The 138,641-nt window shown below is 51.6% G+C and overlaps 4 protein-coding genes across 8 annotated transcripts in view; 3 read left to right on the forward strand and 1 right to left on the reverse strand.

The window, feature by feature from the left end:
* The first annotated feature begins 14,185 nt into the window (after window positions 1-14,185).
* Window positions 14,186-22,162, forward strand: MFSD13A (major facilitator superfamily domain containing 13A). Of its 4 annotated transcripts, none has more exons than XM_032191785.1 (10): window positions 14,186-14,222; window positions 16,203-16,471; window positions 16,850-16,929; window positions 17,714-18,163; window positions 18,296-18,431; window positions 19,032-19,149; window positions 19,976-20,024; window positions 20,711-20,882; window positions 21,172-21,365; window positions 21,447-22,162. In XM_032191785.1, the coding sequence occupies exons 2-10, from the start codon at window positions 16,307-16,309 to the stop codon at window positions 21,775-21,777; spliced, it is 1,695 nt and encodes a 564-aa protein (XP_032047676.1). In that variant the 5' UTR covers window positions 14,186-14,222; window positions 16,203-16,306; the 3' UTR covers window positions 21,778-22,162. The 4 variants fall into 4 exon arrangements, with proteins under 4 accessions (XP_032047676.1, XP_032047679.1, XP_032047680.1 ...); XM_032191786.1 differs by lacking the exon at window positions 14,186-14,222 and adding an exon at window positions 15,927-15,975; XM_032191788.1 differs by lacking the exon at window positions 18,296-18,431 and having other exon boundaries at window positions 19,928-20,024; window positions 21,447-21,758.
* A 2,974-nt stretch (window positions 22,163-25,136) lies between these two features.
* ACTR1A (actin related protein 1A) lies at window positions 25,137-37,007 on the reverse strand. Its single transcript, XM_032191108.1, has 11 exons — window positions 36,893-37,007; window positions 32,832-32,896; window positions 31,877-31,952; window positions 30,959-31,084; window positions 30,082-30,206; window positions 29,557-29,773; window positions 28,201-28,293; window positions 27,129-27,303; window positions 26,441-26,502; window positions 26,055-26,095; window positions 25,137-25,426 (listed from the first exon to the last, which is right to left on the reverse strand). The coding sequence occupies exons 1-11, from the start codon at window positions 36,938-36,940 to the stop codon at window positions 25,324-25,326; spliced, it is 1,131 nt and encodes a 376-aa protein (XP_032046999.1). The 5' UTR covers window positions 36,941-37,007; the 3' UTR covers window positions 25,137-25,323.
* Window positions 37,008-38,337: 1,330 nt separating this feature from the next.
* On the forward strand, window positions 38,338-117,432 carry SUFU (SUFU negative regulator of hedgehog signaling). 2 transcript variants are annotated; one of them, XM_032191339.1, is made up of 12 exons: window positions 38,338-38,590; window positions 40,995-41,129; window positions 58,545-58,681; window positions 78,191-78,333; window positions 80,846-80,931; window positions 82,862-82,934; window positions 87,430-87,586; window positions 89,108-89,219; window positions 100,141-100,275; window positions 101,758-101,896; window positions 114,180-114,248; window positions 116,936-117,432. In XM_032191339.1, the coding sequence occupies exons 1-12, from the start codon at window positions 38,403-38,405 to the stop codon at window positions 117,023-117,025; spliced, it is 1,464 nt and encodes a 487-aa protein (XP_032047230.1). In that variant the 5' UTR covers window positions 38,338-38,402; the 3' UTR covers window positions 117,026-117,432. The 2 variants fall into 2 exon arrangements, with proteins under 2 accessions (XP_032047230.1, XP_032047231.1); XM_032191340.1 differs by having other exon boundaries at window positions 87,433-87,586.
* Window positions 117,433-130,316: 12,884 nt separating this feature from the next.
* The window catches only part of TRIM8 (tripartite motif containing 8), a 22,236-nt gene continuing 13,911 nt past the window's right edge, over window positions 130,317-138,641 (forward strand). Inside the window, exons 1-3 of the mRNA XM_032191581.1 lie at window positions 130,317-130,382; window positions 131,233-131,477; window positions 131,826-132,476. Of these exons, the coding sequence (XP_032047472.1) occupies window positions 131,907-132,476 (570 nt within the window). The 5' untranslated portion in view covers window positions 130,317-130,382; window positions 131,233-131,477; window positions 131,826-131,906. The remainder of the gene's footprint in view (window positions 130,383-131,232; window positions 131,478-131,825; window positions 132,477-138,641) is intronic.

Consider the following 138,641-nt stretch of genomic DNA (forward strand, 5'->3'; position numbering starts at 1 on the left):
GAAGGTTTCTGAAGGGCCCAGGGCACGGCACGGGGAGGGAAGCAGCAGGGTGGTGCAGGGGGGCTGCCTGCAGTGTCCTTTATCTGCTGGCAGTGGGTGCCTGCAACGTGCCCTTCCCATCACTGCCAGATCCTAAAGAGCCCAGACCCCATCCCTAATGCCCTTGGGCTGCTAATGCCTGTCCCTACTGCAGCCCCCGGGCACAGAACACAGGGTTGGCTGTAAGGAGACCTCTGAAATGAGAGTCTGATGTGGCTGAAAAGTTACACAGCTCTTTTTAACACATAAATCTCTCCTCACTCGCTGCTTGTTGCCCCATGGGTTTCCAGAGACATCCCACGGGGCTGAGGGACATCAGAAGACCCCAGCAGACCACAGCCCATCCCAAGGGTTGCCACCCCATGGGCTGCTCCCCCCGTGCCCCCTCCTGCAGCAGACCTGCCCGGGGAGCTCTGGAGGCCCACGCTCGCAGCGTTTTCCTTCCCCACGCGGGTGATTCAGCTCGCTTTCCTCTCCAAACAGTGGGTGGACCCCGGCTGGATTTCCGGGAGCGACGCCGCGCCGATTCCCGGCCTGGGGATTTGCAGCCCTGCACCTCGCAGCACCTGCACGATGCAGTCCCCACACCCCTGTGCGATGCTGACAGGGGTACAGAGGGCGACGAGCCCCCTGCCAGCCCCGATTCGGGTGGCAGGGTGTGGGTGCGATGCTGTGCTCCCCAGTGTAGGAACGCCCGCTGCCCACCCTACACTTGGCAGAAGCCTCCTGGCACGTGTAACGTGGTCCCAAACCCAGCTGGGGGCAGGGAGCCCAACGTGGGGGTGATTGGGGTGAGGGATCGATCCCCTTGTGCCCCATGTCCCAGAGGCAAAACCCTCTAGGATTTGCCGCTAGAGGGGGGTGCAGGAGCTTGGAGCTGCTGCATGGGGCGAGTCCCACATCTGGACCTGTCCCAGGCCCCATCCTGCTCCGGCCACGCACTCGAGGAGCATGGCTTTGACCATCGGGGGGTTTACATTTCGGGGAAACACCAGCCCTGGGCGCAGAGCGTGGGGAAGCAGCAGCACGATGGCGCAATCCCTCCCAGCACCAGCTGGGCTTTTTTGGGGCCGCAGCAAGGGGGCTGGAGGTGGGGGTTCACCAGGCTCACCCTGCTCCCCAAGACATTTCTGGGGGCGAGCCCACCTCGCAGGCTGTCACCCCGAGTCCTGTCATTAACCCAAAGCCACCCCTGGGCCGGGAGGCTCCTTTTGGGACGCATCCCCCTGGGGTTCCCAGGGTCCCCTGTCGGTGCCGTTTTCTCTCCAAGCAGCACCTTCCCCCCGCTCTCCGCACGCCTTCGCTCTCGCTTCTGCTTCTTTGGCCACCAGGAAACCTTCCTGCCGTGCGATGGACACCCGCCAGGGATGCTGGCAGATGATGCTGAGCATGACCGTCCCCGGGGAGGGCTCGGGGGGACCCTGCCCGGACACGGAGCTCTCCGAGGAGTGACTCAGCCCTGCGGTTTTCCCCCAGTTCATCCCCGATTGTTCCTTTTTTTTTCCTTTTCCTCCCCGCTGCAAGGGGCACGGGGAGGGCTGCCGGTATGTGTGGAGCGGGGCTGGAGGGGAAACAGGAACCTTGAGGGGAAAAACAACCCGAGAAACTCCCTTCCCCCCGCCCTGCCCTGCTTCCTCCGGTGCTGCAGGCATGCGGGGATGGCTCCGTGGCTCCAAAGTCCCCTCTGTGTCCCCTGTTTGTCTCCGTTTCTCCCCACTCCTGGGCATTCAGGAAACATCACTCAGCTTTTATCCATGTGGCCATGGGGAAAAAGGTCACAAAGGATGGGGAAAATCTGTCACAGGGCAAAAACGGCTCGCCAGGCAGCGGGCTGTGAGCAGCAGGCTGCAAATCAGGCACCTGCTGAGTCCAAACTGCATCCCTCACCCCAAAGGGCAGGATGAAAAATGCATTTTCCCCTCCGGGGGATTCTCTGGTGTCTGCTTTGGGGCTGAGCTGCCATCCCACCAGGGGTTTTGGCTGGCCTCAGGAGGAGGGAGCAGATCTTGGGTCTTGTCCTCCTGCACAATGCCCGCCTCGACCTGCTGCAGGCTGCCTTCACTCAGGAAATGGGAGAAATCGAGGTTCACAAAGTTCCCGTCCAGCCTTATCCCCGCTGTGAAGGAGGCGTGGGGCTGAGACCACGCAGAGCCGGGGCTCTGAGACCACATCGGGTCCCCAGATCATTGCTGCTGGCCGCTTCGGGCACCGCATGATAAACCCGTGGGCTGCAGTGCGAGTGCTCATCACGCGCTCGGGGCGCAGATAAGCCAGCTCGGTAATCTCAGCCCCACAGCCTTCCGGGCACTTCCTACCCCCAAAAACACCTGACAGCCCCCAGAAGATGAAAACATCAGGGAAATATTGCCTAAACACCCGTGTGGCTCCGCGGGCAGCAGCAGGGCATGCCCCTCATGCCCCCAGCCTCTCCTTCCCAACCCGCGGGCGGAGGGGAGCCCCGGGGGACCTGACGTCAGTTCTGAGCAGAACAATGCTCGGGCACGGGGCGGCCAGAGGGGGACAGGACAGGAACAGGACGCCGGGCAACGTGACCGGGTGGAAAAGCCACCCCGCCAGGCCCGTGCGCTCTCCCTGCCTGGGCACCTGCCCGGCTGTGGTGCTTTACACATCCCGGAGAGGTGCTGAGGGGATGCTGCGGAGTTAAAAGCACAGGGATCTGCAGGCTGAGGACGGACACCGCTCGTCACAGGTGTGGGTGACGTGGATATCAGCCCCAGCACCGCCACTGCTCTCAGAGGAGCTGCGTTAGCAGGAGCAGGAGGTGGCTGGGCATTGCCAGGAGGCACCCGAGTCCCAGGGGGATTTCTCATCCCCAAAGGCAGTTTGAGCCTCCCCCGAGCCGTGCTGGGCAGGAGAAGCCCCCCAAAACTCAGCACCACGCAGCGAGCTCCCGGAGGCTCCTGGGGGCCCCCATCCATGGGACCCCCCTTCCCGGGGGGGGCCGCGAGCTCCCGGAGGCTGCGTCCCTGGCACGGGGATGCCGGTCGCTCCCTCCCACGGCTTCCCCTTTTCTCAGAAAGCCTGGAAACCAAAGGTGAAAGAAGTGGGTGGAAACCCTGCACGCCGCCGTCCAGGAAGAGAAGTGAGTAAGTCGGCGGCGATATTTAGAGTGCCTCCGCTCGCAGTCGGCACAGACGGAGCCAGGGCAGGAGCTGAGGGTGAGTGCAGGGTCCCTGCTGGGGCCGGGGGGTGTCGGTGTGGCCGGGTGAGGGGGGTTCCCCTGCTACTGCTGTCCCCAGGGAGCCAAAGCATGGATGTGCTGAGGTTTCACCGCCGGGCACAGCCCCACGGGTGCGAGCATCTCCAGCCCAGCCTCGGTTTTATGGGTATTTTTTTGGGTGAGCTGCGAAAGCGGACCCGTCCCGCTGATATTTTCACTCGGGATGGGGGCTGCCTGTAACTATTTCTGCAGGCTTCCTGGGAAGACAAAGCCAGGCAGGCTGGATGAACGCCCACGCGACACCGCTGCCCGGCCCTGGGCTAATCAGTAGCTCCCGTGCTAATTAGCTGGCGGTGCCAAAACCGGGGCGTTGCTTCTTCCTCAGCCCCGCAGAGCAATAAACCTTGCAAGCCAGGGGAAACAGCCGGAGCCTGGAGTTTGCATCTCAGCCCCTGCAGGCTTCCCATTTCGCCCAGGTCAGACTGCCCCGGGACCTTCAGGAGATGGGCACCCAGGGGCAGGACCCCAAAAAGAGCTTTCCAGGAGCTGGCCCTGCTCCATCCGGGCGTGCAGGGGGACAGGGCACAGCAGGGCACGTGCCAGGCTGCCCCTGCACCCGTCACCTCCCCGGGGCCACGCAGCAAGGGAAGGGGACACCGCTCCGGGCACCACGGGGGCATTGGGGTTAACCCCTCTACTTGAGGCTCTTCCCCTTTCTGAGAAGAGCAGGATGTGGAGGAAGGCCGGGGAAGGCTTTTCCTTTTGGTTCCTGGAAGCTGAGCTGCTTGGGGTGGCCAAGGGCTGAGGGTGGGTGGCCGGCACTTTGGGTAGCAGCATCCTGCAGCCCTTTGGGGGAAACACATCGGAGAGGAGTTTTACTGCATGGGAATGAAAGCAGAAAGGGTTTCAACATATTTAAACAGCCAGAAGGTGGCCAAGGAGCCCCTGGACACACCCCAAAGCCCCCAGTCTCTCCCTGGGGCTGAATACCAGCACCCCCCAGCCGGACCCCAACAGCCTGCTGCAGCCGTAGCATCCCTGGGGGAGAGGAGGGGGAAATCACCCCACTTTTCTCAGCTTGGGGGGGTCTCAGGGCTATCAAAACCTCTCCACCAAGCCGCAGCAGCCTGAAAAATAGCACAGCAGGGTCCCTGAGCCCACCTCTCCCTCCGCAGCGTGGTGAGCTCAGTGGGAGCAGGGGAGGCACAGCGGGTTCGCGCTGCCCCGGCTGAACCCGGCTCCCCGTGGACAGACAAAAATAGAGCCCCAGGCTGGCTGTTGAGCAACCGTGGAGCTGGCTCCCGGCGCAGACATTTGCTGGGTATTTCCCCCACCAAAATCTTTGTCGGGGCTCCAAAGCACGCCTGTCATTTCCCGGCTCTCTGCTGATCCTCCAGAGCCGGGGGCTCGTCTCCGGCGCGCAGCCCCCTGCCAGCTGCGCTCCCTCCCCGGCCACCCCACGCTGCTGCTGCCGTCACAGCCCTGGCAAAGCACTGCTGAGCCAAAAAACGCCTCCCTGTGCGTGTCAGCTGCCAGCCCAGCCTCCTGGTTTAGTTGAAAATGAGCAGCTCACGGGGGTCCCCACCTGCCCCATGCTTTTCCCCTTTGCTCCCAAAGCAGGCGTGGGGCTGGCAGGGAGCAAAGGGCGCACGCTGGGTGCACCAGGATGTCCCAGCCCAGCCCCAACCCTTCCCATCTGCTGCATCTGAGCTGGCTGGAAGGCACCTGGCTGCCTGGAAAATGCCTTTCACTGCTTCATTTCCAGCTGCGGAGTTGCCCTGGGGGCTCTCGCAGCTCCAGGCGGGCACAACATGTCTCCATCCAGCAGCCCGTGCATCCCAGCTCAAGGGGGTCCAGCAAGCACTGGTTTGGGGACGAGAGCACCGAGCAGTCCCCCCAGTGCTGCCCCTGCCCTGCTGTGCCTTTTGAGAGAGGGGCAAGCAGAGGAAGAGCAGCTTACACCGAGGATGCGCTGCAGTACCACCCGCACACAAGGCAAAAATGCAGGCGGGACTCCTCAGGCACCTGCATATAACCACTGTATCTGGAAGGAGCAGCATTTCTCTCCCAGCTCCAGCAGGTTACAGAGCTCAGGGCCGGCACGAAACTCCGCAGCAGCTCCAAGTGACAGGGTGACACGTGGAAGCGTTGGGGAAAAAAATAAATAAATAATCCAGCAGGCAGCTTGAGCAGCGCTTCCAAATAAAGCCACAGCTGCGTGCGCTGCATCTGGGGCAGAGCAGGAGGTGCCAGAGCCCTCTCCTCGCTCTCCCAGCTGCAAAATGTGTGTCAGCTCGCTGCCTGCTCTGTGTCATCATCACCACCACCGCCGCCGTGAGCTCTTTTCTATTTTTTCCTCCCCGCAGATGGAGACGCAGCCGGGCGGGCCGACGGGAAGGCAGCGCGCGCTGGCTGCTTGGCTCTGAGAACTGAATTCCATAGGCGTTAGAGCACCCCCAAATGCCCTATGGATTCAGTTCTGCAGCTGGGCAGCACATAAGCCTCGAACCTCCAAGAAGAGAGCAGCCCAGGGCTGTGCCTGCAGGGAACCTGCGAGTCTTTGCTCCTACATGGGGATCCGAGTAGGGGTGGAGGTGAGTTACGGCCACCTGGGCGTGATTTACACGGTGGGTGCTTCCCCCGAAGGCAAAAAGAGCCCAACTGCAAAGCATTTCTTCCATCTGAGAGCAGAATGGCCCTTTGGAAAATACATCGCTGCCTCCTGATGATCGTAAACCCATGCTAAAAATACCCGTTGGTTGTCAGAACAAGGGCCTGGGTGTGCCCAGCAATCTCCTGTACAGTCTGGGCAGCAAAACCAAACAAGACTTGGGAGAAGATAAACAGAAGGGGCTGGGTAAAGCCTCGGGCTGTGCCTGCTCCCTCCCGGCCAGCCCCAGAGGTGTCCCCAGCAGGACAGGACAGGCTGGGGGAGCTGGGGCAGGCAGGGCTGCTGGCAGGCACCTGGGGAACCCGGCAGAGTTATTTCAGGGAAAGCTTTGTGGGGGTAACTGGCTCTTCCCACCCATCCCTCATATGCCCCTGAGAGATTTTGGCTGCCCACACCAACTTCCAGGGATGCTTTCCATTACAACAGGGTGCAAAAGGTGCAAAACTGGTACCAGGCATGCCTGGAATAGTGACGTTTAGGATGAATTACACAGGTCCTGGCAATTTATGCAGCATCCGATCACCACCAGAAAGCAAACCCCACCTTCCCCTTTATCAGCCCTACCTGCACCAGCTACGGGGATGTGAAAAAAAATCCACATATGGGAGAAAATCCACCCGAGTGCTGCATCACCCACAAGGATCTAACACAAACTTTGCCCCTAGGAGCTGCTGGTGGAGGGACAGCAGACATCCCACCACCATCTCTCCACCTACATGTAAAGGATGCTCAAGGGAGAGCAAAGAGCTAAGAACTGCTCTTTTCTTACTCTGGTAATCAGGGCAGGCCCGACGGGCTGCCAGTCACTGAGCAGAGCCCAGCCAGGCAGCAGCAGCTCAGTCTGAGGTTTCTGCAGCACTTTTTTTTCTGGTTCAGGCCTCTCACTGCTTTATCTAGCAGCAGAGCTCACCCGTTTCGAAGAAACCGATTGGGGAAGGGGAAATTCAGATAGCTGCTGAGCTGGTCTGGCAGTTGCTTCAGCAAGCAGAGCTGGTGCATTACACAAAGGCACCCACTCGCTTTTCCCTTGCAGCAGCTCAGAGCCACCGAGGGTCCCCCAGGCTCCCTCCTTTGCCATGCTGATGGTGAGCAAAAGCTGAATCTGAAAGCAGCCTGGACAGCACATCAAACACAGAAATTAAGTTGTGAGGATGTAAGAGCTGGGGGCTACATTTCTATGGCACCCCACTGGGGATGGGGGCTCAGTTACGAGCCAGCTGAAGGGATGAGCTGCAGGGGTCTGTGAAGTCAGGAGCTTGAAAGGTGCCAGGACAGGCTGGAGGTTGTTTGCAGCTGACTGCTGTCAGGTAGCTAAAAAGCAGAAATTTAACTATTTGCATTATTTTTAGTTGTTTATTTACAATCATCTAAAAGGTACAGAAGTTCACAAGGAAGTCAGACTCAGCCCCAGCCCCTCACACCCCTCGGGGTTTCCAGCACAGCTCAGGCCCCCTCCCAGGGGACCCATCCGTGGAGGCGCTGCAGCTCCGGGAGCCTCACCAGCAATTTCAGCAAGGACACAGGGCCAGGAGACACGAGCAGCAGGTCATCAAGTGTCAGGGGATGGGGACACCCGGATCTTCTGCCAGTGTGTAGGGAAGTGCTGCAGGGAGGTGTCACACCGTAGGCACAGTGGTGTGGCCATAAACCAGTGATGAGATGTGCAGATTGCTTTTCACAGCGCCTAAGAGCTGCTCTCTCCCCTCCAAACCCACACTGCCTCCATCTGGGAGGAAATCCAGACTCCATCTCCTCAGACCAGTGCCAGGAAGGGACCCAGCTTCCAGGAACCTCCCCGGGACAGGGTGGGAAGAGGCCCAGCTTCTAGGCGAGGGCTGTTGCCTGGGAATCCCCTCAGCAGACCGTGACCACTCAGCCAAACCAGTGGGAAGCAAATTCATATCAAAAATGGGACCGAAGAGCCGGCCCGACAGGGAGTCAAGTGCTGGGTGTTTTTTTCACAGGACAGGCATCGTGTGCCAGACAGGGTGAAGCTGCCACAAGCTCGTGGAGGAGGAGAAGTCGGAAGCCAGTGGGGACACCCATTGCTCGTGGTGCTTCCCAGCTGCTGCCAGCTGGCTCCTGGGGGGCTCCGGAGCATCTGTCCCTGTGCTGAGAGGTCACATCAGCGTCTCAGTTTCTTTTTCTTCTTCCGACCCCGGTCCTCGCCGCTGTCATCTGCCTCGCTGGTGGTCACAGCCCTCTGGACGACCCTTTTTTCCACCGTATATTCCTGCTCTCCTACCTTAGGGTCTCCCTTGACCAGGAACTCCCCTTTGCGGTAGGTTATGGAGATGCTGGTCCGCGGGTAGGTGCCGTAAACCCTCCGGAGATCATCCTTCACAAAGTCTGGCAGCTCTTTCCTCGGCCCAAACACCTTCGCCAGCTTCCCCCACTGGAGCTCCCCTCTCATGGTGAAGCCCTCCGGCCACATCTCTCGATACGGATCCCCCCTCTGGTAGGGATTGTAGCCGGGGTAGGGGCTGTACAGAGGGACGGGGAGCACAGCAGGGAACTGCCAGGTGTAGTAGGGGGGGAAACAGGGCTGGGAGGCACCGTAGAGGTGATGAAACTCCACCTGGCCTCCTGCATAGTCAGGGTAGCCGCTCCTATCCACCACGAAGGTGACGGGGCGGCTGTAGAAGTTGTGCATGTGGATGGCAGGGATCATTACGGAGCTGGCAGCCTCTTCTCTCCCCGTCCGTAGGGGCAGGTAGGTGTAGGGGGGCGGTGGGATGACGGGCGGGCAGAGCTCCCGTGGCACAAAAGGAGACTGGTACATGGTGCAGGAGCTGGGCCTCACAGCGGGGACATCCGTCTGGAGCAGCTGCTGAGTGTCAATAGCTGTGAGGACAGGAGGAAGAGAAATTATTTACACCATTACATGCTCCAGAAGCAGGCTGAATAAGCCTGGATAACCTAGCGCTGTAAGCAAACTCAGCAGGAGCCATCACCTAACCCAGCCAGGTCCCGAAGGAAGGCACACGGGTGGGTGGGAAGGAGCTGGCATAAAACCCACAGCGGGCAGGAGAGACGGCCCCAATATCCTTGTAACAGCCCTGCACAATGCCAGGCACCCTTCAGCATGCTGCCAGCTGCCTCCAAGCACGCTGTCTGCCTTACTCAGCACTGCAAAACCCAGAGGGTATCGTGCATTGGTGGCACCACAAGGCAGATAAACAGAATAAACTGTCCTTCCTTAAAGAGTTTCAGTGCATCTTTTGCTCCAGTTCAGCAAAACCACCAGGATCCCTCATTTCCATGGATCCTTTGTGTTTCAGGGTGAGTGATCCGTCCCTGGGATGGTGTCCACGGTTCCTGGGACCCTCAGCCTGCTCCCATCTCCAGAGGCTGGTTTTGGGAGACCGCAGCCAGAGCAGAGCCCTGCTAGACTGCACAGGGCTGAGCTAGGCTGCCAAAAAAACCTGTGTGGGCACCAAGTCTTTTTGTCCACCCCACACAGCAAAATTAGCCGAGTTCTTGGGCCTGGCTGGCACATCAAGCAGGTTATTTGGTGCTGAGCCTGTTCCTGAGGGAATATCCTGAAAGCCAAAACAACTGTAGAGATCCTTGGCTGTCTATGGAAGGACTGGCCTACATATTCCTCACTGACACCATCACCCTACAACCAGATCCCAAATAAGATCAGGGAGTCTGCACTTGCTGCTTTTCTCCTCCATTGTTCCAGCACCCAGCCTTGCAGACTCCTACCTGGCCTTCTTCATGCCTTGTTCTCCCCACCCCACAAAAAAAAAATAAAAAACAAAAAACCCAAACCCACAGATCTGTTGCGACTTCTCCGTAGCAATCCCCAAGGGTACAGGGATGAGTACGGCGCAAGCAGCGTTTTCCCTGAACCAGGAGGGATGAAGTCACGGGCTATTTCCAGTTAATCCCCACATTTTTGAGCAGACTCTGCAAAACTGCTGCCATCTGGCAAAGCTTTGGCAAAGGCCTCCCTTGGGAAACAGCACAGAGCGAGAAAAGCTTCAAGGGTTTCTCTGGAAGTGAGGTGTTATGACCAAAGCTACTCCTTCACGTCACGGTGCCAGCACATCGGGCTAAGGTCTGCCCTCCACAGCCAGTCCCACAAGCTTATCCAGCAACCCCATAGCTGGAAATTGTGCGTGGGAGAGGATTGCAGCAAAAACTTTGTCGTTTCCTTCCCCCCTACTGCCAACATCAGATCTTGCTCTGGTCAAGGTCTCTAGAAAAGAAAAAAATAAACCCTCACCCAGGAGAGGCCTCCCAAGGGCTTCTTTTGGGAAGGAGCAGGGGGAGAGGACGGGAAGGGGCACAGAAAGCACCCAGCACAGCACCAGGCTCTGCTCCCCTGCCACCAGGACTGATTTCAGGCACGGGCTCCTGGCTGCCTGCCTGGAGGGGATGCTGTCGCTCGGCCAGAGGTGCCTGGCAGCATGGCAGGGATGTGAGGAAAGCACAGCAGCTCCTTACACAGCCGCAAGCTGGGCTCTTCCAGATCTTCATTTTTATCCAGGGGTACGGATTCCCACACTTGCCTCATCCTGCAAGTGCTCTTTTCTGCATGCAATCAGTTTCCTACAAAGCCACGGTGCATGCGGCAGCAATCAGCTTCCTGCAGGCAGCCAGTACACGCCAGCGCCTCCCGATGCTGATTGTCGTTTGATATTTCTGGACAGAAAGCCCGGCGAGGCAGGAGAACCCAGCCTGCACTCCTCAGAGGAGGGGTGAGGCTGTCTGACCCGCTCCCGTGCAGCGTCTGGCAGTGACATGAAAAGGAAAAGGGTTGGTACCGAGAGCAGCCCGCCAGGAATGAAAGGGCTTTCCAGAGACACACGGGTACTTGGAATGAAAACCTAATGATTCCCCCAAAGAGCAGTCAAGCTCATAGCTCTGCTCAGGGGCTTGGAGCAGACAGCCCCTCCTCCTGCTGCTGGATAACACAGCAGGGCCAGGACAGCTGCACTGCCACAAATAAACACCCCACTTTTCTCCTTCCCCCAGGGCACATTTTTCTTGGCACGCCATAACACTCACAGGCCCAAGGATCCCCTCCGTGTTCCAGCACAGCCTGCACCCCATCCACCCTCAAAAGTTCATCTGATATCCACCTCCTCCATCCACACACCCCTCTTCTTCAAACAGGGGATCTCACTATCAGCTGCTCAGGCTTCCAAGCTGGGAGACCCTGGATGAGCCCCTCTCTGTAGTCCAGATTGCAGCCTGAGGACACCTGACAGAAGAGACCGACCACTACAGATTAATCACACCAATAACTCACCTGGAGAATCGATAACCTCATTAACACACCACTCATAACTCACATTATTTACATCAGTCTGCACACAACCATAAAGCTCCTAATCGAGCTTTCTGACCCACACGGCACTGCCAGTGCATTATAAATGCCTCCCTTCCCTCCCACAGCACCCAGTGCAAGGTTGCTGATCTGATCCCCCCCCCCCCCCCCCAAATATTTCCAGCCTAGACCTGACGGAGTCCAGCACAGGTCCACAGGTTCAAGTCCTCAGGCTCAGCTACCACCTGTAGGTGTCTGCACTCCTGCAGTCCCACCTTCCTTTGTTCTTCCATCCCATTTAATACCTCCCTTTTTTTACTTCTTTCATTTCTGTACCCACTTTTTTTTGCCATGCAGATGCCTCCCTTCCTCCAGCCGGTCTCCTCCCAAGTACTCATTCCACCCCTAACTACTTCTTCCTCATTGGTCTCAGTTTTGCTACATCCACAACCAAGTCCGGCACTTCTGATACCGTTCCCTAGGCAATCTCAGCCTTCCATGGCATTACTGATAGGGGCTGAGTAGCCTTGCACAGTTCTGCCCTGCGAGAGCTGCTTCAGCCTCCCCTGCCATTATCTGGTTAAACGCTGTTGACTTTACACCCTCCAAAACAAACCTTTCTGCTGCAGCCTTGGTTCCCCCGCCTAGCTCCGGTTACCTACCAGCACCTCCTTATCAAACAGACAGTTTGCACAGCAGAACAGCATGTTTTACACGCTGTTTTTGTGCTTTTGCACCATCCTGCTCCCTCAACTGCAGGATTACAAGCCTTGTGCCCTTGAAGATTTCTTGGGAGAACCTCCTGCCTTCCTGCAAAGGCCTGAGCTGGTGACACAGCCTGCTCCTCCAGAGGGATTTCATGCTCACAGACGGTCGCCTCCAACTGTTGTCATACACTGGTGACTAACATCACAACAAGACATTTGCACTTGAGTTACGTGTCTTAAGAATACCAGAGAATATGCACCCTACACTGAGGACACGTTGTTAAAAAGCAAGGAAAGCATAGCTCATTTGCACTGGATCCTCCATGGGACCAACAGCCAGATAGAGCAGCAAACAGATTACCCAGAGTTTGGGCTTGTATTACATATCATGCCTTTAGTGTATAAAACTAGCTTCTGTTACACCACCACCACATTTTTGAACACCCACACTGTGTTTCTAGTTTAAGCTCAAGCTCCTGAGCTAAAAATAGCCATGGGAATACTGCTTTTATTGCACCCCTAAGGAAAACAGCCACAGCTTCTGCTGATCTAGGGCTCTATATCACGGGCTCCCCCCCCCCTCCAGCTACCTTCTGTTATGGCCTTTCAGCAGCACGGAGAATAGCTTACAAGCAACTTTATTGATTTTTTTTTTTTTTAAACATGGGATTGAAAATGCAACCCTGTGTTTCCACGAACGCAATCGTTCAGAGAAATGTCATTTTTCTAAAACTGAAGTGTTCAAAGCCTAGCACCACACAACAATAACAATTTACATTATCTTTCACAATCAGGAGATGTTACGAAAGTCACCGGCTGGAGCACTCGCATGAATCTCTGCTCCAACCCAGCTGGGCTACTGCACATGGCTCTACCAGAGGAGCAGAGGATGTGGAGGGGTGAGCGAGGCATTGCCTCCAGGGGGATTCAAACCAAACAAAAGTTAGAAACCCTCACTTACATGCTCATACTGAAAGTATTTAAGCTAGCAGCAGTATCATTTTGCCATCACAGCTTTTAAAGTATTGCAACACAAGTCTTTAGTCACGATCAGACAGTCGTCTGGTGTGCTTGTACTCACTTCCTGAGGAAAAACAGCCAAGGCGGTGCCTGTGCTTGGATCGGGAGCAGCAGGATAACCCAACCTCGCAAAGGCAGCTTTCTTCCTGCAGCCGCCTCTCACCAGCACACCCTGACAGGTCAACAGGAGCAAACACACATGGGCGCAGTACCACACCTTGCAGAAGCACGCTGCTGGTAGCCAGGGCTACAGTGCCTGCCCTCCTACAGAGCTGTACACTCAGGGGGGGAGCCTGAGAAAACTTACCTGGCTGCTAAACCTAACACAAGGTGCATGTTTTAGTGAGGGAAAAGCCTCAAAGAGGAAAAAAGAGAACACAAGCACTTAGCATAGGCAGGGATTGAGCTTGTATTTGTACACCCGCTCCTTCAGCGGGCTCACTGCCAGCACCTGTGCTGCCACAGGCCTTTAGGGCTGCAGCAGGGTCATTGTGGGGTGGGCCAACACCTTCCCTTCGCTAATTGCACAGCCTGTAATTGCACGGCTGTCGTTAACTGCCTGGCTCCCTGAGTTTATAAATACGCCTTGTTTAGGTCACTGCTGTCAGTTCTGTAATAGGGTGCAATTGAAAGAAGGAGTATGAAGCACAAAATATGTAGCATTGTAAGCTGAAGGGGTTGCTGAAATGGCTAAATTGTACTTTTTAAGAAATATAACAACTAGGACTTTGTTTCCACAGGTGAGATGTGCAGGATCAGAGCAACTGCTGCAGTGAGAGGTGGGAGGCGATGTGCAGATCCTCCTTCAGGGGAAAGCATCGAACCAACGCACAACCAACCGCAGTCTCTATTTTTTTATTATTTTGGACAACATAACGTCAAACGGATCTTGGGAGATGATTGTGAGTGACGGGACCAGAGGCAAGCCGTGTGTTTTACAGGCTGTTGGCAACACTGAGCACACTCTGAGAGCCACACTCGGGGTCTCGGCACCCTTCTGGACTTGCTGCTGGGCAGCCCGGCCCTTCCGGGGCCCCCTGACGGGGCTCGGCCGTTCAGCCCCGGGGCCCCGGGAGCCGGGCCCGGTGTAGGCCCAGGCCTAGGCCTAGGCCAGGCCTCGCGGCCGCCTCCGTTTCCATGGCAACCGGAGGGGGCGCGTGCGGGCGAGCTGCCCTCAAACAAGATGGCGGCGTGAGGGGCGGCTTCACCCGCCAGGACGCAAAATGGCCGCGGGGTGGGGTCGGGGAGGGACGCCTCTAGACGCGCATGCGCAGACGCCGGTTGGGCAGCGGAGCGGCGGGGCAGCGCCGGCACCGGACGCAGGTAGGAGGTGGCGCCCCCCCCCCCCCCCCCGAGCACAGTGGTAGCGCCCGGCCGCCCACCTGCCCCCGCTCCCCCGGGCGCTCCCACGCGGGGCCGGCGGGGGGGTTCCCCCCCCCATGGGATACCCCCTGGTAGCGCCCTCCTGAAGGGGGCTGAAGGGGCCGTGAGGGAGCGGGCTGTGGGGGGGTGATGGGCGCCATGGGCACTGGTGCTGCTGGGGGGGCTTTAACCAGGAAAGGGGGCTGCGAGCGGCACTGGCAGATGTGGAAATTGAGTGAAATAAAGGCTAATCTACGAGATCCTTGCTTTAGGAGCGTGTGTTCTAAGTTCAGTGTGAATAAATGCCAGCCATTCCCTCCTACAGCTCCTTTTCCCCCCATTTTTTAAAGCCTCGTTTTTGACAAACCCGTGACTAACGCTCTGTCTGTCCCAAGGAGAAGGTTATGAAAATACCACCGTGGCCAGCATCAATAACACAGCACGCTGGATGTAGGAGCGAAATCCGCTTTTTATGGGCCACTATAACTTGCTTCTTTTCATCTGCATGCTCGCAGATGAGGGAGATTATAAAAAAAAAAAAAAAAAAAAAAAGAGACAGCTGTGGCAGCAAAGGGTGAGATCAGTCTGAAATGCCAGCTGGGGATGTGTCTGGTGTCCAACTAGCTGCTACCTTGAGGCTTTTTAATGTGTTTGTCAGCCACCTCTTAGCCCTGTCCCTCTGCAGGAATAACCCAGGAGCTAAATAATCCTCACAGAGCCCAAGTGGAAGGGGTGCCTGTGTGCGTCCCGTTTGTGAGGGTGCCCCAAAAAGTGCCCCAAAAGCCCGATGTGCCCTCCAGCTGCTCCCCTGTAGGAAGCTCTGGTGAGAGGCACAGAGCTGTGCCAACTCAGCTCGCTGCTCCTCAACCTTCATCTCCACACACCACAAATTCCTGCCTCCTTTTCAGGGCATAACCCTACAAAATGCCATTTCTCTTCGAGGCCTGTCAGCGTGTCTGCCTTTAATTACACCTACAAACGCTCGTTGTCTGGCTGAGCTCCTCGTGGAGCGGTGCCACCCTTTTATCTGCCCATGGGTTTTGGCTCAGCAGCTGGATCCGAAGCGAGGTCTGGCGCTTTGGCCAGGAGCAGGGCTGATGTGCAGCTTCAGCCCGGCGACATAAGTGCTGGGAACAAACACTGTGTGCTCCTGCTGAGCTCATTGTGAGGAATTCCTCGGGCTGGGCAGAGCAGACAGTTATTTTTTGCTTCTCTGATATTGCCCAGAAGCGGTCAGACTGACGGCTTCCTCCTGGGTTGCTCCAGGTGGAGGCTGCTCTTTCCACTGGTTTAGTTTCCCTGTATACTGCTGCCCAGCTAAAGCATCTTTATTGCAATCCAGCTGTGAGGTGGCTTTTGGGAGCCTTTGTGGCGTGATGGCACCGTGTCTGCTGCACGCCGTCGCGCTCTGGTCGTGTCTCTTCATGCCACAAAGCAGCAGCAGCACTGCTCGCTGTAAATAACTGCTGTCTGAGCGAGCCCAGGTGCAGCCAGCTGCGACTGCCTGGGGAAAGCAGCCTGTGAGAGATGACATCAGGGCTGTTGTCGCTTTTATTTGGCCGAAAATTAACATCAGCACCTAAAAATGTCAGTGACTGGGGCTGTTTCCTGAGGGCTGCTTTGCTGTTTGCAGCTACCTCGCTGGATTCCTCCTCTGACCTTGCTGTTAAAGAGGTGGAAGGAGCTAATCAGCTGGCTGACAAAGACCATCAAGGTACAAAGGATGGGGCAGCTGCACCCCTGAGCCCACCCCTGGCCTCCCCTTAATGAAGTGGCTTCAGTGCTGCAGGCAGCTCCTGGCCTAATCCCCATCCAACCCACTTCTGAACAGCTCCTCAAAGCAGTACTAATTTTGATCTTCGCTGGCAAAGATTTATCAGTTAATTAGATTCAATTTTTGTTCATTTAAGAAACTGACTTTTTTTTTTTCCCCTCCTGCAGGAGCAGCCATGGATTGGCCCCAAGAGAGACCCAGCAGGTGCTGGGGGAAGACATCCCACCTGAAATGGAGGTGATGCGGGGAGCTGAGCGCCGCCCGCACCGACATGGGGTTGCGACTGTTGGCTTGTCTCTTCCGATTGCCCACCGCAGTGATCTACGGGTCCTTGTCGCTGTTCGTTTCCATTTTGCACAATGTGTTTCTCCTCTACTACGTGGACACCTTCGTCTCTGTTTACAAGATCGATAAGCTATCCTTTTGGATAGGGGAGGTTAGTCTTTGCCGTGGATTTTTTTGCCCTTGGAAAAATGAAATTTTGAGACTGGCCCTTGCTAAAGGTGTACAGGGCGTTAGTTATATTCTCCTTTGGGAAAGGAGCCTTCTGAGTGCTAGTCTGTTTGTTTTTTTTTAGCTTTTTTTTCCTCACGCAAACAGAAAAGGAGATGAAATAGAAAACCCAGAGGCTTTGTTCTTAAGACATGCTTTTCTCTGGGGATGTGGGGGTGTTTCAGAAGCCTGGAAACCAGTGGCCTCACTGCGTTTGTGCCAGTTGCCCCAGACAGGGGAACTGCCCCGTGGTGGTGGTGCAGAGAGGGAGCACTGGGGGTTCCTGCTGTGGTTTGTTTCACCGTCCTGTTTTCTTTCCCAGACAGTGTTCCTGATCTGGAACAGCCTCAATGACCCTCTGTTTGGCTGGCTGAGCGACCGGGTGTTCCTGAGCACACAGCAGTAAGTAAAGTTCCACTTCCAGCAGAGGCTGGGAAGTTGCTGAGTCTCTGGGGGTAAATGTGAAAGTGGGAGCTTTAAAACTGTGTCACAGGAATGGTTACTGGAGAATGAAACTTTAAACACCTCCTTTTCCTGCTGTCTTAGAAGTTCAGAGCTCTTTGCACCTTGTTTCAGTACCTGGCTGTACAGAGGAGGTCATATATGTACCAAGTAGATGTGACCCTAACTCTTAACATTCACAAGTGGTACAGAACCTAAAATATCTAAAAATAATCTAAAATCCCAAGCCCTTTACTGGGGTGTTGGAAAGTGTCTGGATGTAGTCTGGGGGACTTGGGGGAAAGGACGATCTTTCCTCCTGCAATACGTCAAACCAGTTGTTCCTAAAATTGTTGAATCACGGACCACAGATGGTCATTAGCATTTCTTGTGTTACTTGCTTCAAGTTTCTAATGAAAAGCACGGTGTGGCTTCCTGCACCTCGTGGAAACTTCTTAAGTGTTGTTTGAAGTAACTTACATTATGCAAAGCAGACGGTGCAGCGCTATCAGGGAGACCCTTGCTCAGGAGAAAAAGGATCCCTTTCCTCTGTGCTTTTCAGCCTTAAACTTGTGTTTTCTGTGGATTCATACATTAGATGAGAATTTATTGTATGTGGGTGTTTGTTACATGAGCAAAAGCTGAGTTGTCGTCTGGGCCACTTACACAACTTCCTTGGAAAGCAGGAATACGTGGTCATGCAGGATTTTGTCCAAGTCTCTAAAACTTTTATCTTCTGTTGCAGGCCGGGAGCAGAGATTTCCTCCCCAGAAGTAGTTCTGAAGAGGCTCAGAGCACTGAGCCACAATGGCCCTCTCTTTGCCATCTCTTTCCTGGCTTTCTGGGTCGCCTGGGCTCATCCCGGCGTGCAGTTCCTTCTCTGCCTTTGCATGTACGACAGCTTTCTCACCATGGTCGACCTCCATCACAACGCCTTGCTCGCAGACCTGGCTGTTTCGGCAAGAGACAGGACGAGCCTCAACTTCTACTGCTCTCTCTTCAGTGCCATAGGCTCGCTCTCTGTCTTCATGTCCTACACAGTGTGGAACAAGGAAGACTTCTTTTCCTTTCGCATATTTTGCGTCGCGCTGGCCCTCTGCTCCATCGTCGGTTTTACCCTGTCCACACAGCTGCTCCGCCAGCGATTTGAGGCTGATGGGAAAGCGAAATGGGATCAGGAATCAACCCTAAAACAGTAAGTGTCACCCATTCCGCAGCAGGGACAGCTTGGCATAGATCTGTAGGGTCCTGATACGCACCACCATGAGAAGATCCAGGACAAGGAAGACTTTTGTTAATCATCTGTGGTTCTTGTCTGTTGATACAGTTTTCAGAATCACCTCTGCCTGAGGTCACACTGGCTGCTAAGGCCCTCTGAAAATAGGACAAAACTATCTCGTGAAAGCCCAGGCCCAAACTGGAGGCAGAGCCCTGACCTTCCCAGTGTTTGGAACGAGACACGAGTTAGTATCTAGAGCACCCACTGAGGCCTGTGAGTGGCGAAATGCCAGAAGCTGCTTGAGCATGAGACCACCTTGCTGCCCCTTCCCCGTGGAGCAGGACAAGCGAACCCCTCACCTTTTTGCTCGCTTTAGCTGCCTGATGGTGACTGGGCTGCGTGGGCCACGATGCAGCTGGCTACCCCACTCAGCTCCCTTGCTTTTCCTTGGGCTGCCTCACTTTTGTTACACTCACTTGTCTCTTGTTCCAAGCTGCCAGCTTTATGCTGTACTAACACAGCAGGTCCTGAGGAGATCTGCCAGGTGAGCTAATCTGGACTGGGGGCGTGTATGGAGTGTAATGGCTGATAGGAGAATGCTTTTCTGGACAGAAATCCGAACTGTGGGCTCAGGAAATAAATGTTCTTTGGGAGCCCTGTACCCTTTTGGCCTTGTAAATGTTGTTGAAGACCCTGCTCTTTTTGGTTTGGTCTCTAGAGGGAAAGAAGGTTGGAATGGGAGCTGAGGAGAGAGCTCTGCATCTGCACGGGATGCACCCTGCCCTGCTTGTGAAGGAATCACAGTTGTTTTGTTTTTTGTTTGTCCTTCCTCCTCTCCCTTTAGGCTGTACATCGAGAAACATTCCGTCCCCCAGGAGAAGAGGATCACCCTGGCAGAATATCTCCAGCAGCTCAAGCGGCATCGCAACTTCCTCTGGTTTGTCTGCATGAACCTGGTCCAGGTAGGTCCAGCAGCGACTTCCCGAGCGTCTGCGGGGTGCAGGCTGGATTACAGGGGCTGGCTGCCAACATCCATCTGGGGTGCAGAAGCACGAGGCCTGGTTTGTGGTGGGAAGGATTCAGGAGTGCAGTTTGCTGGCTCAGCTGTCAGCGCCGTCTCCTCCTGCTTTCCTGAGCCTCATGTCACTGCTCTCACTGCCCAGCTGGATCCACCTCCCAGCTGGTTTTTGCCATTTCTGTTTTTCATCCCCTTCAATTATTATGAAATGGCAGCAGCGTGCCCAGCTTCCCTGAGCTTGGTGTGCTGCCGTCACAGCTCTGCCTCCCCTGGGGTCCCTCGGGCACCCTCAGGCAGGCTTTTAATGCCTGAATCCTCGTGTTTGAGCCTTGCTGCCTTCTTTTTGTTGCTGTCATCCTGACAGCTGCTTCCTCCCACCTGCTGTGCCACTGTTTCCTCCTTCAAATCCTTGTGGCCACGGCTGTGGACTCCTTGCCCTGCCCTGCCCTGCTGTGTGAGCTCACCAGTGAGGAATGCTTTGGCAGCTGGCACACGGTGCCTGCCCCAGGCAGGCAGGTGGCATTGCAGCTTTGCAGTCTCAAAGCCTCCAGGGTTGCAAGCTCCGCAGCCAAGCTCTTGCTGTGCTAAGGTGCTGGAGGCCCATCCTGCACGATCCCTTGGCACGGGACTCCTCAGACAGGAGTCCAGGGGGCTGTTAGCTTTTTCTCTTCCCTCTTCCTGCTGTTCCTGCTGACCGGCTTGTCTGCATGCTGCTTTCACAGGTTTTTCACTGCCACTTTAACAGCAACTTCTTCCCCCTGTTCCTGGAGCACCTGCTGTCAGACCAGATCTCTGTCTCTACCGGATCCTTCCTCCTCGGTGAGTGGCAGATGGGACCAAAGGGAGCAGCTGGGGCAGGGCCTGAGGCTGTGTTCTGCCTTCACAAACCCCAGCTGGGAAGAGGTGCTCACACACAGGGCTCTGGGCTGTAAGATTCACACATCCTTCCCTGGAACCTCCTTTCTGGGCACAGGAGGAGTAACTTGGAGCCTTTTCTAGAAGTGAAAAGCACCGAGTGCTGCACTCTGACTCCATGGCTCCACCCAGGTGTTGCTGAGGATAACATCTGTGCCTGTGGATATGGCTCTAGGATGCAGCAGGGAGCACAGCTCTGAATTTATTCCCTCTGTGGGCATTAGTCCCGTAGGGCTAGAGTCACTCTGAGAGAATTCTGCCTGGGCCAGGTCTGCTCGTGCTGCCCAGTCTCTCTCCCTCCTGCTCCAGGGCTGAGTCCCAGCCCCTGTGGAACAAGGGGCAAGTCTTTTCTTCCTTCCTGCCCACCAGGCTGATGAAGCAGAGCACACGCTCTGCCCTCTGGAGGAAGAGTGTGCGCTGTCACAAACCCACTGAGTACATTTGCTGCAGCCACCCTCCCCTGTATGCGTTTGGGGGCTGTTTTATATCTCCTACCCTACCCTCCTCATCCTCCCTCTTGGTATTGGTACTGGGGTGGATGGTGGATACTAAAACTCGAGAGAATTATTTGTGATTCTTTCTCTGCTCAGGTGTTTCCTACATCGCCCCCCACCTCAACAACCTCTACTTCCTCTCCCTCTGCCGCCGCTGTGGGGTTTACGCTGTGGTCCGAGGACTCTTCTTCCTGAAGCTGGCTCTCAGCGTCGTCATGCTGCTGGCAGGACCCAACCAGGTCTATCTGCTCTGCATCTTCATAGCCAGGTACGCAAACGCTCACATCCCCTGCTCTCTGCCAGGTGGGAAGGAAAACAACTTGTCCCTGTTTCCACCAGAGAAGAGAAGCCAGGTGGCTCCCAGCTCTGACAGCACCCAGCTTGGGGCAGGTCACTGGCATCGATGACTGGTTCCCCCCCAGTAGCCAGGGCTTCCAAAATTCTTACTTGAAGCATCAGGGAACCCCTCTCATCTCTCTCTGCATTTCCTCTGATCTCTCACCCATTCCCATCGCTTCTCGGTGCCCCTACCCAGTGCTTTGCCTGTTGTCCCGCAGCAACCGCGTGTTCACGGAAGGGACCTGCAAGCTGCTCAACCTGGTGGTCACCGACCTGGTGGACGAGGACCTGGTCCTGAACCGCAGGAAGCAGGCGGCCTCGGCGCTGCTTTTTGGGATGGTCGCGCTGGTCACCAAGCCAGGGCAAACGTTTGCCCCCCTCATTGGCACCTGGCTGCTCTGCGCCTACACAGGTAAGTAGGAACAGCAGCGGGGTGGCAAAAGCTGTCACTGCTGTGTCCCTGCTGTGTCTCACCACCTCTTCTCGCCCCCAGGCTACGACATTTTCCAGCGCAGCCCCTTGGGCAACGTGGTGAGCGCCCCGCCGAAGCTGGAGTCTGCCGCCGCCTTGGAGCCGACCCTCCGCCAGGGCTGCTTTTACCTCCTGGTCTTCGTGCCCATCGCCTGCGCGCTGCTGCAGCTCCTCACCTGGTCGCAGTTCAGCCTGCACGGGAAGCGCCTGCAGATGGTGAAGGCTCAGCGCCAAGGCCTGACGCAGGGGGAAGCGCCCGAAGTGAAAATGATTTAGGGGTGCCTGGGGCCCTCCTGGTTCCAGGCTGGGGCAAAACGAGGGGACTGCTGAGCGAGGAAACCCTGCATTTGTGATTCGACTGTGAAATGCTGTAAGGCCGGTGCTTGCTTATTCCAGGAGGGGCTGCTGGGGAAGGCAGAGAAGCCTTGACACAGGAGCAAGAGCATTTTAACCCAGCTGGTCCCAGGGCTGCTGATTCCAGGGCAGGAGGAGCTGGGGTGCAACACGTGCTGCAGGCGTACATGTCCCTGGTGGGCAGAGCAGGGCAGGGAGCACACACAGAGCCTTTCCTTGCTCCTTTTCCAAACCCAGGGGATTGATGTGCCCCTCTCACGGGGCTGACCCTGGCACCTTCCCTTCTTGCAGGGGGGAAGAGCACACAGCTCTTGCTTTTGTGCCTTCAATTCCACTTGGGAGCCCATTTAACACAATACTGGGTAGTCACAGGGGTAGGATTTTACCTCTCAGCTCCTCTCTGCTTGAAACAGCGCCCCAGGGGTTGATTGTCCAGCCACGGATCCAAGGGGGAAGGGCAGGGCAGGCGGTCACCAGAAGTCCCCAGGGTGAGGGAGTCTCCTCCAACTCCCTAGGGCGAGTGTGGTGCCAAAGCAGGCTGGGTGGGGGCCAGCAGTGCTCTGCCCTGTGCCCTCCTGCAGGAGGAGGTGTGCTCACTCACATCCCTGCTGTTCTTCACTTGGCTGCCTCCCCAGCCTCAGCACCAGGCTCCTCCTGGGGTTGCAGCCCACAGCTCTGCCATTTTGCCTCAGGACACAGCTGCCTCCTGTCTCGGACCAAGATGTTTCTGCCACGGGGCTTCTGTCGTTCTCAATAGTTCAATCATAACTTATTTGTGCAGATTTTAACCAAGTTTGATTCTTCATTTCATAAATTAAAGATCTTTTCTGTATGGCTGCGGTCCTGTTTGAATCATTTGCCACCCATCTGGCCCCGCGTGGGCTCACCTAACCCTGTGAGGCGCCGGGTGCTGCTTCCCTTGATGAGGTGGGCAAGAAGCAGGAGCTTGAGCTGCAGTGAGGGCATTTTGGAATGCTGCCTGCCCCACTTACAGCTGGTAGAGGCTGAGAAAGGGACCGTTAATGAAAAGTGAAGTCCCAGGGGTGAACCACGTTCCCCCACACTTCCCTGGGAGGGAAGCTGGCCTGCTGCTTCTCAGCAAGCCCCTGGGCTGGCACCAGCTCCCCCCATGCCAGCAGCATCATCCCTCTCACCTGTGTGTCCTCCTCCTCACTCCCTCTTACAGCTTCTCAGCCCCTCAGCTGCTCTGGGGGCAACAATTATCAAGGACAGCAATCCTCAACATCCTACCTCAGCACAAAGGCCTGCTCTGAAGGCAGTCTTGGACCACCGGTGCTGTCTCCAGGCGGCGATTAGCCCACAAGTTCTGTACAGGCAAGAGAAGAACACAAGTTACCTCCTGAGAAATGCAAAAGCGTGGGAAGAGGAGGCCAGGAGGCTCGAGGTTTGTATATGAATGACTTTATTTAAGTATGCTGGGCACCACCAGGCAACATGGTTTGGACAGTGTGCGAGGGAACAGTCAGGCAGATCAAACAAATGCTAGATTGGAGACGGCACCTTTCTGTCCGGTCACTGCAGTTTACAAAATGGAGCACTGCTGCTTCTGCGAGGCCAGCAGAGGGGCTGGGAAGGGGAGGAAGAGATCACTGGCACTGCCTGGGGCACGTGGGAGGCGAGCAGAGGGGTTTGCTTCTTCCCCTCCGCACGTTAACAACAAACCAGCAAGAACGCAACTTATTTTCTGGCAGGAGGAGGCTGAGCAGTGAGAGCTCGTCCCTACCCGATGGGTTCTTGCTTAAAAACCACGATCTGTTCTGGTAGGGGTAGGAGAACAAGCAACACGGCCTCAGCTGGGAGCAGAGCACCCGACCTGCCTACCTGCAGCCTCTCGGATCCCGGAGAACCCCCTTTGTGCTAGGGCAGCGTGCTGCTTGCTTACATTCACGCCAGCTCCCGCCGAGCCTCCGCAGCGGGGCTGTTGCAACCCTCCGGCTCCTGCCCCTTCTCAGCTCTGGCGAGGGAGTGACCCCAAGGTGATGGGTGGAAACGAACAGAAAGGAAGGGAACAGGGAGGAACTGCCACCAAACAACTCCAGGCCCACTGCGAATGCCGGGTAATACAGAAAAATCAGTGGTGAAGGAAACGAAGAGCACCAACAGAAGCAAGGGGAACAGTGCCACACCTCCACGCGAGCTGCAGGAGGGATGAGGATGTTCTAGAGAACAGCCAGCAGCTGAGCAGAAAGGCCTAAGCAGCACAAGAGGACAGCAGAACGCAGCCCCTGCGACAGCTGGCTGCTCCCACCACCGCGTTGAGGTGATTTCTTGTCCTCTCCTTTAGTGTATTCCCAGAGAACAGCGAGGCTCCCTACACAACGGTTACCGAGCGGTGATGCAGGGCTGGCCGGTTATTTTGCGAAGCGTGTGTGTGCTGTAAACAGTGTTAACATCAAACAACAGACAACTGGGGAGCAGGCGTTCAAGGAAGACCCGAAGCAAAATTCCCAGGTGCTGCGGTCAGTATTGGAGATAATACGCAGACATTTCAATAAATAAAACAATTCTTACATTACGACGCACCTTTCCAACTATTACGTAGCCCCCGAGTGGATATAGTACACGAGTTACGCCTGGCTGAAAACGCGTGCTCCCTTCGCCCTGACGTGGCGAGGAGGAGGCAAACAGCCTCAGCTCCTACAGAGCAAGAACATGAGAGCTCAGTACTGTGACTCTTGGCAGGTCGAGGGGGAACACACAAGTGCCTTCACCCCCACTCCGGGGCACTTGCTTCCGGAGGAGAAAAGTTATTTAAAACGAGGAATGAGAGAGTAACCGTCTAGCATAATGAAAGCTGATTAGAGATTGCTTTGTTCTACTCCATGCAATATGAACTAAGTCCTATCACCGACTTCTCCGGCTGCGGCACCGACCCACACGTCAGTCTGAGAAGTTCCACCCCGCCACACTCACACAACACCCACACACACACACCAAAAACAGTGGGGGCAAACGGGCTGAACTGTTGAGAATGTGCTTCCTCTTAATTAAAAAAAAATATATTAAAAACAACTTCCAAAACCTACTGATGTCGAAGACGCTGCAGACTAAGAAAGTAGCTACGGGGCCTCCGCTGTGTATTTCCAGACAACCCAGGCATTGCAGCCAGGCCGACTAAAGCCTGCGTGAGGGGTTTGCAGTGGTTGGCTCCCTTCTGGCTTGCTAGGCAGATTCTAAGCTGTTCCCTTTTGTTTTCGCTCGCTCGTTTTACAGTGGCAAATGTGATCGTAACACAGAAACTAAAGGGACTGAAATGAAAAAGGAATGGGCCATTCTGGAGAAATTCAGACTGGGGTTTTCTCCTTTCCATTAAAAAAAAAAAAAAAAAACAACATCAAAAAATAAAAAAAAATATGAAGTTAGTATGAATACAACCCTCCTGCTGCTGTCGTCTTTGCTCAGTGACATCGGGGCATGCTGGCGCACACACACACATACAGGCAGCTCTCAGACACTCGGACTCAGAAAAGCGAGTTTAGAACTGAAGTGAGTCTTCGGAGGAGACTTGAGGACAGGTCCCAGGGCTAGAAGGTTTTTCGGTGGATGGCACGAGCTCCGTCTTCTTCATATTCCTTTTTCGAAACCCACATTTTCTTAAAGGTGTCCAGTGAGGCCAGAATAGAGCCACTGGGGAGAGACAGACATGTTACGTATTACAGGCAAACGGGGGCACTCCCACTGCCTCTCTGCAGAGAGGAGCTGGTTCTACTGCACAACGCTTCCATGCTTGAGAAAGGTGCTAAGGCTCCTTGTTTCCTACAACAGAAATGCTCTCTGAACTGTCACCTCCTCTCCCGTTAGCCTCAAATATGCTGGCACTACAGAGCCTGGCACCAGGCACCTCCCAAACAATGTGCTGACACTGATGCAAACACCAGCCCTCTTCACGTGGGGTCTGGTCTCACTGCTTAGGATTGTGGAGCTGAGTTTAGTTCCCCCGATCAGCAACACAAAAGGGAAAATGCCTTAGGGCAGAGGCCCTAGGTGCATTTCCTACCAACAAGCTTGTTCTACTTTGAACTGGACTGGTTCAGACAACCAGGAGAATTAACAGGACTTGCAGGAGCCTTGAAGATGCAAAGGGTAAGGGGCTGGCAGCATGGAGACGGGCTCAGGAACCAGGCTGAGTATCACGTGGCTGAGCAGTGACACCCCTACAGACACAGCATCAGGAGGGACAGGGCTCTGAGAGCCAGCAGACGGCGATTCCCCTGCCCTCATCCCACAGAGCGACCCAGCATCATGCAGTACGTACCCGATCCACGTGGAATACAATCTCTCCTGAGGAGCTGATATCTAGGAGAAGCAGAGAGTCAGTCAGTATTTTTCCAAGCTCCAGCCTGCTCCTCCTGGCACACTGCCCCTCCTACAGCTGACAAACACAGGGACGACCTCTCCCACCATAAAGGCACCCGGCGGATCCCCCACAGAACCACCCCCAGGATCCTAGACAGGTATGCTGCCAGAGGAGCTGCCTTCTCTGATGAAACCACACAGGTTTTCATCACGACAGCAGATATTGTTGGGCTGTCTCCAGAAAAGCTGCTGCTGGCTTGAACCACGTGGCAGCAGCATTTTTAGCACAGTTCTCTCAAGAAGACACACAGAGCATGTGACAAACACCCAAGAGAATGCTCCTACCCTTATTTTGACGTCCTTCGGAGCTAGTTTCTTCACTTCGCTCAAGAGCCTATCACCAAAGCCTGCACAAGACAAAAACAAAGTAGTCTGAATCCTTCAGCAAAATTCCAAGTTCCATCTACTAACAGTGTGGCCAGATCCTACACAGCCCTATTCAAATATCCCACTCCTGATCTCACAAAGAAACCACGTTGAAGGAGCACAGAACACAGCCAGAGAAGTACCAGGATTTTGATTCACTCAGACCTCAAACACTACCACAACAGACTGTGTCCCGCAGCAGCAACTTGAGACAAGCAACCAAGATTCCTAGCTAGGACCACAAATGGGCCAGTTCCCTCCCTCTTCCCTTGGCCTTCCTCCTGTATCCAGCCCCTTTTGTAGGGCAGAACAGGGTTTGAATGGGAAAAACGGGATCTATCTGGAGACATCCACCTGTGGATAAAGGGTGGACAAGTTCTGGCAGAGGATATCTATAAATTAATAGGGGCCAGATGCACGCTGGTTCTGACTAGGACTCAGAAAATTAGTGAGAATCAGTGTTCTGCTTCTCACTGTAACTCCCCAAAGAGAACAGAGTTCCCACAGACCTCATCCCTCAGGACAAGCTGGGTGATCTAGGTTATCTTCCCTGTTTCACATGAGAAGGAAAAGAAAAAGCACAGCCCACTGAAAGAGAAGCAGGAACCTTTGAAAAGCGTGGAGCCTCCAGACAGCACAATGTTGGAGAACAGCGTTCGCCTCAGGTCCATGTCTGATTTTTGAATGGCAAAAACGAGCACCTCATGGAGTCCTTCACATTCCTCCCCTATCAGGTCTGGCCGGAACAAGAGCTCCGGGGCTCGAAAACGGGCAGGGCCGATCTGCAAGAGGAGAAGGTAGCACAGAGTGAGAGAGCAGCGCGGCCCAGTTCACTGTCTCAAGTTTGGGCCTTTCTCTCTTAGGCAAAGCTTCAGAGAAAGTTTCTTGGACACTTGTGCTGCATCATCAGCTCCCAAGCAACCGCCAGATTGACCTACTACTCCTGGCAAAGGTGCCATTTCCATTTTGCAGATGAAAAATAAAGAAACCCGCTGGTGCAAATCTTTAAGTTGCTGTTTCAGTTGTAGTAAATTCTGCTGAATTGGCTGATGAGTAAGTGCTGTTAGGCAGCACACAATCCAATCTAGTGATTTGCCATAAAAGTATCAATAAGTCCTATATTGCTGCTGAATCAAAGCTCTGTACAAATTAATTCACAACACTCCTCAGCTTCATTCAGCAGGTCAATGGTGGACAAGGGAGCAGATCCACCCCCGGTGCTGGAGGTAAGACCTGTATTTCTTCTCATTCAAGGCTCAATCTTTTGAGGAGTATTCCCAAAACACTCTTCAAACCAATTGTTTCTGCACCTCCAGGCAGAACAAAAACCATGTACAAAACCCCAGTGGGATTTACAGCAAGCTGGTACCAACCCACACTTCATACCTGATCCACATAAAGATTTGCTAGATCAGAGCCTGCATTCAAAGAGCTCTCAGTCCCCCTGGCCATGCTTTGTCCTTACCCAGGACTCCCAGTAGAATCAGTGAGGTTTCTAATAACGTTTTCTTCCCCTAAGAACTCCAGTGCCCCAGCCAGCAGCCTGGGATGAGTTCTGCTCTTTTTAAATTACCCTCTCCCACCCAACATTGCATTAAGTTTCCCATCAGGAGGCAGAAGGCTATTCTGGAAACCCAGTGCATCACAGGAGGAATCTTTTGACAGCAGTCCTCACAAACCTCAATCGTGCTCCCATCTGGCAGGTAGTACTGAGCCTTCTCGGTCTCCAGAGTCTCATCCTTCTGGGGGTTTATTGACAGGTAGCAGGCACGCTGGGAGGAAGCAGAGTCAGGGAGAAGAAGATAAGGGTAAATGCAAACACCTCTCATAAACACGTTTCTGACTACAAGAAGTAAGTTCCTTAACTATGAAAATCCAAGCATCCCTCTGGGGAGACCAATTTCAACATTATTTTGTATTGGGGAAAAGACCTTGTGGGTTCTCATCAGGAAAAATACCTTATCTGCTCTTCATGCTTCGGCTCCGTGTAATAAGAAACATTCAGGCTGCTCACAATTGCTCTAGCTGCTGCTCACCTTTTTTTTCACCCCTCTCTTACTGCTTAAGAAATTATCTCCATCTGCTGCAGATGGGATAATTATCGTGAGAGCACTTCCAAACTACTGTACTGGAAAGCAAAACAGGCACCTGGAACACCTTCAGTGACATTAACCGTATACAAAGGTGGCTTTGGGTAACTTGGCAGCAGATTAGGAGCATGAACAAAATGTATTATTACATTTCAGAGGAAATAACTAATAGCCAATAGCAAAATTTCTTACTCAACATGGTTTATGTGGCTTGCTGCCCGCTGACCACCTACAACTTAGAAAGTTATAGGAAACAAAGTATTTTGACTCTTCAAACTGCTCCAGCAGCCTTATTTTTTCTTCCATAGTTAAGCTTTGCTTTTCTATGTTGTTATCATTTGGAGATTAAAAACAAACAAACATCTAAACAGAATCACAGAACAGTTGAGGTTGGAAGAGACCTCTTGAGATCATCCAGTCCTCAATGCGTACAGCCCCTCGGTAGGGATTGGACACAATCTGGACTATAAATCTCAGACCACGCGATGGCTGAGGTTGGAAGGGACCTCAGGAGGTCATCTTGTTTTTAATGTGTCACTCTCACATTAAAAAAAATAATAATACTAAAAATCCCTTTACATTCAGATGAAGCCTCCTTTGTTTCAGTTTGTGCTTTCTGTTCTGTCACTGAACATCACTGAAATGAGTCTGGAGTCTGGCTCTGTCTTCTCTGCTCCCTCCCTTCAGATATTTATACACATTGAGGAAACCCTCCCAGCTGTCCCTTGCCCAGGCTCGATGACCCCATCCCTCTCAGTACTTCCTCACAGGAGGGTAGCTCCAGTCCCTTAATCATCTTGGAGGCTCTGCTCTCCCTCAGGCAGAAAAAGAAATGAGGTTCAGAGCTAGGTAGGCTGGCACTTCCCAATATATTTCAGAGAGTCAACAACTTCCCTGGGGCAGAAAGCCCTCCCTGGATAACCACAGGAGCAGACAGTACATCACCTCCTTGATGGTCTTGACGATCTCAAACTCTGAGGTTGTGTGGAAGTCGTAGCCTTCCTTCCGCAGATAGAGGCGCAGGAAGCGGGACACGTCGCGGCCAGCGATGTCAATCCGCATGATGGAGTGAGGCATGGCAAAGCCTTCGTAAATGGGAACCGCGTGGGTAACGCCATCCCCCGAGTCCAGCACCACCCCCGTGGTCCTCCCAGTAGCATACCTGGTGAAGGGACAAACCATCAAGCCAAAAAGAGCCATTAAAGGTGAGCCCCAAGCATGCAGCACAACCAGACCCAATCTAGGAGCAGAGATTTCACAAAAACAGGCTATAAAAAAAATCCCTACAGCCATCTCTCATCAAATTCCTATAAGCTCTATTACAGAAACTGAAATTTAAGTTCAGTTTGTGCTTGAAACAGGAGGTAAGTCAGACATTTGTGTGGTCTTCCCTGTTCTGTTTGGTTTTGGGAACAAAAAAATAGATTTCAAGAAACATTTCACAACAAATCAAAGATGAGAGGTACTTACAGGCTGAGCACAGCTTGCATGGAAATGAACAGTGCTGGCACGTTGAAGGTCTCGAAAAACACCTCAGCAGCACGTTCTCTGTTCTTGCGTGGGTTTAGGGGTGCTTCTGTCAGCAGCACAGGATGCTGGTAAAGAAAAGGAGCTGTGTTGTAATAACCAGGATGCAGCTAGATGTGTGCTCCCCCCAAAATTCTGGTTATTGTTCCACCTCTGGAACCAACAGAACAAGACATGTGGAAGGGAGTAACCCCTCAGTAACTTGCTAGACAGTGAATAATCACTACTAGGTTGGGGGACCAGCAGGGCTCTGGTCTAGTTATGAAGAAATCTTAGGAAATCTGCCCTGTGAGTGACCCTTTTTCATCAAGGATGAACAAGGTGACCCTTTGTACCAAAAGTCAGCCAGACTGCCCAAAAAACACAGCCCCTAAGAAAGGGTAAAGGCACACGGTCCTGGCGCGTGTAAGCAGAAATATTCCTCCTCCACTTACACAGCCTCTCACTCTCGGTCATGTAATAATTTTTGGTCAGCTCCTTCCAAACCACATGACTGTGGTTTTCTCCTTCCTCACTTCAAATTATGTCACTGCTGAGTGGGTATGCCTGATGCACAGGCAAAACAGGAAAAGTAAGGAGCACTTGGCACAGAGCAGAATATATTAGAGAGTGTGTGAGTAACAAACATTGAAAGTCAGATTTTCAGTCAGGCCAGAACATGAGATATGGGGAGGAATTCATCTTGGACATTTCTTGTATCTTCTGAGAGGGGAAAGAGCTTAATTTAACAACAGGTAAGTTTAGAAAGAACAAAGGAGGAGTCCCAAGTTCTTCCCAAAGTTCTAAGACTCTGGTGCAATCACGAAATGAGGCATCTCACCTCCTCTGAGAACGTCTGAAGCTGGTCTTTTGAATACACGTACTGCCAGATGCGCTCCATGTCATTCCAGTCCTTTACTATGCCGTGTTCCATCGGGTATCGGATTGAGAGAAGGCCTCTGTGCTCCTGAGCAAACAGAAAGGACAATGCAGCATACTTGTCAGCAACTGGAACAATTCAATTCTGAGCATTATGACTACAAATTCATCCGAGAGACTTGCTTATTATCAACTCCACTGAAAAACATCATATCTCTAGTGTACAAGGCGAAGACTAAACACTAATCACAAACATCTCTTCCAGAGAAGCATTTACAAAGATTAAACAAGGCTGTTTTACACAGATTTGGAACAAAGGGTGTCTGCAGAGCACATTCCATCCTAACTGTTTTCAAGCCAACATACAGACACCTCTCAAATGGTATCTTTGTTCTACCAGCTCGGCCATGATATAAAATGTAACAGGGTGATACTGGGGAATGCAGTTCAGAGGGCTCACAGGAAACATGAGACCAGAACGACTGCCTGCTGACAAAGGCACAACTGTGGAAAGCGAGCCTCTTGCCTACACCCCAGAGATAAAAGGCAACCAACCAGGGTCCATTTCTAAAGTTCTCAGTCACAGAGACAGGGATGTAACCATACAGACTGCAAAGCAGCCTAGAAAAAAGGAGAGATACAGAAGGACATGTATGAAAATAAATTGGGACCGAGGAAAATGGTCTGTGGACAGCAGGTTGGCACAAAAATGTCATGAAGCTTCCCACTTCAGCTTGGACATGCTTAAAAGTGACAATTTATTCTGCTCTTCAGGCCTACCCTGCTCTCGAGGAACCCCAGCTCTTTCAAGGGTGACTGCTGCAGCTCTTAGAGCAGCATAGCAAGGCGCATGGAGAACTGCAGTAAGAGGTTTTCTTACCTCTGCCTTCGGGCCAATGAAGATGTCCCCTTCTAAAGCACCAGCCATAACACGAACGTGCTTTGGTCTCCCCACACTGCAGAGGCAAAAGTATAAATGCTTCAGGAGACAGCTCAGGTGTGCCCAACAATTTACGACCTTTTGCTCCTCTCAGCCCCAAGTAGAGCTCTCTAACAGCCATGACAGAGTCTGAGCGCACTCCCAGGTGCAGACAGCCCCAGGTTTGCTCTGTGTGAGCTAATCCCAGAATCAGAAGCGAAGGGAGCAGACTGCGGGCACTGCTGAAGTAACAGGACGTGAGCCAGTTGAGTCTGGCCACGCTTTCCCTGATGATTCAGGATTCCAGCAGTGCCTGGGGTAAACGTGGCTAGACTGAGCAGCAGCCTGAGCTGACAGACCCCCACCATACTGCTTGACCTAAGGCAGGCTCCTCAGATTAGACATTTAGAGTCCCTTGCCCCATTTCACCATACAGATGAGTCTGCATCGCTCAGAAGAAATACATTCCTTAAAAAACCACCCTATCCAAAATAACAGCCAGGGCCTGCTCCTGATCCAGCAGTCCTTCTTCCAGTAAAGCTGTCAGAAAAGTCGCAAGGAAGCTTGGCAGGAATGAAGGCTTCAGCCCACACACCAAAGGCATACGCAGGGATTCACACCTCCAGCCCCAGCCTTGTCTTTTTGGTGGTGACCTAATGTCTCCAGACTAAAGAATCCTACAAAGCTGTAGTGGTTTGGGGGCGGAGCCTGAGGAAGTGACAGATCATCCTTCATGTCCCGTGTGTCCCCCAAATCTACAAGTGCTTAACAGCAGAGATCTTCTCTCTCAGACACTTCTGTACAGCAGGAAAAGAAATACCCAATTCATTTATCCAGTAACACAATGAGGCCACTCTTCGTCTCCACATATCAAAGGATTGGTTCATGGTACTGGGAAGTGATCGGGAGTACTTACTAGTTTGGGAAGCAGTATTTCGGTATTTGATCGCCTGCAAAGCCTGCTTTAATCACACCCGAGCCCTGTGGGAGGAACAGACAGATGCTCAGTCACCTTCCCAACTTTTAAAAGAGCAGCAAAGTACAGCAGCACTGCCAGAACCCCTGCTTTTCCCTCAGAATAGAGCTCCCCGGGGATCCTGCAGGCAGGGCAGGGACGGGAAGGTGCCAGCAGATTGGCTCGGCCGCTAGAGGGGAGTAACCAGCACCCTCCTGGCAGAGAGGGATCACAGGGCACAAGCTCCAGGAGCATCCCGCTGTGGCTCCGGGTACACACCCAAACACCGCCCCATGCAGTAATTTTTCTACCCTATGCCATTGCTTTTACAGTGTGGTAGAGGTGTGTGAGGCTGAACTCAGGCTCTGCAGTTTTCTGGCAATCTTAAATGCTCCCTTGGTGGAGGAGAGCTCTTCGGAAAGCTGTGCAACAGCAACCAAGCCCTGCCAGCTGTGGGGAGCACTGCTGAAATGTGTAGGATTAAGGTTGTAAGCCTCACGGAGGTAGAAGACCTGGAGAAGATGAAGGGAGAGTGGATGAAGTCAGGGAAGGGAGTAGGCAGTGTGAAACGAGTTGGAGCAGAGACTAGGGAAAAGAAATTCAGGAGGGGGATAGGCTGGCTGGTGCTAAGGAGGCAGGTCACAGAAATCCCATCAGAAAAAACACTGGGAACTAAATGGGACCGGGCTCTGGACACAACAAAAGTGCCAGTCAGCCTGCAAGAGGAAGGGCTGGAGGCAGGAAAGCAGCTGACAGGATGGGCCTTGTTTAAAAGAGACAATGAAGAAGAGATTAGCTCCCATCCCAGCTCCTCCTTCCCCAGCTCCCTTTGCCAGCTGTTTCAGACAAGGTGTCAGGCTTTGCAGGGCGCACTCCTGCATCAGGAGCAGGGCCACATCCTGCACCCCCTGCCTCCTGGCAGATCTCCCAGCCCCTGCACACGCAGGCACAGGTGGGATGAGGCAGCCTGTGAGCATTAAGACAATGTCCCTTTGGACAGCCACTCCCCTGGCTTCAAAGCAGAGCCAGGAATAAAACAAACACCATTTTGATTTTCCTTATCGAGCTTTTAAACTCTGTACCTGGGAAATACTACCAGCCTTTGTCAAACCCGGCAGCAAAACAAAAAACAAAACCACACTAATAAACTGACAAACAAAAATCCCTGCATGAAACGCAGTGAGGTGACCCCATCAGAATATGCTCTTAATGAATATTTTATTCTAGCTACTGACTGATCTCGCTGCCAGGACTCTCTGCTGCTGGGAAATGGTTTCAGAACAATGATGCCCCTATTTTAACACAGGGGAAAGAAAGTAAGAAACTTATGCCAGGCCAGGAACTACCCCGCACACCCTGGTGAGCTTCCCAGCGAGTTATGCATTTTGAGATTTACATATCCAAGTTCAAAGTCAGCTGAACGTGGCGGCAGCTCAGCAATCTCTGCTGGAGCTAAAGACAAAGGTTTGCTTTGAACGTGGCAGCGAGATGGGACTGGAGCAGAGTTGTGCTTCCCAGCGCCTGGGAGCAAAGCGAGTTTGCTGTCTCCGTGCCACCAGGACCTGACAGCACCTTCTGGCCATTTAAATTGTCTTCAGAACTTTTTGATTCTTTGAAGGTGTGTGTGTACTGAGCAGATCTAGTTATCATACCCCGTTTTCAGATTCCTACACAGTTAAAGGTTTAAGCATTGGGCAATTAAGAAAGTTTAAAATAAAGAGCGGGTTTTTCCTCTTTGCTTCAAGGAAACAAAAAGAGGCAAAACAAGAAAAACGAAACAAATCCTCCTTCTGCTGTAAGCTCAGGTTTATTAAAATTTAAAAGAATTTCAAAATTAACATCCTTCCACCGGTAGCTATCCTGGCTGGGCTTTCATCCTCCTTGCTGGTTTCTTTTTTATTTATCTGAGAAAATAAAGAAAGAAACTAGATCTTCCTTGACCTTCGTATCTGAAATAATCTCATGGAAAATTATCACGAGCATCTTAAAGCATCTGAACGTACCTCTCCTGCTAGCTCTGTGGCCAAAGTCAGTTATTGATTCACCCACCTCGATGCATCTCAGACTCAAATTTCAATGGCAATCCAAGAGAGCCAACCTGCCATGCAATACTTGGCAGAGGGGGTCAGGCGTGTTTTAGAAGTGACTTACTGGACAGGGAGGAGCATCAGACTGTGCCGGGGTACAGCTGCAGCCTCTCGCTGTACACTACAAAACTCCCTGCTGGAATCGGGGAGCTGAGCACACAGTTTGGTACAAAAAATAAGTCACTTTTTTTGTGGCCACATACCTGAGTGTCCTTTTGGAACACGCTGGGATACTGGGGCAGGCTGGAACAGGGAGGGTCTGGCTTGTGTGCCAGCTCAGAACCTCAGCTCCCCCTCCCCGCCCTCCCACAGGTGCACGTCCATGGGACAGGGCAGCGTTCAGCCTTGGAAAGCTGTCGGCAGCTCTCCGAGGCAGCAGGAGCGGCACCACCTCTCTGTGCAGCCCCGTTTCCCATCCTGCCGGAGCTCCCGAGAGCACCAAAAATGCAACGTCACCACAGGGCTCATCGGCTGACAGCCTGCGAGCACTGAAGGCAGATCTCACAACAACTGCTTCATTCCACAGCTCGCACTGGGAGGGGACAGAGGGAACTCATTTAGCAGAAAGGCAAAAGAATTAGCTTTCAAGACCAGCTGTTAACAAAAGAAACAGAGTCGGTTTCTGGCAGCACATGAACCTTTCTTTAGGTCTGAAGCAGGGAGGAACAAGCAATCATTGAGCTAAGTAACAAAAAGGCTGCCGTTAGGCTGCTATTACATGACTGTATCATAACAAATTCTTCCTCACAGAGTGCCTGGGAAGAGCTAACGGCTAGCTACTCACTGCAACACAGCAGGATCAAAGTTACTCCAGTCACTGCTAAGAACAATCGACCTAAGGCCTGCCCTTAAGCCCCCAGTAATCTCCCCGCTGTGATTCCAGGGGAAGAAACAACAACAACAACGTGTATCGGGGAGCTCCAGTTGTAGAGAGGCAAGTGGGATGGATAATAAAGGAAAGGTCGGAAGGATTGACTCGATTTGAGATCTGTAAACCATTCAGATTGTAAAAAAGGAGTGTGTTGAGGTGTGCTAGGCTAGCAGGCACACGTCATATGGTGAAAGGATTCAGGAGAAGCTCAGATGACGTGCAGAGAAGGCAGCAGTGACCCTCTGAAACAGCAAAACCAGGCTGGCTGACAGCAGCAGCCAGAAGGGAGGGGCGTCAACGCGTGACTCAGCCGAGGAGGCTCCCCCCAGCCCCCAGCCCTCCCCCACCCTTTCCCTTTCCCTCTCCCTTCCCCTCAGGCCGCCCCAGCTCCCCCAGGCACACGGCGGGTGACGGCCGGGCCCCACCGCAGGCCCGACCGGCCCCTAACAGCCGCCACACCCCAAATGCGACCCCCGCCAACGTGGCCCAGGCCGGGCGGAGCCCTGAGGGGCCGGGCGGGGAATTTGTGACGGGAATTTTTGAGCCGGGGGGGTCCCGGCGCGATGGGCCCCGGAGCCGCCGCCTGGGGGGAGGGTCCCGCTGTGAGGGGCGGCGCCCGGTGCACGCCGGGAGCGCGGCCGAGGCCTGGGCGCGGAGCACGCCGGGAGCGCGGCCCCATTGTCCCCCTAGGCACAAAGCGGGGCCGCGGCCCCTCCTGACGGGCAGCCCCGCCGGCCAATGAGAGCGCCCGCTCCGCGCAGGGGGCGGGGCGAGCGACCTCTCCAACCAATGGGAGCGCGCCGCCCCGCCCATCCACCCCACCCCTCAGCGGCGGGGGGGCCGCTCCTCACAGGCGAAGGGCGGCGCCCCTCGGGCAGGTGACAGGCAGCCGCCTCAGCCAATCAGGAGCCGCCGAGCCGCTGTAGCCCCGCCCTACCAGGACGCGAAGCGGCCGGGCCGGGTGGGGAAGGGGGGGTGGGGGCGCCCCCGATGACAAAGGGATCGCCGCCGCCGGGCCCTCCCCGCTCCCCCCGGCCCCGGGGCTCGCCGCCGGCCGCACTCACGTTGTCTATGACGACGGGCTGGTTCGCTATCACGTCGTAGGACTCCATGGCGAGCAGCCGCCGCAGCCACCCGTCAGGGAGCAACAGCCCAGCCGGCGGCGGCGCATGCGCGGGAGGGCGGCGCGCGGCCGGCTGGGTGATGTATTCCCCTCGGCCGTGGGGGGTGATGGGAAATGTAGTCCTGGCCCCTCCCCACGCTGTGAGGGGGTGCGGCGGGAGGGCGCGAGGCATGCTGGGAGTTGTAGTGCGGGGAGGTTGAAATAGGGGGGGCTTTTTTTTTTTCTTTTTTTTTTCTCCCCCTTTTTTGCAATAAAAGGTACACGGAGAGTAATTTCTCAAATATTTCAATAAATGCTGAGATGCAGTTTGCAGCCTCAGTTCTTCAGGGAAAGTTAGCGGAGGCCTGAGTGGGTGGCTGAGGGTGTACAGCCCCCTCCAGACCCCACAGCTCCCCTCACAGCCCCCCCAGATCTCCCCTCAGACCCCCCCAGCTGCCCCCACAGGCCCCACAGATCCTCTCACAACCCCCCCAGCTCCTCACAGCCTCCCCCCAGACCCCACATTTCCCCTCACAGCCCCCCGAGACCCTCCCAGCTCCCCTCAGAGCAGCCCCAGACGCCATAACTCCCCTCACAGCCCCCATCAGACACCCTATCTCCCCTCACACACCCCCAGACCCCCTATCTCTCCTCACAGCCCCCCCAGCCTCCCCCACAGACCCCATATTTCCCCTCACAGCCCCCCAGACCCCCTATCTCCCCTCACCGTCCCCCAGCTCCCTCCCCAGACCCCGTATCTCCCCTCACAACCCCCATTAGTCCCCCCAGCTCCCCTCACAGCCCCCCAGCTCCCTCCCCAGACCCCTTATCTCCCCTCACAGCCCCCCCAGACCCCGTATTTCCCCTTACAGCCCCCCCAGCTCCCCTCACAGCCCCCCATATTTCCCCTCAAAGACCCCTGTCTCCCCTTACAACCCCCTAGCTCCCCCCACAGACCCCCTAGCTCCCCTCACAGCTCCCTAGACCCCCTATCTCCCCTCACAGCCCCCCAAGACCCTCTATCTCCCCTCACAGCCCCCCAGCTCCCTCCACAGACCCCATAGCTCCCCTTACAGCCCCCATCAGACCCCATATCTCCCCTCACAGCCCCCTTCAGACCCGTATTTCCCCTCACACCTCCCTATCTCCCCTCACAACCCCCCATATCCCCTATCTCCCCCCACCCCCCCCCACCAGGGGTCGCGCTCTCAGCGCGCCGCACCGGAGCCGTGAGGGCGGCGAGGAGGGGCGGGGCGAGGCGGGGCCTCCCTCAGCGCCGCGCGCTGCCATTGGCGGCCCCCACCTGTCAATCCCCGTCTCCATGGCAACCTCGGGCCCCGCCCCCTTCCCCCCTCCTCCTCCCTCAGCGCCGCGCCGCGCAGCGCCGCTTGGGCCGGGCCGGGCCGGGCCGGGGGAAGCGAAGCGGATCCGGAGCCGATCCGGAGCGGATCCGGAGCAGCTCAGGCGCCGCCATGGAGGGCGTGCGGCCTGCTGGGGGTGCCCCCGCGGCAGGGCCGGGCTCTGGTGCGGGGTCCGGGTCCGGTTCGGGCTCGTTTCCATCGCTCTTCCCGCCGGGGCTGCACGGGATCTATGGGGAGTGCCGCCGCCTCTACCCCGAGCAGCCCAACCCGCTGCAGGTCACCGCCATCCTCAAGTACTGGTCAGTGCCCGGGGGGGTTTTTGGGGGGCTCTGGAGGGGTTTTGGGGGGCTGGGAGGGGATTTGCGGGGGTTAGGGGGGGAGTAGTGGGGTTAAGGGGGGGTATTGGGGGCTGGGAGGGGGATATTGGGGTCGTGGGGGGAGTTGTGGGGTCTGAGGGGGATGTTAGGGTCTGGGGGGGATATGGGGGGATATTTGGGGTCTTGGGGGGAAGTAGTGGGGCTAAGGGGGGGGTATTGGGGTCTGGGAGGGGGATACTCGGGTCCTGGGGGTAGTAGTGGGGTCTGAGGGGGGATATGGGGGAATATTGGGGTCTGAGGGGGGCATTGGGGTCTGGGGGGGGGATTTGGGGGGAGTAGTGGGGTCTGAGGGGGGATACAGAGGGATATTGGGGTCTTGGGGGGAGAGTAGTGGGGTCTGGGGGGGGATATAAGAGATATTGGGGTCTAGGGGGGAGTAGTGGGGTCTGAGGGGGATATGGAGGAATATTGGGGTCTGGGGGGAGATATGGGGGGATATTTGGGATCTGGGGGGAGAGTAGTGGGGTCTGAGGGGGGATATGGGGGGATATTGGGGTCTGGGTGGGGGAGTAGTGGGGTCTCAGGGGGGACATTGGGGTCTGGGGGGGAGGAGTGGGGTCTGAGGGGGGATTTTGGGGCTCTGGGGGGAATATTGGGGTCTGGGGGGGAGTAGTGGGGTCTGAAGGGGGACATTGGGGTATTGGGGGGGACGTAGGGGGACATTGGGGTCTGGGGGGAGTAGTGGGGTCTGACGGGGGACATTGGGGTATTGGGGGGAATATCGGAGTGTTGGGGGAGCGGAGGAGGCAGGGGGGAGCTGTGGGGTCGTGGGGGAAGTTGTGGGGTCGTGGGGGAAGTTGTGGGGTGAGAGGGGTGTTGAGGAAAGGAGTGGGGCTGGGAGGGGGCAGCAGGGGGGGGTGCAGGGGGTTGGGGAGCAGGGAGAGCTTTGAGGGATTTGGGGGAGCAAGGAGAGATGCAGGGGCTGCAGGCTGAGGTCTGGGGAGATGCCCAGGAAGGTTTGGGGGTGCTGTGGGGTGCCGCAGGGCAGCATGCTGGGTGTCAGGGAGGTGTGGGCATAGAGGCAGCTCCAGGGGGACGTGTTTTTGGGGTGACCCACAGTGAGAGATGGGGCTGATGAGGGCAGGGCATGGGGAAGGGAGCGTGTTTCCCTCGCTGGGTCAGTTCCTTGGGGCTGCAGCTTCTCCTCCTGGCCAGGAGGCTCGGGCTCTGCCTTCCGACCCAGAGTTTGGGGCTCAGCCACGGCCGGGATTAATGGGATTGTGCCAGCCCCCGAGCCCAGTGCGTGCTGCGTGCCCCCATAAATCAAGGGAAAGCCTTGTTTGGGAAGAAACCTGGCCAGGGTTGCGTGGCGTTTTTCATGAAACTCGTCTTTTTTTATATTTTCAACACAATTTGCACGTCTTGGGAGAAGGTTTGTGATTGCTTTTCTCGCCGTGTTTCCCCTCTGCCCACGTTGGGTTCCTTGGGCAGAGACTTCAGCGCGCCCCGAGCACCAGCCAGGGGAAGGTGCCGCCCCGATGCAAACCCCGTTTTTCCCCCCCGAGGCCGCACTTCTTGCTCCTGAACGAGCTCCATGAATAGAGAACGCGACGCATTTGTACCTGCAGCTTTGAAGTCGGGCTCTTCCTAATAAACTCCTCCGACGCTGCCAGCTCCTGGCGTGAACCCGCGCTGATAGGGAGATTGCGGCGGGAGTTTGTGCGAGAGCTGGCCCCAAAACTGGGTCAGCGCCTGTGTCAGCAGCCCTGGAGGAGCAATTCTGTCCCGTGTGTGTTCCTCCAGGCTCGGGGATGGTGCTGGCTGCTCCTGAGCTTGTGGGGGCTTCAAGGGTTTGCACGTAGGGCAGAGGGTGAGATGCTTAAGGGTTTGTCCTTTAACCTTAAGGGTTTTTTCCTCTGCTGCTGTGGCTACGCACAGAGCTATGGGCTGCTTTCCTCACGACATAGACATTTCAAGTCTTGCTTTGAGGAGCAGCGATGCTCTTTTCAATGGGGTAGGTGCCTCTGGCCCACGTTAGGAGCTTGCAGCGCAGATACAGCTCCTGCTCCTTTACTCGGAGAGTTTTCTGGTGTTCTTTGCTTTGCGGAAGTTTCAATACGATTTTGCAGAGGGCTTCATGCTTTAATGGTAAAAACACTGTAGTATTTTTGCACGCATGCACTTTGCCTTCCCGTGCTCGATGCTTCCTGGACTTAACCCAACCTTCCTCTTCATTTTTTTTTTGGAGGTAACTGGACCGTGCTAAACTTATCTCTAGCTGTGATTTGGGGCAGGTCCATCTACAGCCCCTTGTAGAACCCGTGGAGACATCTCACTTGCCTTGAATAACCTGATTTACCTGAGAACCTTTTTGTTTTTAACGCAGGCTGGGGGGACCTGATCCTCTGGACTACGTTAGCATGTACAGGAACGTGGGCAACCCGGCGCTGAACGTCCCTGAGCACTGGCACTACGTCAGCTTCGGCCTGAGTGACTTGTACGGAGACAACCGAGTGCACGAGTAAGCATCACCCGCGTCCTCTTGCTCTGCGTTGTGTTCTGTGTCACATCGGGGGGAGTGAAAGTAGAACCTTGTCCTGCTGTCTGTGTTATTTGAACTGCTGTTTTTCTGGGGGGTAACGTGTGCCACAGAAATTCTTCTTGCTGCAGAAGAATTTCTGTGTTCCCCTCTTCGAGCTCTGCGTGCGATATATGTCCTTGTTAGTGGTGTAAGTTGAGCGATTTGTGGTTTTGGTTGTTGTTTGGTTTTGTTTTTAACTCCCAGGGAAACTTTTTTTTAGCTGAATGTCCCGTGTTTTTCCCCCTTGATAGTCTGCTGGGCTCACACGCTTCCATCCCGGCTCCTCCCTGTGCATGTTAAATGCCTTCCTCTGGAAAACTGCTGTCAGGGCATTTTTCCTGGTGCTGGCACGGCAGCGTTACTGTCAGCAAGGGGACTGCCACCCAAGTGCCTGCTGCGTGAAGTGCGAATCCATCCTAACAGAAGTATGAAACAGTTGGCTGAGTTTCTTCTCTGCAGCAATGATTACCTTGGGTTGTTGGTGCGGGCAGTCTTTAGGAGGTGTTTCGTGTTAGATGGGGCAAGTAGCATGATCTAATCTCGGTATTGTCCTGCTTTCACCGACTTCGCTCCTTAACTGCAGGTAAAATAAGCAGTCACCCAGCTTTCACAGTCCTGGGGCTCTGAACATGGATTGTTTTTAACCAGAAAAAATAGAAAGGGCAGATTGCTGCTGCTGTTCAGTGAAACTCTTGTGCTGTTTCATCGTCGCGGGCTACATATCCCTGACGACTGGCGCAGCAGAAGCCCTGATTTGTTCATCCCAGCTTTTCCTCCTCTGTTTGTCTTGGTTGAGTTTCAGCCAGCAGTCTTTATGGGTTTTGTTTCACCCAGGTGCTTCTCTTGCAACAGCGGCAGCTGAGCAGTTTCTTTAACCTTACCCACGTCCTCGATGTGGTTCCTTCTGTTTGTGGAGACAGAGCTGGTTTTCAGAAGTCTCTTTTCAGAGTGGAGTTTACACAGAAACTCGGTGTCACCCAGACCTGCCTGGGGCATTTTGACCAACACATCTGGCAGCAAACCCCATTCATGAGGTGCTGGGGCAGGGACAGGGTAGGGCAAATAAAAGGTGGAAGAAACAAAAAAGGAGTTTAAAGGTTTCCTTCCCTTGCTTTCACAAGAGACCCAGCCATGGACACGCAGGCCTTCACACGATGCCTTTGTTCTCAAATCACGAGATTTCATCTTTGCCGCTGAAAAAACGGGGTTGCCAAGATGAGGCAACCTGTGTTTTCCAGCCTCCTTCTGCTGGAAGTTAATTTTGGAGGGAGTAAGTGCTGCGCTGGCTTCTTCTTTTTGGTGGCCTGCCAGCCCGAGGCTTTCTCCTGGTGAGAGTGTTCTCCTCGACCACACTCACGCCTGGTGGGTTTGGGAGAGAGCAGCGGGAGGACGTGGGGGTCCCAGCTGAAGACACGAAGGGTGAGGAATGGCTTTAATGTGCTTGTATGAGGGAAGAAGCAAATTGTGTAAGGACAAAAACCTCGGCATCTCTCAAACACTGAGCGTGAAGTGATCAGCGGGTAGGTGAGCACTGGGGACGGGCAGGGGGAAGGAGCTCAGCCACACCAGTTCTGTTCCCTGCTCCCAAAACACGACTGCCACGTGGACTGCACGGCTCCGGACTGGCACTTTGTGTGCTCAAGAAGCTCTCATTATCCAGGAGGGAGTGAGGAAGCCCCTATTTATGGTCTCTGCCACTCAAAGCACTTTGAAATTCTGCTGTCCCAAAGCATCCTGCGGGACGGCTGGCAGGAGAGCGGGGCGACAGGGCTGTTGTTTAAATTTTGGGAAGATTTCTTGTAAAGCTGGCGTGGCACTGAACTCCACTCACTGGCCAGCAGAGACAGCTGCTGGTCTGTGGCTTTTGGTTTGTTTTCCGACTCTTGCTGCAAGGAGCACAGGGCTGGACCTGCCCACGACAGTGAGGTTGCGGCAATAGAGGCGTGTGTCCCTGACCTCGCTGCTTTTCATCCTTTTGGAGGACAAATATCACTGCCAAGGACCCTTTTAATCTCTCCACTTCACTTTGGGTAACACCTGGCTTATTTCTCGTGGACCTCTTCTGGTGATAGGGGACAATCTGAACCAATTATATTCTAGTACTAAATGAGAAGGGCTTTTTGATGATTTTTTGAGTGATGCAGGGCCGAGCTGAAGGCCCCTATATTTTTATTTATAATGGGATAGCAACCAGATGTAGCGCGTAACGTGAAAATGTTGACTTGAATTTATATTTTTTAATAAGAACCTGAAAAGCCTGAAGTGGAGCTCTCCCTGTGCCTCCTCGTTGACAGATTTATTTTCAGCTAAAACAGCACCGCTTCCTGCTCTGCTTCAATACCAGCTCCGTGCACGCAGAATAACGGGGAAGAGATCTCAGAATTTCAAACAGGGGAAACCCTTTTTCATTTAAAAACACTCAGTGCTTCACGGCATAATGGCAACCACGACACAGCTGTGCGGGGCTGATGGTGCTCAAAATCCAAAATCCTGACGTCAGGGCGGCGTTAGGGAGCCGCAGGCCTTGCAGGGGGATTGCCAAGCCCCTCGCCTGGCAGTAAGTCCCTCCAGTGGAGCGTGCTGCACCACTCGAGTGGCAGCAGAAGACCTTCTGGGATGTTTTAGCAAGTTAATTGCCATTTCCAGCTTTTTCTGTCTACTTTAAAATCCAAACGGATGGGTAACTGCTTGAACTTAGCGAGCAGGGTTAGAGTAAAGCCTTGTGCTTCTTTTTTTGACTGCTCTTGCTTTCTGAAAGAGAAATCATTCACTGCAGCAATGAATGAGTGCACAGGGTGTGAACATGTGGCCATGGGATGGGTCCCGCTCCCTCTTCCATCCTGCAGGGGACACATCCCCGTGCAGAGAAGTTGCTCCTGTAGCTCCCCGAGCGCTCACCCTTTTTGTTAGGTTCACAAGTGCCTGGGAAATGAAGCTCGTGATGCCATTCCTGAGAACCTAGAAGAGTCTTGGGTGTATTCAAACTGCAAGGCTGTCACTCAGAGCCAGGGCAGGAAGCAAAACTTCAATTACGGCTGGGTTACGAGATAAGGTTTGTACGCGGGGCCTGCCCACATCCCCAGAAGAAACACACCAACTGCGTTTTGATGTTCAGCCTTTTATGTAAATGCCAATAATTGGGTTTCCCAACCTACACAAACTTCACGTCGACGAGGGTTTGTTTTTTTCTCCTCTCTCCTTTTTCGTGGCAGCCTGCCAGGGGGCTGAGTGCAGCACCGGGATAACGGGGTGGCTGTGTGGGTGGTGCCTCCCCGTGAAAGGTGAGGGTAAGCGTGAGCCCTTCACCATCTCCCCGTCCAGCTTGTGCTCCGCTGCCTCGTGTAGCTCCTCTGAATGACCCGGGCTTGTAAAAGGGCAAGGATGCTTGTTAGAGCCGGGAGGAAGAAAAAAAAGGAGCGCCAAACTGGATCAGGTAACAAACGCGAGGCTTGCGGAGGGGTGGATGTTTTCTGGAAGGCTTTTTCCGAGGCTGAAAGGAGGCTGAAAAGAGTATTTAGAAAATAGCCTGGAAGTTGGAACGAGCGCTCTCTTTCTTTCGAGTGCACGCTGGCTTCTCTTTTGAGCCCGCATGAATGTAGGATGGAGTGGTGCTGACAGCTGTCACTTTAGTGGCCTCTCAGTTCTGCAGCCTTTCATAAATTTAAAAGCTCGCTGCCCTCCGCTTGCCAGCCTTTAGCCTTAAATTTTGGTGTTTAATGGGTCCCTAAGTGCTTTCTAAGCCACAAGCCTGAAGCAGCGCTGAAATATTACACCGAACTCCAAGGTGACAGGGAGCTCTTTCTAAAAGCCGGGGACGACTCTGCCCTCCTTTGTCTTCACCAAAATGCAGTAAAACAAAGAGCCTCTGAGGAGACAGTAAATTAGAGGTGGATGGCGGTGGTTGTTACGGATCAATATTTCGGAGGAGATTTTGAAACAGCACTGATAGAAAACAGGATGCAAGTGGAGAAGCGAAAGATCGAACCGGTCTGGGAGCCGAGCATGAAATTCCAGGAAAATTACTAAAACCCCAAAGTTTTCTTCCATCGTTTGTGGTGTCCGGTTTCTTGCCAGCGTGGGATTGAAGCATGCTTGATGCAGGAGACCCTCAGGAGCACTTCTTTTGAGATACCAGCATGGAGGTGGCAGCCCCTCCTCGTCCTCACCTTGCTGCACTCGGCTGCTAGCTCTGAAGCCAGGTGACACCGACTCCTTGGTACCACTTCGTGGTATGGATAGGGAAGCGAGGTTGAGTTTGGGGACAGATCTTCAAGTTGAGGGCCTTCTGGGAACTGTTGCTGGAGAATAGAGCCCCTGCTAGAGGGAATGGCATGGGCACAGACATCGGTAAGCCTGATTTTAGGAAGGAGGTGCCAGAGCTAAGTCTGGAGGAGGGAGAGTTCAAGATGAGTGCTCAACCTTCCTTTTCTTACTCGTTCTGTTCATCCGGCAGAGGCTGACCCCAAAAGTGGTGCTTATTTTTCTGATCAGTCTTCCTTCTGAGGCAGAGAGGAGAGGAAATGTTGTGGCAGCTCTCTCCCATGTGTGTTCTCTGGTGTCTAGAAATGCAGTTGTGCTTCTTCCAGCAGGCATCGTGGCACTTGTGGGTCCATCTCTTCTGTCTGCTTGGTCTGGGGGCGCCTCATCCTTTGCAGAGCTTTGAATTGCCCAACAAGTTCAAAAATTGGAACATTTTAAAGACCCACAAGCGTGATGTAACATTCAATTCCACGTTTCCCCAGCAGAAACCATCTCGACCAAGCGTCGTGCCCACTTCCACACCCCATTGGTGGTGTCCCCTGATGGCTGGGGCAGCGCACCGGGACTAGGCCTTGCGTTGCTCTGCTGGGGACAGACCTCCCTTGAAGCTACGGGCACCACGGGGAAACCTTTTTTTCCCCTCCTCCCAGGCAGAGAGTGCACTTGGCTTCCAAATATCATTTGCTGGAGGCATTTAGCACCGTTAATGACGTGGAGGATGGAGGCCACCTACGGAGAGGTCTGCTCCGTGTGCCTGCGGAGCTCGGGGGAACCAGAGCACGCCTGAGCTGTGCTAGGCTTGGAATTATTTTTTTGTGAAGCATCGAAGGAAATTCGTTTAATGTTTGCTGTAAAGTAGTTGAGTTTACAAGAAAGGCCTGTTTTCAATAAAAAAGGAAGAGATTGGATGTAAGTTTACAGCTGAGCATTCCTGAAAGCAAGGCCGGCTTCCTGCTCGGTAGCGCATCTGGGCGTGCATCCTGGTAAGAGGAGCCTCTGCTGCCACGCAGGGCCGGGGCACGGCGTTCAAAGCAGGCGATTTCTGTTCTGTCAGCAGAAATGCATCTGCGAGCTCGGCATATTTGGGGGGGAGTTGGCCCCAGCCAGGGCTCCCTTGCTGTCATCTGGCCGGGCTGGAGCAGGGCGAGCTCGCGCGCACTCCGCTCTCCCAGCGGGTTCAGCCTGCCGGGAGGAGGAGCGATGGGAGATCAAACCTGGGTCTTCCTCTGCGAGATTGCTCAGCTTGATAAAGATCGGCTTAGGATGTTCTAAAAAGCAGTAATTAAAAGATAGAGTTGGTTTTTGTCTTGGTGGGACACGAAGGTAAAAGCATTTCTTCGTCTGTGTGGCCGCTCCAGCTGTGAGATCAAAGGAAAGCTTTTTTTTTTTATTTTTTTTTATTTTTTTTATCCTTTTGCTTGCTGGAATAACAACACTAACAAAAATAAGGTTTAAAGAGATGCATCTGAATGCTGTTACTCAGACCTAATCCCTTTTTCCCCTCAATGCTGGGAGCGTGCCTTGCTAGCTTGTAGGGTAGTGTGTGTGCATCGCGGTGGGACGGTGGTTGCCAATTAGCAGATTTATTTTAAAATTTGAGCTATCAGCATTTCTCCCCCCCCCTCTCCCCCGAGCTGCAAACCCCACGGTGATTTACTAAACTCGTCTGCCTTTCTACTGTCATCTCAATTTTGAATCGAGGCCCAATAGGCAGTGACACCAGGCGAACAAAGGAGGGCTGTAAATCTTTGGTGGTCTCCCATTCACATGGTATTCCCTTCCCTGGACAAAGGGGTGGTGAGGGCTCCGGGTGCCACGCTGCCTCCAAGGGATGGTAAACAAGGGATGGATGGCTTGGGGGAGGCGTTTGTGATCAGTTGACAAAGCTGATTCGGGTAGCTGGGATGCCACCTGACAAAGAGGCCTGAGGTTTAAAGAGAGATTCTGCTGGGGCTGTTGAGAACAAAAAAGGAGAGGGGAAAAAAAAGCCCAGAAAAGTGTTTTTTGCAGGATGTAACCAGGGTGGGAGGAGGTGAAGAGGGACTCGGCCATTCTTGGGGAGCTCTGATTTAAGCCCAGAGGGTAGAAACAAGGGAAGGAGGGAGGGAAGGGTGCACAGATGGCTCATTGTTTTGTCTAGCTCGGCATTCTTGCACTGCCCAAGCGAAGGGCGATTGTTTTAAAATCCCTTTTTGCAAGGGGAGCTGTTTGCTTTTCAGCTATCGCTCGTCCCTGAAGATGCAAACTGTAAACCAGAGGGGCTGGGCTTTGCCACCCCTGTGTTTCGGAGGGTCAGGGCACGGGGGCTTGCAGGGCAGCGAGGCATCACCCGTAGGGAAATGGGGAAAGAGATGCAGCAGCGGGGGAGAAGGATGCACACGGGGAAAGGGATGCACACAGGGGCTGATGGAAAGCAGCATCCACCCTGGAGAGCTGTACCAAGGGCTGAAACATGGCATAAACCTGGCACGTACCCGACCTGCAAAGATACCTGATGTACAACCCAGGTTTCTTGCAGTATTTAATTTATTTTTTATTTATTTTTTTGTAGCCCATGGCTCATTAGTCCGGAGAACCACGCGGCAAATTCTATACTGTTATTCTTTCTACCGGTGCAGCTCCTTCCCCCGCCTCCCCTGGGGATTGTTGTGGACTTTCTGGAGCGGGGGCCTTTTTTTGGCATGGTCGACAAAAATAAACCATAAAGGCTGCTGTTGTTATGAATAAGGCTCAACAGGGGAATTTCACCAGTAGAAGTACAGCAATATAATTATACTGGTAGACTAGTTCCAGTAAATTTCCTCATGAAGACAAGCCTTAAGTTGACATTTCCTAGCTAAGTTGAATCCATATGTATAACCTTATTACGCAGAAATAATGCGTCTCTGGGCCTTGAATTCCTTTTTACCCAGAAGAGTAGCACTGAGCAGAAAAGCAGAGAAGTCGATGTTCGAAGATGGATGGGGGATTTTCGGTAACAACGGCTGTGAGGAGTTGTATGCTGAACCCTTTTACTGAGTAGGTTATTTCTCAGAGAGGGAACGGGAGTTTTCTTTTCCCTGGAATTACGGCTCAGCCCCCAGGGGTCTTTCCCTACCTGTTGAGTGGGTGAAGACTTCTGGCGGTGCTCATCAGTGTATTTTTGAATGCACCCTTTGCAATGAAAAACCACTAGATAACAGCTTGGCAAGTAGAGAGGCATTGTCTTGATTTCTGCAGCTAATGACGTGAAAGCTCAGGGACTGCATCCCAGATCCAGCAGGACACACAGGTGTCCAAACTCTGGTTGAAATCTGGAGCTCAGGCTCCTCACAGCTCTGAATACCTATTTTGCCTTGAGCTGATTTATCATGCAGCTGAGAACTTAATTGTGCCAGTGTCCTAAAAATGTGGTAAAGGGTCTGCTGAACTTTCCTGCCTTTTTCTTTTTACCTATGCTCTTTAGCCGGCAGGAAGGTAATGGGAGACACCATTATAAACCGTGTTCATGTTCCACATAACCTGTTAGAGCCCCAAACTTTTAGGCAATGCTGCAAACAACTCGCTGTAGCTGTCAGCGGAGCTTCTAACTTTGGGTTTTTCTCTTATTCTTTCCACTCTCCCATCCTGCTTTTGAAAGCCGCTTTTGTTATGCGAATGGATTCCTCCCAGCAGCTGCAGAACTTTCCGCAGTAGGAGCTAGGAAGGAGCCAGCAGACAGCACAAGGAAAGTCGGTGCCCTTTCCCCAGCTGCTCACCAAGCACAGCGATGCTGCCCTCCCAGCCACGCTGGCCCTTTGCTTACGTCCTTTTGGCTGGCAGGGTTGCAGCCGAGCCCTTAGGTGAAGTTTGAGATGTTTGAAGCTTTTTTTATTTTATTTATTTATTGTGAAGCTCTTCTGGCTGGGAGGTGGGAGGCCTGGGTGGCTCCGCAGGGAGCCCTCGAGCTAAAAAGCGTGGCCAGGCCTCTAGTTGCTTGATTTCATAAGACTTTATTTATTTTTTTCCGAATATGTGTTTTGGGAAATGTAAGGATGAAACGATTTGGTCTTGTCAATTTGATCATGACCGTAGCGGGAGATCAAACTGTCGCCAACTGGTGCAGCTACATCTTTGTGCCATAAAACAGAAAATAAAAGGAAAACTGCCCTCATGCGGACGTCTTTTTTTGCTGGGGTAAAGGGTGACGTATTCCATGCAGCCTCCTGTTTCATATTTTGGTGCCTTACTCATTTCCCACTTTCGGCATTTGTCCATGCTGTGCAGAATGTGGAGTTAATTTCCCAGCTTTGCTGTGACCTTTACAGCCGGAATATACAGGCATTTGCTATATGATGTGTGTCACATTACCATCTGAAGTGGGGAAGCAGCGTTGCTTTCCATCTGAGCATCAAATTCCTGAGTAACTCGTCGAGGATGGCAGGATGTTTGCAGTAGGCAGGGGACTCAAACCTAGATCACCCGGATGCCGTTTTACGACTGTGAGGGTATTTATTCTGCAGCTTCTTGACGTAGTGTCAGTAACGAAGCAGATAACTTTGGCACAGACAGGGCCATTTGCCCTTAATCTCCAAGCATACATTCATACACGTACAACATAAAACGCTCTGGCACTCTCCAGAACAGGGGGATAATGCTTCCAAGCCTCTCGAGCTCAAAGGGATTAACCCCCAGCAGCTAAGCAGGATCCTAGCCTTCTTCCAGATACCACTACTTCCGTGGCACGGACAGCTGAACCTCAAAGCAGCAACCCCTAAATTGCCTTAATTTGGCAATTTAGCCCATTAAAGTGCCCTGAAAGCTGCTGGTGGTTTACTTTGACACGCAGGGCTGGAGGCAGCACGGTTCTGGAGCTGGTTCACACGTGGGTGGGCAGGAGCCAAGCACAAGAACCACTTCTCTCAGAGTGAGTTTGACTTGTGTGTTTGTGAATTATCAGCTGCGAGTCCTGTCAGCTCGGGTATGGACACGGCACCAGCAGTAAAAGTTTATACCTGTGCTCTTGGCCATAATGCTCTGTAGGATCGCTTGGGTTGGAAGAAACCTCTGGCAGTCTCTGGTTAATGCCAGATCAGAGGGCGGCTTCCCCAGCCTCTCTGGATCCTGTGCCAGGGTCTGACAGCTATCGTGAGGGGGAGAAAGAAAACCAAGCAACTTCCTGATGTATATAATACAAATTTCCAATGACTTTAGTTATTTTGCTGCGATTCTCAGAAGGGCCTGGCGCTGTCCGTGCTCCATTTTAATGTCACTCGTGCTCCTGGTGCTTCTCTCATGCCTGAATGATTATGATTTAGGGGTCTCCAAACTGGCCTGTCTGTCAGCAAGGCAAAGTACACACAATTTCTGTGCTGCAGGTATCTAAAGCCACTGGAAAACCGTCCTGTTATCGTGTGATGCAAGTGCCACTGCCACGAGGCAGTCTGGCTGCAGGGTTAGGTGTAGTGTGGACTTGACACTGTGGTCTGGAGGATCAGAGGAGAAATTTGGAAATCTGGTGTATCAGTATTCACTGTTTGCAGAAACTGGTTTAAAAAAAAAAAAAAGAAAATCTTCAGCCTTCAGGGACAAGATTGTTACCAGCTGAGCTTTGAATAAGTTTAATGGTAAAATGTGTGGAATCAGTGTTGTGGATGTGTGAGTGAAACTTCGAGTGAAGTATTTTCTTTCCCTTCTCCATAGTATCATTGCTGAATGGGAGGTCAGTGAAGCAGAGCTCTGCTTTCATACTGGCCAGTAGCACAAATTCACAAATTTCACTCAGGTCTGTCTGAATTGGATTTTTCTGAGGGGATCCTACGTGAGTGTTTCAGCGAGCTGAGAAACCTGCCTCCACCGAGCTGCGGAGGGAGCGCCTCTGCATCTGGTTGGATTTAGATGTTGGACTAATTCTCTCAAAACAATTTCTGTTGCTGTTTCTAGAAAGGTTTTCCATTTGCTTGATGGCAAACACATTTGATGCGACATGCTGCAAGAGCGAGCTCTCAGCAACAGCTTCGGGCCCAGCCGTAGGCCGCGTGTCACCGTCACCCCGATTTTACCTCAGAAATCTTTGGGCATGTGTTCTTTTGGCATCCGTCATTTTCCCTGCTTGTTTGTGAAGCATTTTTTTTAAATAAACCAGGGTAGAAGTGAGTCCAGCAAGACTTTGTGTGTGCGGGTTCGGGGCAGTGAGAGCTCGTGGAATTTCCTGCCGAGCGCTCTGAAGAGATAACCATCTGACGGCCAGATAACCGCTCCCTGCTCTCTCAGATGGTTTTACGTTTTTCCTCAAAACTGATGCTTTTCTCAAGGCCGAGAGACAATCCAGGAGATTACGTGACTAAGCAGGTGCGTTTTAGCTGAAACAACTCTTCTGGAGAGCTTTTAAGCCTTTGGTGTAGGGGGGCTGCTGCACTTTCATACGAAATATCGTGAGCGGAGCGCCTCAGCGTGCCGTCGGGGCTCTCAAACGAGCCTTTTGCGTTGTTTGACAGCTGTACTAAAAACAACCATTTCCTGTTGGGCAAGATGCTGGACATACGAGGTAGGGTCACTTTAATTTTATTTTTCCCATTAACTTCTGGAATCTGCAAACGATTTGCTCGTGGGGGTAGGACATTGTGTGAGGCGCCTGGAGTCTGAAGGCAGAAGGCTGGCTCGGAGTAAACTTGTTTGGGGCACATCGGCTCTTGCCCAACATCCTGCCCTGGAGATGGAGACGGGGAGGTGTTGAACTCAGACGGCCCTGCCAGCCTGCTCAGGGCTTTGCCTTGGTTTTTAGCCAGGAGACCACCCTTTGTGTGACTTGTTTGCAACCAGATGGGAGCAGGGGGAGGGAATGGCGCACATCTTGATTTTTCTCAGGGAGGACTGGTGAAGTCTGTCAGGTCAGACAGTGCCCTGATGCTTTTTGCTACAGCAGCCCTCCCTGTTGCTAATAGCAGTACCCTTGCTAGTTGATAGCCCCCTGGGATGGTTAATAGCTGTGCAGTCCTCAAACTGGAGCAAAACCTAGGCCTTGCAGGACTTTGGCCTCACCAAGCAGAGTTGTGGCCCTGCCTGCCAGCTCGGCTTTAATTGATTTCTCGAACTAATCAGGTGTCCCAGTACTGCTGCTGGGAGCTATGGATTAACAATTACTGGCGCTTCTTTCTTTGAGGCAGAATTAAGACTGCCTTATGATGGAAATAACAGCAGCTCCTGCTGCTGCCAGAGCTGGAAATGCAGCGATGCTTACTTCTGCAGCCTTCAAAACAACATCAGAGCGGCTCGCAAACAGCAGAGCAGGAAGCTTTGTCTTTGTGGAAGACACGAAGAAATGCAATTAAGGAGTCGATGCAAAAGGCAGCAGAAGGAATTTCACAAAAGTAGCAGGGACGGAGCTGAAAGCTGGAGCTGGGGTAAGTCAGCGTGGTGCCCTGCGAGCCTGCCCTCGCCTTGCTTCCAGAAGAAACCCACTTCATCTCACGGTGGTTGCTGGTAGTGGAGCTGTAACTCCTGAAAACGCACTCCTAACTATCCTCCAGTACCCTGAAAGAGCGTTCTTGTTGCTCCCTGGCTGAAATAAATGTAGTGAATGAAGGGCCAGCATTTCCCTACGTAAACTCCCATTTTCGGGGACTGGTACATCTAATATATTTATATACACATACTCTTCAACTCTCAAAAAAATAAACACCCAGTACACTCTGCTCCTTGTCCGGTGCTGCGGAGCTTTTAACAGCAGACATTCAGAAATGCTGCCATTTTGCACGGCAACAAAGCGAATCTTTTCTTCTTCCTTTGCAAAAGTGGGAAAGAAAATGCTTTGGCAAATTGCTTTGATTTAAACTGAAAAGCCTCTGGTTTTTAGAGCTGCTTTTAAAGCAAAAGGCTAGTTTGGCTTTTGATCCTCTTAAGCTGGGTTATTTGATGTGAAAAACGCCCTTGGTACTCCGCTGCGGAGGGGAGCAGCCTTTCAGCTCTCTGTGTGTGGCTTCAGGAGAGGGCTGGCAGCGCGCGGGGTGGTGGGGGGCTCGAGGAGGCTGCCTGCACGGCTCTGTAAATAAAGGGGCCTCTTATTTCTTTGGATTCTTTTGCTGGAACTAAATATCATGATCAGTGAAACTCTTACCTCATTAAAGGAACAAGCCAGACGTCTTCAGCCCGTGTGCAGCGCTGCAATGTGGTCTGTTCTGCTGAGCTGATTTGCTAGCAGATAAAGAGTTTTAAACCGAAGAATGGCGTGTAATATATGACCTTGGCTTTCAAACGGTTTGTTTTTGTTCATGCGACAAAATAAGGTTTTGATATTAAATATAGGGGTGGATTTGACTTGGCAGATACCGGAGCCTGCCATTAGTGCTGTAGCCATAATATAAAACTATCTGATGTGTGCCAGTGGGCACGCAGCAAGCCAAGAATTTCTCCATCGATGTTTGTTTTTGTGAAAACTTACCCGGCTGCTTCAGAATGGGGTTGGCTGCAGAGGTGGTGCCCTCTCTTGTTGGAGGGGGCAAAGAATTGGCAGGCACAACACCATCCGTGCTGCCTCTTTGTAGTTAGTATCTCGAGTGTTTGGGCAAAATGAGGATTTTTTTTTTTTTCCGTAGCGTTTTGGGGGTGTTCATAGAAAAACTGTTCAATCAAAAGTGCGGAGTTCAGCAGAAATCGGGCATAGACCAAACTATGTGAAGTATTCGGATCTGTTAGTACAGAAACTTAATGCTGTGTTGCAATTTTCGGTTTATGTACCTGGGGCTATGCGTGGATACAAAACGTGCGTTTTGAGGGCTCCTTCTCACACACGTGCTGTCAGCACGTTGGTTGGGTTGGCACCGTCGTCTTCCTGTAGAGCTGAGACACTCCTGGACTATTGTAACCGTGTTGAACAATAACTTAAAAATAAAATAAAAAAGGAAAAAAAAACATGCAATCAAAGAAACGAACACTGAAGAACTGAAATCTTGCCTCTGTGGAACAAAAACCATGTAATAAAGGTATTACTTCGACAGTTTACACAGGAGCCAGGGTCAGGCCACCCCACGAGCAGCAAAGGTGCTTTGCAGTGAGCTCGTATGGGTGCAGGCAGCACGGAGCTTCAGCAATGAGTAGGAAGAGCCCTGAACACAGCTCCCCACAGCTTCCTCATGTGTGCTGTACCAGGACTCCTGGAGAGTGCTTGATTTGCAGGATTGTATGTTCAAAGTCACCACGCACATCAGGTAGGAGGAGGTAGAATCACTTTTTGGGCTATCCTCGCTGTTCCCTACACCATTTTCTGTGGATACGAGGCTTGTTCAAGTCTGCACCTTTCAGAACATTATTTTTTTTTTAGCTTGTTGGTTGATGGAGGCCAGCTTGAGGATGCTCCAGTATTTGGGTTGTTAGCTCATTTTTGGGAAGTCACTCATGATTAATTCCCCAATTGTGGGTGGCTGCTTCCCTGGGATAGGTGCATTTTTGTCTTGTTGAACCAAAATGAAAACCTTTGTGTGGGATCAAAGCCATTTCCTTGGTCCTCCACCCCTACGTGGAGGAGCAGTTGATGTGTCTAGCGGTCTTGAGCTCCTAACGGGACAAACTGAGACCTGAGGCTGGTAGAAAATCCACAATTCTGAATTCCTGCCATAGTCTTGTCTCAACTTCTAGTGATTTCAGGATTTATTCCTGGCTACTCGCTGATTGAAATGAGCGCCTGTTAGGAAAGGCAACCTGGGAGTCAGTGGTTGAGCATAAAATTCACTTCATACATCGTGTAGCTGGATCCTGGGATTGAAGGATTTATGGGCGGTTGTTCATTGAGAGAAATTTTATGGCAGCTGTTGAAACTATTTTGACTTGTTTTCAAACACAAGACTTTCTTGGAAGAATAAAAGCAAAAGCTTTGGCAAAAATGTTAACCGAAAATGACTATCCTAATTGCATTCTGAAGATTAATAATTCTTTCTTTCTATGGAAGATCTGTCTGAATTAAACAAAAGTTTTGGTAGTCCATCAAGCTTTTAAAGTCATGTGTCACAATTTCTTCAAAAACAACCAACCAATCTAAAATTAAGTGAGCTGAGATCACAGATTTTATCAACCGAAACCTTTGAACAGCTGTACAGTACAGGTGAACTGCGTGTATTTAAAGTTTTACTCCCACAAAACAGTCTTTTCAGCAATCTGTGTCCATTAATTATTCTAAAACATCTTAAATATAATCTTTAAATAGAAACCTCTTACAAAACAGGATTTTTCTGACAATTCACTGCTGCCTTAAAAAGCTGAGAATTAGAAGCATTGCACGCTATTGTATTTTTGAGTGGTTTTTGGTGGTTATGCATCTTTTGATACTCTTGAGATTTTTTTTAGCATTTTAGGGGAAATAACTTCCTGCTCCTGTACATATCTTTTACGCTATATATTTTCTAGCAATTCTCTGAGAAGCTCCTTTATGACCATACAAAAAATAAGGTGAGTTGCATTGCCTGTCGATTTTTTTCCTCTTTGCAACCACTGGCGTGTTGCAGGCCAGTGTTCTCTTAACTTCACATCTTGCTTTAAATTCGCTGGAAACCCACCTGAACACTTCTGTTACTCGGTAACCTGCTTACAGAGCAACAGCAAGCACGTGTGGTCTTCTGTTAAACAGTTATTCCTGTTTATCCCCTGAAGCACACAGATCTGTGAGGTTCAGTTTTAAAAAAATAAATAAAACCCACAACCCAAACTCTAGCTTGATGCATGTTAAAAATAAGTGTTGCTTCAGGACCTGCCTTGAAAGGAGGAAATTCAATAGGGAGCCATCTTATTTTCCAAAAATTGTAACTATGTAAGCTCAGCTTGAAGGCTTCTTGTTAACTTTGATCCTTTTTGAGGTTGACCCGTTCGTAATGCGTCTCAGTTTCTGGTGAATGCTTTTTCCTGGAATCAGTCCTTGAAAACTACCCGGTTTGAAGAATTTTTTGTTTCTCCCTCTAAGAAATACTTCTGTTTTTCCTTTGCTAACTGATATGTGAAACTCATAAAACACCACAGGGGTGCTGAATGTCCAAAGTGCAGCTTTGATTGAATTTATGAGGCTACCACCATCCTGTACCAATCTTTTTGGTCGACCTGCATGCACGATCGCAGAATACAGGTTCCACTGCACATCCAAACTCACTCCGCAATCGCTGGCTCTCTGGTTATTCAGTAAGCTCTTGCTTTGTTGAAGAACCGAGTGCAATTATTTGGCTTGTTGCTTTAAGGTACATTTGTTTCCTGAAAGAGGTTTTATACGTGCTGACCGCTATGAAATGCATTGTCTGCTGCGTTCACGGAGCATTTGCTTCTCTAGTACATAATGCTCAAATTCTTTGTTGTGGATGACATGGAGAGAAACGGAAGCATACACTTAGATTTTTAAATAAATAATTTTTATTTCCTCTATTGTTTGCTCACCTTTCTATTGCAGATGTCTGATTTTCACTACCTGTCCTCTTGTTTTCGGTCAGAGCTGTTCGTAGTTTGGTTTTGTCCTTGGGCTCAATTCTTAACTTTTTTCCTTATGTTACCTGCAAGTCCATCACAAACTTTCCTTGAAGAATCCTCAAATAAAAGTTGTGTTGAATCTTGAGGGAGTTGCCCTGATGCTTAAATTTGATCAATTTTAGCTCTTTACATTAGTCAGGGTTGCTGAAAAGCATGTCTGCTTCAAACAAGCTCCTTACTGTTGGAACCGTCCACCCAGCACTTGGAACTGGTCACGGCACTGCTAGCGATCTGTGTTTTTGCAAATGGAAAGTGCTCTCATCACTTTTCTGACAGCTCCGTTTGGCTCTTTTTAGTAGAAGCTCAACGTTAACACTTTGTGCATTATATCTTTCACGTGTGTCAGCAGGGTACCAGCATCCAAAACATGCACAAAGTTTCTCCAGAGAATTTGCCAATGGCTGGAGGAGGAGATTTGCGTTTGCAGAATCATGGAAACTTTCATAAACCAGAATCAAGTGTCTTTATTCTCAGTATAAATCCTCTTTTTTTTTTTTTTTCTTACGTTTTTCCCTTCTTGCAACAGCTACAACAAATGAGTGAGGGATGTGATGGCAGTGGTGGAAAGGAAAGTGATGTCCCCAACTTGCTTTTGAGTTTGTGAGCCTACATACTTGTTCGTGAAGTTTTTCAGAGATTAAATGTGACAGTTTTAGCTACTGTGGACTTGGAACAGGAACTTTCCTGTATGGGGATGTGTCAAATGCAGGATTCCTATGGACTAGTTTTGTTGGAGTATTATGGGACACCCTTTATTTGCTCCTTTTTGTAATATCCGTGATGCTTCTAATATGACTTTATTCTCCTACATAGGCCTTATTAGACCAAACCAAATAAAATAAGTTAACACTTATCTCTATCAAACTGGGGAAATGATCAAACATCCTAATTCATGAGCTGTAGTTGTCATACTCAGTGTTCTTCCCCTGTGTGTATGAGGATAGCCTCATAAATTCAAAGCTGTGCTTTGTACATTCATACATTGTGTACGTTACATACAAAGCCTTACTTTGTACATACATGCTTTTTTTTTTTTTTGTCCCACCATATATATTGGTGCAAAATAAGAATTACTGGGTTGTGTGAAAGGTGATTAAATTTCTGCTTGCATCCTCTCGATTCCTTCCCTGTTGTCCATTAACAGCACAGAAACTGTGTGCCATACATCAAAACAAGTGAGTGTTTCAGCTCAGAAGCCTACTACACTGTACTTAAGGTTATATTCCACTTCTGAACGTGTAGAAATTTGAGTCCACGAGGGTTGAATAACATTTCCTGTTGGGTACTTTCTTTGGTGTTTCCATTTAAGCGAATATAATCAGGGCAGCAGAATTTTCAGGTTTATTTTAAAAACAAACTCAGGCTGCTGAAAATCACAGTGGTGCTCCAGAAGAAGTTGTAATTCCAAGAGTGCATTATTCTGACTGAGAACTGCACTATGATGGCTATCTTTGAAATTGTATTACATCAGTTAACCTAACAATGTTATGCCATTTGAGCTGGTGTAGACCAAAGCAAGAGAATTTCTGAACTTATCTTTGCCGTGAGAACTCTCTGCTTTTCTCTGTAGTGCTGACGCTGAAGCCTGTTCTCTTTGCAAAAAGCACGTTGTGACTTTTCCTTTTTCATTCCTTCCAGGTTTACGGGAACAGATGGACCAAGTGGTTTCGGCTTCGAGTTGACATTTCGACTAAAGAGGGAAACAGGAGAGTCGGCACCACCTACCTGGCCAGCGGAGTTAATGCAAGGCTTAGCCAGATACGTCTTCCAGTCAGGTACTGCAGGGTTAGATGCATTACCTCGTTTTTTGCTGCTTTCATTCCACGTCTCTTACATGGTGCTGCACTTGGGTCATAGGTGCTCAATCAAATCTTAAGATTTGTCTTTGAGTGAGAACATTTGACCAAAAAAGTGGGTATCATCCATCAACCCTGCTTGCTGGGGACAAAACCCAGCTGCTGTTTACAAAACTCCAAATCAGGAGTATGGAGAAGCTGAAGGTACAGAATGGTCAGTAACTATCGGAAGCCTGCCAGTGCCTATTTGTTGCTTTCTCACGTTGGTTTCATCTCTCTCTGGGTGAGAGGAGGTGATGAGATGTAAGAATCTTGTTTGCTTATCCTGAAATGGCTGAGGAGCATGCGTCTGATAAGGCCTCGCTTCTCAGCGGAAGGGCTGTAACTTCCAAAACGGTTGCAGTTCCTTTGCAAGTAAATCTCTTCCAGTCCTCTGTGTAATTCAGCAGCAGCAGTGTGTGTAAACAAACAGATGAAAAAGACATAAGTTGTAAGAGATGCCAAGGCTGGGAGGGCTAAAGAATTGACAGTTGGGAATCATCAGTGCTTGTGGAGACTTACCAGAAAGTTGAGAACCATCCAACTTTTTTTTGCACTACTCTTCCTGGATTTCATTGTACTGGTAGATTGAATATTAGCTTGTGTTGTGAGCACGTGAAGATCTGTGGAGTGACTGAGTGCATTGCATATTTGAAAAGCACCCTCTACCATCACAAGATCTGAATGAAAGTAATTGAAGAACTTTTTTTTTTTTTTTTTTTTAAACTAGCTTGGGATCCTCTACAGGTGAAGTACCTTCCAAATCAATGATTACTGAGTTTGTAACATTTGGTGCTTGCTCTGCTAGTTAATAAATTGCTCAGTAACTTCTGATTCTACTGCTGGTTTTCAGTCAGCTTGGCTGACTGTCAAAAGGGAAAGGTCCATGTGAAAATAGGATTGCTCTGGTAATTTGTCACAAATCATTGAGGCAGTGGTAACTCAGAGTATTTTTCCAAAGTATTGACTGACAGAGACCAATGCCAGCATAGATTACTGCTTGTCTTCATATTGGAAGTGTATCTGGTTGCAGTTTGAAATTACAAAAATGCTTTTGTCACCTTTGCTGTGCAGCTATCTGCCCCAATTGCCATCCAAATTTGGGTTCAACTGTAATCTTTTCTATCTTGATTCTTTGCTACTCTTAAGCATCTGAATCCACATGACTTTCATAGTTTTTGTAACTATTTAAGGTTCCCATCCTGCTTGAATTGTACAATACAGCAGCGTTTTAGTACTAATTATGCAGTGGTGAATTCATACTCACATATTTCTATCTATTGCAGGATATGCAGAAAAGCATCTGGTTCTAATGTCTCCCACTTAGGAGTAACATACAACATGTTATCTGTTAAATTATATTACATTTAAGACCCTTTTTGTAGCCTTTCACGTTTTCCAGTCTGGTGTAGTCTCTTTGCAACAGTAATTTCAGTGCCTTGCACGTTAAGCAACCTCTACTGCAGCAATTGCTTGTCTGACCCTTTCCATGAGTGAGGGGATGAGTGCGGAGTGAAATGGGATTTAGTAGGACAAAATTTAGGACAGAATTCTCAGACTCAGCTGGTACTGAGGGCAGAGACTGCCCTTGCTCATACAGAAGCCCACAAATGGGTCTTCCTGGCACTTTCTGTTTCATAATATTACCAAGCCATTGATGGCGTGCAAGCGTCAATGAGCTGCTTAGAAGACTTTTGCTAACCAAAGGATTGTTCTGCTGGAAGATTTCTCAGGTTTCCTGCAGTAATGCAGTCTCGTCTGTCTGACCTCAAAGCAAACAAACTGTTTTTAGACTGGAAAGAGCAGTTGTGCCCATGCATATCAGTCTCTGATGTGAACTTCTGAGGGCCTTCAGTATTATCTACTGCTTATCCGTGCTGGTTTTGACTTTCTATCTACCATGACTCTTTAAAGGCACTGCTCAAATATGCTTTAATGGATTCTAGCCTCTGGGTGTTTAGTTCTCAATTTACATTATTAAAAAAATCCAGTGGATGAATCATAAATTGACTTCTTTGAATATGAAATTGAACATGAGCCAAGAGCATACAACAGGCAAACCACATACTGGGTTACATTAAGAAGAGCATGACCAGCAGATTGAGGGAAGTTATTGCCTCTTCTACTTGGCACTGGGAAAGGCTCACTTAAAAAGCTGTGTCTGGCTTTGGGCCTCACAGTTTGAGGGGCTGAGAAACCAGAGAAGGTCCAGTAGGCCCAAGGCAATCGAGGGGCAAAAAGAGCACGTGAACTAGGAGGAGAGGTGGAGGGAGAAGGATTGCGTTGTCTATGTGGAGAAGGTGAAAGGCGATCTAAAAGGAGCTGATGGAGGGGTAGTTAGAAGATTGAGGGGTCAAAATTTGAGAGGTCAAGCCCTAGATAATACAACGATGAGGCTCCAGCTCTGTGTCGTAGTGTGGGAAGTTCTACGATACCTCCACTTCAAGACAAGACTTGGTGAGAGGCCTGCAGAGGCCCCTTAATCCAACTCTTCTCTGACTTTTTTCCTACAGCTTCATGCCCTTCAGCAAGCAGCTGTGTGCTCTCGCCAAGTATTACCAGCCATTCCTTCCCCTGTGTAAAGAGAAATTGTATGTTGTTGAGGCAAGTGATCGGGCTCTAGTTTTATTTTAGTACAAATTTGTTCACCGTTTGCCTCTTTTGAATAAGGACTTTCTCACTTAGGCTTAAATCTTCTAGCTAGTCACAGATGTCAGGTTAATCCTGGCAAGATGATGAATTTAAAAGCAAGACCTGGGATGCAGCAGACTATTCATGTTCCTTCCAAAATCCATTCATCCATTCGGCGTTGGGCAGGGTGTGGCACCTCCGGCATTGTTTTATGTGCTGAAAGGTTGCTTTTTGCTCAAGTTCTTCTGACTGTGCAATTTGGAGCATTTGTCAGAAGCAACAATACCTTATTGTTGCCTTGCTCAGTTGTTTAAAAATCTGTGGTGTCTCTCTGATACTTTAAAGTAGCTTTAAAAACATCTGATGAACCAAGACAACTTGAGTAATGCTTCTTAATCCACTCCAAACAAGAAGCAAGGGAAAAAAAAAAATAAAACTGGCAGAAACTTTCTGGGTAGGCTCCAGGCACTTTGGCATGTCAAAGGATTGTTTACTTTGAAAGCTATGCTAAGAGCTAAATTCTTATCTCTTGAGCAACAAGCCAACTTCGCGGTTATCATAGATGTGCTTTGCTGGGTCCAGTTGGAGCTGCTGGGAGAGTGAGATGTAGTTGTGCTCCTGCTGAGCCTGAGCATTTTCAGATGGTGGTGATTGAGTTCAAGAGTCATCCAGCAGCTACCGCTGCCCTAAATGTTATTTCTGTGTATTGGAATTTCAAAACACGTCTCGTTGTAGGTGACGTATTTTTGTAACAAACGCTTTTAGGCAAATGGATGTTGTTTGGTTGTTTCCATCTCTCCTGCGCTGTGGCTGTAGTTTAGAAAAGCTGTCTCCCACATTGAATTTCAGACCTCTTTGAGCCTCGGCGTCCCTGTTCACTGTAACAAACACTTGATGCTTTGTGCTTTTGATTAAATGGCACTATTTCCCCTCCTTCAAGAAAACTGGGTTCACAAGCCTTAAAAAGTTGTATTTGTGGCTTTATCTGTTCTTAATTTTATCACTGTTTGACCATGACCACAAATTCCAACTCTGTTATTTTTAGTTTGGAGAAAAAAAAAAAAAAACAAAAAACACAGAACTCCAACCCCCCTAACCTTGAAAATGAAACTGCACGATTCAGTGACCTTAACTTGTCATGGTTCACGAGTATACTGGGAATATCTGGTGGTAGAACAAATGTACACTTGAATTCAAACAGAGGAAGAAACGCTCTTCCTATGGAAAGTTTATTCAGGACTTGTTATGATTAACTCTTTACATATGGCAGTATTACTCTGCTTGGTTAGTACAGAGTGGCTGTGGGTTGTGTTTTCCTGACATTAAAAACTGCATTTTTTTTCTCTCTCTACAGTGAGGTTAGGTTGTTTTCAGGGGCCTACCTGATTTTCTTCACGAGGGCAATATATTGATGTAGGTGGAAACAAATGCGTTGTTCTTGCTGCTTCCATGTTGCTTGGCCTGAAAGAGAAACCTCCAGCGTTAAGGTACAGAGCTGGAGAAATTGTCAGAAAAACTTGACATGCATAGTGCCTTGCGATAACAATATAACGGATATTATGGTTGTATTCTCCACAACGGATGTCTGCAGTAGGGAACTAGCTAGTGAAACCAGCAAACTTCAAAAATACTGAGATAGCCCTCCCTGAATTTGTTCAAGGATTGCAGGTTGGCTGAGCTTGATAACATTTACCCCAGAACACATCAGTGTGTGCAGTCTGAGCCTCCGCAGTTACAGGGGACACAGCTCCCCAGGAGGCTGGAAAATGGTAAATGTTGTCCTTCACATTGTCCTTTCTTCTTTTTTTTTATTATAAAAAAAGGCACAAGGTTTAAAATCAGTCGATGTTTGGCACCTAAGCAACTATTAGCAAACCAGCAAACCACCTAGAAGGCATCCAGGGAATAATGGAAGTTCCAGCATGGATTTATCAAGAGTAAAGCAGAACAAACTAGTTTAATTCTGTGACCAAGTAATAGGCACTATAGGAAGCAGTGACTGTTAGTTATCTTGATGCTAGTGAGACTTCGGACATTGTCTCATATCACAGGTATGTGAGCGAGCTGAGGAAATGTGATCTTGATAAAAACTGAAGAAAGGGCTGCAATACTGATTGGGTATCTCGACTTGAATAGTTGTCAATGTGTTGTCATCAGCCGCAGAAGATGGGTAGAACTGAGATTCCTCTGAAATCTGTCCTAGGGCTGATGCAATTCGGGATTGACTGGGATGACGAAATGCAGAGTATCCTGACAAAACTTGCAGGCTCAGCAAGCACTATGGCACACAGGGCTGGAGTTCAGAACAGCCTTTTGCAAGTTGCGGAGATGGTCTGAAATGCCTGTGTGTGCAGGAAGGGTCAGTAAGGTGCAAGAAGAGCAAGTTCCTGCGCTTATTCAGGAGTAATCAGTGCACAATCACTGGCTGGAGAAAGACAGGCAGAGGCAGCAGTCATGAAAGGAGAAGAAAAAGATTCAGAGTTGGTTTCACCAATAGCTAAACCTAAACCTACACATATACATAAACCTACATATATATACACAGAACTGTTCTACGTGTTGTATGTGGTGCAGTCCTACACTGCTGGCTACAACTTGAGGGGAAAGAGAGAGGTTTTTTGTCTGGTTTTGGGCAAAAGACAGTTGGAAAAATTCTGGAGGAGAGCAGTAAGAATGACCCAAAGGTCCCAAAAATATGACCTGTGGAGGACTGATCGAAAGAATTACGTTTGTTTAGTCTAGGGAGGAGAAGATGAAGGGAAGATGTGAGAACAGTCTTCAAATAAGCAAAAGGTTGCTGTAGGGGATAAAGTAAATTGAGAGGCCCATTACTACTTAAATTTCTGTAAGGTAAGCCTAGAGTTTGTCATTAGGTAAAACTTTCTAATAATAAGTGCAGTGAAGCACTGACGTAATCGTCAATTCCACATTGCTCTGTGCCTTTGAGAGTAAGTTGAACTATTCTTCATGTGTATTTGTCAGGAAGAGTTGATTCTTTGTTTTGGTGGGGGCAGAGGGGAAACCTTCTGAGTCCCCTTCATGATCAGTGTCTTAACAATTAGATGTCCTCTTCAAGTCTTTTATACGTGATCTTCTTGTTCCCTAAACACATACCGTACCTTTTTTCTTAGTTTCCTGATTACTAATGCACTAAAAGATTTAAATCGAAGTTCTGAAGTTTCAGCCAATTTAAAAGTCAAATGCGAAGATTTAACCTTTGACAAGTCAGTAGTAGGAAGTTGCCTGTGTTTTGGAGACTGCAAAGCAGTAGCAACAAAACCTACAAGCAAAAGAAGTAAGCATGGGAGATGCAGTTTCTGGGTGGTGCTTTAGTGTGGCTTTCAGGTGATTGCTTCAGGAGAAAGTTGCTTATATGCAGCACAGTTTTCAGATCTTGGATAACCTTGACTTAATTATTCCCTAGCAAAACGTCTTACACCTTGGAAAAGTGCATTGGACAGAACTGATTCCAGAAGGTACACGATGAGTGATACGTGTTGATAGCACTGTGTCAACGCAGCACCAAATTAGCAATATATATATATATATTTTCCCCACAGTCACCTCTGTGGGCATGTCTAGCCCCTTTGCACCCTCACAGTGAGGGATGCCCTTTCCAAAGGATTGGACATGAAATGTCTCATCCTCTATTTCTGCAAAACCTATCAGTTTGAGAGAGTTACACCAGCTCTGCGTGCCTCAGTTTCTCCTCCGGTAAGTGACGATGCTAAGAGTCATGAGGACTGCAGATGAAGAAGATGCTTTCTTCTTATCCAGCAATTTTCATCTGATTCAAGTTAGTTTAATCCGAGCCGCAGAGGCACGGTGCAGTTGACAGGCAGTATAACTTCTGCACTGAAAATGAGACTCAGTGGGATTAAGTGATTTGGCTGAGGTTGCAGACCTGAGGCCATTAAGCTAGAGAGCGCTTTGACACCTGTTGCCCTTGCTTAACCACTAGACCTCATCTTCGGATCCTCTGGAGTTTAGAAAAGCCTCAATGTGGTAGCCTCAATGACTCTTTCCTTGCTGACATGTTTTCAAACACTCTTGACACTGGCCAATTTCTGCGTGTAAAAAGAAAAGAAAACAAAACAAACGCCCAGCTTCCTTGAATACAAATGAGGCTTGGCCAGTGTGTTGGTAAAACTGTGTTTATTTCTCCCTAATAGGATGACTAAAGCCAAATAAAATCTTCCAGTATTTCATAGAGGTTTCTTTTTCCCCTGACTGTGCCTTTATTTTTATTTTTTTTTAATCCCAGCCTGATTTATTGTTCTCTTCTGGTTGCTATGGCTCTGTAAAATATATATTTTTCTATCATCTGTTTGTAATATTGACCAGTTTCCAGTATAGAGCTGCCCTGGCTCCTCTCTAGTATCCCAGGATTTTAGATTAAAAATGGGGGGGGATTAACTGTGTTTTTGGGCTCCGCAAAGAAGTATAAATCAAATCTAATTTCAGCAGAACCTGTGGTGTAGTGAACCCTGTGCAAACGCTGGAAGTGTGGCTCGCTGCAGTTCCTACAGCGGTGCTGGGCCCGTCCCGTGCCGTAGGTGAGTGGGATCCGAGCGCGCGGGCTGCGTGCCTCGAGCCTGTGAAAGGGGTATGGAAACATGAAGTCACTGGTTCCAATTTAACCCGAGCTTGTCGTGGCCAAGAGCTCTCATCATCTGATAGTTATTCAGTGGTCCATGAGAAATCGGTTGGGTTTTAGCCGAATTCCTCTTCGCCGTTTCCCATAAAGCAAGCTGTTGCGCGAGCACCGGCACCCGCCGAGCCCGGTCCTTTACGTCCTCGCGTCCCAGCCCCGCTGCAATAAATCCGCCTCTCCCTGCTGGTGAGCTCACCTCCCCGATATTTCTCATTGCCCCATCTCCTCAGGCGGCCGTGTCACGTCCCCTCAGCTTCCAGCTGGGATCTACGTGCCGGGGCTGGTCCCAACCAGCCGGCTCCTCGTGCGCGGGGCGGGCAGCGGACGTGCCGGGCATGGCAGGCAGCTGCCGAGCTCGTGCTGGGGCCGTGCTCGGTGCTGTGCTGGCTGCCCAGCTCCTGGAGAACCTGCTGGGAGGGAACTGCCGAGCAGCACTCGTGCAAATTGCCTCCCTCCTGGTGGGGATGATGGCAAAGCATGGGTCGTGCATGGACCTGGCTCTTTTCCCTTCTAAACACAAGTAAGAAGCAGCAGTCTGGAGCTGGTGTTTGTTCTTCCCTTCCTGTTGCTCTTGGTGCTCGGGATGCTCAAGGGCGAGCACCCAGGGCAGTGCTGCGTGCACTGAGCCCTTCCTTTGGCAGCCTTCTGGCCTCAGCCTGTGCTGGTGAGCCACGAAAGCTTGGGTTTGTGTCCGAGCTCCTGGAGGAGGAAAGTGAGAGTCGTGACGTTTTGTCTTTGAGTGCATGTGAGGTATGGGGCAGCTGGATGCCCATCTGCTTTCCTGACACAGCAGTTCTTCAACAAGTCTTGAGAAGCCTTCTCGCTTTTAAGTCTTTGGTATTGGTTTGGCATTGGACTTTTTTTTCCTCCAATCTTCTCTGTTTTTCTTTTTACGTGATGGTTCTGGGTTTGGTGCAGCAGGGCCCATTGAAAACCCTTAGTACAGCTCTTCTTTTCCTCTCTCCAAGAAACTGTAAGCTTCTAGCACCTTTTCCTCTTTATTTTCTTTTAACATCAAGGTGGTTTTGCCTTCTAGCAGACTCCAGAGGAGTGTAGCAGTGCTGACTGTCTGTGGCACGCAGCACCCTTGGAGAACCCCTGGAGAGGAACGAGAGGACAGACCCCAGCACCGTGCATCGGTGCTGCTGCCTTCTCTAGGCAAACTTAATGCAGCTCCTTCTCTGCGCACTTTCAGAGCTTAATGTTGTTTGTCTTTTCGTACGTCTGTAATTTCAGGGACCTTTGAAGTTTGGTGCTTTCATTCAGGGAAACGCTCCCAGCCCTGCGTGCAGCTGGGTGCCGAGGCACGGAGGGAGGTCGGAGGCTTGCCAGTCGTCAGAGAAAAGCTGCGCGGTGGTCGAGGCTGTGGCTGAGGCTCCCCAGGCTGTGCACTAGCACGCAGCTGGCGGTCTGTCCTTCCTCTGTCAAGGCTGGAGAGGTGCTTTCAGAGCTCGGTACAAAACTGATGGAGGGCAGGGAGCTGTAAAGCAGAGCCCCAGGTGTGGATGCTGCTGAGTGTGTCCCCAGGCAGGTGGTGCGCTCATCCTGCCCCTGTCCTCGTTTGTCCTGGCAGCATAAATGCAATTCCCTCACCTTAGATTTTTGGCTGATTAAATTTTCTCAGCCTCTCTTTCTGTTCAGAGCAGGCAGGGCGCTGCCCCCCGCGATGCTGCAGGCACCCCAGCACCTGATCAGCATCCATGGCTGATGTAGCACCTGGTGGGTAGCATCTCCCTGTCCATTGCTCGAGAGCTGCTAGGATCTCTCTTCTCCTTCAAATTACTTTTGATGCGCTGATGGAAAAGCCCCAGCAACACCTCAGCCAAGTTGGAAAAACGCTGGGCTCTTTGTCGAGAAGTTGAAAGGAGGGGACCAGCACCTGCGTGACGCTGCCTTTGGCTTTGGCAGCAGTGGTGACGTGAGCCTGGAGAGGGCAGGAGGCTCGCCCAGCTTCCTCCTGAGCTGGTTGGAAAGCATGACTGGGAACCTACAACTTTCTAAGGACACCTGTGCTCTCCTTTGGGGCTCAGGGGCGGAAAAGTCCGTGGCTTATGTTGTCAGGGAGCAAGCTGCGTGACATAAATTAAAGCCTTTTTGTCTCTCCCTCCTTAACCTTGATGGAGTTTGGGCTTTATTCTCTCCTGCAGTCTGTCTGGGCTCACGGAGCAGGCTGGGCAGTTCCCGTGCCTTGTCGTGGAAGTCCCTGTTGTCTCTGGACTTCCAGCCCTCTGCTGAGAACAGACCTGACCCCAAGGGCTAGGTTGACACTAACGCACGGAGAGACTCTGTGCCAGGAGCAGAGGCACAGAAAGTCTTTGTTCCTTAGAAAAGACCTGGCTGAAATAGAAGGGAAAGCTGTCTTCCCTGGGCTGCTTTGCTGGTTGCAAACTATTTCTAGGCGGTGAGCGAGGGGTCTCGGCGCTGCCTGAAAGAAGCAGCTTGTTTGTAGCCACGATTTCGATAAAGCAGGTTCGGGCGCGGTTTGGGTTGGCTGGCTTTCAGCTGGTGCTGTCCCTTTTAATTCTGTCAGCCCGTGTCCTGTCCCTGCATGGGAGCTGAACTTGGCTCGTTGCTTTTCAGCTCTTCAATACGGTTCTTTCAGCTGGTTTATTTAAAAAAAAATATGATAGTCTGTCTTCTGTTTGTGCTCTGCATCAGCCCGCGCGCCCTTACGCTGCTCTCAGATGCCGTGGACGGACAGAGCAGCAGCACGTGTAAATGTGATGCGTGTTGCATTTATAAATGCACAGTCATCACAGCCTGCCTGCTGCACGGGGGCTCCCCCTGGAAGAAGGAGGAAACAAACAGGCGTGGAGACATGGAAAAAGCAGCGACACGTCTCCATGTGAGGCTGCTGCAAGAGCCGGAGCGATGCAGGGACAGCCAGCGGGCTCCGTGCCCTGGGGTGCTGGGTTGCTGGTTCCTGGCAGGTGTTTATCGTGGAATAGATCGGTTATCAGGATGGATCTGGCTTGCTTTCTGCCCCAAGCCTTTTCTCCATCCTCCCCAGAGCATCCCCGCTGCAGGAGGGGACCCGAGGAGCATCTCTGGCTGCTGGGGAAGGGAAGCGGGCAGGGGCTGCACATGGTCAGCCCAGCCCGGACAAAGGCTCCGTGCCCTGTGCCGCGGGAGGAATGCAAGACAAAGGAAAGAGCTCAGGGGAAGGCAGAAACTCCCCCTCCTGCTGGTGTGAGGTCCTCTGGCCTCTTGTTTGTGAGGCTTTGTCCCTCCCGGCCTTTTCTGGGAAGCGGAAGCAGCCGCTCTCACAGCGAAAGGCTTTGGCACAGAATAGCGCTGCCTCCTCCCATCCAGGAGCTGAAAGCCACAAAACCAGAATTGTTCTGCAGTCACAGGAGAGCCCTCTCCTTCTGCCTGCCCTCGATCGTTTGGGATGCTCAGAGGAGAGTGTGAAGGTTGCACACGAGCTGAGTAGCCTTGTAAAAAAGGACTGGCTTCTCCCTTGAGAGCTGCCAGCCTGTGTTAGACGAAATCTCAGAGCAGACTGAGCTGGAAGTTGGGCTCGCGGTTACACATCCACCTTCTTACTCTTCCCATTGAAGATCTGTGCAGCAAGGAGTGCTCAGACTGTGCTTGCTGACTATAACCCCCTCTGCCTGCGAGTACGGCAGCAGGCTGAGCTCATTACAGGCCCTCTTCTGACAGCCCTGCGCACAAAGATCCTTCGCAGCCGCCTGCTCAGCCAGGAGGCAGCAAATGGGCACAGCAGGGGAAGCGTTTTGTTCTTGGTGGGGAAGAGAGACTGGGAGAGTGCACTCGGAGGCTGCAGACAGCCCAGAGCCTGTGGAAAACCGACTCTCCTGCTCGCTTTTAGAGCCAGAGCCTTAAAGGAGTCGTCTCAGCAGGCTTGGGATGGAGTTTCAAAAGGTGCTCCACGAACAGACCGATCGATTTGTGTTCGATCCATGAGTATAGCTCTTGGGCAAACTCAGTGTTTCCCTTGCACCACTGTAAGGAGCTGATAGAGCTCGGCTAATATTTTACACAAATACATTTGAAGACAAAGTTCCTCTGTTTCCTGCCCTTCAGCTTCCTGCTTTTGCCAGAAGTAAAACTAAAGTTTGGCCCACGCAAGCCTTAAATTCCTGAAAACTTAAAATAACCACTGAGAAATACACTATGGTTTCTCTAGCACCTCCCGTCCCTTTCCATTATGAGCCCCAGAACTAGTGGCAGGGTAACTGGATGATTTTTCTGAAGAGATTACGGTGTGATACATCCAGAGGTGCTTTGTCCCAGGCCAGCTGCCCTTTCTGTTGAGTAACTTTTGCTTAGAGAGATCCCAGCACAGTCTCTCCATCTGCCTCTCAGACTTGGGACATGCAGGCTGCGAAGGCCGAGCATTAAAGCTGTGTTCGACATCCCCGAGTCCTTTCAGAGGAGGATAGTCTCTTAGTTTCCCTTTGAAGTTCCTTAAGAGCTCTTGAATAGAAGTCTCGTAGATATTTAGTGCTGGCAAAGCTGGTGGCAGCACGGCTGGATGGTGGTGGCAGGGTCTGGCTCCGGATAAAACATTTTGTGAGAGGCTGGGCTCCAGGAGGGTGCTGCCACGGTGCCTCTTGGTTGCTCCTCGCTGTCAGGAATTGCTGCAGAAACACTGCAAGGTGTCTGCTGGGAGGTCCATGCCTTGCTGCCGTGCCTTCCTCCAGGACTCCTTCCCTCTGGGTGTGTGCTGTGTGGATAAATCAGCAGGCAGGTGAGGACTGTGGGTGGAAAAGCAACACCGGAGAGGCACCCTGCCCTCTGCTGAGCGGGTGCTGGGGGTGCCAGCTCCTGCCTCTGCTGCTGCGGGGGGCTGGAAGGAGCAGGGGCAGCACGGAGCTGGAGGAGAGGAAGCAGGGGAGGAGGTGGCTGGCGGAGAGGGCTGGAAGGAGTCAGGGAGAGGACAGGGGGCCCACGGCTCCCGGAGGGTGGGAGCGTGCCCTGGGCACGGGAGTCACTCGCTGGGAGCCTGCGTGAGAAATTCCCCGAGGCTGCAGTAATGGAAACTGCACAGAGGTGGTGGGCAGGGAGAGGGAGCGAGCCAGGCACGCAGATGGGCAAGGGCTGGGAAGAAACATCCTGGGAAACACGGGGGGCAAAGGAGAAACAGAGCCACGCCGCCTGTTGCACGACAGCACTTGGGCTAACACAGCGTCACAGAAGGCGTCCAGGTGCCTGCATCCTGATACGAAACCCGGTGTTTGTAACTCTGGTGGAGCTGAAATACAACAAGAGGCGTTTTCCCCCAGCCCCCTGGCAGCAGGGCTGGAAGGCAGGCAGCTGGGAGCGCTGCACGGCGAGCGAGGAGCCCTCTTTGTTCCTCGGGGGGGTTGGCAGGGGACATCCCATTTCTGGCCCCTTCCTCGGGCTTTCACCCCAGGGGACTTAAAAGATCAAATAAGTTTACGTACACTTGCGTAAACTGATGGGATTCCTTGGAGAGGATCGTTAATTTTCCAGATTTAACACAAGGTTTTTATTTTCAATGCGCTGATCAATTTTTTAAAAAGATCTGCATCGCTCTTGTGTTTTCTAAACCTCAAACCTCAGAGGTCAAGGAGTCCTTACAGTGCTGATAAGCTGTTTTTTCTCCACGCTATTTTATTTTATTTTTTAAAGAACCTTTTGCCTAGGCCCCTTGTTTGTAAAAGCCCAATTTGAATCCCTGCGGCGGGGCCATTGTTTAATTGTACTCCGGGGATTTAATTCTTCCTCGGGCATCTTGTCCGTGCTGCGAGTCTGCTCCTCTTTAGGGAGCCCGGGCTGGGGCACTTCTCCTTTCCCCGGTGGGAGATACAGGACGGCAAATCTGCTTAAGAAAACCACGAGGAAAAAGCTTTAAAAAAAATAAAAAATAAAAATGCATCATGGCTCGGATTCTCCTCTTTCCTCCCATGTTCTTAAAAGGTTCAGCTTGAGCTAAAAATGAAGTTCGGAGCTGACGCTGCCAGCAGGCCCCACCGCTTACATCACCGTTGTTTTCCTCCTCCACCAGTCCGTTTGTGTAGTCCTTTGTAGGTTGGGAAAGGAAGCAGACAGACTGAATTTAGCATTAATTTGATTATCCCTAGATTATCTTAATTTCATGTGTCTGGCAAATGAGTCAGAGTAAAGTCTTTTTCTTTATAGCCTGTTTTTTGTTTTTCTTTTCGTTTAAATTTCCGTCTGGATGAGGAGTTGCCATAACAGTATTGCTTTGAGATCTTTAGATAACCTTCGTATTTAGTTTTTGCGTTGGTTTATTATAGCTGCATCCTTGCATTGCGTGGTCATAGACGTTAGTAAGCTGATTAGAAATGTATTAAGTGGCTCTGGTGAGAAGTAGAGCTAATAGATTTCAGCGTTGGGCTCTGCGTCTGCCCCTCGTTTCTCTTAATTAATTCTGGCTGTTCAGTCTGCAAAATGGTACTGAAACACAGCACCAAAGCTTACTCGTGACAGATTGCCAGACTACCTTTTTTTTTTTTTTTTTTTTTTTTTATAAACCAAAGCCAGACTGAATATTAAAAATGTGTTGGGGAAAATGCACTTCTGTAATAAATTCTGCAGACTGCGCATGTGGTAATAACGGCGCAATAAATTACACGATTCCTGCAACCATCGGACAGGCTGCCTTCAATTTAAGCGTCTGGCTGCATCGCTGTCGTGCTGCTCAGGAGCTCGCAGGGGGCCTCTTAAACATTCCTGCACCCGTAAGACTGGGGCTCGAAATCCTTCCCTGCCTGCTGGCTCACTCCTGTTTCTCCCTGCTTCCATTTTAGCCCGGATCTGGCGGTCGGACCCAGCCTCCGAGCTCCTGCCCCTCGCAGCAGCAAGTTTTCCAGCCGCCAAGCGCCGCAGATAACGTAGGGCTGGCTCGCCAAAGGGATGCGGTCATCGCCTTCGCCTGCCAGCATCCCCGCTGCCATGCGCTGTCCCGAATTTCAGATGGGTTTTTTCAGCCCAAGCTCGCAGGGTCGGGATCCAGGTAGCCCCTGCTGTCACAGGGGGGCACGCAGGGTGGTTTCTTTCAGCAGCATCGCATTCATCTCGGAATAAAGCGACCGTGTAACGATGGGCTGGCTTTATGCAGAGACGGGAGGAACACAGAAACTTGCTTTTGAAGGGTGTGAGCGCAGCAGAGCAGCCGTTTTCCCCAAAGTGAGCATGTTTAGTAGTTAATGTACTTGGGGGCTTCTCCCCCTCTGCTTGCTGTCAGCTCAGAACCACCACGGATTTATCAAACTCATTGGTTTAGAGGGAAAAACGCCTCCTCTGAAGGTTTTAGCTGGTGTGAAGGAGGAGGTGTCTCAGAAGTGACACAGAAGAAAGGTCAGGTTACAAACCGATTTCCCTAAATTGAAAATCTATCTAAAGAAGTGTTGGCATGACCCGGTCTCAAGGAGAAGTTTTCTGGCCTTTGCTGGAATCAGGCTGGTGTGATCTTAACTTGGAGACTGTGCCAGGCCATGCATGGGCAGGAGGGATGCTTTGAGTTGTCTCCTTGCTGGTGGAACAGCATCTGCACTGTCTTTTCCCCCATACTGTTCCCTATACACATGCAAGAGAAGATATTTAACTCGCAGGTTTAAAAAAGAAATGGAAAATGCAGCGGGAAACGGGTTGTGTCTCTCTCTAGAGCTCGCTAACACCTCTCGAGCATGGATTGCATGCGCCACACTGTTTATAAAACATCTTGAGGCCAAGAATATGACTTGAATTTATTTCTCTAGGCATTAGCTATATTTAGTCAAATTAAAGGCGAGGGGAATGCGCTCCAAGAAAATACATGAGCAACGTTACACGAAGAAAATTTACTAGTCCACAGTGGAACGGTTGCCTCTGAGTTATTTCCCCAGCTCTCGTTATTGAGCAGTTGGATAGTAAAGTTAGGAGAGATTGCACAGCTGAATTATGACCATTGCTGCACGAAGGAGCCTCACCTGCTTTATGTGGGCTGTAAAAGAAAATGGATAATGACATTTTAAAGACTTCAAAATATGGGAGGCTTAACAGAGAAGTCTGGTGTAGCTGCGTTATGGATGCTGCTTTTGCATAATGGAGCGATGCAAGAGCCGGTCTAGGGGAAATTTAGAGACTTCTCAGTGCTGTGGAGCTGGAGGGAGCTTCAGATTTGCTGTTATAAATTATGAAATGAAATAATAAGTTTGCAGTGAAATGCTGTAACGATTTCCGTGTTCAGTTCTTATGAAATCGATACCTCCCTATGAAGCATTTCAGTTCTGTGGAATCAGCGTTCCCTAACAGCGCGGAATAGTTCAGGAGGTTTTGTTAAAACGCACACTTGCAGGAAAAAAAAAAAACAAAGTCTGGGCTTCATGAGAACAGATCGTGCTGCTGTGTTGGTGTAAGTCCTGGAAATTCAACGTGGCAGCAGCAAATGCCACCGTAGTCTTGGCGTTTGTTGCCCACAGGCTGATCATTGCCCTCGTTGAATGGTAGAGGAGATGCTTTCCCATGGTTTTTCACAGCTCTCACTGAAAGCTCTCTTACCCCTTCCTGGATTCTGGGCCCAAATGCGTTTTGTCTCATTAATACAGCACGAAGCCTTGTGTCCTATCTGTTGTGCTCGCTCTCTGTACAGAAAAACTTGAATCCCTCCTCGGAACTGATAAGAAACTGCCTCAGCACGGTCATCTGCACAGCGTTGCAGCAGATCAAAAGGGCTGTCGGAGCAGGGCTTGGTGGGAGTGGAAAAAGTTGGGTCAGTGGAGCTGGGAGCGGGCTTGGATAAAGCTGAGCCTGTTCCCAAATCTCCCAGGGCAGGGGAGAGCATCGGGGGTGTGATGGGATCACTGCAGAAGCAGCTTTGCTGCTGTGGCTGTAAACCTGCAGCCTTCCTAAACCAAGACAATTTGCAAAGGAGCATTCTGCGTTTATTAGGAAGGAGAGGTGGGTTTTGTCCTAGCACTGGGACATCTTTTTTTTTTACATGAAACATCTATTTCATGTGTGCATTAATGCCTATTTTCACATCCGTATTTTCAGTATTTCAGCTGTAAGTCGTTTCCAGTCGTGACTGGAGGTTTCTCATTCAATAAATGCAGTAGACTTCAAAACACGTGCAGAAGGTATGGCTGTAGACCCATATTGGTGTCACTGTAGGTCCTGGTTCACAGCAGCACACAGAAACGAGCTGGGAGGTGGCAGGCTGTTTCTCCGGTTATTTCTGCATGGTATGGCAGAAATGGGGATGCTTTTTGGGGAACCACCACATCTTCCTGAAGTGAGTTGCTCCTTGTAAGGTGTTTGCGCTTCTGCTGTACCTGAGATGAGCCCACGCCTCCTGTGCCGACTCATCTCTTGTTTTTATGGAAATTAATATTTGTGTGTAGGAAAAATTAGCACATTGTATGTGTGCAGATGAAGGGAAGTTTTCACATTGCTGACAGCACTGCAAATAATAGGAAGGGACAAAAACCACAGGAGGTTTTTCCTGTCCATCTGTGCTGTGATGTCTGCGAGGATCTATCTGGCTGATCCACGTTCCAATTCAACAACATTCACAAAAACCACAGCTGAGATGTAAATCCAAATTTACGAAAACTTCAGCATCTTTTGGTTAAAACATTGCTTGGAGCTTAAAGATTTCGACGGTCTCATTTTACAAATTGGGTGCAAGAGGTGTGAAGGGAGGGTGCACATCCCCGTTTCCAGCAGGAGGCGAGTGCAAGTGGTCAGCTCCTGCTTTGTTCCTGTAGCTCCTCGCTTTCCGTGCCTCCAGGTCCTGCAGTTCAGGCTCTCCTCCGTCCTCCAGTGGTCTCTGTACAGGAGCTGGTCTTACATTCTGCACGGCTTACAATGCAGCAGGAGCAGAGCTGAGTTTCGGGCTGTAATTCTGAACTTTTTGCACTCTTACAACTTTTAATTGGGCTGCGGGTTATTGGCAGAATGTGGTTTTGTGGTTTTTCTTTTTTTTTTTGATTGAATTGAGTAGTCAGTGTGAATTTTTTGCTGTTCGGCCGCATGTGAGAGAGAGAGGGAGATTTTCTAAGTGTTCAGTGTTCGCCTGGACATAAACAGGTGGATTTCCAGCAGAGACATTTGCATTTGAAAACCTGCTCTAAACGGGCTGGGATTTCCCAGGAGAAGCAGCAGCAGCAGTGAAACGCAGCGATCGATCAGCATAGAATTGGGTGAGCATTTGATGGGCAAAATGTTGTGGTATAGAGACAGGGCCCAAGAATACGTTCTTTGTGGTTTTGTTTCATTCCTGAAAACTGTGACTGAGAGGCTTTTATCATTTAAAAAATAAAATTAATCAGCCACGTTTTGCCTAACCTGGAAAACATCAGCGAGATCCTTTGCAACTGTGCCGGTTTTGTCTGTTTGTTTAATCCCATTTTGATATAAGGAAAACTTTGCAATCATATTTCTCATTTCTGTCTGCTTACACGTCCCAACTTTAAACGTGAAGTAATGCTCCGAGCCACTCCTTTCAGCCGCAGAGCTGGAAGCGTGTAATTTATCGTACAGAAAGATAAACTCCTTTCTTTCAAGCGGCTCACATTTGCTGTTTTCTTCCTTTCTTAGCTAAGCAAAGCACTCCCTGACTTATCTCAGCACTTCTGTCCCGTGCCTCGTTTTGCAGGCCGAGTTCCTCCTGGTGTTTTATTTAATTTTTAAAGTTTATATTAACTCTTAATCTGTTGAGCTGTCCCAGAAATCCGTCTGCAAAGCCATAGAGCGTGAAAAGCCCAAATAAACGCCAATGGGGACACCTGGTGGAGGAGCTGGGAGTTGCCTGCGACACCCTGAATTAACCCCCTGGCCGTGGCAGCGTGAGTTTGCTCCCTGCTGGGGTGTTTTGGGGGCACAGCAGCTGCAAGGTGCCTCTCCTCTGCTCACCTGCAGCATCCTGCACCACTGCAAGGCAGGGGAGGATCTGCAGCAGGCAGCACTCCTGAACTGGACCTGCTCCACATCACGGGAGGTACTCCAGTGTCTTAGGACAGTAATGCGAGTAATTGCTGATGTTTTCCAGCCCACAGCAGAAGTCCTGGTTGTCCTTCACTGGGCAAGGCTTGCCTTTGTCCCTGGCACAGCTGGGAGAGGCCAGCCTGGCTTTGTAAAGGAGCTCGTGCAGGGAGGAAGCATGAGCTTGCAGGTGGTTTTAGAAACATGCAGGCAATACTCGGATCGTCCCTGGGGTGCTACACCTATGTGAGAGGGCATAATGTGGCTTCCAAGCTGCTGATTTCTCTGTACAGTGAAAAAACTATCCAGGGGGACGCTGCAAGACCCCCGTTCGAGGCAGTCGGCTGGGCAGCACGCTTGCAGATGCCCTTCTCCAACTGTGTGCAGCTGCACCATGCTGGGAAAATGGTCGTGGCTGGTGGTTTTACTCCTAGTTCCTCCAGAGAGCAGGCATTAGCCTCTCCTTGTCTGAGGCAGCAACATATGCGGGGGTTCTGCTGTGCCTTTGGCTTGAACCAGCTGTAGGACATGGGATTATCTAGTTTTTATATTTCTGAGGAGGAAAAGAAAGGAATTCTCACAGTTGTGAAGAGGGGAAAATAATTTCTGGCCCTTTGTTTTGATGCAGACTCTTCTGACATGGAGTGAAATTTACAGCCTACTGGTTTTCTCATTGTTTGGGAAAGAAGGAACATATTAATTACAATGCTGCACCAGAGCTGCCAGACAATTAGAAGAGAAAGTGTCTTTGACTTGGACTGTCACAAGTTGGGCAGCAGACTGTGCTTTATTAGGTGTAGCAGGGCGTTATTTGTGTCTAATTCACATTTCAGAATCTGTTCTCTGTGGTGAATTGGAGTTGCAAACCAAGTAAGAATGGCATCCTGTATGGCCCTCTGACTGTCTGTACCCTCTCACAAAATGAGACAAATAATAAATTAGAGAGAGACTAATTTTATTTGGTGGCATTTAATATATTAACTTAATTTATAACCTTTTTTTTTTTTTTTTTTTTTTTTTTGGCCATAGGATTAACTCAGGATTGGGCCATTTTAAAACCAGTGCTTGAAGCCAGGTGGCTCAGGGAGATCCCTTTCCTGGTTCAGGTGCTTCAGCTGACTTGGGGATGCAGCAGAGCCGGCTGCAGGCAGTCACTGTGAACAGCAGCCAGGGACTGTCCTGCTCCTCAGCAGGAATATTCCAGCAGAATTTAGGGACTAAACATTCCTTGTTTCTCTTCCTCGCAGAAAACACCTTCTGCAGCGGTGACCATGTGTCGTGGCACAGCCCTTTGGACAACAGTGAATCCAGAATCCAGCACATGTTACTGACAGAAGACCCTCAGATGCAGCCAGTGCAGACTCCTTTTGGGGTCGTTACCTTCCTGCAGGTATGACACCCAGCAGTGCTGGCTCCATCACTTCCTGGGCGTGGAATGCAGCTAACACTGCATTTTATTTAGCTTTGATAAGTCAGATGCTTATTCACTTGTCTTCCACCTTGCTTCCGTGTTTGATTACTATGAATCTCACCTTTGAGGTGTTACCCTGGAGGTGTTCAGTAAGGATTTTACTGGGATTGAGTAATGGCACACTCAGTTCTCAGGATAGAGGCCTATCTTATGAAGAAAAGGTTTACACCCTGAAACACACCTGGAGTTGAGTATTTACCTTACTGCTCTGAAATTTCAAACACAAACGGGGAAAAAAGCTGAGAGAAACACTTAAAAAATAATAATAATAGTAATACAGGGCTAAATTCACATTAATGTTATGGCAGTATCAGTGGATGATCCATTGGTTTCAGTTCTAGAAGAGATGTTTTTAGTAGGACTGGCAAATTATTGTAGTTATTTAATGGCCGAACTGTAGCCTGCCACACAGAAATAAGGATTCTTTAGAGGCTACGTGGGTTTGCCTGTACTGATCTGTTTAAGAAAGGTTCAGGTTTGCTTTGCAAATGAAACAACCCTTGTGTATTAACACTGCTGCTCAGTGAGGGGTGCTTCCTTGGCCAAACAGGTTTGCTGGCTGTCCCAGGTTCCATTTTCTCAGTGGTGTCCAAGCTTGTCTCGGACAAGGGCTGCTTTGAACTTTTAAAAAATTACATGTGGACTTACTAACGTTAGCAAAAGAGTTGACATAGCAGAGTTGACGCCAACTGCTGATTTTTCCCTGCTCTTTGGAGAAGCTTCAGCCACGTGGGAGAATGCAAGTGTCTGTATTTTACAGCTTAAGCTTCTGTTTGTTTCCATTAGTGCTCAGCTGTAGTTGCAGCGCATAAAGGGAAGCTCCATTATCACAGACCTGCACAAGGCAACTGCTGAGCGAGGGCAAAGGCTTTCTTGAACCTTCCAATTTGCCCAAAAGTCTGTGTTGTATCAACAAGAAAGAGACGGGTGTGGGGTTAATCAGTACAAGGTGAATTGTAGGGTCTGGAAGCTGAAGTAGAGAGTCAAGCGAAGCAGGGTGATTGCTGGCTGACTCCCCAGTTAGTGTTGCATTAGTCTGCATCCCTTCTCTAGTGCCCAGCTGGTCAGGATCAAAGGGCAGTCAGCTTGTTGCATCCTGAGGCTGTTGGCCTCCAATCTTCTGCAGCACGTTGGGTTGACTTGTTTTTCCCCTTTGTTTGTTTGATGCTCGTTGTTATGGATTCAGTTTGACCCACGAGGATAAATGATTGCAAAAAGGCAAGAATGAACACAAAATAATTTCCTGTTTAGAGTCTTGCTGTTTGCATGTAATTAGTGAGTAAAGGCGCAGGGAGGGGCGTGCTGAAGTGAGGGTGATTCAGGCTGCTCACGGAGGAAGCCTGGGAGGTGGGTGGGGATGAAGTGAGTTCCCAGGGGCTGGGTCCTGAGAAAGTGAGCTCTGCGAGGGGCAGAGGAGGTAGGGTGCATGCTGACAGGTTTCCATGCAGATCTTGGTCAGTGTAAATACTTGCTTGTGGTGAAGGCACATTGTGTACTCCTGCTTACTGCTCTACAGGACTTAAGTTTTCAATTTTCCTGTTCTCTGATAAAGCACCACTTGAACAGATTCTGACCAAGAATCCAATGTCATTGGGAAAGAAGTCTTGAGAGACAAAGCAGAAGTCCGTGGCTAAAATCTTTTCTCATCCCAGGGGGTGAATCATTGTGTTCCAAAGCACAAGCCAGTGCTTGATGGATCAAAGAAAAAACAAAACCAACTGCCATTCTCTATCAGCTGAAGAATATTTCGCCCCTTCATCTGAAGTGTCTGATCTCAGCTGCTGTGAGAAGGATGTCTGGTATTGTTCAGTGTGGTAGATCTCATCCTGAAGAGCAAACACATCCTGCCTTATGCAGGAAGGCAGAAGTCTGCAGTTGCCTGCAGTGAGGAGTGGATTATGCATTATGTTAGCAGCTCTACTTTGTCGTGGTAGGTGAGATTTAACCAGTCTGCAAACAAAGTCGGTCAAGGATCCATGAGCACCGAAGCGTTCCTTGGTGGCAGTTAGTTTCCTGCCTGATGGAAATTGATGGTTTGTTATTACTTGTGCTCCTAGCAATTGGCCAACAGCACGGTGTTCTGCGTGTACTCAGACCCTAACCTGTCCTGGCTTGGATTCTCTTGTGTGGACTCGATTGAAGTGTGACAACAGACCAGTAAGCCCTGATGTTTCACCAGGCCTTCCTCTTACTTAATTCACACACTCCATGCAACGTTAAATCATACATGCCAGGGCACTTCACATGATATTGGGAGGGCAGAAGGAACTGCAGAATCTCTTTGTTGTCTCAGGCTCCTCTTGTCCTCGCTTGTCTCGTTAGTTCAAAGGAATGGTGCTTCTCTGTATCGCTACAGTTTGATCCAGCACCATGTGGCACGTGTTCTTCACAGTTTTCACACAGTTCCCATCTCTGTTTTTATTTCTTCCAGATTGTTGGGGTTTGCACTGAGGAACTGCACGCAGCTCAACAATGGAATGGGCAAGGGATCCTGGAGCTGCTTCGGACTGTGCCAGTGTAAGTGTTCCTGTAGCCCCATACAGAGGGGCATACTGACAGAGAACAATTCAGTTTGTTTTTATCAACAATCTTTAACTGGTTGGCGGAACTTATTTAGTCCTGTGCTGTAGCTAGAGATGGGAATTCATTGCAAATCTGCTCACACACAGATGCTTAGATGGCGGATTAATGCATGTGGAAGTCCACGTGTTCAGGGCGGAACACAATGAGCTTTTTAAAGCTAAATTTCCTGTCTTTTGCACCTGCAGCATTTTCCCATTGGTTCTTCCTGAAGGAGCCAAAATAGCTGTTACTGCTGACCTCTCTGAGTAGTTCGAAAGAAAGGGAAGTGAGGGTCTGACTTAGAGTGCCGAGCAAAAGCTTGGGTACTGTCTGAAAGTGAGAAAATCACTCTGTCCTGACGGGCCAATTTGCAGTAGAAAGAGTGTTCACAGGAGTGAAGTTCATCCTGTTATTTCTCCCTTGGCAAAACAAAGATATTGTTGGGTCAAGGAGGAGACAGATTTTAAATATTACGTAATCTGTTGATGCTTTATTTGCTGCCATGTTGCAACCAAACTTTTTTGATTTGCAGGCATTTGCTTTAAATGCTTTTCTCCTATATTTTGAGATTATTGCAGTGTGGTAGTAGCTCAAAACATTTTAAACAAAGTCGTTTTGAATATGGGCACAATAGTGCAGTCTATAATGCCACCGTGGGCTTTAATTGATTGATTATTTGGAAGAGTCCAGCCTTTGCTGCTGAGTTTCTTAAACTTGAACTTTTCCCGTTTAGGCACAAGTGCAAATAATTCATGTGATTGCCCTGGAGAAGAGGGAATTTGTCCATCTGCAAGCTTTGTTTCTGGGACCCCAAGACAATAAATGCTGTCTGCAGCTCCCTTGATTCCTCTAAACCAATGCAGATGTAGCACCCCTCTCCCCAGTCTGTTTTCATGTTGGTTTTTGGCTTTTGTGCTGTGGCACAAGCACCTTTCCAAGGATAAAATGAAATCCAGAAATGCGTCTGATTCAAAGGCAAAGCTGCAAACTGCTGAGCTGCTGATACGGAGCTAGGGGAAAAGGCTCTTGCGTCCCAGTGAGGAACTGAAGCAGGTGGCACTTCTGCAGTTACAAATTAACAGCTTCCAAAGTGATGTGAAAAAAGAGTAGCTACCGATGCATCCGAAAACCTATAAAATATTAACCTTTATTGGTCTGGCTGCAAGTGCTTTAGGAGTCTAACACAGACAGGGCCAGAGGAGGGGGCTTTTGACTGCAATAACAGTGTCTCATGAAAAAAAAAAAAGAAAAACAACTCTGGTGATTTCACAAGACTTCGGTTTTTATTTCAAAAAGCTTGTTTTGAGGCTGATTTCTCCAGCCTGGGTGCACTGTGACCCAAACTAAAGTCCCCAAGTAGTTCATCTTCACAGTAATCTTTCTATCGCCTCTGTTGGGGTACATCTTGACCCTTCCAGCTTTCATTGCTAGCGAAAACAAGGATTTTGCTGAACCATCTGAGTACTCAGCCATTAAGTACCATCTGGGCGGAATGTCTATTGTGAGGATGTTCATCAGAGCAATGAGCTTTTTATGGTGCTGAACATGACTGCTGATCTCAGCAAAAAGGGAAGTCCCATTGGGACCCAGCTGCATCTTCAGATGCTTAGGAGAGGTGTAAATCTTGACCCATGCCTTGCTGATCTCTCATATACCTGTATCTCATATACCAGGTTACGTTGGACTTCTCAGTCCCAATTCAGTTACCTATAAAACTCAGTTCAGTCTTGCACAAGGAAGTGGGTACACACAGGGGATAGCCTGCATCAATCTAGACTGCCCTGTAGGACTTTGTGGTGCCAGACACCAGGCAAGAAACAGGTCACGGAGGGCTTTCATTCCTAGCTAAAGCCTTGTTTGGTTCATTGCCTTTCTTTCTTTGTAGAGCTGGAGGACCCTGGCTGATAACAGATATGCGAAGAGGAGAAACGATATTTGAAATCGACCCACATCTGCAAGTATGTCTTTAGTTAATAAAACATCACGTCTTTTGTGGTAGCCAGGGAGAATGGGTTTAATGGCATAAACCAGTTTTATTATTTTCTGTAAAGGTGCTGAGATCTTCTCAATTTTTGCAGTAATCTTAGAACAGTCTTAGAGACTGTTTGCTGGCTCAGAAGTGGTTCAAGAGTGCTCATATTCTGCCCCCAGTGGATGGTGGCTTTAGGAGGAAATGAAGAGAAGCTAGGTCAAGAAAACACAATCTGGTGTATGAGACCAATTAGTAAGATTTGTGGCATGGTTAAGAAAGAAGGAAAACAAATGATGAAGAGTATAGGACAGTATCCACTTTAGAGATGGTAGAGCAGGAACTTCCTCGTTTGTCTTATATGGAAGCATAAGGAGAAATAAGACACAAAAATCAGAACAAGTAGTTTTTATTTCTTAGCAAATGAGACAGCGTAGCTCATTGCTGTAGGATGTCACTTGAGGCCAAGTAGTCAGCATGATCTGAAAAGCTATGGCGAGCCAAAAGCCTCTCATGATGTTATTAATAATACGTGCAGGAAGGTCTGTTAAACCTTCTGCTTCAGAGCTGAAGTTGTGAATTTCCCAAGTTTAAAGACAAGATCAGGACCTCTGTGGAGGGCTTACCTCCATCCCGCAACCTACCGCCGATTCGTGTGCTTGGGAAGCAGTTCTGTGCCCCTTCAGCAGAGCTGTGGGACTGGAGAGCAGGGATCCAAGGCAAATCCAGCGTGGTGCTGACCTCGTTTTGGTGACTCACGGAGTATTTCCCTTTAACAGAGAACTTATGGCGTAGCCTGGTAAGGCACGTGCATATGTGCACGTTTTGTACAAGCTCTTGCGTTCGCTTATGGTCTGTGTGTCTGTATCTGATTACCCCCAGTTGCCTCACAGCATCTTTTAATTTGAAAGCTCAGGAAGGAAACCAAATTCTACTTTTACTGTTCTGAAGAGTTTGCTCATCCAAAATAACAACCCCAGCCTGAGAGGGGGAAAAAAAATGCTCCGCCAACGTCCCACAGTGTGGGAGCGAATACAACTGCAAGTTTTTCACGCGAGAGTTTTCAGGCTCTTCAGAATTTCGCCTGTGTGCCCTCTCCCCTCCTGGAGGGTGTTGTCTGCTCTCTGCAGCAGCGGTGATTCCTCACGATAACAGGGTTTTCTTCAATTTACTGTAAATGAGAAGTGGCTGGGCTTACTGGAATCTGAGTCAGCCAAGGCAAGTTAAGGCAAATAAAGAGTACTTCTGCCTCACCAGCGTGTCCTGCCACTGACGGCTGCTCCGTCTGTGGTCTTTCCGGACTTCCTCACATTAAAACATTCCTGTTTCTGTTCTCTCTTGCTCTTTCAACAATGAGTATGCGCAGGTGTGCGCGCTGCTCCTTCCTGCCACGCTCCTACAGACTGCGGGGAGACACGGAGCAAAATCTGCAGGGACAAGTCCCGAAAAGAGCCCAAAACCTGACCGTGGGCAGGGCTGGGCCAGCCCTCCTGCCCACAATTAGTGGGCGAAGGATGAAGTGTCATTCCCCTGGCATTTTTGGTGGTGTTAAACAGCATGTGGGAGCTGAAAGGCACATAGGTGGAGGCGAGGGGGGGGGAGAAAATGACTTCCCAGGGCGCGGGTAGAGCTCGTTGTGAGGCTGCTTTGTCTCTGGTGGGAATGGGTTGAGGCCTAAACCCAGGCCTGGCAGCAGCAGCTGTACTTTCTGTTCGAAGTCGCTGCGAATGGATCCCAACGAAGATGTCATCCCAGGATGTCGGCAATTAACGCTGTGGCAGCGCTGGCTGCTTTCTGTGCAGCCAGGCTTCCCTGTAGGCCGCTCACATTTCCCTGGCAGCGCCGTCAAGCAGTCCCTGTCGGTCCCCAGCTCTGTGCTGATTCTCTGTCTTAGCAGCTATCTCAGAAGAGAATAAAGCTGATTTAAATTTCCTGAGTTGTGGTTGCTGCTCTGCGGGTCACGCTGCAGTGCTCTGGCTCGTTTAGAAAGGGATCAGTGGCTTAGAAGAGCCTCGGAGCATCCCTCCCACATGCTGAGAGGAAAATGGGACAGAAACATCCTTTCTTTGAGGAAGGGAAAAGCTGAACCTCCTTTGCCCTGGGCTCCTCCAACCTCCTGCTCAGGCTGCCCTGAAAGGGAGGAAGAAGAGCCCCTCAGCCCAGGCACATCTTCACTGGCTGGGACTGGGGGAAAAAGCACTGCTTTTCCCCAAACGGAGACCCTGCGTTGGTTATTTCCTCTTATTTTCTCCCCCTTCGACATCAATGCTTACAAACACAGGCAGCCTGAGGCCAGCTCGTTCCCATCAGCTCCCCTTGATCTCCAAGGGATGCCAGCAGAGCAGCGCTTCTTCCCCCCTGAGGAAGTGCTCTGCAGAGCAGCTGAGAGGCAGACGGGGGCTGCAGAACATCCCTCTCCCCCAGAACATCCCTCTCCCCCTCCCCGAGGCGTCCCTCTGTGCTGCGAGCGGGGCCTCTGGCTGCGGGGATGGAGCGGCACATCCCAGAGACGTCCAGCTGGAGTCCTCGGGGCCCTTCATCTCCCTGCTCAAGGGCAAGTCTGGTGGCCCTCCTTCGCTTCCCAACCTCTGGAATAAAAAACCAACCACGCTGACAAAATCCCCAGCTGATTTGGAGCCTCGCAGAGCGCCGGGGAGGGCTCCCCGAAGGGCCACGTGGTAAATCTCGCTCAGAGCATCACCAGCATATGCAGAATCAGATGCAGGGCTTGTTTTTTTTTTTTTTTCACAACTTCTATTTCTGGGCTAAACAACTAATTCTGTGTTTAGCATGTAACAAAAGAAAATTCCAGCCGCTGTATTATTTCTCAGATTTTCCCATTCCTTTTTCATAGAAGCCAGTTTTCCCCTGACGCCAGAGGAAGAGCCCGGCGAGTAGCCTTCTTCCAGGGAGAGAGATGGAAGGAAGGCAGTCTCTTGAATACTTAAGCCAGGACTGCTGTGGTCTTACCCCCCTCTGCCTCCCTCCTTGGGCCAGAGAAGCCAGTTCAGGAAGGTGAAAAAGCTGCAAAAAAAAAAAAAAAAAACAGTCAGTTGGCTGAGGGGAAGGGGTAGGAGCACATGGAGGAGGGTGGGACTGCAGCCGCTGCGAATTACATCAGCTTCAAACGCTGTGCAACCACACCCAGAGCGCTCAGTGCTTATCTCTGAGCTGCTCAAATCCCCTCTTGGATGGTCACAAGAGCAAGCAAGGCTCTTTATAGGGTACAGTGGCTACAGCAGGGCAGGGGGAGGAGTGTGTGAGGGTTTTAGCTTGGACACTGCTTCTTGGGGAACAGACTTTGCAAAGCACCGAATGCTCCCACGGTCTCTTGACTCCAGTGGCAAGGTCAAACCCGAGGCTAGGAATAACGAGCAGCAAGGTCTGCTCCTGTCGTGTGCGACACAGCTCTGCTCTTCCCTCAAATCTGCAAAGTTTCTGTCCTGCGAGCAGCGGGACTTACCGTGTATTTTGAGGTGACCCAGCTGGATGTAGTGAGATGGGGATCACTGCTATGAGAAGTGACACCCCTACAGAACAGAGGAAAACGAGCCGGATTTATTCAATGCCAGGAGAGAGGTGCCAGTGTAAGAGCAGCCCTTCCTCGGTGTAACCCAGCCCTAAGTCTGTTCAGCTCAACATTACCCCCTTGTGGGAAACGGGTGGAAATTCAGAGGAACGAGTTCCCATTAGGTAGGTGTCTGCTGGAGGTTTTGGGTGCAGCTCAGGGGCCAGTCTTGCTGGCAGCAGATACAGGTGTCCTTGAAAAAATGCGTGGTGTCTGAGAGCATCCAGCTGCTCGGTAGTGGTGTGTGACACCAAACGGTGCTTTACATGCTTGGAAAGTCCAACTTGCAAGGGAGGGAGCTTGTGTGTTTTGATTTTGACACTTGCATATGGACCAGTGTCTCCTTGCACATCTGTCCTCAACTGAACAGACCAGCACGGTACAAAGCAGTCATTGTATGGGCAGTTTGCAAATGGTGAACTCTTAGGAACCATGGGTCTCCGTGTCAACTTTTTGTTGTGGGACTCTTTGGTAAGCTTGGGAAGGGGTCTTAGTTATTTATGGGGTTGTTATCAGTGGCATGTAACAGGTAGACTGAGAAGTTTTGCTTTGTATAGGAGGGTGTAACTCACCTTTGAGTAGGTGTTAACGTAGAAGCAACCTGGTATCCCCCAGAACTCTCATTTTCACCTCTGTCTTTCCCTGATTTATGCCCTTGAGCACCCCAGAGGGAAGCAGGGAGGAAAGGTGCAGCTCAGCCTGCCACGAAGGTTGTTCCAGCTCACATCAGCTGCAAGATTTGGCTCAGTGTCTGGTCATCCTTAGCTGATATATCAAAGCCCAGGGGCTGGCAGCAGAGGGGGAGATGTAGGAGCTGCTGACGGCAGCCGTGCTCACGCTGCACGGAGCCAGGGTGGGTTCCGGCTCAGGGTCAAGTCACACCCAAAAAAGTCGTGGGGTTTTGGATCTTTTCAAGCAGGAGAGAGTCGACAAAGGGATTGAGACAGATGGCTCAAACCTGAGCGGAGTGAGTGCCAAATGTGCCTGGGACGATCTCAGCCGGCCCCCCGAGGATGATGAAGACAGCAGAAGCATTTGCATTGGGACCCAGCCGCGGCGGCTCTCTGGGAAAGGTAAGAGGACCTGGGCTGAGTCGCTGTCATGGCCTTTTGCCCTGTTTTCTGACTAGTCTGGGCAGCATTGTGGGGTTCATTTAAAAAAATAAAATAAAATCAGCACTCATGCTGGAAGGCTCAGTATGTCTCAGGAACAAAATAAATTTTGGTGTGGCCTCTTTGAGGAAGACAGGAGGTAAGGAGATCTTTGCATTGTTTTCTTTAAATGAGTCTTTCAGGTTTTAGGCTATTTGTAATCTAAATCTGCAAAGTTAAGCTGAGAACTGGGTGAAACCGGGGCTGTTAGCACCTGCAGGGTGACACAACTGCATTTTCCCAGGCTGTGTTTCCTTTTTAACTTTGTCACTTCTTGGGTGGCACAATGGACTGACGCTGCATGTTGCTGTAGCTGAACTCAAGTGAATCTTGCAAATACAGAACTCTGGAAAGAAAAAAATAAATACGGTGGAGTTCCCCTTTGCAGTGAGATGCTGTGTCAGGGTGCAGATGTTGTGGCCAAAGCATGCCTGAAATTGCTATCTTTCAAACAGGCAAAGTAACATAAAATTTGAGGGTTTGAGATTTCTTGGACTTAATGATGTTTTCCTTAAGAACGGTATCTTAAGTCCATGATAGCCAGTTTTTAAATCCATGGTTTAAAACAACCAACCAGCCCTATATGGATATATGGATCTGTCTGGCTTCTGTGCATATATTTTGAACGGCATTGGATCTAAAAGGACTAGGCAGTAATCTTCCTCAGCCGTGCAAATGCAGAGCCTGGGACAGGCATAGATGATATTTGTATGTCGTATCCTTCAAAAGGTTTTGAAATCATTTGGATATTTTTTCCTCCACTTTTATTATCAAAAAAGGTCAGGAAACTTCTAAGCAAGTTAAGAAAGCATCCTGTTAAAGTATTTGGCCAATCAACATCACAGGAAAACGAAAAAGCAAGCACGCTGCATCTGAGCTGCATAATTTGCATTTTATTTTCACACGTGAGCTTGAGGCTGAAGTTTACCCTGCATAAAATGACTTTCTTCTTGCGAATCTGATTGTAAATGAATCATCAGATTTACAAAGCCATTTGCAAAAGCTGCAGGATCTCCTTGCCCTCAATTGGTGAAGGAGCAAACTCCCTTTATGCCTAATGAGAAAAGTGACTTCCAGCACAAAGGCTGGCTGTGTCAGGAGGTTCTGCAAGAGCTTCAGGTACAGCAAACACCTCCTTTATGAAAGGATATAAAACTACCCAGAATTTTCTCGTTGGGAAAAGCTTCCAGTTCTCCTTGCTTGACATAACGTTGCAACCCAAAACATGAGAATTCAGGCTGACTTTATAAAGTGAAGTAACTGCTGAGGTGCAGGAAGGGCCATTAAGAATTCACCCGTAGTATTTCTTTATTTCGTTCTGAAGGGGGAGAGTTTAGTTGAAATACACCGTAGAGACAGGCCGTTTAAGAAAAGCTGGTGTTTCCTTGTGTTATGTGATGTTTCTGGGGACTCTGAGTCACACTAAAAAAATTCTCTTTGCAGATACAGAACAAATCAGGGAGACTTTGCGGAGAGGGCTTGAGATTAACAGCAAACCTGTTCTACCTCCAATAAATGCACAAAGACAGAATGGGTTGAACCATGACCGAGCACCGTAAGTTTCGTCATGCATTCTCAGGTGGTGGGAGGAGGAATGCTAAGAGCTCAGACTGGAAAACTCAGTTAAAGCTGGGTGGGAAAAGGCTTGGCAGGCAGAGAAAAAAGCTGATAGCAAACACTTGCAAAGGGCAAAGACAAAGGAAGAATCAGAATGGTTTGGGTTGGAAGGGACCTTACAGACCATCTAATTCCAGCCCCCTGCCATTGGCTGGACTGAGCCCTATAAAATGTACTGTCAAAAAGTCTTGAGGTATCCAAAGAGCTAGGTGGCATAGGTGAGCATTTGCTGATATTTTTGCCTGCACGTTTTGTTTCCAAGCTCATAGTTAGAGAGCTTTTGATTAAAACATTGATATTTTTAAGGTGACTTTGGTCTTGCCTAAGCAGGCAGGTACTGTCAGTGATCACCTGCCAGTTATCACCCTCACATCTAATGGTCTGTACACTAACAGGTGAGTAAAGTGGGACTAGGTGGGCCTGGAGATCTCTCCTCATTTGTGAATTTTGGCTGCAGTAAATCTGTAGGAAATTACCTGTGGTTTCAAGCCATCAGCAGTATCTTCAGTCTTTTTGTGTTTCTTCCATTTTAGGCTGGTTACTGTACTAGTTTAATCTCTTCCATAAATCATAATGTTCTCATCGAAGTGATGCAGAAAGGCATGTATCTTTCCCGTACTCTTTTTGTCTTGGTATTTTCTAGTCTCCTGTGAACATCTGTGCTTTCTTGCTTTAAGAGTAAAGATCATCATGAAATCAGCTCTTTCCTGTAGTGCCAGGCAGGAGCAGCACCTTGCTCTGTTTCAATTCCAGTTTCGTTCTTGATCAAGCATTTCACAGAAAAAATACTGCTCATACTTAATTAGGACTCTGGTGTCCTTTCTTGTTCCATTTTCTGGGTGACCTCTGATTTAATTTGGTTATAAATAATTCTGGGTACTTTGGGAAAGTATTATATCAATTGCTGATATTGTGTACTAATACGTAAGATGAGATATTAGTGCTTATAAAATTAAAAAAAATAATAAAATTATCAGGTGGTTTTAGTATTGTTTCAGTAATGTTATTTTTGATACGTAGTAATTATACAGAGCCAGATTCTTACCTGACTCTGATTCTGTGTAGTACTTCTCTGCCTGAAGGTTGGTCCCGTTGGCCCCACTGAAAAAAGCAGATGATATCATCTCATTTGCAAGAATCAATCACTGCCAGCCTTAGAAGTACTGAGCAGGATTTCTCACTGATGCCAGGCTCCTGCATAAATCTGCATGGCAGTAAAAGCTCTCTGTTTGCAGCAGCTGGGAGAGACCAGAAACATTTTGGGTGTTCATCAGGACAAGGGAGGCAGCCGATGGGTAAGCCACAATGCTGGGAGGCAGTTGTTGCTTAGATAAGAAAGCTGTCTGCTATTCAGGGTATGATAAACAGAGGTGTGCTCAAGACAGAGTGCTGAAATGTTCGTAGAGGTCTGTGATGGAGCACACAAATATTTACCTGAGTTTTTAGCTGTTCTGAGACAGAGAGGAAGGCAGGTCAAATTCAGAGCTTCACATCCACGATAGCACCCTTTGTAGCAAGGCTCTTACCTGTAGCAGCTGCACACCCATCCTCCCTGAAGCACGGCTGGTAGGAATGGCTGGTTCCCAGTGTTTGTCTCCTGGAAGATCAATACCTTGCTCTGAGGTCTGTGGCTGCTGCTGTGGAAGCTGATAGCTAGCCTGGTTCTCCATAACAGCATTGCTGTTAGGGAAAGAGAGCTATCAGGCTGCTCTGTGTCTTACTGGTGGTCACTCTGGTTAACATCTGATCTCCTCAACTTAAACAGCGGTGTGCCCTAATACCTCCTTCCTATCTCCTCTCTGACTGCTTTTAGAGGAGTTTGGGAAAGGTCTTTTTCGACTCGTGCAGTGGTTTTTCTTCTCTAGTTTGTGTAACAGATGCAGTGGGACTTGTTTGATGCGTTGTCCTCCCTGAGATGGGTGATTTGTAGCGTCAAGCAGTTTTTACTCATAACTTCTAACTAATCTGTAGTTAAATCAGACCTGATGATTACCCTTTAGTGAAAACTTACCAGTCAACGTTTTTTCCAGCACACTATGGTACAGGTGAAGCAGCAGAGGAAGATCTTACCAGCACTTGGCCTTTCTCAATGTACTGTCTCTGCATCAGCATTTGAGCAAGGTTGGACAACCTGCTCTAACCACACGTACATGGTCTGGAGTCTCTTGTCTCCCACTGCTGCAGGGGGATGTAGCTCAGGAGTTCAGTTTTTGCGTGTAGTTATATATCTCCATCCACATTCCCTTTGGGTACTTGCTGGGGTTAAACCACAACACTGCTGCAAAGGCTGAGACCTGCAAGACAAAACCCAGTGCAGATACAGTAACATCCCAGGACTTAGAGGCACCTGAGAAGGACAGCTCTGCACATGGATCTCATCCTTCTGGTGCAATCCTGCTCGGGCCTGGTAGAGCTGGGTCTCAATTCTGGCCTTCCCTGTGAATCTTGTGTAACGAAAGGCAAGTCGTCCAGCTATTGAGCTTCAGTTCTAAATCTATAAAATGGGACTAATAACAATGTCATCTTCTTGAGGCACCACAAGGATAAATATGTTAACGATTACGAGGTGCTGGCTGATGGGAACCAGGCTTGAGTGTAATCATATCCTGCACTGTACACACCAGACCATAAAATATCAAACCCATGGTTCGTTGCAAGGGTCCTGCGAATAACTGGTGCACTCGGGGCTCCTCAGGAACCTGACAGAAGCGCTCTGGTGGGGCATGGCAAATTGTTCCAAATCTCTTTTCCGTAGGGAGCACCGCAGAACCCCGTGGCTGTCAAATTTGCACCCAGCTGACATTAGGATGTTAAAGGCTGACATAGACTCTAATGGCTTCGTGCAGAAGAGGAATGTGCTGTTTATTTATCATAGATTTGCAGCCACTGGCTGCTTTCATAGTGGCTTTCTTCCCTTTCTTTTATCCTAACCCTACCACCCACACGCAATAATCTGTCAGGGTTTAAAGCAGACAACCTGTTCTGCATTCAGTGTCACTAAACAGCGTCAGAAACACTCAAACTTTTGAATATTTATTTGTAGAAAATTTTGGAGATCCAGATTCCATGTGAATTTCCCCATCTTTGTGTCGTTACAGTTCTTGGTGCTTATGCAAAATCCTCACATTGTTTGGTTCCAGATAGGGCTTGATTCAGCAAGGCACATACTTACACGTTAAGCATTCATATTAGCAGTTGTTCACTGTCCCAGAATCCTAAAAAAAAAAAAGTTCCTTTGAGAAAAAAGCTGGTTTCTGTCAAAACCCTGTTGGGCAGCTGTAGCACTTTGATTCATTAGTGTTATTACTGTAGACTGTGTAGCCATTTTTCCTCCTAAGGATATGAATAAAGGCACTCTTAATGCTTAAAACTGCATTGGACATCTGTTTCTCCAAATGACTGCTAGCTCAGTTCATAAGCAGCCATTAAATCAGTTTGCATGCATTTAAAAAAAAAAAAAATTAATCTTTGGAAACTTGACTAATCATTTTGACCATAGGTAACACAATACTCTTGATTACACCTTGGAAAAATGAGACGTGTATGAATCCAAATGTACATCCCAGTGGCGCGTTAGTTATTTCTTAGGACCCCTCAGCTTGGTAGGTGCTGTCGAGACACAACCAGGCGATGCTCCCAGGCTCTCAGTCTGCAGATTCGCTGTTGCTGGATGCTGCGAGCTGTTCCCAACAGGGAGCGTTCAGATGTCAGACTAAACACTGGTGCTGCTCAGACCTCGGTGGGCTGGAGGCTCCAGATGTCAGAGATCAGTGACACTCGCTCCCTTCGCTGTTTAATTTCTCGATGTAGGAGATTCCAGGGCTGAGGCTGTAATTGCTCCTGGCAACTGGTTCTGTGCTGTCCTGTGAGGCAGGGGAGTAGTATCCCCACGTTACACGTGGGGACAGAGGAGTTAATTTGCCACAGTTGTGGTGAGAGCCAGGGCTGGGATAGGGGAGTTCTTGACCTTTTCCACCCCTCAAGGGTCCCCTTTATCACGCAGCATTGCTGAAAGTGATGTTTTTCTGCCCCTTGGCTGACTCAGTTCTACTGCTCCTGTCAGCAGAGGCATGGAGTAGAAACCTAGAGCTAGCAAGCTGCATCACTGCATAAGTTGAGGCTAAAATTATCAGTAATTGCTACACTTCATTGTTCCAGGATTCAGGTAGTGCCCACACACATCCCCGGTGTCTCAAGGTGAGGTGTGAGTAGTGGAAAAAGGTCTCCCAAGGCTGCGTCAATATGACAAAACACAAGGTTTATCCAGCATCTCCTTACAGTTTATCACTCGACAAGAGTTTATCCTCCTCTTGTCGAGGAGGATAAAGCAGTGTGGTTCAACAGGCCGCTCACGCATGGTTCCCGTATTTCTGTCTGGGATTTCCCAGGCAGCAACACACTCTGGTCCCCCCCAGGCCACTCGTGCACAGTGGTCATTTGTCCGGGAGCCCACAGCAGATGCCCCAAAGACCTCCAATCCCATCTGCCTTCAATTTCCCGGCAGAAAAACAGGTTGAGTCTAGGGATCCCTTAACATATGGTAGCTCTGTGCCAGTGTGCTAATTCCATCCAGCCCTGAACACTTCCCAGCTGTGGAGGGAAATGAAGGCAGGTCCCTGGCAAACAGAGCAGGGAGCGAGCCTCTGGCAGGTGGGGCTGGCGGCACCATCCTGGCCGTGACCTCCTGGCGCAGGGCACCCTGAGCATCTCAGGTTGGTGCCCTTCCCTTGTGGGAAGAGGGAGGAGCTGTGTCGCTCCAGAAGTCCTCCGAGATCACAGTGTGATGCAGTGCCAGGTGTGGAACAAGTGAATAAGAGTGCAACAGCTTGCAAGATCAGGGCTGCTCTCTCTGTAGCCCCTTTGACTCGGGAAGCAGGGCGTGCTGATGCCTCCTTTCAGTAAACGCTGTGCGTAGTGTTGGGTTGATGCAAATGAACGAGCCCCATCCGAGCAGCGTTTCTGAGGAAGCTCGTAAGGTGATATCAAGATGTAGAATTTGCTTTGAGGCACGTCTGCGCTGTGCGTCTTCCAGTCGCACGAGGTTTTGCTTGCTGCTTTCCTTGGGCGGAGGGGAGCTGTTGTCTGTGTAGCTGGTTTCCTGTCTTCAGTTCTTGGAGGCAACGTTTTGCATAAAGGGGAGCATTTCAGCATTCTCTGAAACTGTCTAGTTCTGGCTAGACTCTGCGATTCTGCAACCACTAAGCAGCAAGTTTCCAAGCCAGTCCTGCTTATTTAGGCATGCTCTCTCATCGAGACACCATTCAGTGGTGTCTTGCTTGAGTAAGGAATGCTGAAGGGGGGAGGCAGTGTGCTTTAGGGAGTGTCTCTCAGCATGAGCCTGAGTGCTGGGTGACAAGCCTGCGAACTAGAAAAGCGAATGGCTGGAAAACCGGTGTCAGGAGAAGTGCAGAATGGTCACCATGCTAGTAATTTGCACTTCTGCATAGTTCTCCCCATCTGAGAATCCAAAAGTGCTCTGCAAACATTGACTTAATCCTTGCAACACCCCTGCGTGGAAAAATGTCTCGGTTTTACAGGCACAGGGAACCTGATGCACACAAGAGTTGTTTGAGCCTGCAGGGTGCCGGTGGCACAGCCTGAATCGCTCAGCCCTAGTTCAGCTGTAGGTCTGGAACAGCCTGGCCCCTGCAAGCACTGACAGCAGTTATTATGCAGCTTTCCAAAGGGATATGTGAGCGGCAAGAAGATTGTTGCTGCTGGCGTTGTCCTTGGAGCCCTTCTGCGCCAGGGAACTCACACAGCGCATCTTCACCGGCCGGTTGAACCAGGAGGGTGAGCACCCAGATCTGAGCCTTGGCTCCGTGCGACCACAGCAGGAGCTGTGCAGCAGCGTCCCCCCCACTTCTGCACTTGCCTCCGTGCCTCCGTGACGTGTCCCTAACGCCGTGTGCCAAGATGCTCGGGGCTCTTTCCCACAACTGCCGGTTTGCCCTTCAGGGGAAACTGTGGGAAAGACACTGGAAGGTTGCCGACGCTTAAGTGATCTTTGACCATATCTTCATTAGGGAGCGAGGAAGTTTGAAATAGCCCCAGTTGGGAAGGGAAAAAGGAAGAAAAAAAAAAGCCAGGCAGACTTTCTTTCCCAGCTGCTGTAAGCTCGCTCTGTGTCTGCTGCCTCGTGGTGCTGGGGTTTGTACCTAGGAAGCCAGGAGAAGTGGCTGCAGGTCGGGTTAGCAATGCGGTGGGCACCCAGTTTTACAGAGTCACTGCCGTGGACAGCTTCCAAGAGCCTGGCCTTGGTGAGCTCAGTGCCCAGGGTGGTGACTTGGAAACGCCGAGGAATTACTCTCCGTGTCAGTGACAGAGCTTGGAAGGGAATTGAGACCTCCTTCAGTGACAGATCCCTGAGATCAAACGCTCTGATCATCAAGCGGAATGCAAATGCAAGAATAAATAAACCTTTCTTAATCCGATCTGGTTATTCTTGAATCCCATAAAATAACTGCCATGGGGACTGCTCGAGAGGAGCCTGCCGTAAACATGACTTATAAGGAGGGGACATCCAAACTTTGCGCAACCCGCTGATTGCATTGGCCACTCTCCAGGATCCCCAAGGGCTGCTGCTAATTGGCAGAAAATTAAGCAGATTGCAGCCACCCTCGTCTTTAATACGAGGAGAGGGCCCCCAGGAGGCTGCAGGTTGCAGCGTGTGGCTGCTCCCATGGAGGAGCGCAGCACGCTGGGACCTGTAGTCTCCTCGGGCCCTTTTTCCCTTTGGGCAGAGGTCTGGGGAGGCTGCGGTCCACGTTGGACCCTTTTGCAACAGCTTGACCACCCCTCTCCCTAAAACTTTGCTTTAAAAATCAAGTATGACTTTGGTTAAGTTCACAGAGTGCTAATCAGCATTCACAAAATTAAAAAAACAAAACAAAACCAAACATAATTTCCTCTCTCTCTCTCTCTCCTCCGCCCAGAAGCAGACTACTGGTAGAAACCGAAGCTGGAAAAAATAGTTGAAAGTCAGCTAAAGTCACCTTGGTAACTGCAGCAATACACTTGCCCAGAACAGGAGACATCAAACCCAACTACAAACAGCTTTAAAGAAACAAAAAGAATGTAATCATCTAAAGAATTAATCTGACAACTGCCCACGTTTACACCTCCCACAAGCTCCCAATCAGTGGGAAATGCGCTTTAATCTCCTCCACCTCCCCTCCAGTTTCACAAAACACTAGATGTGCAGTCCTTAAACTGGGGCATTTCCGGCATGCTGCTTCCATTTAAATCTCCTGCTTTCCCTAATGCAGCAGCCCTGGCTTTTGCAGACTTGTTTTTTCTGGACACTGAGAAACATGAATTTTTTGTGTGTGGGTTGGATGAAGTATTAAATCTGGAATAGACCGAGTTTGCAACGTTTTACGTGATAGTCAGCTAGATCTTAGTCATAACAAATAAAACTCCATCAAATTCTGCTGCTGATTTATTTGGTGACGGGGTGGAGGAAGCAAAGGCTTACGGGTAACTGACAGTCGTAAAACCAGGGATGTTAGTGTTAGAAAGCAAACTTTTTCTAAATTTTCCTCTACAGCTGAAAAGTACAAGCTGTGGATGGCAGTGCGTGTTACAACGTGACCTCTAATCTTATTAATAACGCCCTACAAGTCCTGCTGACCCTCCATCTGGGCTATCACCCTTTGGAAGAGTCAGCACAAGGATTTCCGTTCCCAGGGGGGGAATTTTAATGCGTCCTGCAGAGTCCCTGCACATGCTCAGAGCCTGGAAGCTCCGGTTGTGGCCTTCCTCAAGCACCTTTCTTTCACTTGATCATCTCCGTTTTACAAGCTGAAGCCTGTAGATACCCTTCAGATCTTGCTTTTGTCTGTTTTCTTTTCATGAAGTTGCATATCCCGGGATATAACAACAGCGGAGGCAGCGGTGGGACGTACGGGCCTACTGCCTCGCCTCAGCCACCGCGTGGGTCTGAGCACTGGTCCGCAGGCTGGATGTAGGCCATGGGGTGCCCGTGCCCCCCTCACCACCTTCCTGAGGTGTTTTTAGGATGCTCATGAAAGCACAGCAGGGCCTCAGCTGGGTCAGCGAGCTTTGGGGTCCCTCGCTGGGGCGGTGGGACTGGCCACCTCTAGGCCCCGAGGTGGCGATTTCTGCTGAGGCGAAAATTAGGTGCCACAAGCCCGTGGGGTACACCGTCACCTCTCAATGTGTTGTGCTTCTTCCCCAACACACCCACAAACTCCTTTTAGAAATGGATAGCTTAGCTAGGAGGTTTGCTTTCTGCTCCCATAGTTTCACCCCTACCTCTGAATAGCTGAGATCGTGTGAGCTCCACTAAAGTGAAAAAAAGAAACACGGAGACCGTGACTATTTTGGAAAAGTTTTGTGGAAAGGATTAATAATTTCACGTCATTCAAAGAATTAACTACCATTTTGCTTCACTCCTTCACCTTTTTGACAGAAGGGCTGGTTACTTATTAATGTGAAGTCATAATTATTGACAGCCTTAAAGTCATGACAGTTCCGTTTGAGAGTTATACATTAGTCAACATCTTCTCTTGAGTGTGTAATGACAAACAGCGTTTGCTGGTTTTAATAAGATTTAGAAAGCTTTGCCCCTTGCCTGCAGAATATTGTCGTCATTCCTATTATTGCATTAACAACCGGAGGCTGTTTCCCCTCAGGACTGCAGCCCCATTGTGCTCGCAGCTGCACTGGCTCGCGTGGTGGAAACCGAAAAACCCACCTTCGGCTCCAGGAGTTTGGAGCCCGGGGTTTTGGGGAACCGTCCCCCGGCAGTCTGTCCTGCTCCAGCACAAACCTACGGCACCGACTGCCTGGGACGCTGTGGTAGGAGACGTGCCCAGAGCACTTAGGCAATCCAGGTGAGGAGGGCACCGTCTCTGTGTAACTCCTGATCTGCTCCAGGGTGCATAAACTCCGCAACTGCATTTCAGTGCGAGCTTATGGCTTGAAAACTATGCGTTGCTAATGGCTGACCCTTTTAGTAGGGATTGATAAATGAATGATTGGAAGCGGTAGACCACAGGCTGACTTTCCCACAGCTCGCTGTGTATATAAGATCTGATAAGGAAGTTCAGGCAAAGCTTAGCTTAAGGTCAACTGATCATTAATCAACCGTGCACTTCTCAGGTAATCAGCCTGCAAAATGCTGGCCCACTCCATTCTTTGAAGACCCCACCTACAAAGAGCTGTAAAATGTTTGCTGAAGTAGATTAAACACAGCTTTAAGTGCCACCTATAGACTACAAAGCATGTTGTGTCTCTGCCTCGGGGTTAACCCACCAGCCTGACACTTGGCTGACTGACAGCCCAGAGCCCACCCCGTGCATAAGCTGTGTCCTGACCTACTGTGTCCTTGCTGAGGCCATTACACTTTGTGTGTGGCAAAGGCAGAACACAGGACACGTTTCACAGTTTTTATCTCGCAGGGAGATGAGTTGAGCTGCCCTGGTTTTGTTTTGGTTTTGTTTTTTTTTCTGCATGTTTCTGTTTCTTTGCAGGAAGGCATGGTGAGATAGAAGAGCTGAGCTCGTACCCCATTTTAGAGGAAGGCTCACCTGGGACTAGGTGACTGGGCAGGGGATGGAGGCTGATCTGCTTTGGAAGCCATTCTGAACCGCATTACTATGTGTGTGGTGGATGGGAGTAATTTTGGGACAACACCCAAATGTAAAGTCAAGTAGAGGTGTGATCTCACGAAGTTCAAGCTGTTTCTTTACAATTTTTTCCAGATGTACGTTCAAGATGGCTCAGCTTGGGTGGAGGAAGGATCTGGGCGTGTTTTAGCAGTGTTCCCAAATGCAGCCTGGTAGCCTCGTTTGGTTTTTGGTCTGTCTGGCAAGATAAAACCACACTGCTATGTGGCATCTTTCAGCTCTCTCCTGCCTTCTCTGTTCCGCTCCTCTGGTGATTCTCTTGTATAGAAATGATCTTCACAAAGTCTTACTTTTTTTAAGTGAACATGGAACATCGGGTCACAAAAATATAAGTCACTTTTGGGCACGTTGCATCAATACGTGTCATCCTCAAAAACTGTAAATCCTGTGTTCTGCCTTCTTCGTTCCGGGCTATCAAGTAACTGCTCTTTGAACATATAAAGTGTTTATGGTCAAGTATTTTGAGATACACCTGCTTGATTATCTGGAGGGTTCTGTCTGGCGAAGCTCCTAATCACATAACAACATAACCTTTAGTCGTAGCTCCGTGACATGCTGCTGGCCTTGCAGAAATGAATAAATAGGAAGCAAAGCTGCGTTGTCTTAAAGCAGCCTTGCTTCAAAGGGAAGGCAGTCTGCAGATGTCCTACTCGTCACGTGCAGAATCCATCTTGTGGCTGTCTTGATGCTGGTGGAAACAGAGTTCTCAAAACCTTTTGGTTGAACTGTGGAAAGAAATAATTTGGAGAGAATTGTAGGCGTGCCTCAGACCTTAAAGATACTCAGCAAGGGCACAAGAGACTTTTTGACCCTTTCCCACAGGCCACTGCCTAAAATAACCTGAAGACAGAGCAAAAGGGGGAGGGAGGGCATACCTGCTAATTCTTCCAAGCTATTTTATACTGGTTTTGGCTTTGGAGAGTGTAGTTTTGTCCCAGTTTTTCCCAGATTATTATTTTTTTCTTGTATACTAGGAAGGGTTGAGGCTCCTATTCACATCCTAGGTTGTCTAATGAAGGCAAAGAGCTGCATGCTGGGGCTGGTAGTCTGCGAGAGGCTGCGTCTCTGTAGGGTGATGAAAACACAGATGCGTCTTCCTAACAGTTTGCTCCTGTGTCCTTCAGCATTCGCACAATCGATCTGAATCACAGCAGCAGTGGCACACAGCACTGGGACCCTAAGTATCTCTTTCCTCTCTCCTCCTAGAAGCCGGAAGGACAGTTTAGAAAGCGAGAGCTCAGCAGCTATCATTCCTCACGAGCTTATCCGCACGAGACAGCTGGAGAGTGTACACCTGAAGTTCAACCAGGAGTCCGGAGCGCTGATTCCCCTCTGTCTAAGGTGAGAGAGGCCGTCCTCCTCCTCAGCTAGTAACTCACACGCAGTTTTTGCCTTGTGGCATTGTTTCGCCATACAGGCATGCATGCAATGGGTCTTTAAAGGCCAGAGTTGAGATAATTTTGCCAAAACACATTAAAAACAGATGGTTCTTTGCATGTGTGTTCGTCGTGGTAAGACTGTTTCTCATTCTTTTTTTGTCCTCCAGTGTATTTTGAGTGCTGAAACAGGACAGGATTAGTATGCTTTTATTATTATTAGTCTAATGCTGGCAACTACGATAAAGGAGAGATGTCTTATCATATTCTGTCAAAGAAATCCCTTGAGTTGTTAACTATGGCTTATGGACTCAGACACAAGTATTTGTACAAAGCCCATTTGCAGTCAGTTTATGCATGCAAGTGTGTTTTTAGTCAAATTCTGGCACTTTGGTGAATGAAGGAACAGAACATGGTGTGTACGCCCTATGCCTTATCTTTCAAAGGTTCGGGCTTTGCATACCACTGCAAGTGACTTTTCTAAACGTCCACAGTTTCAATCAGCGCTATTTTTAAAAAATACCTGTGGCAAATGTTGTAGTCGTTAGCATAAGACAAACGGTTCCAGGTGATTGAGTTACTTTGGCTTAATGAGTTACGTGCCTGTGGTATCAGAGTTATCAGCAGCAGGTGCACGGTTGCCTGTGCCTGTTGAGAAACCAGTGGGACAGTTAACACAAACATATTTTATTTTACATTACAAATGTGTGAACAGTCTGTCCTGATCACTTACCGCAGCTCAGCTGACCAGCAGTAACTCATCAGGCAGCTGTGACTGCTGTTAGGTGCCATATATCTTACCTGAAGGTTTCCTTCTTGCATGTTGGAGGCATGCTTGTAATGTAGAGTCTCTGAGCGTAAATACCAGAGGCATGGTTGTCCCCACGGAAAGCACTGAGTGAAAAAATGGGAATTGATGCTATAGATGATCATGTGTGTGTATCTTCTAGACGTTTTATTGAAATGCATAATTAACGCAGGTTGCATTTGTCAAGTCCCAGGGGATTTCTGGGCATTGTCACCGTCGGTAAGTTTGGTCCCACGGATGAGCCTGCTTAGACCCTGCCACGTGATGTGGAGTCTGGGTTCTCTCCTGCAGCTCTCGTCTCTCTGAAAGGCTGGCAGTGCCCTGCCCATGCATGCATCAGTGCCTCGTCATGGGGATAGACGTGCACGGGGACCAAGGTGAGCTGATAGAGCTCTAAAGCAAGGCCCTGAGTTTGAGGGGGGAGGTAGGGGAGAGCTCCCTGCCTCAGAAGGAGACTTGTGACGGGCTTTGCGAAGCAAATCAGTCATATATTCCTAAAAAAAATTAATAGTTGCTGCCTTCAAATGGCTGCCACGCTGATGGCAGAAGCTGTAGTGCTGTATCACAGTGATCTATCTTCATCAGTCTGTTGAATGCTGCTCGCAGCCTTTTAATTCACACGCATGTTTTATTCCCCAGGGGAAGGCTCTTACATGGACGGCACTTTACGTATAAAAGTATTACAGGGGACACAGCAATCACGTTTGTATCAACGGGAGTAGAAGGAGCATTTGCAACAGAAGAGCACCCCTATGCAGCACATGGACCTTGGTTACAAGTGAGAGAGCCTTCTTCCTTTTTCTCTCCCTTCCTCCTTTACAGTGTCCTAAAAGTGATCCTGCTAAGGGCTTACGTGGCTTAAAAGTGTAACAAACCTGTTCATTCTTGCTGCAACATTTCTTATAGTTCTGGGGTAATATTTTCAGTGACTATGGGCTCAAAAAATAATGGTGAGATGTTACAATTTATGTTAACGGAGCTCAAATTGATACGCAGTGGCTGGAAAGTTCTAAAATCATCTGTGAATACAGTAGTATCCATTTCCTGGAGTCAGCAAACACTTTGCAGGCTGTATTTACTCACGATTTCTTCCAGAAAGGAATTTGGGGAGGCAGAGTGGAATGACCTAAACAAGAATGGAGCCAGGGCAGAAGAGTAGCAAGCTGATCTCAAGAGAAAGCTGTGGGACTTTGATCCTACAGAGCCAGGATCTCAGTTTTACATCGTTCTTTACAGCAGAGCAGCACAGATAGTGCAGCCTCTTTCAGTTATACCTCTTTCCTATTGATTCTTTGGTGAGAGTCTGCGGTTCCTTGAAGCACCCACACATTTTCTGCACCAGATTTCCCTTGGAAGTTCCCCATCTGCTTGGTGTTGAGGGTCAGCCCTACGGAGCCAGTGATGCACTAACGATATGGTGGCTCGGCAGTGTTCTAACCTTGAATTTCTTCACGGTTATAAACATATTGCAAAAAATAATTATAATAATAATAATAAAAAAAGCTTTAGGGAATGTGTTTGTGCAGAAAAGCCTATCTCTGAGGGACTGTATACATGCAGTGCCTCTCTGCCTTCATTGTTACTCTGGCATTCCTGCCTCCCCTTCTGCTTTTAAGGCAGAGGTTTGTTTTAGCCTTGCAGCGTTGCATTTAACCTTCCCCTGACTTGTTTTCAAGGCATTCCACTGCCTCTGTTCGTATGTCTGGAGGACATCATACCTTGAAGCCTGTACGACTTGTAAAGGAGCTGATCTTGGCTGAAATCATCTCGTGTAGGGATTTTCAAAGAACTTGCGTGCTTTGATTGTACTGGCTGGAAAGTGCAACGCTCCTGTAATGATTAACAGCAAACGGTCAGGTTTAAGGGTGGGTCATTTGCTGTTGGTTCCTGTGCTTGCCAACACATGATACACGGGATCTTGTGACTGTGTTAACTCCAAACATAAGAGTGTTTGTTTGCATTTACATCACATCTTGAAATGTATTGATGTGTGGAGTAGTCAGGTAACCTCTAAGAGTGAAGAATGGCAATAATTAGGTCACCATTCAGACAAGCAGCTAACGTTAACCCTTAGGAACCTGGTTGCTGTCACCGGGGCACCGAAAATTAGGTATTTTTTTTGGAGTAGGTGGGAGGGAAAGGTGGAGACTTCCTGGCTCCTGCAGGGAAGGGAGAAGCAAGTTCCCTCGCTCGTCTCCTGCACAAGGTCAGTGCATCGGATCTTCTCTTCTGACGTGACTGCCTTTGTGCTGGCTCTTGCCCCATCCTGTGATGGGAATGAAGGAGGACAGCCCGGGTGGGGGAGGAAGGGAGGCCAGCAGCAGCCTGGGACAAGAGGAGGAGCACCCGGCTGTGTGAGATACATGTGGGAGTGTCTGAGGCTCTTGGCTTAATATGCAACGGGAGGCTTCAGCTGCGCTCGGCAGTCCCTTGTGGTGTTGGGAGCGGAGGAGGGAGGTTCGTGTGGCTTTGCTTCAGCAGGCAAAAGAAATTGTGGTGCGCAGAATTTCCGAGGAGGCGAGCTGCGTTGGGTTCAGCCCCTCGCAGCCTGGGCTGGCCGAGTTGGCAGGCCCCACGAAGCTTTCGCAGCGAGGCCCGGAGGGGCTCTGCCTCCTCCCTCGCTCGGGACCCCAGGCACGGCGATGAGCTCCAAGGAGAGCTGGCGCCTGAAACGCAGCGCTGCAATGCAGAGGCTTGCTGCAAAGGCACGGCAACGGAGGGACCGTGGGGAGGAAGAGAGACGGCAGGCCTCGCTCCTCCCGGGGAGGAGGCAGCAAAAATCCCGGCCTCCATCCCATGCAGCAGCAGGCTGGCTCCTCTCAGGCCCGAGTGGGAGCCCAAAAGTGCAGATTAAACACAGCAAATCCTGTTCACATCTCCTGGGCTCGTATGGAGAGTGTCCGAGGTGGGTCAGTCGATCAGCCCGGGCTGAGCGATGCTCTGAGGGTCGCCTGATGGACGGTGAGCGGGTGACAGGGGTTTGGCAGGTCCCGGCGCCGTTCCTAGCGGGCAGCTGGCGCTCGGCAGGAGCGTTTTTAGCAGCCTCAGCAGAAAAGTCATTAGACCACGATGATTGTACGCCCCCGTTTCTATCAACAGCCTTTCCAGGTCACGTTCGAGGTATGTTACTAGGGGAAGCCTGTCCTGCTGCTGCCCGTGCTCTGGGGATGATTAGATTATTTCATTCTCCAGAGCTGTCAAATTGGCACCTTTCCCAAGTACTTGGAATTTTTTTTTTTTCATTTAAGTAACATTTAATTAGTTCTAAGAAGCTAAATTCTATTAAAGGTCTAAGCATGTCAGGCTGGTTTATTTCTGAACTTCTTCCACCGTGTCATGTATTGTTGAATAGGGAAATTGCTTTGACTCAGGAACATACAAACATATTCAAGCAGCCCTCCTTGTTAACACTAGACTCCTGTTTATATGCTAGTTACTGTGGCAGAGTCTCTGATGTGTAACACTTGCATTAACATCACACATGATCAAAGGCTTCCGCCCTTCTTTCTTCCATTCCCCCTTCCCCCAGTGCTGTGGCAGCGGTGTCCCCACACTGCCTCCTCAGCACCCCCAGCCTCCTCTCCTCTCCTTCCCGAGGGGTGGATGGCCCAGATGCACGGCAAAAGGCTGTGTAGGAGCTGCCTGGCCCAGTGTCAGGGGGTTAAGGATGTTGATCATGCCCACAGACCGACAGTAACAGCCCCACAGAGACATTTGTATTCGTGGTAGGGTGTCCCAGGTCCTTGGTCTGAGCGGTGCCAAGCACGCAGTCCATCACAGATCAGCCTTGTTTGTCTGTGAACCTACCCGAAGCAAGGTGAGGTCGTGCGTGTGTTCTCCTTCCCTCCCTTACTTATGCTCAGGCAGATGATAGAGACGCTCTGTTGAAATGTGTTACTGATCAAGCCCGACCCAATAAAGTTGCCTGAGCCTTTAATACATATTAATATTATCCTGGGGTAGTTTGTGTCAAAGCCTGTCAGCATGCATCATCCTTTGGGAATTACCATCATTAAGTCTCCAGTGATGGGAGTCAGGACATGCTTCTGCAAAGCTCCCCTGCTTTTATGTGGAGCTCTCTGCCCGTCTAGCACAAAGCAGACTGTTCTCCCCTCCTACCTTGCTCACCTGGACTGCTTACTCTCCCCAGAGGGGAGAAGGAGGGTTGTTTAACACTACCTTCAGATAATTTCTGCTCCTGCTGCTCTAGGCAGTCATTGTTCTAGGGAAGAAGATGACAGTCGAGTCTTTGATCATGTGCAACGTGCATGTTACGCATCAGATATTGCTGCAAACTCCGACATACGAGCCAATACGGTGCAGTAAAAACAAACCTGTAGTTAACGAGTCCTCGTTTACTGCAAAATCAAGCATACCGAATTTCAGAAGTATTTGAACAACAGTCTTGCCCCTGTTACATATGCCTGTTTCAGTGCCATATCTAACTGAATGATTAGATTTATTTTTTTCTACAAGGTATGCCTGCCTCGTACAGCGTGTTTTGGGAATGAATCAGGAGTATGGAGCAAGGTAGCCTCTCGCCTGTAGGACTTCCACTTCGTTTGTTTGTCAGAATTAGAAGGTGTGTAGTGAATGAGGCAGGTAATTGCAAAAAATCACAATAGTCCCATGGTGAAGCCTGTTAAATGTTACCCTGGAGAACTGGATCCTGGCCCTGCCTCTATTACTCTGCTCTTTCTCAATGTTATTCTAGATTCTTAAGCTAAAATATTCACAGGTGGCAACTGAGTTTGCGTTCCTTATTTTCTGGATAGCCAGCTTGATTCCTGAGGTCTGATCCGTGTTGCCAGCAGCACCCAAGGCCAGGAGGAATTCTGCTGCAGATCCCCTGTGCCCCACAGTGCTGAGTGGGCTGGAGAACGGGGAGCTGCGAGTCTTGAGGCAGGCACCTGCAAGAAGTGGACGTTCAGACTCAATTTCCTCTTCGCTTGTTTTCCCCTGTCTGTTAAGGAAAACCTTCCAGTCATCCTGTGAAGATTAATTCAGTGCTTGCCAAGCATTCCAGCACCACAGATGAACACCAGAAGCAATTTCAGGAAGATATTAAAATTCATCCTTACAGGTCAGGAGAGAGAAAGGGAACTCTGTGGGGTGTAGGGTTCAGCCTGGGAGCCGACGACTCGTGTTCAGCCCCCTGCTCTTACAGGTTTTCTCGGAGACTTTGTCAGGTCTCAGCTTCTTTTAGCTCCCTCCCCCATCTGCTGCACGGAGAGGAGCGCTCCCTGCCTCGCAGAAATGTGAGGCTGAGCACGTCAGAGACTGTGCGAGCAGTAAGGACGGTAAGATTAGGTGCTTCCAGTGTAATCCATGCTGGCAGTAGTCGGATGGAGCATACTAAATAAAGGGGAAGAGAGTAGGAGGGAACGGGCAAACAACTTGAATGATAATGAAAAGAAATGATGACTAATGCTGCATTCAGTGAGCAGAACCATCCTGAGGACTGAGCAGGGCAGAGGTCTTGTGGGAGAAAAACTGCAGGCGATCTTGTGATTACAGATTTGTTTCGTGATGCAGACGTCCGCTGGGGCCAAATGAGCATTGCGCAGGCAATCTCTATTCAGCCATTTCCAAAGTTTTCTGTGCCTCATATTGCTGGTCTCTGAATGTAGAGATTTTTTTTATATATATATTTTTTTTTTCCAGGTAATTTACTCCGTTTCAAAACAAATGCTGTTAGGCAGATGGAGGCTATGGTTCATTTGCAGCTGGCGCCCTCCAATTCTCAGCGCAAGGTCTGCCTCCACGTGAGCCGAGCTGCGGTGGGGTGTTATCCTCTGGCACCAGCCCCTGCCGGAGGACGCTTTGCTCGCCTCCTGTGCCAGTGGCTTTGCAGCGTCCAGCAGTCGCTGTGTGGATGCTGAGGCTGTGGAAACGGGGTCCTGCTCCCGTCTCCCTACCCTTTGTGTCGCCTCCGGCTTTGGCCTCTGGTCTGCCCTCCATCCTGTTTTTCTGTGTCTTTGTCTTCCCCTCATCCTGGCCCGGCTCTGCTTTTCTCTCCTCCCCTTCATTCAAGTTGGCAAATTCCTTCTCCTCCTCCACATTGCCTGACTTCCAGCCGAAATGCTGAGAGCGCTGGAGAGTTTCCCTGCCTTTCGTCCTGATGTGCGTGGTGCCATAGCAATTCCTCATCGCTCGGAGGAATGATCGGAAGGGAAAGTCCTATTTAGCTGCCTCTGCCCTGCGTTTGGGGGAGAGCTGTCTTGGGCAAGGACATGCTCAGTGAAGAAGGGCTCTTTGGTTCATTATTCTGCCCTTCTCTGAAAGACTGTGGGCAAACACTCGCTTCCAGAGGCTTCTGTCTTGGCAAAGCGTTCTCATGATGGAGAGAAGGACTCCTTTGACCTCCAGAGCATTTTTTGCTAATCTTCGTAGCCCTCCTCCTGAGGGGTAGTTCCAGTTGTTTGCAACAAACTGATGATCTGCATTTGTTAGCACTGCCAAAAGATAGGTTTTCCAAAACACCTCTTTGAGATAACTTGATTCCTTTTCCCCTAAAAACCCTTAAAAAACAACAAAAAAAAGACATCCAGCATGGAAAAATAAGTTGAGGTTTAGGACAGCAAGGTCAAATTTCTCATAGAAAATGTTAAACAAGCGTGTTTGTCGGCAGGATAGGTACCTGGAACCTGTGGGAAGCACCCAGCATTCGGGAGCTATCAACATGTGCTATCTGTGCTGGCACTTGTAGGGTGGGGGGAGATTGCAGTGAGCAGGGTCAGAGGGGACAGTCCATTCTTTTGGTTTGGCAACCTAAGTGAAAAATCTGGGAAAGAAGATCAGACCGAGCTCAATCTTTAAATATTTTTCAGTTTTTCTTGCTGAAACAAAAGCCTTAAAGAAACCAAAAGGAGAAAAAAAAAAATCCCTTTGTGTTGAATGAAACCAGAAATAGAAGGTTTTCTTCAATAAAAACAGCCCCAACAAAATCTAGTTTTGCAGAATGGAACTGGAGTTGTCAGAAGTTTTGCCTTCTCTAATCAGCGTTTGGGGGACAAAACGCTCGCCCAGGATATGAGAAACTCATGTTCCATCCCCTTGCTTTTATTTCAACCCCTATTTCTACTTCTTAGCTTTATGGGCACCACAGCTATAGGGTATTTTGGTTCTTCCTCAGCTCATCCAATTGGAGTCGTTCCACATCGTATAAAACACTGAATTAGTCACAGAGACAGCACAAGAGAATGACTCTGTTCCGGTAGCGTTAGGACATTCCCCTGGAAATGAGCACATCTGGTTCTTCTCTCTGCTATACCACATGTTAAATCATTTATGCACATTGGCATAATGGCAGCAGCAGAGGTTCAAAGGAACTTTTGGAAGAGCTACTCTGGTACTTGAGATGCTCGCCCGTAAGTGGCAGCTATGGGCCAAGTCCTCTTTTGAAGTGGTAGGGGACGGGTTTTGGTCTTCCCAGCTTGAATAGATGTGCTGTGCCCAAAACTAGATGTGCTGTTCCTAGCCTGGTGAGTTTAAGGACAGTGCCCGCAAACTGGCTTCAGTCACGTCCAACTACAACCTGCTCTTCCCCAAAACAGTTTTATGTTATCTGTCCCAAGAAAAACGTTTTCTAAATCTTTTAGGTGGCTTTCCCCAAATTCTTGGTCAGTCCTAGGACAACCTAAGCTAACGCTTTCCAGTAAGTTTATCGTCTTCCCCCCAACACTTCACAAAACCTCCTAGCTTTATATCCCTTTTTTGTTCTTCTTTCTCACTATCTGAATTCGTGAGATGCCAGGAAAAGCTTGCAGTAGAAGTTAAACATCCCGTTAGGTCATCACGATCCTTCCCATATCAACCCTTTGCAGCGTGTTCCCTCATGCTTTGTCCAGGCTAGTTGTAGATGAGTCAAGTTCTTCCATCCTTCTTAAGCTGGCTGACTCTCTGACAGCATAATGCCTCTCCCTTGCTACTCAAAGTGCATTTTGGCTACTGTTCGTAGCTCTTCTCTCATCTGCCCAGAACATTCCCTGAAATGCCCGTTCTTCTGGCCAATTTTCACTCTGAAAGCATGGGTATTGCCTCTCCTCTTGGCTCCCTTGCCAACCTTCTCCAGCTGAACCCAACTTTGTGTGTTCACTGCATACAGCCCTGTCTGCAAGATTGGTCTTGTCGGGCTGGGCTACAAAGAGCCCCCGGGACTAGCCTTGAAGCTGGGAACGTCATGGAGAGATCCCACAAGGTCAAAATCTCCCAGCCTCATCCTATACTTCCTCTTCTGGGGTTGTAACATCGCGCTGTGAAGCAATAGGGTCCCGTAGGCATCTGCGAGTGGATGTTTTTCCTTGACACGGAGGGTTACGAATCTCCTGGAAGAGCAAGAATGGAATTTCCCATCGAAGGTGTTTGCTGCAGTACTGGTAGCTCTGGAGACGGTGCCAGGGCTGGGCACGGCGTAGAAGGACATGGTGACAAGGCCCCGAACCACTTGAAAGGCAGCACGAACACGGCCAAGCCAAGGGGACAGCGGAGAGATGGGCTGGGGGGTGCTTGTGGCACAAAGCAGGGTTCGTGAGGGGTTTTGTGGGTGACGTTTAAGTTCAGGGGGAAAGGCTGACACGCCTTAGCTGCGTTTTGTGTTGGGCTGTCGACAGGAATTAGTCTGAAACGATTTTAGGGCAAAGGGCTCCTAAAAGCTGCTGGGTATTTGCAGAGGTAACAGATGACACGCGGCTTAGGGTACAGCGGCTCCACCCATTCCAGGCACAGCATCTGTACGGATGGGCAGTGGCTGAGGAGGGTTGGGATTTGCACAGGGGTTTATTGCGACGTGTCCCCACCTTCTCGGGCTGAGCCCTGCGAGCCAGCTCCGTACTAAGTCCAGATCTAATAAAACACGTTTTCTTTTCTTTGACAAACCTGTTAGAAAAGCTGGTGGCAATGTTTAATGCAAACAAAGCACTAGGGCAAAGTGTGGGATCGTTCGGTTTTGTTTCGAGGTAGGCAAGAAAAATGGCTATTATCAGCTAAAGCATCTCTGCGTAATTGTCCCCGGGTCAGTCTCTTCTTGCCTTGGACAGATCGTGTTCCCTGAAGCTGGACAGAGCTGCAGCTCGGTTACACTCAGCTTCTCAGGGTCATCTTTGACCAGAAACTTGCCAGATGTGCCGGGCTATCAGCATCGGCGTGACCCGTGGTCACAGAACGTCAGGTCCTGGTGGTGGGGTTGAACCCTGAAGCGAGAGGTGGGGTGCTGGGTGTGTATGGCACCTATAAGCTGACTGTAAAGTCTTTAATGTTTTACTGAGCACAGCTTTCAAAGTCAGACGAACTGTTCCAGAGCCCCGTGACCTTGTGTACATCTTCAGATCTCACCTGTTTCCCCGCATCCGCAGCTGCCTACCTGGAGGGAGTCACGACGCAGGTTTCTCAACTATCTGCGGGCATGGAAGCTTCAACGATGAAGGCTTCCACGCCGTCTCCTTCACTTGACCTGTAGCAGAGTCCCGTAGGTAAGAAGCAGGTTTCAGCAGGCTCAGGTGGGACTTGCCACGAGAGGGAGACATCATGCTCGCAGCCCGCGCCTTCCCCGAACGCCTCCACCTGAACCAGGCTGCCTGGTGAGGTGTTTCGTAACGCGCCTGGACACACGCGGCTACCAGAACCTAAATTTTCGGCCTTGGCTGCGTGGAAGGTCCCTGTGATAGAAAATAGGGACGTAATTTTAGGGGAGTCATCCTCTTCCAAGCACCTGCAGCATTAGCAGCATTCACGGAGACGCAGAGCGCGTGGGGAATGGAGCACGGCTCTGCTAGCAACGGGATGGCATCTGCCTGGGCCTCTCCGGGTCAGCTCACCGAGATCCTGATGCAAGCAGAACTGTGCAGCACCACAGGGAATGTCCCTTCCCTTGTGCATACTGCAAACAGGCATCACAAAGGCTGAGCTACACCCTGCAACCAGCTTCAGCAGGCCGGGCGGGCAAGAATGTTTGCACAGAGCTGTGAAAACACCGAGCTGCGAGCACCAAGCTGCTGCAGCGCTGGGGGACACCCGCTGCTGCTCGGGAGAGCTCCGTCACAAAGCAATGGCCAAGGGATTTTGGGGGAAGAAGGCTTTCTCTGCATTTAGGGACAGTTTCATTTGCCTTCCAGCTCGCAGAGTTTTCCCCTAGCTGCAGCTCCGTTTTCCTTTGCAGAGAGAAAAAGCTGCTTCATCATTATGATCTCTGTGCAGTGTCCTGTTGATAAGATCGGCTAACAGCATCAGAGGAAAACTCTGGATTCAGGTCTGAAATACAAAGTGAACAGGGCCTATTTGTTTAATTTGAGCTTCTAAGGTTTAAATCCCAAAGGAAATTAAATTAGGTGCCTAGAGCAATGGCAGTCTGTCATGTTTATTTGCTGGGAATGTCACCTTTAATATCATGCACATATAACGTGTGTGTGTTAATGTAATGGGGTATCATACTGTGCAGGAGCAGGCATGCTGCAAGAACTGGAAACCTGAAATATTGTGAGCGAGGGAAGCCGAGGTGGGATCGGATTTATTCTCATCCTCCTCCCGAGGAGCAAGGACTGGCTCACCAGCACGAAGCTGGTTTTGCTGATGGCAGGTGTGGGTGTCAGCCTGATCTATGGCCAAGACCTTAATGCTCTTGGGCTGTTTAAATGGGGCTGCTTCTCAGAGGAGAAGTCTCGTCTGGATGCGAATCCAGGATGGCTGTACTTCTTGCTTCAAAGCTTTCTCTGTGCAGGGAGCGCCTGCGTTTCCCTGCATCCTCAGGAGAGTTCAGAAGTGCTGCCGAGGGACCAGCTCGTGTGCACCCGTATTTCGGAGACTCCCTTCTGCTCCAGGAATTAGGGCAGGCTCCCCCAGCTCTACGGGGCAGTCAGGTTTTTGGGGTATTTTTTTTTCTGACTCGGGCTGCAGCTGGCTCTGTAGGACGGGCTCCGAGTGACGCGCTGCGGGAATGTCACTGCAGCGGTTTGTCACTGCAGCCGTAGACGCTTGCCCTCCACCAAAGTGAAGTGTCTGTGCAGGGCTGGCAGAACGGCGCTGTGATCTTCCCTCAGCCTGCTCCGTGGTGCTGCACAGCGTAGGCTGCCGTCGCCGAGATCCCACTAACACGGTCCCTGAGACAGCTGAGCCGCAGACGGCTGCCCCGATCCACTTGTCAGGCCCTTCAGGGAGCCGGTTCGGCTCGCTAGATCAGCGGAATTTGGGTTTTGTTCAGCTGGATTAACAAATCCTGCCGGGAGGGTGGCAGCGAGCTGCAGAGGGGCTCGGCCATCTCCGGGGATCGCTCGCCAGGTCGGTGCTAGCCACAAGAGCTGACCTGTCCCCCCTTCGCTCTCTCTACCCTTTGCTGCTCACCCCTGCGCACCCTGCCTTGTTTTCCACCAGCCTATTTGCAGCTGGCTGCCTCGCACACGTGGTTCCCATTTCTCCCCTGCCTCTGGCACCTTGGGAGCGCCCAGGGGTCTTCCTGCTCTGCTCCTCGCCTGGTTCCCCTGCCAAAGCCGCGGCTCCTCATTCCTGCTCCCTCACCCATCCCAGCCTCTGGCATTTTTGCTCATCCGTGGCGGGCTGAATATTCATTTCCTCCTTGCCTGATTGCTGTGAATACCAATTCCTCCTCCTTTTTCCGGCTGCTCTGTGCCTTTCGGTGCCTGCCAAATCGTTCTCCTTCCCTCGCCCCGTTGCGGGCTGCACCTCCGCAGAAAGCGATCGGCTCCGCGCCGCGGCCCCGGCTCCCCACCCAGCTCTTCCTCCGGTTGCTGAGCTCTCGGGTCGCCCTCCTGCCTCCAGCACGGCCAGCCTCCTTCCTCCTCGTCGTGCAGGCAGCCAACAAACGGGTGCCTCCAGTCCAACAGGCAGAGCGGTCCCAGCCTCCTGCAAGGAGACTGCAGCAGTTTGCGGTGGCACCGCGTGTTTCAGCGCGACGTTTCTCAGCTCGCCAGGCTGCGGAGCGGTGCCAGGTTGCAGACTCGTGTCCAAAGCAGCGAGATCCTGGCTGCTGGCTGCAGCAGGGTTGTTTTTTTTTTTTTTTTTTTATTCATTTTCCAGGTTTGAGGTATGAGCGGAGGGGCCTGGTGGAGCTGCTTGCATCCACGCTGAGCGGCTCGGTTGTAAAATCTGGCCCGAAGCCTGCTAAGCAAGGAGGGAAACGTGATGGAGAGGGGAGGCTGGAGCTCCCTCACCCCCAGGGAAATCAGTGTGCGGTGGTGGCGAGGCAGAAGGGAAGAGCAGTGCAGAAACATCGTAGCTCTCAGATCTGGATTTAGGGTTTGCAGTTCCCCAGGGCCAGGGGAGGGTGAGGAAGGGGCCTGGGGACGGTGCTCAGTTCGGGATGGAAAGCGGCGGCAGGGACAGAGGAAAGGGTGGAGCGAAGGAAGGAAAAGAGGAGCGGTGGGGAAGAACCAGACCTGTAGGCTGAACTGGGGGTAATCCGCCAGGTACTGCTGCAACCTGGGCCTCGTGGGGACCTTGGCCTCGTCCTGGCCTGTCAGCAGCCCCTCTCACGGGCTGCTTCGTGTTTGCTGTCCTGGCAAGGAGTGGGAAGGGTCCCCGAGAGCCACAGCCGGGGTCCTGGTTCATCAGCTCCCACCACAGGCTCTTGGTTTGTCTAAACAACACGGTGTGCCAGACAGAGCCCTCCGCCTGCCCAGAGCTCTGGCTCTGCACAGGTTTCGGGCTCTCACTGCACTGCTGTTTCCTAATTCAGCTGTGAGCTTCACTTCAAGGAATCAGATGAAAGCAGCTCTGTCTCCCACTGCCTCTCCGGCAGTTGTTCTCTTGACCCCTTTTCCTCCTTCCCCACTCCGTCTGTCTAAAGCCGAGCCTCTAATTTTAGACTTAGGAAGATAATTGAGGGTCAAAAAAGATTGCCTTATAATTTTAACATTTTTTTTTTTTGCAGCGGTTGAGGCGAGAGGCAAAGTTAGGAGCTCCTGCCCTCAAACCTTTGTGTTGCAGGAAAGAAGGACGTGGGGAAGGAGTCAGCTGGTCCGGTCTGCTCAAGTGTAAAAGTTGCTCTGCTGCTTGGCAATTAGCTAAAACCAGGCGTACAAAGGCATAAACGGCTGTCTTTTCCTTTGCAGATCCTATTGACGGAAGAGTTTGTAGAGAGAATGCTGGAAGATTTAGAAGATCTGAATTCTCCGGAGGAGGTAAGGCTGCCTCGTTCCCGCATCCCCCGTGCACTGCCCCAGAGAGCAGCGCCGCAGCTCGCTTTGATCCAGCCCTGCCCTGGAGGCTCGAGGCTTTGCTAGACCTTCACACCTGCCCTGGGCTAAGGAAGGCACTGCGAGAAGGGATTGCAAGCAGTGCAGGGCAGCGGTGGGTGTTCAGGGAGGTGCTGAGCATCCTTTCCGCCAGCACCGTTCCCAGCTCGGTATCTGAGCACCCCGAATCGAGGCGGTGCAGCCCCGGGGCTGGGTCTCAGGGTTTGTCTCCGTGCTGTGGATAACAACGTCCTCATCAGCAGCCCCCAACACACCTCCTCTCCCCCTCTCAGGAAGGCTGGAAGCACATTTACTGCCGAACAATCTGTCCTGGGGGCCTCCTTTTTCCACTCTGGGGAGCAGACGGGGGAGTTTTTCACGTCTGCTGCTTGGCCTTCACCTGCCGCCCCTGTAAGCCAGTGCACAATGTGCAAAAGACCATCACCAGCCTGGAAGCGTTGCAGCAGCAGCCCAGGGAGCTTTAGAAAGCTTTGCTGTGCGGTGCTAAACTTCCCCTTGCCATGTGATCTCTTCCTGGGGAACATTTAACACCCTGTCTCCCATGCATGCCATATAAATATTCTGCCTGACTTCAAAGAGCGGTGGCAGAAATGACATGTAATATTTTTAATCCCATTTTTTACAGCTCCCTGCAGACTCTAAAGAAACTTTCCTTGGCTTGCAGAGCAGCCCTCCCATCCCTCGCCCCGCTCCCCTCCCCCTAAGGAAAAAATCTCAGGGCTCTAATTATTTAATCCGGAGCTGATTTAATGCCAGGGTGTTCTTCGCTGCGTGAGCGAGGGGAGCACGCTGCTGGCCGGGCAGGGACTTTCAGGCCAGCTTTTATCCAGTTAAAGCTAATCCAAAGCTCATTTTTGCCGGTGACATGGAAGCCCGGGAGCTCTTGAACTGCAGTTGAGGCTCCGCACGGCTCCGCTGAGAGGCGAAGGCGCTGGGCATGGCAGCTCCTGGCAGGGCAGCCGGCCGCTCGCCTCCGAGCTGCTGGGGCTTTGCTAAATTCAAAAACGAAAAACAAACAAAGGCAAAGGATGGCTTCTCCTCAGAGAGGAGCGCTCTGGAACCGCCGCTGTTTACGAAAAGGAAAAAAAAAATAAATAAATAAATGCCGGAGGTGAAATGTGATCTTTCAGCATCTAGGTCCCTCCAAGGATTTGTAAGTTGCAGGATCCCACTTTGGGCCAACTTCACGCATTCCTCAGCAGCCCTGGCTGGTTCCTGCTGATGTTCATGTGGTTGAAGGAAGCCCCGTCGGCGCTGCGAGGAAAGCCTTTCCTCCGCTGCATCACGAGCTGCCCGTGTTAAGTGAAATTAGCTGTTTGGGTAGCTTCGGCTTATTTTGTGTGTACCCTAGCCCTTGAACTCAGAAGGATCCCCTGGGCTGTGTGGGACCTGTATTTATGCTCCCCAGAGGAGACAAAGCAGGAGTTTGTGGTAGCTGTTGTCCTGAATGATCCTGCCGTGCCCCTGAGTGGGTTAATATCCTTCAGAGTGGGGCTTTTATGGGAAAAAAGACAACTAATGGGATAAAGGCGGACCGTTTGCAGGTCATTTTTCTCTTGCGCCAGCTCTGGGATGTACGGAGCCCCATCAGAGGGGCTCACACAGGAGAGGATCGCTGTGTGGTCCCGAAGCAGCTGCCTCCAGGTCCATTTGTTGCTGGTGGTGTGGGATCCCAGCGAGATTCCTCCCTGGGAGAGCCCTAGGGGTGTCAGGGGCTGTTGCTGCATCGGGCAGTGCTGTGCCATGGGTGCAGCACGGTTTGAAACAAAATCATCCTGCAAACTGGCTTCCAGAGCTGTCCTCGATGTGCTCAGGACCATCAATCCAAGCAGTGGGGTTGCCTGAAGTGCTGGCCCAGGAGTGGTTGTCAGCCAGCCTTGGCTGGGGCAGATCTCTAGCCTGAAAAAGCGTCAAAAAGAACAGCAGATAACCAGCTGCCCTGCTGCCACGTAAGGGTTTGAAGCCTTTGCTAGCTCCACATCTAGCCTGTTTGCATTTTTTTGGCCTGCTTGCACTCTCAGGCATGTCTTTGCCGGCTCAGCAGCCAGAACAAAATTTGAAGTGACACTGAGGGGGAGCTTGTCTTGCTCCGGGACAGCACTTGTCAACCCCGGTCCACGTTAACCCTTGCGGGGATGTTAATGCCTGGGGATGGCCCCTGTGATGGTTCGGGTCCACCTCCCTCCCTCCCACACCCCCTCGCTGTTTTGGAGAGCTCTGTGTGAATGCACGTGGTTGCGACAGGGTCTCCTTGGTCCTGGAGGGAAAGGGACATGGTCAGGTGGGAAGGGAGAGATTTGGGAATTTTCGGTGCGATCAGGGAGGGGAGATGGTGATGGGAGCAGAAAGCCTCCGGAATCCATCCGATGAAACAAACAATGCAGGGGCTGAAATCTCCTGACTTTACTTTGGCAGCCGAGGCACAGGCCACATTATCTAATGTCCACTGCTGTCCAAAACATACTGCTGGGGAAATGTTTTCCTAGTGGCCTCTTGTTTTAAATAATAATAGTAACGTGGGGCTGCCTGCCTTTGTAACGAGCTTGTTTTTTTTTCCTGGGGATGAGGTTGCAGGGATATATGCTAACCAGCTCTCTGTGTTGTCTTAACAGTTTAAACTTCCAAAGGAGTACAGCTGGCCCGAAAAGAAACTGAAAGTCTCCATCTTGCCAGATGCTGTGTTCGACAACCCGCTGCATTAGAGCTGAATTACACCCTCCTAACGACTGGGAGAGCCAAGTTACTGTCCATTACCCAGTGACTCACAGGATAATTAATGCAGTAAAAACTCTGCCTGCAAAATAAAAGAGTTTGCTGCACAACCACTGCAAACAGAAGAGGAGCTCCTCAGCACCAGCCCAGACCGAACTGAGCCCTTTCCTTTATCCTTCCCAAGGCTGAGCTCTCTGGGAACAGCCTGCGTATGTGTGAGTGCGAGTGAGAAATATTTAACTATGAAAATTAGTAGTAAGAACCCTTTCTCTCTCTCCTAGCTACAGAACTCCCCTCTGCCTTAGCCCAGGGTGTAGACGCTCTGCACGCCTGTATTTACACATGCATTCTGCCAGGTGCGAGCCTATAATCCATGGATTAAATGTTCTTTACGTGACTCTGGAGTCCTTTTGTTAGCCAAACTTTTACTGACTGCAGAACTGTTCTTCCATGTGCTATTTTTTTTTTTTCTTTTCAGAAACGGAATGGTATTTCCCCTGTTTAAAGGAGGCCAAAAGCTCACATGCTTGAAGCTGAACAGATTTAAAGATGAACTTTCTAGTTCAGTCAAGAAAAACAAACCCAGATCCTCCCTGCCCTCAAATTAGGCATGTTTTAAGTGTTGGTCTTGGTGCTATTAGCTATGGTATCGCTGCAAACAGAGGCAACTTTATTCTCGCGCATCCTGTCCTTGTGCCTGAACCCCAGGGAAGGTCGCAACCTCTGGTTTTGCACAGGCAGGAGGAAGAAAGCTACCGGGGCGGGGGAGATCTCCTGTTTACAGTGTGTTTATCTTTAAAGAGATACTGTCAAGTACTTTTTCCTTGCTATTGTACAGAATTCGAGAAGCTAGAAAGAGCCGTTTGTTCACAGGGGTAACTTAGGCAGCTCTGCAGGATCCAGAGGGCTGCTTGAAAGCATATGAAACGGAGATCTCCGCTGCCCTGGCATAGCAAAGGCAGCCTCAGCCTCACTAAATCCAACTACTCTCGTTCCAGCAGGATTGGGCTCTAGCACAGCTCCGTTTTCCCCTTCAGCCTTGCTGCAGCGGCTCTTGTTGCGGCTGGTGCCCCTCCTGTCGCGTGGATTTGGACTGTGGAGCATCAGGATCGGTTTGAAAAGACCCTGTCCTCTAGCTCCCCGCGGCCTCCCCCTCGGAGCACAAGGTGGTGTGCAGAGGATGCAGTCTTTGCACCATCACGTTGTGTCTCCTCCGCATTGCAAGGCCGGCCGCTGGGGATGTGCTGAAGCGAAGCGCTGCGGCTTTACCCCCCGCTGCTGCTGCAGGTTGTCCCTGACGTATTCCCCCGGCCCTTCCCTGCCCGTTGTCTTTCGGTGGCAACTCTTCACTCCTCGGCAGGGGAGGTGCAGCTTTCTCTTCCACCCCTTTCTGCCGCCAAGCTGACTTGGCCGTTCCTTCTTCCCGATGTATGCGCAACTGTCGGGTGATCTCAGTGCAAGTAGAACAAAAGCTTTTAACACTTTACCTCCCCTGATCAAACAGCAAAGTCCAGGAGGCCTCCTGGTACCCCAGGGTTGGTTTTCTGTTTGTTTTCGGAGTTAATTTCTTCCTGGCACAGTCAGCTTTGATGTCTTTTTGCATATATTGGAGGCTGGTTAACGCTGGTCAAGAAGCAGAGCTAGGAGCCGCAAAGCTTTCCTTGGACTTGCTGCAGAATCCCTCTGTGGCCTCAGGCAAGTCACTCGGTGTCTCTCCGTGCAGAGAGGGTGATTATTGACTAGAGGGCTGTAGGACCTACCGAAGCATGCCAGGGTTTGCAGGGGAGGGCGTGCTTTGTGTACAAAGTAGCGTTTGTATTATTATAATTGTTGTTATATTATAATTTAAGGCAGGCCAAATGCAGGGGCCAACACTGCTCGGCAGAACCTTCCCTTCTGCAAAGCTACGAAAGCAATTTACATGTAAATGAGGCTGTCATTTAGTCTGAACTCAGCGGATCATCTTCAAATCCTGCTGCGAAAGAACAAACTTTCCGAGAGCTGCGTGTGCCAGCCAGAGTGCTGTGTGTGCCGGGGCAGCCTGCGTTCATCCCCGGGATCTCCTGCCCAGTTTTCCTTGTCCTGCCCCGCACAGAGCCGACCCGAGCCTCCCGCACTCGATGCGTATCCAGGGGACACCGTGGATTGGGAGCAGCATGAAAATTGAGCGGTCCAGCCTCCGAAGCAACGCACCCGAGCGTCCCGTCGCCAGATAATGAACAAACAGACGATTGTTCGTCAGGAACGGAGCAAAGACAGCAGCTACAACGTTGTCCCAAAGCCACCCGGCAGCAGTAGCCCGCGGACTGCGCCAGGACGGGGTTTGCTGGGGGTGCCTGCAGCATTGCTGGCTCGCTGCCACGCTGCTGGCTGCTCCTCCTCGTTTCCAGATGCTGGCCCTCGTTAAAAGGAGCCTCCAATCCACGTCGTAGCGCAGAAGGGACGTTCGGAAGGTCAATCGCTGCTGCTCCTTCGGGCTGCCTCGTGCTCCGGTTGTGCCTGGCTTATCTGCATGTTTCCCTCGCCGTATTTGCTCTCCTCAGACGCTCTGGGTTGGGTTTTCATTGACTTCAGAGGGAGCACACTCAGAACGCGTTCGAAAACCCACCCGGTATCCTGGTGTGTGTGTGTTTCTGTTCCGTGCCACGTATTTATGTGTAGCTCTGGGTATTTGAGTTAGGAGCAGGTGGCGTGCCAGAAATCCCCGTTTCGGAGACGCTTTCTCGCAGATCTGTGCCGGTAGCCAGATAACAATTGAGGGGAAGGTTGGAGGGGAAGGAAGTGGAAATCTTCCTACTTAGCTAAAGGGAAAACTCTCAGACAAATAACTGCTAAAATAGAAGTCTCTGTCTTATCGTGAGGCCAACTCTAGGAGAGAAACCGGTGAAAGTCAACCCTGAAGCTCCAAGGTCACGCTGCTGCCTCTCAGCACTCATCAGGAATCAGAAAGTGGCGTGGTGTGCGGTGTTGGAAGAGCTGCACACCCACAGGACATCCCAACCCTGATCGGCTTCAGGTCTGCGACCCTGCCAGAGCCTCACTCGTTGGCAAGGAAAAGAGATCTCGAGGCTGGATGTTTTCATCTCGGGGCAGGAGGACGTGTCTGCGTGTGAGGGAAATGGCAAAGCAAGCTCCGTGTTTTAGTGAGCGGAATAGTTCTGACAAGGGAAATGCAGCAGCGCTAATAAACGCCGCGGTGTTTTCTAGCCCAAACCTGCTGAGATCCCGTGCAGGTCTGCTTGGTGCTGATTTTGCTCTAGATTGTGCAGGAGGTTTGAAGCAGGATTACAGAAACCCCAAACCTGCGAGGCGTCTGTTGTCCAGAGATAGCGATCTGGGCTTGAAATCAGTGGCTCCAGGTTTTCTCTCTCCTGGAGAAGCCTCGCGGCGCAGGTAGGCAGGGGCATTTCCAACCACCAGGAGCCTTATGGCGGGCCCGCGATGCCTTGAAAAGTCCAACGTGTGACCGCAGCCCTGAAACGAGAGAAATCCCAAAAGCCAGGACTACTTTCCTCCTCAGCTCGTGATTAAAGAGAGGTTTCGTGCTGGGGTCGGGCTGGCAGCCCCCTCAAAACCCACAGCCCCCCCCAAACCCACAGTTGGGACTCGTTCAGGGCCCTTGCGGGATCTCGAGGCTGTGAGAGGAGCTGAGGGGGGTGCAGGGTGCTTCACCACAAAGTTTTTGGCTGGTTGTGTGCTTTGTAGGGCTGGTGTTTGGAGGATGGGGCTGCTCGGGTGTTTGGCCAGGGCAAGGCAGCATCACATCAGGTGGGGAGAAGCCCTTCAGGCTGGAGGCCACCCTTCCACATCCCATTTTCCCCTAGCTGGATGAAATCGGGGACCCCAAACGAGGTGGGGGCCCCCTGCCAGCACCGACAGCCCCTCCGCACCCCGGAGGCTTCATCCTTTTTGCAGCTGCCCCCCAAACGAGTGTATATTGTGCCTTAATTCTCCCCGTGAGTGACGCTGCAAGGGGCAGACGAGCTGTCGGGCAGCCTGGAGCCCCTTCCCGTGCGTCTGTCCCCATGGATCGAAGCAGGCTTGCCCCGGAGCCAGCCCAAATCCCAAACAAGCTCCGAGTGCACGCTTGCCGGGGACGGGGACGGGGACGGGGGGGGGGTTCACGTCCCGAGATTTTAAAGCCGAATTTAGGTCTCTGGGACCGTTGTGGTTTTTAACGAGCTCTGTAGCGACCTACTATTTTTGTAACATTTTTTTTTTTTCTCTGTTGTGCAGTGCCTGCTTGTTCTCTTTCCCTTAAAAAAAAAAAAAAAAAAAAAGAAAAGAAAAGAAAAATAGCCTTGTGTTCGACACGAGTCCAAAATTTCAAGCGGAGGATAAAGCCGGAGGGTTGCAAACGTGTCTCGAGCTCGGCCTCGCGGGCAGGCACCCTGCCTCGTGCCGTGCCGTCTCCCCTCTCGCAGGAGGGGAAGAGGTGAGAGGAGCGGGGCGGAGGGGACCTCCGAGAGAGCCGGAGGGAGATTTCCTGCCGCTCGTTGTGTCCTGCAAACGCTGCCCTGCTTCTCTCTCGCCCTCTCCCCTCCTCTCCCGGCGAGGCTGGAGATGAAAATGGCTCCTTTGTTCCTGTCCCCGGGGCCCAACTGCGAGGAGCAGAGCGGCTCCGGAAACACCGCGCGGGGCGGGTGGGAGGGACCGCGCTGGAGGTCCTACAGAAACACCACGCAGGATGCAGGAGCGGTAGGTCCTACAGAAACACGAGGCTGCGGGAGCCCCATGCGGGGTCCTGGGGCGCAGGTGGGGCTCGGTGCCCCTTTTTGCCCTCCCCTCTTGGCCACCCCGGGGCTCCGAACCCAGCGCGGGGTTTTAGCCCTTCGAATCCCTTCTCCTTCCAGCCCAGGCTCTTCCCTACATCCCTGCGGGATGCGGGTTGTGCTGCTCATGGGTTGGGTTGCGTTTTTGGGGGGTTTCCTGCAGAATTTTGCAAAGACGAACTGGCCGGGGGGATCTGGGGCAGCCCCCAGCCCGGCGGCGAAGCTCCCCGCAGCTCCCGGTGTGCGTGTGCGATTGTCCCCCCACCCCCTTTTTTTTTTTTTATATATATAAAAGACAAAAAAAAACAAATGGAAAGCTAAACTAGCAGAGGTTTTTAAATATTTTATATTAGTTTCTAATGTAAATTCCTACATGGTTATTGCGGTGCTGGGTGTGTTCCGCCTGCACGTGACTTTTGTAATATTTTTGTGAATCACTAAACCTTTTTTTTTTTTTTTTCCTCCCGTGTATCCGAAGTGCATTAAAGGTATTTGCATACTTGTCGGTGTCCTTCTCTGCGGGGTTGGTGGCCGAGGGACGGTCCTGCAGCCTTTTTGTGCTCCTCAATAAATTCCTTTAAGGGCAGAGAGGGGAATGGGGGAATGTCGGGGGGTGGAGGGAAGGGATGTGAGTTCGGGGATGTTGTCTCGGCCTTCCTACGTCGAAGGGGCAGCCTGGATTCAGGGTTAGGGGAGCGAGGAGCAGCCTGCAGCGGGTTCCCTCGCCCCAAACCCCGCATGCTATGGGCTTCCCAGGCCTCGAAGCGTCTGCAGCCCCTTTGGGACATCCCAGCAAGGACAGCGGGGCCGGGCGGTGCTGCCGGCGCCCGGTTAATCATTCAAACACATCAAGGCTGTGCGGGGAGATAAGCGGCCGCGAGGGCAGACCCAGGACATAAATCCGGGGACAGGGAGAAGCCAGCAGAGGCCCAGCACAGCCCCAAATCCGCAGGGGACCCCGGCCAGCACCCCTGAAGCCAGCCCCGTGCCTGGAGCTGGCCTCGCCGCGCTGCCTCCGCCCCAGCCGAATGCACCTTCGGGCGCCGAATTTAATTAAGGTTTCTGAAAAGCGGTGGCTGGGAGCCCCTCCTGGATCTGCGGCTCTGAACTTCATTAGGAGCGGTTTGTTGCTAATAACGCCGGCAGCTCCTCTAATTAATAATGGAAGGGCTGCGAGCAGATGCCAAGCCAGGAGAGGGAAGGGATTTGTTTGTTTATTTCTCTCTCACTCTTCTTTTTTTTCTTTTTTTTTTTTACGGTGCGGAGGGAGGGCCGGGGCTCGTTTCCCATCCAAAAAGTGAACAGCAGCACCCGGGGACCTTGACTGAGAGGGTCCCCAGGGGATGGGGACGGCTGGTGCGGTCCCACAGCCGGTGACTTCAGGGGGGGTTTCCTTGGAGAGACGCTGCAGCACATCCCTGGGAATCACCACGTGGGAGGCAGAGCTCAGCAGCTAGCCCTGCTCAAAGCCTCAGCGTGGGCACTGCCCCTGTGCCGAGAGCATTTCGGGGATGCCCCTTGCCCTGGGAGGAGGCATCAGGAGCTCGGCGGTGGCCCCAAAGCTCTGGCACCCCCGGGAAGGAGGCTGCCACGCGGAGAGGCCGTCCCGGCAGGCACCTTCCAGGCAGCAGCGGCTTCTGGCTGCAGCAGCTTCCCAAAAAACCGTGGCGAGGTTTTGGTTTTTCGTCCGAGGGGAAAAGTATTTGTAATGCACTTTCCCATCATCCCCATTTCCTCAGACTTTCCACGCCGGCCACAAATGACCCGCCGGGGGCAGGCAGCACCGCGGGGACACTGCTGGTGGCCACGGGGGAGCAAAAGCAGGGGCAGATATTTGGGATCCCAGCAAGGAGAGCTCCCCAGATGGTAAAGGCTCGGGTGAGGGCGATTCCTCAGCCTCACCTGCGTGCCCGAGACCTGAAGAGCGAGCAGGGGAAGCCTGGTGGAAGCCCCACAGCCGCGAGGCTGGGACGCGTGCTTTGGTTAGCTCTGTTTGCAAACAGCGATGGGTTGGAGACGAGCCGGGCACGCCGCTCACCACAGGTTCCCCGTGGGCCCACAGGCGGCTGGTTTTGGGTGCACGGGTGAGGGAGGTGCACGGGGGCACCGGGGAAGCTCTCCGGAGGGATCGGGCAGGTACCTGGCGAGCTCGGTGCGCCCCTGGAAATCCACACGTGCTCCTGACCACCCGTCCTGGAGGAAAACACACAAAGAGGGTATTAAAAAAAAAAGCTCTGAGGTCAACCCGAGGAGGGAAGTAGAGCTCCCGGTGCCGGGTGGGATATTCCCCATCAGTCAAACACCCGAATCCGGCTGCTAAAAAACACCAGAGCGAACGCTGGGCTGCGGCACACCCCTGGAGCAGGTGAGGGAGGGCTGGGGTTAACCCCAAAACGATCCGAAGCATCCAGCAAAAGGGAATCCAGCAGGGAAATTAAAAAAAAAAGAGGGTCTCGCAGGCATGGGGGACGTGAAGCGCCGCGGGGGCTCGTCCCCGGGGGCTGCGGGGCGGCGTGGCAGCCTGCCCGCAGCAGCGGCAGCGGCGGCCCGACAATGCTGCGAGGCGTCAGGAGCACGATCAGCGGTGGGAATCCCAGTCATTGCCTTAAAAGGAGATTTCGGGGACGCTTTTATTTGAAATTGTTTCCTTGTTATTCAGCTTATTGAGGGCTTTATTTCGTTCCTGGCGATGTGACGTGAGGGGGGCTCTAGATGCGCTACCCGCAGAATTAGCAGCTACGGCCAAGGATGTTTCTGTGGATTTTCAGGCCAGAAGAGACCATTAAATCATCCCGTTTGACCTCCTGTATTCGCAGGCCAGAGAATTTCACCCAATTACTCTCGCATTGAGCCCAATAACTTGTGTTTTTGATTCGAGCACGCGTTCCAGCAAGACATCCTGTCTTCATTTGGGGACTTCAAGCGATGAAGAATCCACCACTTACTTCCCTTAATTGTTCGTCCTCGCGGCAAAAAACGCACACACGAGGGGAAAAAAAAAAACCAAAACTACAAAAAAAAAAAACAACACTGCTGACTTATTTAGGATTCGAATGTGTCTGGCTCGCTCCGAACCGGGGGGCCCGTCCCCACCACCATCCCCCCTGCCCCTTTTTTTGGCACAATGTGATGGGGACGAGGGGGGATTTGGGCACTCCTGTGGCTCTCGGTGGCCCGTGAGCTGGGACTGGTGCTGGGCTGGCCACCAGCACCCCCGTTGGGCTGCCATTAGCGAGCAGCTCAAGAGTTAACCAACTCCCAACAGATGTGACCAACATGTCAAGACACGAGAAGTACGTGGTGTGGATGTTTATAAGCACATCGACAGCAGGCATTCATAAAAGGTTATAAACCGTGGTAATAAGCAACCCATCAACTTGTTTGGACTCTAACACTTGATTAACCATTTATTAAAACATGCAGTAATCATTTATAAGCCGTAAGTGGAACCCGAACGTAACGTCCGACTCCTTTTTATGTTAATGGGTGCCTCAAGACTTCCCTTTCCCCCTGCTTGTGGTTAAAGGCTAACCGTGGCCGCGGGGCGCCCCAGCCCCCTGGCACACCAGGAGCCTCCCGAATTTCCCGTGCCCCGTTGGGTGCAGGTGGGAGCTGGACGGGGACCTGAGGGGGCCAAAGCCCTGCCCTGAGCCCCGGGGGAAGGAGCAGAGCGAGGGGAGAGCGGGACTGGAAGCGAGCCCCGGGCGGCCGATGCACGGGGCTGGGAAGGAAACGCCTCCGACGCCACGGCAGCTTCATCCCTCTGTCAACAGGGCCCTCCTTTTTGTTTGCCCTCACGCTCCTACTACCCTCAGACGGACCCTGTTTTCCTTCCTGCTGTCCTAACCAGCCCTAACCCCGTAATTGCTGCCATTACACAACCGGGATTGACATTTTATTAGCAATGCTTCCTGACCTAAATTTACGCCGCTGATGCCACGGTGCCCTTCCCATGGCAAGCAAACCTCTTCGGCTTTGGGACCTGGGGATGCACGGGCTGTGGGCAGGCCCCGTTCCCGTTCCCTGCCTCAGTTTCCCCGGCTGTGCCGAGCAGGGGCCGTGGGTTCGCCGGCAGCAGGGCGGATGCTGCCCGCGGTCCCAGCCCTAGGAAGACTTCTCGGTTCAAAGCGAGCTCAGCAGCTGCCCGGCGGGGGGCTTTTTAGCATGCATGTGATGCTGGGTCACTTGGCTGCAGCCTGCTTTCGTTGCACGGAGCATGCAGAAAAGGAAGAGGAAGGCTGGGGATCGCTCCGGAGCAAAGACTGCGAAGGGTTCGCCTCAACCCGGGCAGGATCCATCCCACCCCGCTCCTGCCATCCTCCTCCCGTGGCCACCTCCAGGCCCCAGATCTCCGTGTCCCCATGTAGGGCAGGACACAGTCCCTAGGGGACCGAGCCAGTGCTCTCCAAAAATCCCTACATTTGTGGGGTCGACCCCAAAGCATCCCAAGAGACGCATCCAGACACCGGCAGCCCGGCTGTGGCAGCACCTGTCCCGCTTGCAGCAAGGGGTAAAATTTGGGCAGAATTTTCCCTCATTTTCCCTCTGCCCCCCAGTGGATTTCTGCAGCTCTCTGTCCTGTCCCGGGGAAGCGAGGAGGAGCCCGTGTGGCTGCCAGACTCCCTCGCTCTCAAAGAAGGAAGAAAAAAAAAAAAAAAAAAAAGAAATAAAAAGAAAATCGTCCTGTTTTTCTTTTTTTGTTGTTGTTTGGCTTTTTTTTTTTTTTTTTTTTTTTTTTTTTTGGAGGTTTGTGGCTTTGACGCAGTTTCCTGAAAATCCTGCCTCATCCTGCCAGGGGCTGAGCGAATGCACATCCCGGCCCTCTGCGGTGGGGGGAAGAGAAGGAGAAAAAAAAAAAAAGAAAAAAAAAAAAAAAGAAAAAGAAAAAGAAAAAAAAAAAAAAAGGCTTTTGCCAAACTGGCCTGACCAGAATGTGACACAAGAGCAGGAAATGAGTCACTCGGCAGGGCAGCTGCTCGCAGGCATTTGCATAGAAAGAAACCCCACCGGGCAGGGGAGCAGCACCCGGCCCCCCTGCTCCCCAAAGCCCCCCAGGGCACCCGAGGCTGGACCAGCATCGCCCTGGCACTGCCATCAGGGTGGTGGCGGTGACACCGATGGCTGGGCCGCTCCCCGTCTGGCTGGGCAAGCAGGGGTTCGCCCCTCAGGTTTGGTTGTTCCAGGCGGGGTTGGCCATTTTGCCCTGAATTTGCCCCAGGGTGAGGCTCCGTGCTTTGAGCCATCCTTATGATACGGGAGAAATGGGAGAAGCGCAGCCCTGTTTCCACGAAAGGAGCCCCTATCATGCATCCATCGAGCAGGGAGGATTTTGGGGAGGATTTTTCCCCCTATTGGGGACGAGGACATCCCCACACCCTGTCCCCAGCAGCCATCCGGCTCCCCTCTGATCCCGGCCCTGGGGAAGCCACCCCATTTCCAGCCCACCCCATTTCCAGCCCACCCCATTTCCAGCCCACCCCATTTCCAGCCCCATACCTACAAATCCCTGCAAACAGCCTCATTCCCCAGCCAGACCCGCTCTGTCCCCAGCCCTAAAGAGCAAACGGAGCTTCTGTAAAGCTCCTCTCCCCCTCCGACACCCCATGGGGCGGCCTCGGTCGCCTCCAACCTTTTGCCCCTCCATCCAGCCTGTTATTTATTTTGCTGATAAACTGCAACCCCTGCAGGATCGCTCTGTGGGAACGGCCTGGCCAGGCTGCAAGCGTCGGGGTTTCCGTGTCCCGTCCCAGCACATTTTTCTTCCTCCCACCTTCCCCTCACCTCGCTCCACGGTGCCCGGGGCAGGGGCTGTGTCCGGACTGAACTCCAGGAAAACACCAAAATCCCGATTAAGCATAAAGCGAGAGGGGAAAAGCGGAGGGGCAGAAATGGGAACCCCAAACCTAAAGCCAAGCTGAGGGGAGCTGGTACTCATCACTACAGGCTGCTCACCCCGCTGTGGGCAGCCCGGGGCCTGCAGCACTGGGGTTACTGGGATATGGGGTCTCCAGTTCAGTCCGTAGCTAAATTTTAGCTAAATCCCTGCCCGTCAGCACACCGGGCAGGTGGGAACAAAGGGGTCAGGGGTTGGATGCTGCAGCTGCTCTCTGAGCCTTTACCCCCTCCTTGCCCCATTGCGGACGCAGCTTTTGGGCAGCTTTTGGTGCAGACTCTCCATTTTGGGGCCATTTGTGACCCCCTCCTTGGTGGGAAGGGGATTTACCCCAGCGGCCTGCTTTCCCCCCCGGCACATTTGGCAGGGGCTGGCTCCGCAGCGTCCCGCGAAACAGCTGCAGGAACATTTGGTGGCCGAGCTGCTAACACAGACACCTCTGTGCCCGGCCGAGGGGCTGGGGCAGCTGGCTTTGGGACGGCCATACAGGACAAACGTGCCTGGTCCCATGGGAAATTACAGCACGTCTCGGGGGAGCCGAGAGTGTGCTGGAGGCTCCGGAGGGCACTTCTGGCACCCAGGGGTGGCCCAGGTGTGAGCTGGTTCCTGGGGGATTGCGTTCCCTCTATGGTGCCCTGAGAATCCCAGAGATGGGGACAGGGATGGCCTGTGGGGCCGCAGTCGGGTGAGGATGTCCCACAGGTTATCGGGAGTGTCTGTGGGGTGAGCGTGGTGCTGGGGGCCTGCAGCTCAGTGGTGGCCTTCACCTCAGAAAGCACAAGGCCAGGCCCTGAGAGCCTTGGGTCAGCTGCTGCCCACGGCTGTATCCCCATCCCCATCCCATCCCCATCCCCATCCCATCAGGATCTCCATCCCATTAGTATCTCCCTCCCCATCCCAGCTGCATCCCCGCCCTCACCCCATCTCCGCCCCCATCCCCATCTCCATTCCTGTCTCCATCCCATCCCCACCCCACCCTACCCCACCTGTATCTCCATCCCCGTTCCCATCCCACCTGTATCCCCATCCCCATCTCACCCTATCCCACCCGTGTCCCCATTCCACCCTGCCCCACCCTATCCCCATCCCTCCTGTATCCTAGCCCCATCCCATCTGCACCCCCATCCCCATCCCCATTTCTCTCTGCATTCCATCCCCATCCCACCCCATCTGTATCCCCATCCTACCCCAATCCCCATTCCCATTCCACCCTTCCCCATCCCATCTTTATCCCCATCTGTATCCCAATCCTCATCCCTGTCCCCATCCCCATCCCATATCCCCATCCCATATCCCCATCCCCACCCTACCTGTATCCCCATTCCACCCTTCCCCATCCCATCTTTATCCCCATCTGTGCCCCAAACCCCATCCCCATCCCATTCCACCCCATCCCATCCCCACCCCATCTGTATCCCCATCCTACCCCAATCCCATCCCCACCCTACCTGTATCCCCATCCCACCCTTCCCCATCCCATCTTTATCCCCATCCCTATCCCCAATCCCCATCCCTGTCCCCATTGCACTCCCATCCCCATCCCCACCCCATCCCATCCCCATCTCCATTCCTATCTCCATTCCATCCCACCCATATCCCCATCCCACCCCAATCCCAATCCCCATCCTACCTGTATCCCCATCCCCATCCCACCCTTCCCCATCCCATCTGTATCCCAATCCCCATCCCTGCCCCCATTGCACTCCATCCCATCCCCACCCCAATCCCATCCCACCCCAATCCCCAATCCCCATCCCCATCCTACCCATATCCCCATCCCTCCCTTCCCCATCCCATCTTTATCCCCATCTGTACCCCAAACCCCATCTCTGTCCCCATTGCACTCCATCCCCATCCCATCCCAATTCCCCCCCCTTCCCCTCCCCATCCCATCCCACCCCAATCCCACCCCAGTCCCACCCCCATCCCCATCCTATCCCCATCCCACCCCATTGCCCCCCCCATCCCACCCCAACCCCACCCCCATCCCATCCCCATTCCCATCCCCATCCCATCCCCATTCCCCCCCCATCCCCACCCCACCCCATCCCCACCCCCTACCCCATACCCCACCCCAATCCCACCCCAATCCCACCCCCCGCTCCCCCCTCCCGGTGGCCGCTCGGCGCCGTGTCCCGGCAGCGGGGCGGAGCCGCCTGACGCCTACGGGGGAAGCGGGGCGGGGAAGGCGGGGGGGGGGGGGGGGGGCGGCTCCGGATCCGCTCCAGATCCACTCCGGATCCACCCCGGCCCCACTCCGGATCCACCCCAGCCCCACTCCGGCTCCACTCCGGCTCCACTCCCTCAGCGCCTCCCCCCCATGGCCGCCCCCCTCCTGCGGGGCTGAGCTCCGCGCCCCATCTCTCTTCCCCCCCCCCCCGCTCCCGGAGCCCCCAGCCCCGACCCCCGACCCCCCAGCCCCGGGTCCCGGTGCCGGGGGGGGGGGGCCCAGGGCGTTGGGAGGCCGGGTGTGGGCGGAGGGAGGCCCGGGGCCAGCCCAAGATGGCCGGAGGCGGCGGGGGCGGGGGGCTCTGAGCGGCCCCCCCCGGGCACCGGGCACCGGGACCGGCATCGGGACACCGGGGAGAGGGAGGAGGTTGGGGGGGGGGGGGGGGGGTGAGGTTTGCAGCGGGGCTGAGCCCCCCCCGCTCGGCTACAGGAGGAGGCGGAGTGCTGCCGCGGGTGGGTCTGGGCTTGGGGCTTTTTTTTTTTATTATTTTTTTTTAATCCTTTTTTTTTAAAATTTTTTAATTTATTTTCCCCCCCGCACCCCCCCCGGTAGCGCCTGGGCAGCCGCAACCTTTCCCCCCCCCCCCCTCCCCAGGCCCCTTTGTTGGCTCCCTCCGGGGGCGGCTGTGGAGCTGGGGGGGCTGCAATGAGAGCGGGCTAGGCTGGAGCCCCCCCCCTCCTCCTCCTTATTTTTTTTTTTTAATTTATCATTTTTTATCATTATTTTGTTAAGATTTTTCCTCCCCCAGCCCCTGCTGAGAATCCGGAGCAGGTTGATTTTGGGTTCGCGGCGCTGGGGCTCTCCCCCTCCCTCCCTCCCTCCCTCTTTTCCCTTCCCCTCCCTGCCCTCCCCTCCCTCCCTCCCTTTGCGAAACCCATTTTCTTTTCTCATTCCTATTTATGAACGGAGGCAGAGGCTGGGAGGGTTGCTTTGGGCTCGGGGCTGGAATCTCGTCTGAATGATTGGCCTGTCTTCCCTCTCAGCTCTCCCATTCAAGACCTCACAATTTTGAAGCAGGCGAGAGGGTTTTTTTTTTTCTCTTTTTTTTTCTTTTTTTTTTTTTTCTTGTCTTTTTTTTTTTTTTTTTTTCCTCTTCCTTTTTTTTTTTTTTCGCCGCTCTGCCGGGTGAGAAGCAAACCTCCGGGGCCGCGGAGAGAATTCGTTCCTTTTTTCACCGTCGTCATCGTCGCTGCTGTTGTTATTATTATTATTATTCTCTTTTATTTTTTTTTAATCATTATTTTTAATCTTCCTCCTTTTCCCGTTTTGGAGCTTAACCCTTTGATCTGTTTCCTTTAAAAGACTCCGATTCTGAACTCCCATCAGGGAGAGAGGGAGGAGAAATACAGGAAAAAAAAAAAAATCAGAGCGAGTCTGGGCTCTCAGCTGCTAGCCAGGTTGGTGGGGGACAAAAGTCCCTTTAAAATATTGAATGTCGGTTGCAAGCCTAAGAAAAGAAAAATCAAATCCGGAGCGCTAAATTTAGGAGGTTTATATGGCACTTGGACCCTGCTGCTGGATTTTGTATGGATTTTTTTCAACCTTCGGTAAGTTTCGATTCGCCCTCGGGGATAAAAAGAGACAAATTGCTGTTGGGGGTTGTTAAGACTTGGGGTTGTAAATCCTACAGTATCACGCCTTGTGTTTTTTTTTTTTATTTTTTTTTTTTTTTAACCGTTTGCCGTGCTTTTTTTTTTTTTTTTTTTAATGAAATGACACAGATACCGTGTTTTCGTGCTTGAGATTCCTAGAGTGCTGCCCCGTGGCTCTCGTTTTTTATTCCCCGATTTCTGCCATCCGTTGAGGGTTTTTTTAATTTTATTTTTTTTATTTATTGTGCGTGCCGGGGAGGAGGGGGGGAGCCCGGCGATTCACCCCGAGACTTCCTGTTGCAGGGAGGAGAGACCCCGGCGTCCATCTGTAGACCAAACTGAGAGCTTCAGCGGGGGGAGAGTGGCCAGAATCCGCCGGCAGAGATGGCCGAGAACTGGAAGAACTGTTTCGAAGAGGAGCTCATCTGCCCCATCTGCCTGCACGTCTTCGTGGAGCCCGTCCAGCTGCCCTGCAAGCACAACTTCTGCCGGGGCTGCATCGGGGAGGCGTGGGCCAAGGAGTCGGGCTTGGTGCGGTGTCCGGAGTGCAACCAGGCGTACAACCAGAAGCCCAACCTGGAGAAGAACCTGAAGCTCACCAACATCGTGGAGAAGTTCAACTCCCTCAACCTGGAGAAGCCCCCCTCCGTCTTGCACTGCGTCTTCTGCCGCCGGGGCCCGCCGCTGCCCGCCCAGAAGATCTGCTTGAGGTGCGAGGCCCCGTGCTGCCAGTCCCACGTCCAGACCCACCTGCAGCAGCCCTCCACGGCCCGTGGGCACCTCCTGGTGGAGGCGGACGACGTGCGGGCCTGGAGCTGCCCCCAGCACAACGCCTACCGCCTGTACCACTGCGAAGCCGAGCAGGTGGCCGTCTGCCAGTTCTGCTGCTACTACAGCGGGGCCCACCAGGGACACTCGGTCTGCGACGTGGAGATCCGCCGCAATGAGATCAGGGTAGGTCCCCTCCTCGCCCGCGCGCCCTCGCCCTCCGTCCGCCCTCGGGGTGGAGGTGGCCGTCATCCGCGCGGAGATGCTGCGGGTGGGTGGGATTGGGATGCACGTGGCGGGGTGTTGGACACCGCGTTCGAGGGCTGGCTGGCGTCGTGGTCCTTCTCCCAAGCGTGTCCCACCGTGAGACCCGCTTGGGATGGGGCAAGGATGTTCCCTGCCACCATGGAGGGAAGGAGCCTCCAGCAGACCCCTGCTGAGGATGCGCCCTGCAGCAGCAGCCTGCCTCTCCTCTCCCTCCTCCTCCTCTTCCTCTTCCTCCTCTTCCTCCTGGACCCGCTGCTCTGTGGCGTGCCCTATTTGTTTCCCGACAGGCCTGTGTTTGTGTAGGGCCTACCCAAACCCCGTCCTCCTTCCCCGGCCCTTTGACGTGGTGCCCTCGGCGGCGCTGGGGCAGGCAGGAGGAAGTCGGCAGGAGCAGACATGTTAGATTGCGGCGACGCCGGGGCGCGGCGGGGAGGGGACAGGGACGGGGACGGGGCCATCCATGGGGGTCCCCTCAGCGTATGGGGCAGGATGGAGGTCCCGGTGCTGAGGAGAGGGCGTTTTGGGGAGGAATCTCCCCGTTTTGGCCCCGCTGTGCTTCAGGGTCAGCTGGTGGCCGTGTGGTGGAACCCGTTAAAATCCGGCGGTGGATGGAGCCGTGTGGCGGTGCCGGGGGAGTTGGGGGCGAGCTGGGCTCCGTCCCGGGTCTGAGGCGCCCTGAAATGGGGTTGGGGTTGTCGGCTCGGGGGGTGACAAAGCCGCCGCGCGGCGGGGACGCAGGCCCTGTGCTTTGTAAGGCTGGTGAATGTCAAAGCCCGGCTCTTCCCACCGTCCTCCTCGTCTCCCCCTGAGGCCATGTCGGCCTTCCCCTCCCTCTCCGTAAGGCCGGAGCTGGGAGAGCTTCACGCCGGCGATTTGGGGCAGATCGGGGAGATTCGGGGCTTCTTGCTCCTATCGGGGTTCGGGGCTGGGTTTGGGCCAAACGCTGCGTTTTCGCCGGCCCCCGTCCCTCCAGCAGCGCTGGGTTTGGGGGAAAGTGAGGCTGCCTCGCCATCTGGCAGCAGCTTTCACCCTGCCTCCGGACCCCGGTGTTGCCGGTGGGCACCGCGGGGCCCCGGGGACAACCCCGGTGCCACCCCCCCCCCCCCCGGTGCCTCCCCACCGCGCTGCCCACCCGCTGCCTCGACCCTTCCAGAGAGGCCCCGGCGCTCGTCTGCCGAATAAATATTTAACAATGAATTGAATGGTGATTACTGTAAAATGGGGACGATTTCCTGTGTATTTTAATGTTGCCAAAATGAGTCACCATTTAGCAATAAAAAAAAAAAAAAAAAAAAAGAGAGAGAGAGAGAGTCATAAATAAAAATTGCAGGATAATTACTTTCCAATTGGATGGCCAGGCCTGCGAGGGGGGGAGGCGGCTGTGCGCGGAGAGCCGCCAGCGTGAGCTAACAGGAAGGTTATTTTCCTCTCCAGGTTTTTTGGGGGAAAACCAGAGACCTCCACGGAGGTGCCAGCAGCTCCGCCACAACGCGCTGGGAAGGGGGAAGACCCAAGGCAGGCTTTTTGAGAAGCGCTTTGCTGCTGCTATTTATAGGAAGTCATTTTTGCCTCCCTCTGCCAGGGCGGAGGAGCCACCCCGGGAGGACTGCGCGGGGCCGGGCCGGGGCTGCTGGTGCGTGTGTTTCCCGGGAGCTTTAGGCAGGGACCCAGAGTGTTTTTCCAGGTCCTTTTCCAGGACGCTTTGATCTCATCTATTCCCACTCTCTCTGCGTTTTTTCTCTTTCTTTTTTTTTTTTTTTTCCTGTTGTTGTTGTGGCTGTAGTTACGGCTGGATGCTCGCTGCTCCTTGCAGATTCATGCTCCTAATGACCTGGCGCAACGCTGCCGCTGGCCGGGCTGAGTTTTGGCCCCACCGTGAGATTTTAGGATGGATGGCCAGGCGCTGAAGGTGCCCATGTAGCAGGGCCGCAGGCTTCTTGTGTGACCTTGGCAAAATCCCATAGTACCTCCATCGCCCTGTTATCTTAATTTCCCGTCCCTCCCTTGATAATCTTGTCTCTCTGTGGGTGCTCAGAGGTTGGGGCAGCCCAGAGCTGGGCAACGGGGCGACCAAAGGGGCCTGCAGGTCGAGCAGCATCCCCGCAAACAGGGCAGAGCCCCTGGATGAAGAGCTGGCGAGCTCCTGGCTCTGCCCCGTGCTCGCTGTGTGGCCCTGGGCAGGTCCCTGATGGAAATCCTCAGCGAGCCACGTGAGCCGGTCCCGGCCAGGAATGCGGCTGCGTCGGCTCCCGAATTAGGCCACTTGCGTGTCCCATCCTGCGTGCGCTCGGCCGCTGACGGCTTCCCACATGCTGGGGTCGGGCACGGGATTCCCAGCTGCTGGCGGATGCGCTCCCCGAGCATCCGAGCCAGGCAGGGCTGGAAAGATGAGGGGAAGGCCCTGGGACCGGGCGGCCGTGAGCGATTTGTTCCGTGCGTGTGCCTCTGTGGCTCTCCTCCGGGAAGGTTTGAATTGAGAAATGAGTCAAAAGTTGGGAGGCTCGGAGCCTCGTCCTCCGCCCGCTGTCTGCGAGCGATGCGGGGCGTGAGACCGACCCCGTGGCAGAGGCGGCCCCGAAAGCCAGGAGCCCACGAGAGCTCCTCGAATAAACCGCCCTCTTCTGCCCCGTGTTCCTCCAGCCCACCTGGGAGGGTGTCGTGGCAGGGGAAAAGAGGCCCCAAACCCTCCGGGGGCAGAACCGGTGCTTTCTCAGCTGGTGATTTGGGCCACTGAGCAGTTGCTGGGTGAAAGCCGGAGAGCGGGGCGGCGTGGGAGGGAGGAGGAGGCTGGCCGTGCTTCGGCTCCCTGCTCCAGGGGCTGCTGCTGGGGTCGTTTTTGGGGGAGAGGGACCTCTCAGCACTGGGTTCTCCGCGCAAACCCGCAGAGCCCTGGCTCACAGTTGGGTGAACCCGAAGGTGCAACCATAACACAAACAGTAAATAAAATATGTGGTTAATCTTTCTTTCGTGGGCGTATAAAACGCTTACCTCCCCTTCCCCCCGTGAGATGTTTTCTCCTTTGTTTCCTGTTTTTGTAGCGCTTAAAGAAGAGAGGAAAAAAAAAAAAAAAGCCAACAACCCACCCTCTTTTTTTTTTTTTTTTTTTTTTTTTGCTTCTTGACGTTTTGTTTTGTGTCAAGGTCTCCAAACGAGACATTTTCTCCTTCCGTCTCTGCCTCCGCTGTCAGAGCCGGGTGCCTCCCACCTGCTCTTCCCATGCATGGGGAAACCCACTTCCAGGGTTCAAACCGAAAGTTCATCCAGGCTGAAGTAGTTGCGTTGCCTGATTTTTGTTCGTTCACCCCAGAATGGGGAAAAAACGCGTGGCTGGGGCTGAAGCAGAGGTGAGAAGGCAGCAGCCAAGGTGCGATGGGAGAAGGGGGCTCGCCCAAACCTTTGCTGGGCATTGCCACGTTCGCCCCAGCTGTGTATGGGACGTGGTTGACTGAGGCTGGGGACATCAGAGCTTGCTCGAGGAGAACATTTAGAGCTGAAGGTGCCACCAGTGGAAAAGGGGTTAAGTTAGAGGCTCTGCCCCTGCTTCGGTTTTGTTGCAGGGAACAGGGGCGGCTTTCTCTCCGGCCTCGCTCACAGCACCGTGTGGAAGTCATGAGAAAATTCCTCTGCCTTCGGAAAATCCCCCAGCATTTTGGAATGAAGAGAGGGGGAGAGAGCGCGCTGGGGTGCTGCGACCTGCGGGAAGACCTTCGGGAGCCTCCTGCAGGCGGGTGGCAGCAGAGCTGGCCCTGCACAAATCCTGGGGACAAGGACCGGGCTCCTGGGTGCTCAGCGGGTTGGGATTCCCTTCCTTAGCCCCTGGATGAGCTCTGCTTAGGTGTTTTGTGAAGAACAGGGAGGTGAGCACTTGGTGTTCCCCAAAACGCCACCGGCTTTCCCTTGGTGGATGGCTCAGACACCAGAGACCCCTTCCCGTTTGAGGACGGTGCCACATCCCCATCCCCATGCCAGAGCTGCGAAGCTGGGACCTGGGGAACCCCAGCACTGGGGTCGTCCCCACCGGCAGGCCGCTGGCTGGAGCTGCTGGAGGTTGTTTTACTCCGAAACAGGTTTGGTGGCTCGCGCCGGGCTGGATTTTTACAGGCTTCCTTATTTTCCAGATGACTTGTTTATGGGGAGCGCGGCACGCAGCTCGCTGGAGGCCTTGTGAGCGCGGGTGCCCGAGTTCTCAGGCGTTAATTTCGCTCTCGTGACTTGTCGATGGTGTGGGCTGGTGCCTGGCAGGCGTTCCCCGTGGAGCTCTTGGAGGGTACCTGCTCCCTGCGCTGCTTCGGTGGTAGGTCCTGAGAAGCTGGAGCAGCACAGACCCTCCCTGCGCCCTCCACCTGAGCCTCTGCAGCCCCCCCGGGGCCAAACCTCCACCCCCAGCCTTCTTTCCCTGTCAGCTCAGCCCCCGTCTCTCCCTCCCCGTGTCCCCAGCTCCTGCCCAGGGGCCTCGTCCCAGCGCCAGGCTCCTAAACGGGACTGATGGTTGCGCCCTGGGACTCCATCGCTTGGTCAAGCTGCCCTGATGAGCAGTGACTTCTCGGGCCTTGGGCACTGGTGGCGATCCCAGCACCCACCTAGCCGGCTTCCTAGCAGCGTGCCGTCCATCTCTCGAGCTTCTTCGTGCTTTGCTGTCGGGGCAGCAGGGAATTTAAGGCCAGCTGACAGCAACCTGTGCCACCCCGCAGACCCCGGGGTGCCCAGCCGCCGTGGTGGGAACCCATCTGGCCTAGCAGCGGTGGGGTCCTCGTGGTCCCACCTCTTCGGCTGAGCTGGAACAGCTGCCTCCTTCCCCGGGGTCTGGATTAAAGGCTTTTCCCTGCTGCTTTCCTGCTGGGCTTGAGCGTTTTCCTTCCCCTTAGCCCCATCAGGTTGCTCTAGACCTGCGCGGAGAAGTGACAGCGGAGCTGGAGGACACGGGCAGCCCAGTGGCTTGGCTCTGGTCTCCCAGCCAGCAGGTTCAGCCCCAGCTTTGGCTGGTGGTGAGCCTCCTGCTCAGCCCAGACCCCGATTTAGCCTAAATCTAACCCGTGACATTCATGTCAGTGCCACGTGGCCGCAGGTGTGGGGCGCGCCGCTCTCCTCGCACCCACCAGCGTGGTGGAGATGGAGAAGGTGAAAAAAACCTCAGTGTGACACCCCCACCCTACTCCTCAGCCCCGGGTGAGTCCTAGGAGGAAGATGTGAGCCCCGGGACCTTCTTCCCATCTCCTCCCCTCCCGTGGCTCCCCCGGAGCCGCCGCCGCTGGGCCCCTGCCCCTTTGCGAGCAGGGCAGAGCTGCGGGGTGGCGGAGGGGCGGGCGGAGGAGGCACATTTCCATGGCTCACAAAGGGCACAAGCGATCAGCTTCGTGCAACTGCCCAAGAATAAAGAGGCTCTTACATTGCTGCCTGCCCTGACCTCTCTCCGCTCTGTTCGGGAGGACAGCCTGTGACCACACAGGGATTTCTGAGCCGTGCTTCGCAGGCAGGCGGTGGGTTTTCTGCCCCCCAGGTCCGCCCGCAGCTCTGCAGCTGCCCTATTTTTGCTTGTTACCTGGCTGTTTGCTGGAAACCCTGCTACGCGGGGGTAATTTTTTCTTGCCTGCTCTTTAATTTCACGTAATTTTTTTTTTATTTTTTTTTAAACCTGACACTGAAATGGGGCTGAGAGCAGCAGTGCTTCCAGAGCAGGGACAAAAGTAACCAGGAAACACAGGGCAAGAGAGGAGGGAGCGACACCGAAACAATGAAATAGCCAAGCAAGGAAAGACTGAATGCTCAATAGCACAAGCCTTTGCAGAAATGCCTGGCTAGTGCAGCATTTTATAATCAGCTTCTGTGCTGGGCTGGCCTGCAACAGTAGTGTGATGGGGGAGGAATGCTTTGAATTAGCTGGATGCCAGAATTAATTCTGTCAGGATTCAAACGTACATGTACGTACAGCTTTATAAATAAACACTTGGAGCAAGATTCTGCTTTGCCACGCAGGCTCTGGGGCGGAATCTGGTCTGGCCTCGCTTTTTTTTTTTTTTTTTTTTGGTCTTTTAAGATAAAATGCTGTGGCTCTGCCCGAGCCTCGGGTGACTTGGTGAGCTCGGG

The sequence above is a fragment of the Aythya fuligula genome, chromosome 7 (assembly GCF_009819795.1).
Source record: "Aythya fuligula isolate bAytFul2 chromosome 7, bAytFul2.pri, whole genome shotgun sequence".
Lineage (NCBI taxonomy): Eukaryota > Metazoa > Chordata > Aves > Anseriformes > Anatidae > Aythya > Aythya fuligula.

What these genes read in the sequence shown, in the direction of transcription:
- MFSD13A (XM_032191785.1), top strand. Translation starts at nt 16,307, where the DNA reads ATGGGGTTGCGACTGTTGGCTTGTCTCTTCCGATTGCCCACCGCAGTG. An exon ending in GTGTTTGGAACGAGACACGA is followed by an intron (nt 18,432 to 19,031) that starts GTTAGTATCTAG and finishes CTCTCCCTTTAG; the next exon opens with GCTGTACATCGAGAAACATT. An exon ending in TACCGGATCCTTCCTCCTCG is followed by an intron (nt 20,025 to 20,710) that starts GTGAGTGGCAGA and finishes TTCTCTGCTCAG; the next exon opens with GTGTTTCCTACATCGCCCCC.
- ACTR1A (XM_032191108.1), bottom strand. Translation starts at nt 36,940, where the DNA reads ATGGAGTCCTACGACGTGATAGCGAACCAGCCCGTCGTCATAGACAAC. An exon ending in AAATACTGCTTCCCAAACTA is followed by an intron (nt 31,953 to 32,831) that starts GTAAGTACTCCC and finishes TTGCCTCTGCAG; the next exon opens with TGTGGGGAGACCAAAGCACG. An exon ending in AGGCTCCACGCTTTTCAAAG is followed by an intron (nt 26,503 to 27,128) that starts GTTCCTGCTTCT and finishes TGTCTTGTGCAG; the next exon opens with GCTTTGGTGATAGGCTCTTG.
- SUFU (XM_032191339.1), top strand. Translation starts at nt 38,403, where the DNA reads ATGGAGGGCGTGCGGCCTGCTGGGGGTGCCCCCGCGGCAGGGCCGGGC. An exon ending in TTGAACCATGACCGAGCACC is followed by an intron (nt 89,220 to 100,140) that starts GTAAGTTTCGTC and finishes CTCTCCTCCTAG; the next exon opens with AAGCCGGAAGGACAGTTTAG. An exon ending in CTGATTCCCCTCTGTCTAAG is followed by an intron (nt 100,276 to 101,757) that starts GTGAGAGAGGCC and finishes TTTATTCCCCAG; the next exon opens with GGGAAGGCTCTTACATGGAC.